This window comes from Haemaphysalis longicornis, unplaced genomic scaffold (assembly GCF_048455015.1).
Source record: "Haemaphysalis longicornis isolate Haplotype H1 unplaced genomic scaffold, Haemaphysalis longicornis Haplotype H1 scaffold_10, whole genome shotgun sequence".
Classification (NCBI taxonomy): domain Eukaryota; kingdom Metazoa; phylum Arthropoda; class Arachnida; order Ixodida; family Ixodidae; genus Haemaphysalis; species Haemaphysalis longicornis.
The window spans coordinates 35,336,180-35,480,358 of NW_027526204.1; the positions used below are offsets into that span (position 1 = coordinate 35,336,180).

Consider the following 144,179-nt stretch of genomic DNA (forward strand, 5'->3'; position numbering starts at 1 on the left):
GCAGAAGAGGAGTTATAAAAGCTTTATGAGGTAATAAGAAATCAATATACACCAAAGGTTTTAGCGCAAAGCTTAAAACAAAAGTACGGCGAACACTATTCCTGCGGAGCAAAATCACAGTCGCAGCCGAAACAGTGCCGTTGGTGGAGGTCGGCGGCTTTACGAAAACTTACTGCGCAACTGTTATTCAAGAAATGTTTAGTTAAGCAGTCACGAATCTTTTAAATCACGTACAAAACATTGATGTGACACAAATGGTGGGTCTCAATGCAGTATACAGGTTATTTCAGTGCCATCTCCAGGTATTTTGTGGCGCACTGAACTAAAGACTCGCGCCGGCTTCATCAAAACCGCTGTTTTTCATCCCGGCGGTGTGTTTCTTTTTCTTTTCACTTCTGCCTTTTAAGTGGCGTGCATTCGGGATCGTATTCGCGAATCCAAAACAAAACTTTTTGTTGAACGGTGGAACTTTCATGCCAACCGTCAATGCATCGTTTAAAATTAGGCACGATTTGTTAAGTTTTAAAGTCGTAATTTGTAGATATCAAAAGTCAGTTGTGCTTTCAGGGGATGAAACACTGATGGTTGTAATTTGTAAAATTGGTAGGTGTTTATATAGCATCAAGATGGTTACCTCCCATTCCCGTAAAAAAGATACAAGGTAGGCTTTGGCAGGGTGGGGGGATATAAAACCGCGTCCGCCAACCAAACCCTCCACGTATCGCAACTGGCAACCCGGCCCACGTAAAAAATGAACGAACAGCCTTTATAGAATAAAAGGGGCTGCAGTGCACTAGGACAAAAGCCGAGTGCTGAAAAATTGTTTGGTGCAATGATACGCACAATCTAACAAAAAGGAGCGCACGGCCCCTCAACTAACACTGCTCTTCCGAGACCGTTCGTAATATCTGTTATGCTTTAACTCTCAAGCAGTCGATAGACACAAAGTCGCGTAAGAGTTTCACAAAAGAAGAGGAGGAAGAGGGAATGCCAGACGCACTAAAAAAAGTACCTGTTCCGCAGCGTGCACTGTTCCGCTCCTTTTTTATTTCGGCTATATGTGTCTCGAAACGATCCGAAAAACGGAATGGAATACTGCAACTGCCTGTGCACGCGCGTGCATGGCGTCACCACAACAAAACTAAGCTCGACATTTTGTCGCGAACGAGCGGCCAATTAAGCAAAATATCAACTGACGTCGGTTCGGAAAGCATGTACGTGCCTACTGTCCCCAATTTTCCGGAGATTCTTTCATCATTCGCTTTATTGTTTTAGACTCCGGGATGTCCCACGCGTTCCTCCCATAAGCTTTTCTATCCCTGAGCGGAATGCAGGTTTCATAAGCAAATTCATAAATAAATGGCCCTAACGGAGTGCAGAAACTCCCACAGCCCCATCCTGGTCCGCTGCGGCGGCGCCAAACATCGCAGTAGCAGACAACGCCCCAACCTGATGTTCTTGCAGACGTCACCAAAAAATGAGGCATCATGGGCAGTCATGCTCGCGCGGCGCGAGGAGGGGTATGAAACGTGGGTGAATCGCTACGCGGGTGAAAGGGCGATTTTGTGATTTGCAATAATTCCACTACTACTCAACGCTTTACCGCAAATCTCGAAGGAGGTGATTACTAGGACAATGATTTACCTGAAAATCTGGACTACCGTGTATCGGCAAATTTTGTTTCAGGGCCCCTTCTAAGAACATAGATTCCATACTAAAACATGCAGATAAATACAGTACCTACGCGCGGTAGTTATTAACGACTAACGCAGCCGTGTAACGTTAAGAAAATCTGTGCGGACGGTTCAGAAAACGGGTTTCTCTGGCATAAACTTAATTTTCGCCCATTCACACGTTATATTACTATTTTATGCCAATTTGTTAGGTCTGAACTATACGGTATTCAAATAATTTACGTCTTTCTCAAAACATTCCTAAACGAGAAATTTAGAAAAAAGCAACCGGCAAAATGTTTACAGTTTTCATAGCCCCGCTTAGGCATTCTTTTTTGCAGTTAGCGACATGATAACCTTGGGGAGCGCACGCCAGCTTGGGTGTTTAGAGCTACCGTTTAAACTTCCTTTGGAACAATCCTCTTTTAACCAAGAAATTTATATAGAGACGTAATATTTCTTCGACTAGAGGCATCAACGAGCACTTTGTACACAAAATCTGCACGCACTAATTTGTTTACCTCTTTTCCCCTCACAATAGAGTAGGGGAACAGCAGACCAGCACATGTGTTACCGGCGCGTGATGTAATTTTGGTTGATTGAGTGCCGATTGTCTAGTGTATCTTTTGTGTATTCCAACCTTCACCGATTTGTCTTCGCAATGCACTATGTACTGAATTATTCAATAAATAAAGTCCTTCTCTTTTCCCCGTAAAGCTACAGAAACCTCTGTACCATCTTTAGCACACTTGTCTTTCGCGAAGCTCAGCTGATGCGTTTTACAGGCAGGAGTATCTACGTTACTTAGGAGGAGGTCCTGGCGGCATCCGTTTAACTGCAGAAGTGAAATCGCTGACCAGAGAAACTTTACACATCGCACAAAGGTGAACAGCTAGGTGTCTGAGCAATAGGGCGTCGCGGGCTATTTTCCTTTTGGAGCAATATCCAAATTGATAAACGGCATTTTACCAGCAAAGCTGCTTAGGCTTGGAGCCTCCGTTTATTGTTACCAGATCATTATTGTTGGTGTGGAGAAGGTGAAAATGGTAGGTCAAGATGTGGTAGGTAAAGTGGCAAGAAAGCAATTAGTCGGCGATCAAATCTTGGAAGTACAGTTATAAAAGTGCAGTAAGAGAGGGGCTGGGGATCTAACGCGTAATTGTACGCCCAAAAATCGGTAACCTAACCACTGGATCAGTCAAAAGACCGGACGAGTACGTGGTTTGCATCCGCGGGAACAATAACTTTTGCAGCCAATTGGAAAAACAGTGGGTGTGTTGGTGCGCAGTGCTCCACACCTGCAAGGAAGAAGGACAAGATAGACCTTTTCAGACATATTAAAGCTGAATCGGCAAATCACGAATGCAAACAAACTTACTTTAAAAACAAATGTATACGCCAACATCATTAAAAAACCATTTATTCTTACCTTCTGAAGCTAGCGCGTCGCGAGGACAGATGCGAAATGAATGCTTTGGTTGGGGTTGCTGGAAATAAATAATAAAATATTGAAAAGAGCGATAACCTATTGGCCAAAATTAGGTCCAACAGAAACAAATTAAAATAACGACGCCGCGTGAAAGAAAGATATCCGAACCAGTCCCTCGAACAAGTTCACCGAGCCACGAAACCGACTTTGGTGCAATTGCTTTCGTGTCATGATCTGTCGCGTGCTGTTATCCCAGCCAGATCATGGGCGTTCTTGCCTAAGTTGGGTAGCCAAGACAGCAAGTTCACGGCGCGTTTCTCGCGCATTCTAGAGCGTGCTCACGTGGTCCACTTTGGGAGAGCTGTGGAAGCCTGCAGACAAAACGATGCGAGCTCGCCGACCATCGAAAACGTTCCGTGGGAATTTCGGAAATGCATGTCAGCTGCAACCGCCAGCTCCTACAAAGGCAGAGTGGCCGCAGCTCTGCTGCTTTTCGAGTCTTGCACCAGCCATGCGAATTGGACCAAATTCATAATATCGCTACTTCAGGAACCAGAATCGAGGCTTTGCTAGCTTCATTTGGGTGACTGCAATAAATTGAAAAACGCAATTTCTCACCTCAGGGCACCAAGCGTTGCTCCTTCATTGCCGACACTGTTACCAGGACCGTTTCTCGATTTAAGTTCTCCGCATCTAACTCTGCACTTTCTGCCGCCAACGCAAGTGCCTCTGCTTATTGTAATGCCAACTCAGGTTTTACGAGCAGCTGCTTTTGAAAATTTCTTGACCGTACCCTGCAGAAGATACGGTCCCTTACCATCTTATCCAGCATGGGCGAGAAGTTGCAGTTGTGCGCTAGGCGCCTTATTTCCTCAATGAATGCGGGAACAGACTCTCCTTCCTGCTGGTTTCGGTGAAAAATTTGAAGCTTTCTGAAATTTTGTTTGGTCGTGGGTCATAATACTCGCTTAAAATTTTCACAACCGCATCGTAGCCGAGTGCGTTTTGCTTCTGCGGTGCTACTCTACCGCATAGCACATAATCGTTCTCGACCCAAGTGCGGCGAGCAACAGGGCTCTTTTCCTGGCATCGGCAGTGACTTCGTTCGCTTCAAAATATGCCTCAACCTTCTCGAGATACGCTTGCCACTTATCTGTGTCGTCGATGATTTCCGGGAGGCAGTGACTCGTGACTGTCGGAGGGGTGGCTGCTTGCTCGCCTCCAGGAGACAGCTGGGCCTCGTTCTTTGTTGGGATCCTCCTGGCCACTGTTGCAACCTCCCCGCGGCTGGGCCGCGCCCGGAAATGCACAAACAGAGTGGCCGGTGCAAAAGAGAGCGTTCATTGTCCGGCTTAGGTTTTTATAAGAACGAAAGGTAAGGGAAAGGGGTAGAGGAAGATAAGATTGAAGGCGCGCGCATGCGTAGACTGGCCACGCTTGTTTAGCGGTGGCCAACAGTTCGTGGCAGGTACCTATTGGTATTGGCCTAGTCCTTTAGGTGTATAGGTACCTATGGGTGTATTGGTACGTCAGCTCTGGCCTATAGGTGTGTTAGGTTCATGCGCTCACTAGAGCACAAATTGCAATATAACCAAATATATGCCAATGCATTTATTTCCTTGTATATGTTTGGTCGTGTTACACTTGCTTCAGGCAATTTCAAACCAAATGTCTTACCCCTATCCTGCAAATACAAGAAAGCCACTTATGCTTTTCCGTGAATAATTGTGAATAAGAAATGCCCTGAATAATCCCGCGAATAACAAAGCCGTGAATAATTGTACATTTCTATGACTGCGTGTAGCATTCCGTCCAGGCGAAGCAAAGCACACTCTTCGGCAGCACGCCACTAGACCATACTTAACTACGATGCGTGAGTACGCCGAAGTGGATGGAACAGTCGGAAAGCAAGACATTCTGCTTAGATTCCATCTGAATGAAACACTACCCACGGAACTTCGTTTCATCTGTACGAAACGCTTTACGCATTTGTGCTCAGTTCGCGTGTGGTTGCATCGATAGTGGCTATTTTAAAAATGGAAGCGCAGCTTGCTGACCTGCTCTGCTTTTTGAATGACATATTATCATGATAGAAAAACCTTGTACAGCTTCATGTGGAAAAGATATGTATTAAATACGTTAAAGTTCAAAATCTCAGCTGCGTAATGCATGCACTTTTGTCACCTCGCTGTGCCTGAAGACAAGAATCGTTACATGAACCGCCTCAAAGTGTATTTACGTCCTAGTGTACACAGATCACGTTCTCCTAACTTTAAATTTAACAGATTTCTCCCGTATTTATTAGCCGATAAATAATAAATTTACATCTCTCCACATAACGGGAATCACGAATACTTCGGCGTAACCAATAATAGGGTTCTGAGACTACTGCTGTATGTATTTTTCTATGTACGTTTACATTTCAGGAAATATTTATTTCCAATAAAGTTGGAAGGTGTATGACCCATGACACACAAATGGTCAAGCGGTTCAAAAATGGTGGTTATGCTGCCAGATTCTAAGCTTGTTTCCCTTTTCCTTCGTTCAGCTGCGTTGCTGATGCTGGCGAAGAGATATATTTCAGGCGAACACAAATTGTGAGAAAGGCTCGCACAGCGCTGCCAGAAATGAAGGCCATGTTATTTAGGGATAGGAGAATACTATGTCACAGCAAACGAATACATGATGCCGCATATTCGTAGAAATCGCAAGCATACAAAAATGCGTGGGGTAATGTTTTCCTCTGATTTGACGTGGACGGGTCACACACATGAGCATTGATTTTGCGATTTTCTCAGGGGCCAGTGTACCATAGCAATGGCGTAACAATTCTCCACTTAAAGCTCAAATTCAGACTTGTCATGCCCTGTTGGTTGCACATCTGCAATCATCCAATCCTGTATCGGGAACAACTGCCTTTGTACAAGTAGAAAGAATTTTTTGGGGACAGTGGAACGGCTCTGCACTAGAAGACTAGCACTAAGTTCGGTCATTTTAATGGCTACAGAACTACGCGCGTAAACAACATTTCTATAATTTGCTTATGCGTTAGCTTTTAGTTCCAACCAAAAGACACAAAGCTTTCTAGGATTCCCGCACTAGAGGCTGTTATAGGTGGATAGTTCCAAATGGAGGGACTGGATAATTGTCGTCATCACTAAAATGTACGACTCTTCCGTTGCTAAAACACACACAAAGTAAACAATTATATAGGTTACTGCGCCATAAAAATTAAAAAAAATTAAGATAATTTTAGTCAAATTGTTTCGTTTACAGGTATGTATATGAGGATTTCGTTAGTTTGCGTTGTTTGCAATTTTTTTACGCGGATGTTAATTTTTAAAGTTATTCGGAGAAGTGCGATGGTTGTTTTAACGCCCACAATACTGGAATTCTTATATTGTCCTAATATTCTTGACGTCACATATTGTACTGCCTTTCGTTGTCCAATGGCTCATAATTCGCGGGTAAAATATAGGTCGTCATGATAGAAACGGTTTTTGTGGAATTCAGCCCTCAGAAATTCCCGCTTGCATAGGAAGTACGTGACGCATATCCTGTAGTTCTTCTCGCAAATTGCGCCAGAATTTCACTCGTACTTCAATTATGCACTTCCACTTATTTTGTATCACGTCTTCAAAGGAGAGGTAAAATACATTTAAAAAAGTCTGTAACAGTTTTATTGTGTAGAAATGTCACTTTTTCGACTCTTATTCACGTTCGTTACTGTTATAATTGAAATTTGGACCTACTGTGGCAGATACTTCTAACTAGATATAAAAACATGCTTGTTTTAAAGCCGAATATTTACGGATAATCTTTAAAATCTATTATTCCATCACGAACGGACTTTTCCCCAGTTTTTTTGAAATAATAGGAGCCAACTACATTTGCTTCTTCCTTCGTTTGAACGTTGGTTTAAAACCTTTTTTTCTTATAGTTGAAGTGTAAGGAAAAGTTGGAGCTTTGTTCTACACGTCACCTTTGATTCACCGCCTGGTAATTGAAGCTTAATTTTTATGAATCATTTTGATTGCAAATGCATAACCGACGGCAAAGGTGCTGCGCTAGGCTTCTATTAGGGTCAACGCGGTCGCTTTAAATACAACTCGTGACTGCTCCAGAGGCCGCACTTAGTGCGCACTTCCGACATAGCGTCGACGCAATTAATCCTTCTCCATGCGTTGGGAAGTGAAGCATTGTTTTTGCCCTGTTGAAATGAGACAGCTGAAAATGAGGAACGCTAACTGAGTCGCGAAAAGCGAAGGCTTGGTTAATCAACGACTGCCACTTAGCGCACCCAATTTTCCGCATAATTCCTCAGCAAGAATGATGTGTCTGGCAGTATTACAGAATGGACTTCTCAGAAATGAAAGGGAGTGCGGCAGATGTTAATGCTTGCATCCTTTTCTTCTCTTGAAACTTCCAGACTCTGGCTGAAGGTGGCAAATCAAAGCACAAACAAGCAGTTGTCCATGGCGTGCCGCACTCGTGATGCCACCGAAAACACCTCAAGGCCCAACGTATTCAACCGTCCCGATCAAATATTGCAAGCCCAAAGATGGCAATAAATCTCTGCCTATGAACAAAATTAGGGCGGAAGTGAGACAATTTGGCTGAAATGCAATTTTGAAATGGACTTCCAGGACATGGACATTTGTGGAGGGCGTTCGGGACATCCAATTTGAAACCGGCGTTGGGGGTGGTTAGCTTGCTTCACCGTGCAGCAACGTCTGGAAAAGGCCGGACAGTGTAGGATATACACCAACTTTTCTGCTGTTCTATGCCCCAAAGCAAAGCTTTCACAATATTACATACTTAGTGCTTAGTTGCATACTTAGTACCCAAAACGTACACAACTGTTACTTTACGAGAAACCTCTGCCGACGATAGCAGTTTTATTGAGAAATTTTATTGCGTGACAGTAGTGGCAACTAGATAAAAATATTCTTTTCATCCCTACCTTAGGGTCGGCGGATTTACCAGGGCCACGAATGTGGTAGCAGTGGCACCATACCCCGTTTTATACATGAGGTGCAACGCTGTCAAAGCTGGCGCATCGGTTTTACGCTGTGTACTTCCATGACCAATAAGTAATGGGTTGCTTGTTGTTATCCAGAAAGAATAAATGCTTCGGCGACAACTTTAAAACCTAAACATTTGCCATCAGACTGACAAAACGCTCGTATTGGTCGGGAACATTTGAACTATGATCATCATTATCATCATCGCTTTACTCAAATTACTGCAGAACGAAGGCTTTCACCACTGAAATCCAACTGCTCCTGTCCTGCACCACTGGAGTCTTTAGTTTTCCCCCAAGTTTTCCTATTAAATATCCTCCACGGATTACTGGACTTCCCCTTTATCTAGACCCATCTCGCGGTATCCCGTCTGTTACTCTAATTGCCCACAGGTTGTCGATTCTCCTCACTACATGGCCATAAATTCTCGATCCGGAATGGACTTGGACAGGTAGATACAATCTCGTCAAAACTATCTACAACGTGTCGGGAGTCGGTGTTTAAAAAGCTTGACTGGGAAAACAGGATTAAGGATAAACGGGGTATACTTGAGTCATTGGAGTTTAGCGGACGACATATTATTGCTGAGTGAGACTGCAGACCACTAGTACACAATGCTTGAGGAACTACACTCAGAAAGCATAGCTGTGGGGCTAAAATGAATATAAATAAACCTGCACTAATAATTTTAAGCATGCTAGAAACGTCCTCTTGAGATTAGGAAACGAAACGCTAGAAGGAGTAAACGAACATAACTACCTCGGACAGATTCGATGTGCTGACACCAACCACGAGAGAGAAATCTGGCAAAGAATAGGTATGGGTTGGGGAGCACTAGTCAAGCACTCCCAAACAATGAAAAGTAGTCTACTTGTGTCACCTAGAAGAAAAATCTGCAACCAGTGCACACTGCCGATTATGACCTATGAAACTTAAGCTTGGCGCCCTAAGTTAGTACTAGAACGCGAACTTAGGTAGGCTCAATGGGCCATGCAACGAATGGTGTTAGGAGTAAGACTCAAGGACAGGAAACAAGCTTCCTGGATCAGAGGACGAACTGAGTAGGATATATCATAGTGGAAACAAAGAAAAAGAAATTGAAATGTGCGAGTTTGTATTTCGTGATTGTCGTTTTTGGTATCGCGATTTTTCTTTCCTGTGCAACCCTTGCGGCCATGGTTTGCTACTCTTTGAGTCAGTTTTAGGGAATGGCTTTCAGCTCTCTGGCGTAGACCACCTCTTATGTACAAAAGTTTTTCGAGGGCTCGTACTTCAAAGTTGTAGAGGAGCGCCGAGCGAGTAATTGCAAATGTGGACGTCCGTACTAGGATGCGTTTTCAGAAGAAATGTGTCCATGAGGTACCAAGTGTTGAGATAGAGGACACCGGGGCATCACCCCGAACCGTTGCGAAATTGAAGGCGGAGCTTCTGCGAGGGCTTTTGGAGTCTCCAAAAAAAACGCCTGGCGAAGTGAAGATTTCAAGCTCCCACATCGTCAAACATGACGTCTTCCCAGTTCCTGCTTTTCGTCTGAAAGTGCGCAGCGCGTACGCCGAGCGCCAGATTCCAACACTTTACAGTGTGCGAAAGGTTGTGAACGAAGACAACTAGCCAAACTTCAGGAAAATGACCTGGAAGTGGTAATAAAAATCGGCTTCACGATTGTTGATAGAAAATGCAATATTGTGCCGGTCGAGCGCAGTGACATCATTACACTGGGGCCGCAGGTGCATTGCAACTTCATTATCGTAATTGAGCGTATTACACCTGAATTACAAAATGAAAAATAAATCGTCTTAGAAACCTCGTTGTTAACGGCTGAACTTATTTACCGAGGTCGCATTTCACGACCACTTTTCTTTATTCGGGCGGGGTGTTTTCCTGAATATGAAAGAGTAATTCGCCAAATCTGCGTTGTTTGGTGCGATAGGACAAACTAAGATGTCAAAACTGTCGTATCATTGCTGTAAATAGTGCCGTCTCCTTGTCACTGAAGGGGTAAATGAACATATACTGCACAGCACTCGTTCCCCTGAAAGAGGCGAGTTACCGGAACCACTGCTTCCGGTGTTGTCGATTTTTGTTTGCAGTCGCCACAAAAAATGGGGTCTGCCAATGATTTCTCACCGCATCAGGGAAATGAGTTACCCACACTTACCAATAATCAAAACTGCGTTCGAAATGCCACCTAACCGAGTTCGAAATGCTACTTTAATCCCGGAAAAAAAGCGGTACCGCGGAGATTTTTCTCTAGATTGCCTATTACCCGGAAACGGAAAAAATGGCCCCAGTGACCATCTAGGAAAAAATGGTCCCATGCTACAATCGACGTGTTTCCCTTCAAGTTAGTCACAACTGAACATTCTTGAGGTTTTGATTTTGCCCCTTTGCGTGTCAGCGAAAGGGTTGAGAAAGAGATGGAATGCTTTAATATCCCTATAATGGGCAGAAATTAACGCCTCCGGAGGCTAAAATCTAACAAAGCAAATTGGGTAGACAGACAGACGGATGGACGGACGGTTTCTTTGATGGATGAGTGGGCGATGGGTGAGTGGGCGAGTGGGGATGGATGGTAGGGCTGAACATAGACTAAAATTTTAATGCAAGTAATTGCATTAAAACCGCACAAACAACTGCGAGGCTTTGAAGCGTAGGTTTAGTAGCTTAGTTGGACATAGCCATCTCAGTGTCTGGAAGGTCGTAGAAGCTCTACGCTGCAAGATTTCATCAGTATCGGTGAAAATTGCACAAGAAGCCGTGGGAGCTCCACCGATGAAGAGCACAGCGTCGTCCCGGGTCTAGTACATCTCGGTGCTGGACACTTCAATGCATTAGGTACACATACCTTTCGGTGCACGCAAACATTTCGGCCACCGAATTACCGGGTGCTTGTTTTTTTGAAACAGTGTTGTATTTTTATTTTCGCTTAACATGGGTTATAGACAACAATCTAGAGAAGGGATTACATTTTATATTGATGCCTTGTTCGATTTTTGTCCGGTATCTTTAAAAACTGAACTTTTGTATATCTTTCTTTAATACCTCATTCAGGTAACACCTGTTATGCAGCCCGCTGACTGAATTCTTTCGCACATGTTTTTTGCTTCTTTTCCCACGGGTGATTTTGCTTTTCGCCTCCATCAGAAAAGCGGCCGCCGCGGCTGAAAATCGAACACGCGTCCTCGTGCTCAGCAGCATCACTACACATCACCAGGCGCACCCTGTTTTTTTCTGTCGGTACCTTAACCTGTCGAGGTTTTGTGGCATGCAGTGGCTTACCCTCCTCACAACACGCGGGTTTAAAACAGTGATGTGCTAAAATTTATGCACGCCATATGTGGTTGAGTCGTCATCGATGGAAAATATCTGTCGATTAAACTAGCATAATGGCAAATTAGAAAATAAATATGACAGAGGCCAAGAAAGCAACACAACCTGATTTTTGGTAAAACGAACGTTGTTGGCTCGATTAACTGGCTTTAGTCGAACAAGATTACTTTTCCTGCCTCGGCTTCGGGACCAATTTTTCTGGGACCATTTTTTCCTACCTTGGATTTGGGACCATTTCTTCCGGGACCATTTTTTCCAGGACCATTTTTTCCCGGACCGTTTTTTCCGGGACCATCTTTTCCTACTCCCCTCTTACCGGCGGTTTGTGAAAGAGTAGTCAGACAATTAATTGATCATGAAGAAAATAGAATGGTCATTAGAAGGATATTTGAACTTTTTTGTGTATTGTTAAATCAGTGGATAATTGGGGATTATGATGATTGGAAGACTAGTTCTGCTGCAATGATTGTTTTTACTTGCGTGCACTAGCTTCCGCACGCGTTCGTGTTGCTTTGCACAGCTGCATCATCTACTTAGATGCAACAAGGGCCAACCGAGGGTACAAGAAGGAATATGCCCAACCGGAAAGGACTGGGAAGCTGCCTTATGATGCTTATCTGCAACGTTTACCAGCAGAATTGGCTGCGCCATCCTGCAAAGAGGCCCATTTTATGCTTCAACAGGGTAGGAGCAGTGCAACAGGTTTCGTTTAAGGAGCGAGCTGCTAAACACTTGCGAGGAAAACAGGGGAACAACAAGGACACCGATGTGGATGGCGAATGCTTCGATAAGTGGTTCACCGACAAGCTGTTCCCAAACATTCATACCGATGGCCTTAATTTAAAAGACAATTCTCATTAACGCAGCATAGATCTTGGAAAAGCATTTGACACGAATTTTGCGCGAAGATGATACTCGGATTTGGCTCAAAACGGAAGGTGTTCCGCAGTCAGAGGACATTGTCAGAGCTAAACTGCTGCAACTTTCTCAGAAGAGCGGTACTCTCAGAGTTTTGTAACCTATCGACACTCTGGCGGCTACCTACGGCCGCCGTGAAGAAGTGCTGCCTGTACTACAATACTACTGCAGGATCAAGCCGATTTAACTTGTTTGACGCCAGGTAAAGGGGTTGTTCGCAAGACGCAACACGGGTATAATGAAGTTGAAAAGCTCTTGCCCGAAGCAACTCTCGTCTGTAAACCAGGAAAGCTGGCAAAAATTCTGCGTTCACGTAGAGCGAGTTCTTGCTGAAGCTTGGTAACATGACATGGCTGTAAACAGTGAAATAGAACCACTCGTTGTCAGCATTTGTGACTCCTGCATCGATTGTACACTCCAAGAACTATAGGAGTACCATCAATTCCCAAAGGGAATAGAAATCCTTGTCTCGTATACGATTCTCTTTTCCAGCATCAGGAAACTCCCTTTTTAGAAAATAACCTTACCCTTCACAAGGTAGTCGCCGGCCTCTCGCGGAGAGGGGGTCGGGATATTCTCACAGAGTTGCGGGAACAGCATCCAGCAATTCCCTCACCACGGGTCGAATAATTCCTCTAGTCAGGCAATTATACAATTTTTTACCAAAATATTGCTATACCTCTGCCAAGAAGTTTACTTTACACCCCCTCAGAAGTACCTTATTCCTCCAAACAGCATTTTGCAATATTTCACAAGGAAGAGTTAGCTTACTTTTTTTAGAATCATTGTATTCTTTCAACGAGATTCCCAGAATGCCTCCTCAAGGAGGGATAGCTTTCTCTTTGTCAGCAATAATGCATTATTTTGAAGCAGGAGTTATGCACTACCCGCAAGTTGCCAAACTCTACCCTTTAAATGCAGCCCGATGTTACCTTTTACTAGACTACACTTTAGCATCCACAGCAGCATTAGTGTCAGCCCTCTTTCCTTCTAGTTTCCAATCTGAAATACAGTAACATTGGTTCACAAGTAAACATAGCAAAGACTCTTTTCAAAAACGCTGTCGTTTGTGCTTTAGCAAAAAAAATTAGACAAATCATTTTCACACTGCATTTCATGCTTTATTTGGGCATCCCTGCTTTCCTCACACACGTCGTTCCACCTGTATTGTAGTCGTTGCTTTTATAACCGAAACCATCCGTTCTGTCGGTGGTAGGCCGAGCATCATCTCAAAAAGAAGACAGGTACGCTTTACCTTTCGGGCATACTGGATGTTGAAGGTCCACTAGACCGCACAAAGCAAAGCGAACCCGTCCACTATGTCCGTAGCCGTCAACTGGACGCTTGGAACTGCAGAGTCACGGCTCTAGATTTTTCCACATCTTTGCCCGAAAACAAGATACTGGGGTAAGGGGAAGTCTCTCCTTGCTCCTGCATAAAAAGCACACAAATGCAAGAACTAGTGGTAACACAACTAACAGTATTTTCCTCTTTCTTCCTCAGTGGACAGATTCACTGCATGACCTGCCTTACCCAGCCACTGTACAAAGCGATTCTCGGGAAAACGAATGGCTAATTAGTAGTATATGCACTTAAAGCTAACAATTTAGTGACTATGTTGACGATTCATCAATGTGACATTCAATGTCCACTGATCAATGTCCATCAATGTCCACTGATGAGGCAAAATGCTTCCTTTTTTAGCACATTTGAACTGCTGGGGTGGTTACTACACCAAAACGTTCACCGTCAAGTTCTGGAGGTCAGCACTCCACTATGAGGCAGTTTTTACGTCTGCTGAAACTGCTGATGTGCTCGCAATGACTGGCTAGTTGAGTGCCCCGAATGCTTCGAATATTTGCACTAAGTGTTTTTATGAGTCATTGCTTCGGGCATTGGGACTTCAGTAAAAGGGGCAAACAAAGTCCAGCAAAAACCCCAGTACATCCCACACATGTCTACAATGCCATTCATGCTGATTTTTTCTATGACAGTTGCTAAACACAAAGAGTCAAATACAGTAAAAGCTCATTATTGAAACTTATAGTAATTCGAAATGACGCCCTGGTCCCGACAAAGCCCTGTACATTTCAGTGGGGGAAAACGCTCGATAATTCGAACTGTGCTATATCCAGAACGGTTAATTGGATCTCGAATCCCTAGGTTTCCTTCGCTCCTCGCAGAAGACGTCAGCCCAGAGAGTTTATTATGTGTTGCAAATCCATAACAAAAAAAAATAACTAGTGATGCAACGCAATGAAACAGAAAAACAACAGCTTAGCGCGCTCACTTTACTGCTGCGATGGCTTATTTCGCTGTAACGGTGCACACCGGTGCCGGTTTTCTTTGTGGTGCAGTCGCTGCTTTGGGCCTGCGATCACGTTGCGTGCGCAGCAAACGTGTAGTAGCGCTCATTGGCGATAACGATTCCAGAGGTGGCTTCATTGTGTTCTGCCCACGCAGTGGGGCACGATGTCTATTCATTCAAGTGCCCGCCCGCTAATTTGAACTCCGCCTAATTTGAACAATTTTATAGTCCCCTTCGAGTTCAAAATAAGGATCTTTTAATTTAAAGCCATATCCAAGCTTTCATATTGCAGTTCTTAAGATATATCCTTACTAAAAATGGGTTTTTGTTTGAGCCCGGTGTTTCTCGCAATTTTTACTGTATTAGCTTGAGCTTGCCCAGCACTCCCCAAGCCTGCAGTTAGAGAGGTCATGAAGACAAAACAAAACTTTATTCAATTTGAAAGAACTATCTTTCGGTAACTCACTCAGCTCCACTCCAGCCACTTTTTGTACTCAACACTTTTTGTACTGAAGAAAACGCAAGGAATATTGAAAAGCGTTCAAATTTCACGCTACAGCGACATATAATGTGCAGGCCTGATGCAAAGAGTGCACAGTACTAAAACCATAGTTTTGGGTGTGTTAACGGTACGTTACCATTAAAGTGATAAGCGTTGCCTGCATTGCATCGGCGCGTTAAATTTTACAATGAGGAACATTGCACTACAATCACCCATTCATGTTTAAATTGGCATTTGCTTTGGTCAGTGACTGCCCAGTGAGAAACAAAATGCTGCGATGTCAGAGGTGTTGCAGGAAAATAGCTGGGGACAAGTCACTGCTTCATCTTTCCCCTTAATATCCTGAATATATTTTGAAGCTTGCAATAAAAATTGAATTATTTTTTTTCGGGGCAATGTACTTTGTCTTCTTGGCCCCTTTAAATAGACAGCTAAATTTATCCCTGAGGGGGATTTATCCCCGAGGAGGTTGTTCCGTTTGCAGGTGATTTCTTGCCTTGGCTGTATCAGTGTTTCACCTCAACCACCCACAAAATCAATAACCTAGGTACGGCGTAAGCAACATGTGCAGTATGTGGGACTGCACTTTTTGCTCTCTTTGCATTTACTCTGTAGTGCTTTGCTCGAACAGCTGTTGTGATCACACAGAACAAATATGCAGTTTTACTGATTGTCAAACAAGACTAGGTGCCGAAATACCAAGCTCGACTACTAGATGTCCCTGCCAGCAGGGGCGGCAGCCGTTTTGACAGTTTCTGCGGCACCCAGTAAATGCACGGCACACCTATAAATGGGAAATGTAGGCACACTTACGGCCCGAAAAATCACACCGAAGAAGTTGTAGAGGAAAAAAAAATATGAAAACTCCACATAAAACACAGATACAGCTTGGTAGGCCTACATATAGAATATTTAGCATAATTCACAAGCACTACACTGTATTTCACTTACTCAACATACAGAAGAAAAATATGCTTACCAAATTTGAGAGCAAGGCCTCTGGCTTTTCTTTCCCCAGGAGGGGCAGGCTAGACAGCACTGACACTGAAAAGCCATCCGAAAAGGACGAGACCACGGATTACTTTGAAGCATCGGGGTCCTCATCACCTATTGAAATTTTAAACCAACAGGGTCATCCTCTTCTTTTTTTTTCAACCTCTACCAGAAAAAGTAGCCAGACAACAAGAGAACCTGCAACTTCAGGCCCACCTGCAAGTACTTGGTGTTATCAAAAATGGTGGCGTGAAGACAACCAATTTTACAGCAAAACTGTCAGCCTCTCGTTATTGGAAATAATCATGGAATCACTGTACAGTAACAAGGCCGAATCATGGAGAGCAACAACAGGCAGGTAGAAAATAAATGCCGCACAGCCGCATCGCTAATCCCCATCAATCGCATCTTACTCGTGTACATCGGATCTTACTCATGAGCAAACAGGTTTGTTAAAAATACTGCAGTGTTTGGCACTTTGAAACAGCTACAGCATTATTGTACTGCAGTGAAGCGACACATTTTTAACCAAGCAGAAAGTTGGTTATGCAGTTGTGCTATGTCTCTAATCACATTCATAATAAAACACAAGTAAGGTCAGTTGATGGTACAAAGCAAAAGTGTATGCCAATGACATCATGAAGGCTAATGCACACATTTTTATTTGCCAGGTGACTATCCCAAAGTGACCAAAGATGAAGTGTTTAATAGTTACAGCTGTTTGCGGCAATAGGCATCTTTGCCCTCTTTCGGCTGTCGAACGCCAGGCACTTGTCCACGGGGAACACCTTTACGTCATAGCGCCAGATCCAACGCACGCTCCAAGCAAAATCTGTGCGAAAAAGCAAGTGTGACAGATTCCCCAGCCCTACAGCCTAAGCAAGGGTGTTTAAAAAGAAACGTCAGGCAGGTCCTTAACGTTGGGGTGAACATCTTGATTTGATGAAGAGATGATAAACGCATTATAATTTAATATTCTTCCGTGCCGGCACATATGCGGAGATTCTCTCCGAGTATCCGGAACCTCAAGATCGTTTATAGTGATGGCAATACCAGTTTGTTTTAAAATACACCAAAAATACCGAGTTTGTTTCAGCTGAGAAGTTGAGACATTTTCTGTAGCAGTGCGCAACCAGAGTAACCTTTTACGAGTTTATTTTCTCATTTCCTCCCTGCTCATTTCCTCGTTGATAGGATTGTATAAACTCATTTCCTTCCTGGAAGATTCGCATTTCTTTTTGCGTATTGCAGGATAATAAAAGTTGTTCGACCGTTGGTGCACGCACAAGATTAAAAACGGCGTAATAATACGATGAACATATAAACGTTGACATAGTGTTTTTAAATAGCCGTCTTAAAAGAAATATGGCACCAAAAACGTACACATAGTATCAAAATTTATATTAAAATCTCCATGAACAAAATATTGCAGTTATGCAGATAACTGACATGAAAAGCCTACTTCATTACCAGCTAGGAGCTGTGCAAAACAGAGCGCCCCAGTTTATCTCCCACATTTACAGTCACCACTCCGGCATCACACAGATAAAACACGACCTTTCATTACAGCATCTAGACATACGGCGCACAGTTGCCCTCGTGTCTCTGCTTCAGAAATATATTCACTCATCCAGGCCACCACCCTTCCCACTAACAGCATCATTGCACATGTCTAAACGATTACACAATCAACGAATCATCACACGTATCTTTGGAATAACAAATTCATTGAATTCATTGGCTTTGCCTCGTGCTATAGCACTGTGGAATGACCTACCCGACGTCATCGTCAATTTAACTAATCATAGAAATATTCTCGGGCAACTAATGATACATTTATCTCGATGACATTGTATAACCTCCTTCAAATCTGTTTTCGTTCATTGTGTTTTTTGGCGACTGTTAAATTCTTGTTGTTGACGGAAACCCCTCCCTGTCATTTGTGCAGCCATCGTTATTAGTTCCAGTGTATTATTTTGTAATGTGGCAGAAGTTTCGCCCAATAGCATTCTTTAGTATGTAACCCCCTTACTCCATGCTCCGTAATAAAGCCTGAAGGTATTTCAAGTAAATAAATAATTAGGTAACTAAATAAAAATTAATACCTAAATACATAAAATAAAGAAAAATAATTAAAAAATAAATGTGTTTCAGGATAACGAAAAAAAAGTTTCGGCATTTTGAACAAACTGAACCGCCACAGTCGGATTTGGAGGGATACACTCTGAGCCCTTCACAATGGTAAACAGTGGACTACCAAGCCTGAATTATGTCGTCGCTGGTAATTATTATCAAGGCCATGGCCGTATGGTCATGCCCGAGAAATAGCATGTAGGAAGTATCAATAGCAATTAGTAGCAAGGCCATGCCTATAAAACAAATTACGCCATGGGCAACCGAGGGCGACACTACGAAAAACAACTTGAAATCAAAAATGTGTCATGGGCAGCCAAACTGGCAGCACAGAATGGACTTGAGTGTGAACCACTAAAACAGAAAACCTTACAGTCTACTCACAAAGGTATATTAAAGAAGAGATTTCCTTAAAATCGCTACTACGGAGAACCAGAACTAAGTAGGGTTCGTGATATTGCTCTAGGTATACGGAGACAGAAGAATGGACTCCCCGACCAAACAATCGATAAGACCAACAATTTGCAATTGTATTCTTGGAATGATCACCAAAAAATGGCATTCTACAGAAAACGATCGAAATATTGCACTCACTATTAATAATATCTCTCACTGTTTACGGTATCAAACCATCAGCAAACACCAAAATGAGAAAACAAACTGGAATCTTAGGCGGAACAACACTGTAGATGTATGTTTGCCCTCTTATAAACTGCCTAATTAAAACTATGTAAATCCGACACATTCATCAGAACACAAAAAACAGGGAGCGCCCTACTGCCCTCGCAAAGAAACGACTCGTCTGCACCAGCAAGAGATGCCAGTCTCTTGGAGAATCATAAGCTTCCCTGAGAAGAAAACCCTTTGAAACAATGACCAGCGAGCACATACCATAAGCATTCCCTATACACAACCATGTGAAGCCAAAACACAATCTAGAATAAGGACAGGCGAGGAATATATATTTTAGGAAAAAACTCGAACCAAATTATGACAGCCGAGGAAGATAGAACCTTGCCAAACACGTGAATTACAATATTTTGATCACAATTTTATTAAAAGGGCTGATAAACTGAAACCCTTTCCGTTCCACCGATGTAGGTTAATCGAACAGTGAACGATTTTGACATTGTTCTGTACGTCGCAAAGTAAGGGTAAAACAGTAATCAAAACAGTATTTAAGGCGCAAACGCACCGCTATTTATTGGCAATTCTTAAGCATATTTTCATGCTTTTCAGAAGTCACTACCTGAAGTATCCTTACGTACCCACTTGAGCTACCCCTGCCCGTTTTACTCAGAGAGAAACACCTTCCAGGTGGGTGGCGTAAGAGGAGCACGGACAGAACTGGACGGCGCGAAGAAGCACGCGACAAAACAACACGCGGCAGAAGAGCCAATCGACAAAAGATAAGAGTGTCACAACAGCACTGCGACACAAGAGCACGATTTTATTTAATGTTAAATGGGCAATTGTTATGATTTTAACAGGTATACAATGATTATAAGGGGTGCAAAATGCTCTCAATGAGTTTCACGTTTCGTCCCTTTTTCTAGGAAATCAATGTTCCGGCATTTATTATTACATTATGTAGAATGTTTGAAATGAAGCGGCAAATGCGGTCAAACTATTCAGACGCCGAGAGAAAACGCACCTTTGTAGAATCACAAAATTCAAAAAGAAAAGGCGAAAGGTTGGCTGGAATGAAACTCAAAACTAGTTTTTTTTAACATCAAGGTTTAAAGTAGCATTACTAAATAAATGCCTATTTAGTGGCCCTAGTTTATAGAAAGGATCACTTACTCAAATCGTTTTTGAAGTAGCCTTATAATATTTGATGATAATACCAGAGTATAATCAATCAATCAATCAACCTTTATTTTCGGTGCCCAGGAACAACCCTAGGGTCTTGGTACTGGTACACCATATACAAACATTCATAACAACAAGCTAAAATCAATACAACACAACCCAAAAACCCATATGTATGAAAGAAACAATAAAGTAAAAATAGTTAAAGAGATCCCAGAAAGCAACAAAGGAAGCCCAGTGTTAGAAGCCATGACACCCGGCCTGCAAAACGTTGAAGGCCCTTGAAAAATTGAAGATACACAAGCAAATACTCAATGAACGTGACGGAGATAGATCATACACATAAAACGAAGGTTTTGTAACAAAATGGTAGGAAGTTTCAAAACGGAAAAACGAAGTTCAGCGTTACAAGCACTGACACTCAAACCTACAGAAATTCAAGCAACACAAAACCAGGAAAAGCGAAAAACAAACAAGCAAGAAGATGATTTGCATAAAATAAATACGGCACATAAATGACATAAAGGCACTTCAGCTACAACAGTTTTCAATTCACTAGAGAACAAAGACAAAGAGCTCTGGAATATATCAAGGTGATCGGAATATTCATTATATGCACATTGTATTCTGCAGATGGACGACCGTCGTCTACTTAAAGCATCTGTTCTGAAAGTTCGAAATCTTCGGAAACGTTTGTTTGGAAAGTTGACATGGATAACCAAGTCATCACACAAAATATCACAATGAAGAAGTTTATAAAGAAAGATAATAACAGCTCGCATTCATCGACACCAAAGGTAAGGAATACTTTTGAGACAAGACATGCTACAGTTTGCATCTTCGTGTACATGACGGAAACGGTGCATAAAGATAGAATGAAACTTGTTTTGAACCCTTTCGATGCGGTCACTATTGTACTTGCAAGTTTCATTCCAAACAACAGAACCGTATTCGAGAAGAGGTAAGCAGAGAGCCGAATACAACTATAAGAAAGGAAGAGGACTTTTAAGCTCTCTAGAATACCTGCAAACAGCACCCAGGCATTCAAGAGAGCATCCAGTAATTTGTGTAACGTGGGAAGAGAAAGTCAGAGAAGAATCAAATAGCACTCCCAAGTCCCAAATTTTGGTCGCCCTCGGCAGTGCAGTGCTTGCTATTTTATAGGAGTATTGCAGCTGTTGAGTTTTCCTACTATAGGAAACAACTTTCGTTTTTGAGGGGTTCAAAATTAAGTCGTTATTGGTGCGGCAACGATGGAATGACACGATATCAGCCTGAAGAGAATTACATTCCTGGGCATTACGCACTTCTCTAACGATTTTCATATCATCAGCATACAACAAAATAGAAAAATTTGGAATGGGAGAAGCAGCATCGTTAATGAAAATGGAAAAAAGAAGGCGGCCCAGAACGGAGCCCTGGGGTACACCACTGGTTCCTTTGTACCGAAATGCTGTTTGACCGTTAACACTTACATAGCAATATCGCTCCTGGAGATAGCGACGTATAAGACCCACCAAAGAAGCGTGAACATCTAACAGAATGAGCTTTGCAAGCAATAACGAGTGGTTAACTAGATCAAAGGCCTTGCACATGTCACAGTAGACAGCATCAAGCTTGTTTCTGCCAACGACTGCTGGGACAGCCTGCTCCATGAAGCATGCGAGGTTTGTGGAAGTTGAGTGACCACGCATGAAGCCATGATGATTAGGAATGAGGACGTGTTTTAGTGAGAACGACAAGACCGTATAAAGAAATAACTCGAATATTTCAAAAGGCAGAACAAAGGACAACACTGGCCTATAGTTCATGGGTCAGTTTTTGGGCCTGACTTGAAAACAGGGAATACATGAGAGATTTTCTATGAGCGAGGGTACGTGCCGGACCGCAGATAGTTATTAAATATTGAGGTGAACACAGGAACGAATGTATTTGCATACGTTTTTAGAATTGCAGCAGGAATACCATCTGGCCCAGAAGAAAACGAGGGCTTTAGCCGCTTGAGGCTGGTCCGCACGATGTTCTCATCCAATTGTAAACAACCGCAGTTACCGTCCTGGTGACAAGAGACGCTGCCGTCGTCACTACCACCGCTAAGCCAGCCCAAACAAAAAGAAAACAAAGAAGTAATATTAATAATAATAATAATAAAAATATTAATAATACTTGTTACTGTCCTTCTATTTACAAGGTAAAGAGGCAGGCCAGTCGAAATCAAAAAAGGCTTGTGTGACTAGGCCTGGCAAGCCGGTGAAGCGAAAAAAAGAAGGAAATAGAGTACATGGAAATATAAAAGTGCAAACACAATTTTTACGAAGTCAATAAACTGAACAGAGCGTAAGCAGAACACAAGAAATTCATCGCAGAAAAGATATCAGAGTCCACATTAGTACACACATCCATAACTACAAGACGTATATACAATACTTGTATATGTCAAACAAAATGTAGCCACAACAATTACCAAAAGGACAACAGGGCTTTTTTAAGTTGTTGTTTTGATTGTGCGGCAAGGACTTCTTGGGATAAATCATTAAATAATTTGCGACATAAATAGATCTACGTGCCATACCATACGATGTACGGGAGCGGGGGACTGAAAAGCAAGGCTGAGTTCTTACAGGCCAAGCAAACTTGACTTCATGCTTAAAATCAGGCAACCAAAAATGTTTGAGAACCACTGTTTCAATAAATAAAGCTTGAAATGACGGCAAATAAAAGTTTTGAATCTATCCTGCACATCTGTCAACGGCAATCCATAAGTGATAGACATCAATATATTTTTTATTAGGCTTTTCATGCGAGTTTTCCAACGGGATCAACAACAATAAAAAATGGTTATCCCTTACCCTTGTAAACTATAGGCGAGGGCATGCGCAATACTTTTCTTGACGTGAAAGGGAATGAACGATTTAATGTTGTAAAGCACACAAGACACATTTCGGAGTTTCCCACCGACATATGCTAAGTGTTCATGCCAAGACAATGCGGAATCAAAAGCAATGCTAAGTATTTATTAGTTTAAACACGTTTTACAACTACACACTAAAAGGTGGTGCAATAATGATCATGAATGTAAACAGGAACGTTAATCACAGCAGTTATCAACGGATTACGTAAACAGGTTAGTTTAGTTTTACGAGAATTGATTTTAAGGTGATTTTAAAGCATATTTATCGCCTTTTCATATTTCACATGTTTAGCAACCAAGACTGTGCAATCTGCGTACTGGTAAACTATGCTTAAAGAAATTGAAGTGCAAAAATCATTCATATAAATGTTAAAAAGCAAGGGTGACAAAATGAAACGCTGTGCAACCCGAGCAAATAGAGATGGTGGTCCACTAAAACGAAAATGATCATCAGTAGCAACAACCTGAGAGCGCGGCGAGAGATAGGTATACACAAGATAAAAAAACGGGCCACGGAAACCCAATAAGTGCAGTTTCCTTAGCAATAGATTATGACACACAGAATGGAAAGCTTTAGAAACATCTATATATAAAGCACATGCAAATAAGTTATTACCAACAGCACTGAACAGGTCATCAGCAAATTCTTCTAATAGAGCAATTGTGTCATGACCAGACGCAAAACCATACTACCGCGGCGACATAACCAAACATTTATCTAGAAATGAAGACATACTTTGTAAAAGGTATTTTTCCAGAATTTAACAAAGAATGGGCAGTATTGATATCAGAGCATACGATAATAATAATCACTCAATCAATCAATCAATCATGTTTACTTACGTGCCCAGGAACAGCCAGAGGCCTGAGTGCTGGCGCACGGATAGTTCCATGAAAACAAAATACATCAAACATATACCAAGAAACAAACAAGCGACAAGACACACACAAATTGAAGTAGTGAAAATGACAGAAATGAAGACGGAGCCTGGGTACAGGTAAAAAATAAAAAAAGAAGATGCCAATGTTGCTCTGCCTGTCGTAAAGGCCACACGACAGGCAGAGAAACAAAGTTTGACAGTAATACAACAAAAACAACGGCAAAAGTGTAGAGACAAATGATAAGACAAACAAATAACAGTAAACAGTTTCAAAAATAGAAATCTAACAGTTGGATAGACACAACCGCAGAGAAACCAAATTCCAGAAAAAAAAAGAACGACAGACATATCATAGATCTTTAACATGCTGTATTCAACAGCGCTGTATGGTAAATTGTAAAGGATTTCTGAAAGATGTCAAGGCGTTCAAAGAAGAGGTTGTAACAATTCTGTATTCTGCGCACAGGAGATTGATTCGAGTTGCGCGCAGCGGTGAAGAACGGGCGATACGACCTGGTGGGTCTTTGTGGTACACTAAACTCTAAATAGTTCAGCAGGTCTGCGCAAGAAAGGTCACCATGAACAAGTTTTTGAAGAAATGTAAGGCCTGCACGCATACGTCTGCTGTTCAAGGAAGGGATGGAAGGGACTATGGGTCAGTCAGAATCAGGATGAAAACTGTGATTGTGATGACGGCGCTTAAATATGAAAAAAAAACGTCTTCTGCCCACGTTCTATTAATGAACTACTAGATTTGGAGATGCCGTTCCAGGCATCTCCAAGCATATTTTAACTGTGGTATACATATTGCATTGTATAGCATTACAAATAGATCTGGAGAAGATAATTTCTTTGTAATCCGACACACATTTCCAAGACTTTGGAGCGCTCGCTGGGTGATAAGCCTAATATGAGGAGAAAAAGAGAGGGTACTGTCGAAAAGCACCCGTAGGTCCCTAATCTCCTCAACCCTTTGCAGAGTAGCACCCTCAATACTGTAGGAAAACAGCAGAGGGTGGGTTTTCCGGCTGTAGGTGACAACCTTTGTTTTAGCGGGGTCCAAAATCAGGCAGTTTTTCTTGCCCCACACCTATTGTCATGAAGCGCCCGTGGACGAAGAGGAAGAGGAGACCGAGCGCGCAGTTGCAACGAGTGGGTGCAGAAAAATCGAACCAGGCCGGTGATCAGGGGACGCCTGTGACGCGCTGGGCTTGAGAGCGCGGCCGTGTGATCGTTAGGGGAAGACCCGGAGCGCAACCGTTGCTGTTCCCGAGAGCCGTCCACCGCTGATGCCGACAACCCGTGGGCTGGCCGTGCCTGGAGCTGGTGACGCGCTGGGCGAGAGAGCGCGGGTCCGGATTCACCTGGAGATGGAACCCTCCGCTCACACCCGCTGCTACGCCCTCGAGCCGTGACTCATCGGAAAGGTCGACGATGCCTGCCCGACGTCCCGCTCCTGGTTACAACGGGGCCTAGAGCCGGTCATAATAAGGCTATAAGGGATAAGATAATAAGGATATTAAGATAATAAGGAATAAGCAATAAGGCAACAACAATGTAAAAACAGCGCCCTTACTACAGCATTTAATTTCTTCATCCGAATCGCTGCATCTAAATAAGCAATTTGACAACAGCATCAGCTGGAACACTTTCACATAGATCACTAAGCTGAATTCGGAGGCAAACTTCAGAGTCAGTACACATTGCTCCTAAGGTAAGCATCCGAGATGCCACAATTTACAACATAAAGATGTGAAATTGTAGAAACCAAACATTAAAACATTCATCATTAAGGCAATACATTTAGGCCGAAGTAAGCGCTATTTGAAAAGTGAGTGCATATCGCCAGAGCAGCCACAAAAAAGTGAATGTACAACAGCTCAACAATAGACCATGAACCCTAAAACCATTATCAATGCAAACATTCGAAACCCTGCCATTAGTCGAATTATGGAAACACTGAGTAAATAACGAAACGAGGTCAAAATTATGTTCACTCACATAACAAAGAAAACGAGTAACATTGGCGCAAAACGGAAAAATGATGTAGATACGAAAGCAGCAAAATATGGCAGAAAAATAGACTCTCCTATTCCAACACATTTTATTTAAGAGAGTTCAATATTAGGGTACTAAAAATATACGAATGTTTAATAGCAACAAGAGCGAAATTCTCGCAAGCCTGGCGGCGCATGTAAGACCACGCGTAGGGGAGGGCTCCAGATAGTATTACCAAGTGGGGGTCTTTACCGTGCACTAACGTCCCGACACAAGGGGGTATTTGCTGTTTCCTTCCACTTGAAAAGCAGCTACCGTAGCTGCAATCAAACCCATGCCATTCGTGTTAGCAGCGCGACTATTTACAACTGAGGACTTAGTTACACGCTTGAAGGGATCAGAAAGATCGCAAAATTTCTACCTAGTTTTCCACAATCCACTAAACCTCGCATGTTATTGCAGACTAGATAACAGTAGTATGATATTTTTATATTTTAGGCATTACACACAACAAAAGCGGAAATTGTACGTTGAAGCAGGCGTCCTGGGCCAGTACGAAGATTTCTATCATAATATAGAGGTAATGAAAGTTTTCATCTTCCATACAAAAACGTCAAAAAGAACACAAAATAGGTACACAAAAGAGTGTGGCACTCACAACCTGTATTAGCGGCAGCACTTAACAATTATAAGCCCTGCAATACGTTATGCGAAGTTGAACACACACACACCCACGCACGCACACACACACACACACACACACACACACACACACACAAGCACACACGCACACACACGCACACACACGCACACACACACAAACACACAGGAATTTCTCAGCGAAAGAGAATGAGCGGAAAGTAACTTAAGAATACTGACTTCATAACGATTGTACAACCATTTTGTGTGTTTATCTAGAGTAATTGTATTTTCTTATTATGTTTAACTGTTTCACGTAGCCTTTGGATTTCATTAGAAATTTAAAATTTCATGTCTTTTTTTATTTTTCTCCCGGTTATAACTTAGTGACACTGCATGGGCTTCAGAAATCATCAGCCTGTTTAGCATATAAGGGATGAATAAGTGCTCTTCCGTCACCGGTTTTTGAACATATGGCAATGAACATACAAGGCGAGACCCGAATGGTTCACACTAGGGCTGACGATAAAAATGACTCTTGGCGCGACGTGGTGCACACACGTAGGTAGAAAATTGATGACGTAGCACAATAACTGTGAAAACGTTTTTATTGCGTACACTATCTATTAGCAGTTTCCAAAAGCAGTCCCTGAAAAAATTTCATGTTATACGCTTTCATTGTAGGTACAAATGAAACCGCTTTAAAAGCGTGGCCATATGTCAGACATACATTGCTCATAGAATTTCGGTCCGAGAACGCCAGGCTTGAGTAGCTTAGTTAGAAATATATTCGGTTGGGTTACAAAACACGTATTTTATTTGGAAATGCACATAAAAAGTTTTCTTTTTATACGACTCATGCGCGTACTCATCTTCAAGCAGAGTTGTTTTTCTTGTCTTATCTCAGTTGTTCTGGTGTTTCCGTTTGTTACAGGTTTTCATAAATATTTGTGTCTTAGTTTATAACTTCCTTTCTTTCAGTGCACAACTTTCGGAACACCCTGCTGCGGAGGCTATACATGCTTCGGCCTAGGCGCTGGACTCTGAGTTGCAAGTGGCTAAAAGCCACAACAACCGACAAACGCAATTTCGGCGTTTGAATACCACGCTCTCTGATTTCTAAAAATAAGGATACCCAGAGTGGCTGGAAGTAAAAATAACTGCAAAATCCCTGCCACCTTGCGTGAAAATGCCTCAGCCAATTTCTCTTTGCCATCCTACATCTGGACTACAACTCAACTTGAAGTTTGATTAGTGCGCGTGAGGAAGGTAAATTACTTTAGGATGTGTAATATTGGTCCTGTCGTAATATCCTGAGTGCTACGCGTTTCGCACGAAACTTTGCTGTGCTGGAACGCTCCTTATTATTTATTCTGCCCCTGCCAAAAATAATTTCAATGCCATATTGCGAACGGGCACAAGCAGCAAGTGTGCGTTTAAAATTTAAGGTCCTGGAAAGGGGGGATGAAAGTATTAGCAGGTATAAAGCTGTCGCCAATTTCAGTGCGTAAGATGACGTACAGAAAAGCATCATGGGAAAGTAATTTGTTGGCCGTTTGGCTTCATGAGATGTAATTTTTTTAACCAACCCCAGCTTTATGGCTCTTGCCTAGTTCCGCCATCGGCTACCAGGCGATTAGGAATGAGCATAACTCATAGGGCGGCGATCTTTTCAGCCCGATAACTGATCCTTTTCGAAGTTTTCTGCTATCTTTTTCTTATCATGTTAACTTTGGAGTGAACACAACTAGTATTTAAAACATGGCTTCAGTATATTGGTTCCACGAGGTTCCTGAAGGGTCTAAAGTGTGAGTAGTGAGGAGAAGCTTCAAGCATTGCGGGAAAAGCTCCTGTCGCCCCCGGAGCAGACCAAGCGCTGGTAACTCGGCGGGTGCTTTGACTGGTCGTATCGGTCAGGGTTGCAAAATAGACACAAGTTTTTTATTCCTACGCGCATTACTGGTGCGTTGGATAAGAAACGGATAATTTGGGGCTAAAGCGAAGCGGTGGTGCGAGGTCTGGGTGCTATTGGGAAACGTCGGTGCGTGAGTGCGCACGCACTTGTGTGCGCGTGTGTTGTGTGCGCATGTGTGTGCATGTGTGCGCGTGTGCACAAATAGCTTGCACAAATAAGTTCAGGCCGCAATTACCCACGGGGCAGGAAACCTGCCGTTCTGGAAGCAGCGCACCGTACAGCTGTGTTTTGCTGACAATAACAAGGTCTGGTTGGCGTGACTGAGTGCGCTCGCTTCTGTCGGCTGCTAAACTACGCGCACTCTCCTCTTCACATGAGCGCGGGGACGCGCTGATCAACCAACCGGATCTTGTGCCACTGTGACTTCGCGTTCTAATATTACCAAAGAATATTCGTGTCGGCGCGCATGGTGATTTATATGTTTTTACCCGACAACGACGTTTCCTCAGGAACGTTCCACAAACACTGCTTCTCGCATTGAGCGCGTCTCGTTTTGAATAGGCACCGCTAAGTACATGCTACATTTAGCGGTATGTCGTAGTTGCATATCCACCCCGAGCTGCTGTTTTTTTAAACGAATTACCCCAACTTTTCCTGTGAGAGGCCCCCACGTGCCCCACGGGTTCGGCGGGTGGCGGCGGGGGCTGCTACCTCGTCTCTGCCGCGCGTATCCGGGTTCCGCATCTGCTTGAAAATATTTTCGACAAGAGCGACAAAAGTAGTGTGCAAATTGGGGATTTGTGTATTTTATTTTCGCTATCCTCGTGCGTCCAAAATCCGGCTCGGGGGCTGTATAAAAAGTTACCGGTTAGTGGGATGGATCACCTGTGGAGGCTTCCAGTACCAGCAGTGTCTTCAAGCCAGCAGAAACATCTTGAACCATGGCACCAATCATGCTTATGTTGGCCCTCACCACGCACACTGCCTTTGCGGCAACCAGTAAGGAGCATTCTCAATTCTACTAATGTTTCTCAGGCGATGTCGAGTCATGTTTGATTTAATACTAGAGTCCGCCAAAGGGGTTTTAAAATTTCTCCCGTTAATGCTCCATTGCTTATAGAGATGAGAACACTTGGCGCGCCTCATCGCCTGCGTTGCGTCGGCGCGTTAAACCCTACAATTACTAAATCGACGCAACTTGTAACGTAAAAATTAAAGATGGCGGCGGGACTCAGCATATATTTCCACGCTCATTCAGCAGATGCATTCGTATTGCTGACGGTCGGAGACAGAAATTTTTTGAACTTTTTAAGGACAAAGTGCAGTGTACGCGCATGGTAACCAATTCAGAAACCATGGGTGGTTGGATATCAGGACATCGCTCTACGTTTCTTTTGCAATAATAAGCCCTTTCGCATAACCTAACGCAGCCCTACAGATGCAAGTTGTGTTTTCGTCAAAGAATATTTCATAATATCTGACCAGACTCGGTTTTAACAACCCAAAATAACGAAATATTTGCTATCGAGGTGCAAAAAAACGGCTTTTTTTGCTTTACTTGAGTGAACGTATACATTATTATGACGTAAAAATAAAGCTGGGTTTCGTCTTCGCTGTTGTATTTGTTAAAGGTTTAATAAGTCAAGCTAGGACTTTGTAAATGTCGCTATATACTTGCCTAATATACGTGTGGCAGTGCGGGATTCGTCGACCTTAGCCACCATAAATATTCTTGTCATTGTAAAAATAAAAGTCAGGAATGACATGAAGCGTGCTTTGTGAGTTTATGAGTCTAGAGAAGGGTGTTTCAACAAAAAAAGCTTACATTGTCGGGTATCAATCAAACACATAAAATATAGCATTTGAAACTGAAATCAGACGAAGGTAGCACTGAGATGGCACAGGAGAAGTGATTGCGAACTTTCCCCTCTAGGGAAACTAAGGAAAAGTGTTCCGTGGTTACAGAATTTCGCCGTTAAATAAAAGTGGCTAAACGCTGCTACCAGTTTACGGAACAATGACTAGTGTTTCGTGGCTGAGTTGCCTTAAAAATCACCGTATGGTTGCCGGCAAAAAGCCCTGTTGGCTTCTGCCAGTGTTTCAAAGTACAGTAAACAATTATTATTTTTTTCATGATGATGATAGCCTCCTTCGAAAGGCGTCAACTTTTATACTTCGATTAGGTGAATGTCAAGATGTGGAGTGAGTTTACCCTGCGTACCCTGCTTCACCAAAGCAGCACTCGTCGGCGAATCAGAAGTACTGGTTCTCTGAAAAAGGCGATGTTAGATACAATCTGTTTCGTTCTGCCTCACGGCATTGTATCGTTTAAATTGTGACACGATTCAGAATACATTGTTTTGCAATTTCAAAGGTAAAGTACCCTCTAAGATTAAAAGAAGGCCAAGTCGTTTTGTTGTATTTTTCGAAGGGTACGAAACTGTCACGTGCCATTTTAAAGTGTTTCACCCTATACCTCGCAGTGTATGTAGTTTCCCAACTGAAAAAAACCTGCTGTTTAGACATTTTTCTTGCTTTTATTTTCAGCTGGCTGCGTCAACGTAACTCTGCCGGGAATTTCTGGGCTTGGGACGGTATGTAGCTGATATTCAAACAACGTTTTGTCGCTTACAAAGCAGTTTGCTCGTATGAACGAAGTGCCTTTTATAGTCATGCATCAGCGAAAACGTGACGGGACAAAAAAAAGACAACAACACTAGCGCTGTCCCGTCAGAGTTCCGCGCTTCCAATATTGCGAATGCTAACCCACTGGTCCACTTCTCGATCCTTTTGCATTTATGATACTTTCTCCCAGTGTGACATTTTTGTACAAAGAATGCTTGCATCAGAAAGGTCAACTGGTAGCCGACATGTTTTCCGCCGCACATCTTTCAACCTAACTCCTAGCACTCACAGTTGCAACAACGTGTTCATTTATTATCAAAGCCGCTGTTACGAAAGCGCAAAAGAAGAGGCAAGCTGAAGCTTGTGGCCCCAGCTGTTCCCAAGTTAACTGCGAGTGAATTTCGACAAACAGATGTCCCATGCTGCAGGCTCATCTGTTTCGCGTGGTCTGAACCGTATTTCACGAGGGGTCACCGAAGAAGCAGCCTTGAAACGCTAGTTCACCGCAACAGCTGTTCAACTTTCCCACACTCCGCGTGCGTACAGGAAACGAAATGAGAGCGCTGAGTTCTCGCCTAGTGAGATGAAGGATAACAAAGACTGAAGGCGCAGCAGAACCAGCCCAGGAATGAATCATGCATACCTATAAAAGCCGGTTTTGACACGATGGCAATGGTAACTACGTATGGGACAACCGAAGCACGTTGTTTTGTAGACTGCAAATATATGATTGCTTTTACTGTTTGAGCAATGTATGGGCCATGTTGGTAACATATCCGCGTCTATCTGCCTCGTTCAGTAGCAGAGCGAGCAATAACAGTTCAGAACTAAAATAGAGCGGAGAAAGCTGATGCAGATAGCGTCCTTCGGTATGGTAGGAGGTGACGTTGCCATGGAGACGTCACGTTGCGCGCATATTCTGTACTTTTTCAGGCCCATCCGCAATCTCTAGCGTTTCTGCGTGTTTTCGGCTCCGGCATTCCGCCCGGAAGTGCCGGTCTGATGAAAGGAATAATTTGCACACTGGCCTGGCGGCACGTCCACCGGCGCGCGCCACACTGCCGATGAGAGGTCGAATTAGGCGTCCCTGCGGTTTACATCGCAAAGCGTGAGACCCGACAAGAACTGTTATGCATATATGCAGCGTTGCTCGTCGTAGCCTTTGGTCCATGTGTCGGCGGGCGTTCAATGATGTGTTCGAGCTTCTTGTCTTCGTTTGTGGGCGTACGGACAAGGTCCTCACATATTACCGATGATCCACAGAAGGACCTTGAACTACTATTTTAATTGCTTTGTAGGTGGGCAAGCCTCGTACATCACATGAAGCTGGTTCTGCCGTGTACATCGCGCGTTCGGCGGCAGTTTCGCAGTAATGTGCTTTTGTGGGATATAAGCTCAAAGGACGTACGACGCCGGCGTCGCTCCTGCCAGCTTGTGGGAAGTTTTGCCATCCGTACCGGCCTCAGTTCTGAGGTTTCCACTTGGATGAATCTGCAGGGAAGCAACGGAGTAATATGCAAGGGAGTAATAAGACAAGTTTCAGCCTCTGTACAATTTTCTACACGGGACAATTTTCAGCTTCTGCTTATAAATTAAAGCGCTAGAATTTGCTAGACTTCACCATTTTAAACGGTAAATGTTTGGCATCTGAACCATGTTGCCTATGTAGTTCGCTTGCGTCGTACATTGTGCTTTATGTTATTTCAGCCACGTATCGTTTTTCTGTATTTTCTGCGGAGTAAACTCAAACAACTCCTAGAGGGAAAATATCCCTCGGGGCACTCAACTCTGCGTACGCTCTTTCGAGGCGGAAAACTGACAGTACTTATCAAAGACGTTTTCCCTGCTGCATTGTGTTTACGCATCTTCACTCGCTTCGCTTTCTCAGGGTTTTAGCGCTAAATTGTTCGAAGGGAGACGCCGGCCACCAATTCGCCAGAATCAAAGTTCTGCGCGACTGGGGTGCATCTTTCCACTTACGTGCTGTCCCGTTTACCCGTCACACGGTACTACTCCAGCGCTCCACGAACTAGACTAACTTTTGTTCAACCGCAGGTAACATAACGCAGCGCAGCGTAACGCGGTCGGCTCTATACAGAAAACTGAGTAAATGGAGGAAAGGACGCTCGAAATTTAAGGAGGATTTCGGAAAACGCGGGTTACAAGCAAATACAAGGCTGGGGAAATGACCTTCAGCGGGCTTCGCCAGGCTGGTGTGTATGATAATTGAAATCTAGCAAGAAAAGCACCCTTACCCATTCTGTAAATGCTTGAATTCGGGCTCCGAAAGCCGCATTTGCTAAGCATTTTGCTAGCCTGTTTACTATATAGGAGAACAGTAGCTACAACTTGACAAGCGTTGTTTTTAGCGTCTTACAAATACTGGTATAAGACGACGAAAGCGCAACGAAGATTTACAAAGGTTCAACCTACTCTTGTGGGGAAATGTGAAATCCAGCAAAGCCGCAGAATGGAGCAATGGGCGTGATCGGACAGACAGTTCGGAGACTCTATGACCACGAATACTCAGGAGCGATAGGCGGCCAAAAAATCCCAAAAATAGTACTTAGTAAAAATGTTTGACATCTGCCATCAGTATGTTCCGGCTGTACTGGACCTAGAACGTGTCACCACGCATAATAAACTGCCGCGTCTCGCTTAAGTAATGGTTTCACATAGCTTTCGCCCATATTCTTGCCATGCGTAATCGCCATCGCTAAGTGGGCGGAATCAATAAAAAAATTCCTTGCTCGGCTGGGAAGGCCTGTTTTACATAAACAGACGGTTATTCAACCTCAAGCTTACCGCAAACCTAATCGTGACATACCAGCATTACGTGATTAGCACCAACGTGACAGTACTCACCGTTAGGAGAACCGAAAAATTCACTGTGCAAAATTAGCAGAGATTACTGAAGGTGTCCGCCAACTTAGTGTAGCACATCGACTTTGAGAATTCTTTTAACTCTATGCGTGAGGGTCCCAGTCTATAAAGATATACAGAGATTAAACGACCCCTTCCCCCCAAACACTTATCAGCTAGATTACACAACCTGCTTAGTTTCTCGCGCATGCAGGGGAAACAATTTTTAACACATCCGAATTGCCTCCTCCCATCGGGTTGTTGAATGACTTTCCCGAGAACTTAGCACCTTACGCCGACTCCAATTCCTTCGGTAACAAATTACTCTTAAGTTATTCATACTACCGATATAACCACCCTATAGTGAGGTATGGACGTAAAAGAACGGCGTGTCACGCAGTTCTGTTGGCTGGGATGTAAAATGACGGTATTCGTCAAAGATTTTGCGAAATTTTGGCAACAGTCTGAACCCGGCCCTTGGCAATTTAAAGTTTCAATCGTCAAAGATTTTGTGAAAGTTGTGGCAACAGTCTGAACCCGGCCCTTGGCAATTTAAAGTTTCAATACGTTCAATTTCAGTACGTTCAATACGTTCTCAATACGTTCTCAATACGTTCTCAATACGTTCTCAATAAAGTTTCAATACGTTCTCTGAAAACTCTTGTAAATCATTTTGCTCTCATTTTTTGTTTTCGCTCCTTTTTTGTATTGCCTTATCCACATGATCGTTTTCTGTTAGCACATTATCTCTGTTAGCACTGTTAGGGCGTCCTCAGTATATTATACGAAGTTCTATTGCAAATTTCAGTTACTTGTCTCGTACAGGTTTAAAACCTCTGGGAATTGAAATTTTTGCTTCTGTCATGAGATGGGACGCGTCTTCATAGTCCAGATTTTTTGGTCGACCTTACTTATGTTTAGCGTTTAATTTAAGCGCAGTTTTCATGCATCACTTATGTTACGTGCTAAAACTTGCACTGGTGTCTTTGTTAGCCCCACTTGCTGAGTTCCCTATCCAAGGGTCTCTAAGGGAAGTAAAGCATGTTGGGCTAGTTGGTGTTGCGCAGTTACAGGAAGAAACAGCGCAAATGGACTGGACGGATGAAGGAGGGCGACAGCACTGAGCCTGTCCTGTTGTCCTTCTTCACCCGTCCTGTCCATTTGCGCAGTTTCGTCCTGTGTCTCTAAGGCACTTCCAAGTAATGCTGTAGTCGGTTCCCAGCTTCACTTGGCAGAGCATGGAGGTGCATGCATGTCCGCAACCACTCCCACGAAAGACACTTGTTACAAAATGTGATCTGGTTGAAAGGAAGACGAAGCAGAAGAATTGAGCCCAGCAGCAGCAGCATGGGCAGCGGGGCTCGTGAAATCATCATCCTCAGAATTGGACAGAATCACCCGTTGCAAGGCCACCAATAAACTGGTGCACCTTTAGTCGCGTCTGCCTCCTGGTCTTCAACATTTTGGTGCCATGACCAGGATGCAAGGTTTACACAGTTGAAGACCCCTAACGATAAGGCAAGACTATTGAAAAGGGCACCCTGGACCTCGAGCGGCGCATCGAATCAACAGAGCGACAGAGCGACTTCAACGTACCGGGCCTCACCATGGACCGTTTGATACGGAAACGTGGGACGCACCGTGCATCAACGACAAAGATCATTACCGAGATGAAATCACTGCTGGATGGTAACCCACTACCTATCGGTGAGCTGAATGAACACCTCAACATGCTCAAACAGAAGAAAACTGTATTAGCCGACCTGGACAAAGAGATAGAGCAGCATGTACCAGATGAGGAGCTAGACGAGGAATTTGCCACAGCAGAACATTACCAGGACTCAATCGATCGCATGATCGCATCGGAGAAAACTTGCTGCACGTGCCCTTCGGCGATTAGTACAGTTCAGGAGGTCGCTCCATCCCGCGAAAGAGTCCAGGTTCGACTGCCGAAGCTTGACGTACAGCCTTTCAATGAAGAATTTATTCGCTGGCCAGAATTTTGGGACCAATTCGAATCTACAATACATAAAAATCCATCGCTAGGCAATGTGGACAAATTTAAGTACCTGCGCAGCTATCTGAAGGGGAAAGCGGAAGGTATCGTTGGCGGCTTGTCGACAACCAACGAGAGCTACCCCATAGCCATCGAACTACTGTAGCAGCGCTTTGGTGATAAAAGCTTGTTAATCAATGTGCATATGAGCAACTTGCTAAACATATCTAAAGTGACCTCCTGCGACGACTCGACTGGCCTTCAGACACTTCATGAACGGATACAGACCAACATGAGATCACTGAAGAATCTTGGTGTGGACGTCGCGGCCTACGGAATTATGTTGAGGACTCTACTATTGCAGACTCTGCCCCGTGAGCTCGTGCTCAAGTTCAACGAACAAACGTTAAAGGAAGTACCCGCACGAGAACCGGGAGGTCAACAGCCCGATAAACTCTCGATATTGCTTGACCTGTTGCAGCTAGAAGTACGGAGTCGGGAAATTACTTCCATTATTACTGGAGCAAGAATGGACACGCAACTTCAAGCTCAGGCACCTCGTAACGAAGCCAAGGACAACATTCAAGGTCGTACCTCCACACTAACGGTCAAGATATACCACCATGGATGTCTCTTTTGCGAGTACAATGGCCACACAACAGGTGATTGCCGGGATGGACTTTCATTAGACGAAAAGAAAGCCAAATTGCGGAAAAAAGGATGTTCCTTTCGCTGCGCCAGGCCCTTCCACCGTTCCAGGGATTTCAAGAATGCAAGAACGCTTTCGTGTCGGTATTGCAAAGGGCGTCATTATACTTCTTTGTGTGATCCAACTTGGAAACGTCCAACAACAGAAAAACTGTCCACTGTGTCCAGCTCTGCGGCTGAATCAGAGACCTTCCAGAAAGGGCTTTTTGGGAGGAGAGTGCAAAAAGACGCGAAGTTTACCTCGCCAAACACTGAATCAGAAGCGGTGGCAACCATGCACGTGACAACGGAAGAGTGTGAATCCGTGACGAAAGCCTTTGGGGAGCTCGACCACAATGGACTCCAAGATAAGCGAAAACATCCAGAGGAAGATTACAAGGGCCCAACAGCCTTCACTGCAACCACATTTAAAAGCAGTAAACGTAATCTTGTTGAATTTCGTAGGGGCCCGAATCGTCATAAGCCCTGTCATGATGAAGACATCGACAAACATCACCGATTTCGAACGCAGCGAACATATTGACAATACACGTGATGAAAGTGCGTTTACGTCAACCACCTGCAAGACTCAGACATCTGAACGAAGTGGTTACCAACAAACGAAAGAAACACAGAATACCCGAATTGTAATGGGTCCAGCGAACGCCAGTGGACGCGTTTCAAACGACGGTCAGCGGAACGGTTCCATCGCTGCAAAGTTTCGATGTCTACCTCGACGAGAAAGGAATATTGAGGGTAGGATGGCTTCTGCAGTTCAAGAACTTCCCCGGAAGCATCGTGCCTGCCGAACTGAAAGAGTTTTTTCTGCCGCTCACCCAACGGCTTTCCTCGATAGTTTATGTTCAACTTTAACACCTGAAGCTTCGTTAGCAGAAACCATTTGTGCGCGATGGAAACATCGAGAGCATCGATCGAGCAGGCGATGGAACCTATAGCGTCAGCGCGAACACCTGCACAAGTTACCCAACGCAGATGTAACTCCAACAAAATCTTCAGTTCCTTTCGACCTTATAGGTACTGCGATTGTTGAGGATGGACACACCGACTGACAGACGTTGACGAGGGACTCAACTTTTCGGGTAAGAGATGGAAAAGTTCGTCTACATGAAGTGCGTACCACCGTGGGAATCAGTTCTAGTCGACCGATTTAGGTATCGCATGGTCTTGAGGCTTCATACTTGTACGCGAAGAACTCATTCCAGATTCAAGAATTCAGTCAACCAGATCCGTATTATTTGGCCGGCCCGGAGCTTGTTACAAAATGTGATCTGGTTGAAAGGAAGACGAAGCAGAAAAATTGAGCTCAGCAGCAGCAGCACGGGCAGCGAGGCTCGTGAAATCATCGTCAGAATTGGAGAGAATAACCCGTTGCAAGGGCGCTAATAAACTGGTGCACCTTTAATCGCGTCTGCTTCCTGGTCTTCAACAACACCATAAATAATAACTACGCTTGCTTACTCTCGTGCGTTGTGCCTGCGAATGATATGCCTACCAATGATATCATGCAGGAGTCCATCGAGTCTACAGTTTAAGCAATAAGAGTATGCGAGGCATTATCAGATAACTACAGGCGATAACTCGCAAGCCCGTTGGTGATTTGTAGATATGCATGACCTTAACTCCAGGAAATGCGAAATACAAGAAGGACGTGACTACGTTATTGCCCTTTCAACGCCATTTACCTGCATTTTTGTTTTTTTATGGGAATGACAAGTATGTGGAATTTACATGCTGAATTTGCCGTTCAACGCAAATCTTCCCAAACGGACAACGTGATCGGGAGGTCAAATTTCTACCTTTCTTCTAATCTTTAACCATCGTATCGTCAGCCGATCAAGAGCAAGCATGGCAATTTATTTGGACTGAACGGAGTAGAATAGTAGTTGAAATAATAGTAAATAGTAGATATAGTATTAAAAGAATATTTATAATCAATCAATCAATCAATCAATCATTTATTTGCGTACGCAGGAACAGCCGGGGGGGCCTTTGTGCTGGCGCACGGAACCAAAAACACACGAAACATAATGTACACATCTTTCAAATACAAAATAAAATACAAAATACAAAAAAAACGAAAGGATAGCTTATGTTGAAGTTACAGAATGAAAGTAATTTAAGTGCATGAACTCAAGGATAAAAGACCCGCCGCGGTGGCTCAGTGGCTAAGGCGTTGCGCTGCTGAGCACGAGGTCGCGGGTTCGATTCCCGGCCGCGGCGGCCGCTTTTCTGATGGAGGCGAAAAGCAAAAACGCCCATGTGTACGAGATTTCGGCGCACGATAAAGATCCCCAGGTGGTCAAAATTAATCCGGAGCCCTCCACTACGGCGCGCCTCATCGCCTGCGTTGAGTCGGCGCGTTAAACCCCACAATCAATCAATCAAGGATAAAAGACAAATGCAGAATAAGAAAAGTTGGCAGTTACGCCAATACAAACTCACAGACATATTTGCGAAACAGCGTAGGGCAATCATTAAATAAATCAAGGTAATCCGAGTACCGATTGTACGTGCATTGCAGTCGGAACACAGGGCACAAGACACGCAGACAATTGGGGTTGCAAAAGGTATCATGTTTCCTGGTCCACTTTTGCGGCACATAAAGACGAACATGCTGTAGCAGCTCACCACAAGACACTATGCCGTGCATAATTTTAAAGAGGAAGAGAATATCAGCCTTGTTCCGCCTGGAAGTTAAGCATGATAGCGTCAATAAAGAGGGCGATCCAGGGTTATAATTACTACTATCGCCAAAGCGATGGTTTAAGATAGATATGAACTTATTTTGGACCCTTTCTACAAGCTTACGGTTTGTTTTGCTCGTGCTGTTCCAGACAACAGAGGCATATTCTAGCTGAGGACGACATATAGTTGTGTAGAGCTTGAGAAGAGAAATCGGCCCCTTGAACTCCTTGGACACGCGACAGACAACGCCAAGCAATCGAAGAGCTCTACGAGTAATTACCTGAATATGTGGAGAGAAGCTCAGTTTACTGTCGAAAGTGATGCCTAGGTCATTAACCTCTACCACGCGTGGGAGTAATTCACTGTTGATGTTATAGGGAAACAAGATGTTGTCAGTCTTTCTTGTGTATGTCATTACCTTAGTTTTAGTTGTATTAATGAGGAGTTTGTTGCATGAGCACCAATGCGAGAAGGACGAGATTGCTCTCTGGAGAGCGGAACAGCTGGCAGAGTTGGAAACAGATTTAAATAATTTTACATCATCGGCATATAAAAGAAAATTACAATCATTAAATATTGCCGCGACATCATTTATAAAGATTGAGAAGAGAAGTGGCCCGAGAACTGAGCCCTGAGGGACACCACTAGTGACCTCATAGGAAAGAGAAGACTGTCCATTTACATGCACGAAACATGACCTATCACATAGATAATTGCATATAAGAGATATCAGGGATGGTTGTATATCACGCTCAGATAGTTTTTTGGCTAAGAGCTCGTGGCAGACGACATCAAAAGCCTTGCTTAAATCAAAGTAGACTACATCAAGGTAACCTCTCCCTTGCACAGCTTCCGAAGCATGCAGCATGAAGTTGACGAGATTGGTAGTGATCGATCGGCCCGCAAAAAAACCATGCTGTTCAGGTATTAATGTGGTATTTATGCTGAATGTGATTAGTTTATGCAGTATTGACTCAAACAATTTAGAAGCAGCACATAGAATAGATATCGGTCGGTAGTTCGTGGGGTTCAATTTAGAACCTGTCTTAAATACAGGAACAACCCTTGCATTCTTCCAACGAGTGGGGAACTTGCCAGACTTGAGAAAAGTTTGAAATAAACACGTCAATACTGGAACTAGGATATCACCAAACGCTTTCAGTACGGCAGAAGGAATGCCGTCAGGGCCGTATGAAAATGACGATTTCAATTGTTTCAGAGCTTTCAAAACGAGACTTTCCGAAACCAACACTTCTGAGTTTTTACAGTAACCTAGAGATTGTGGAGGGGGGCAAGCTGCACTGTTGTTGCCATAAGTGGAACGGCATTTTTGCGCAAAGGCATTGGCAACGTCCTATATGCTCTCTCCTCGTTCATCGATGAGGTTAATGTTCCCAGGTGAGTTTTTACATGTTTGAGAATATTAATATTATTATGATTATAGTAATATAGCAACAACAATATTAAAATAATTAATCAATCAATCAATCAATCAATCAATCAATCATGTTTATTTACGTGCCCAGGAACAGCCAGAGGCCTGGGTGCTGGCGCACGGATAGTTACATGAAAACAAAATACAAGAAACATATTGAAAGAAATAAACAAGCGACAACACACACAAATTGAAGTAGCGAAAATTACAGAAATAAAGCACAGGCGGAGCCTGGGTACAGGTAAAAAAGAAAAAGAAGATGCCTTTGTGGCTCAGCTTATTGTAATGAATACACAACAAGCAGAGAACAAAGTTTAACAGTAAGACGACAAGAACAATGACAAAGTATAGAGACAAATGATAAGACAACCATGATAAGTAAACAGTTTCAAAAACAGGCAACTATAGTGGTTAAACAGAACCACAGAGAAACCAAATTTCAGCAATAAAAAAAAGAAAAACGAACGACAGAGATATCATAGATGTTTAACATACTGTGTTCAACAAAGCAGTACGGTAAATTGTAAAGGAGCTTTGAAAGATGTCAAGGCGTTCAGAGAAGCGGTTGTAGCAATTCTGTATTCTGCGCACAGGAGAATGATTGGAGTTGCGCGCAGCGGTCAAGAAAGGGCGATGCGACCTGGTGGGCCTCTGTGGAACACTAAACTCTAAACAGTTAAGCAGGTCTGCGCAAGAAAGGTCACCATGAACAATTTTGTGAAGAAATGTAAGGTCTGCACGCATACGTCTGCAGGTCAACGAAGGAATGGAAGGAACTATGGGTAAGTCAGAATCAGGACCCGAACTGTGATTGTGATGACGGTGCTTAAATATGGATAAAAACTTCTTCTGCACACGTTCTATTAATTCACTACTAGATTTGGAGATGCCGTTCCAGGCAACAGAAGCATATTCTAACTGGGGGATACATATTGCATTGTATAGCATTAGAAATGGATCTGGAGAAGAGAATTCCTTTGTAATTCGACACACATTTCCAAGACTTCGGAGTGCTCGCCGGGTGATGAGCCTAATATGAGAAGAAAAAGAGAGGGTACTGTCGAAAAGAACCCCGAGGTCCCTAATCTCCTCAACCCTTTGCAACGGAGCTCCCGCTATACTGTAGGAAAACAGTAGACGATGGGTTTTCCGGCTGTACGTGACAACCTTTGTTTTAGCTGGATTTAAAATTAGACAGTTTTTGCTGCACCAGACCGATAATTCCGACACATCCCTCTGCAAGGCACAGCAGTCCTGAAAACTGCTAATGTGCCTAAATAGTTTGACATCATCAGCATAGAGAAGAAATGAAGATTTTGTTAACACTGTTGACACATCATTGATAAAGATAGAAAACAATAGTGGACCCAGCACAGAACCCTGAGGTACACCACTCGTTGCAGTGTAAACACTAGACCTTTTGAAGTTTACATCTACGTAAAAGGACCGGTCAAGGAGATAGTTGGACAACAAGGCAACAAGACTTGCATCAACACCGGAGATAGTAAGCTTGTTAATTAATAATTTATGGTTCACTACATCAAACGCCTTACTGAGGTCAAAATAAATTACATCCAACTGGCCGTTTTCACAAACTGCAGCCGAAGCCTGAGTCATGAAGCTTGCAAGATTTGTAACCGTCGATCGACCCGAGAAAAAGCCGTGCTGATTTGGTATCAGAACGTTCTTGACGCAGGCAGCAAGAATGTTGTGCAGAGCTGACTCAAAGAGTTTTGAGGCGACACAAAGGAGTGAGATTGGGCGATAGTTGGTAACGGCTGACTTATCACCAGACTTAAATATTGGAAAAATTCGAGCAATCTTCCATGCACGAGGAAATTTACCGAAAAGCAAACAGTTATTATAAATGGAAGTTAAGACAGGCACAAAAATGTTGCCGTAAGCCTTCATGAGGGCTGCTGGAATTCCGTCTGCACCACAGGAAAATGACGGTTTCATCCGTTTAAGGCTATCATTGACAAGTTTTTCATCGAACATAAGTGTACTAAAATTAGACATATTATTAAACGATAGGCGTTCGTCGGTACCATCTGGCAATTGAAAGACAGAATGAAAGTACTGAGCAAAGCTCGTGGCGACATCCTCAACCTGTTCCCCATCGGAATTAATCAGACTAATGTGTTCTTTAGACGCCTTAGAACGGCCGCGTACATACCTCCAGAAGTCAGCCGGTTTCTGAGACGCAGAAGCCTCTAACGACTCTATATAGAGCTGGTGGTCACGCCGGTAGAGGCTTTTACAAAGTGAGCGATACCGACTAAAATCCGCTTTCCACTTGTCAAGCCCAGACCGCTTGGCCTTTTTGTGGGCACTGTCCTTAAGTTTAAGCGAACTTCGAAGTTCTTTAGAGAACCAGTGGGGAAATTTGGAATGAACAGGCTTATAAAAAGGGATGTACTTTTCCATGCCACTCCTGACAATTTCGGTAAAACGTCGAACCTGTTCGTCAACATCATTGACATCAAAAACACTAGACCATTCAGCAGATGAATAAAAGTGATAGAGCCCAACATAATCTCCACGCTTGAAAGCATATCGCGGGACTGCACAATCGTCAACACCACCATAGCAATGCTGGGCAGCGACAGAGATAGAGACAATAAGAGGGGGGTGAAACTTGTCGGGGCGTACAAGAGATATTTCGGAGGCACACACTTGTACGTTTTTCAAGTTCGAGAAGCACACATCTAGGACATTACCACAGAAGTTTTCTATGTGGCAGAACTGCTGCAAGGAGGTGAATGATTGAAAATCTAATAACATGGTGCATTCCTGCGCTGCGTAATGGTTTTTATGCTGAAATGAAAGACTGTTCCAGTGAATACCTGGGGTGTTGAAGTCCCCAAGTATAATTAGCTTATGGTTGGAGTGTGAATTGGAAACATTTTCAATAGATGTGAGCTTGAGATTATATTCAGCAGGTAAGATATCCGGGGTTATATAGAATGCACCGATGAGCAACTTCTCGCCCCTCTTGAGGCCTACCTCAAGCCAGACTGATTCCTCAGTCTCGAGGTCTGCACGCCGCACGCATTGCACTGAGCGATCGATGGCAATGAGAACACCGCCACCCTTTTGCTTAGGCCCAGTTAACTTTCTGTCACTTCTAAAAATTTCATAGGTCGGAGGAAAATAGTCGGAAGATGAGATATCATCGCAAAGCCAAGTTTCAGTAATAACAATAGCAGAAAATTTGGAGCACACAACATTTCTAAGAAATTCGGAGGACTTAGTACGTAGACCCCGAGCATTTTGATAATAGATGTCGAGAGTGTCGTTCTTACTGGTCATTCTCAGAAGTTTCACAGCTGTGCACCATGCCAGGGTGGAGCTTGCCTTGGAACGGCTTAAAGAGGCAGCCCTTTAATAAAGAGGCAGCCCTTTAATAATAATAATAATAATAATATTTATATTATTAATAATAATGGAATAATAAAATATTAGAATAGTAGTCGCAATAGGCGGCATGCAGGAATTGCGAAGCGTGGAGCTGTTAGAGAAACAGCCCGTAAAGAGCTGGGTTTGTTTCTATTGAAAAACCTGTTCTGCTCTCCTAATGGTTCGGAAAGGAAAGAGAGCACTTTTTATCATGACATGGCAAAATGGTCCCTTCAAAGGAGCTTGTCTTTTTTTTTCTCTGTCGTTTTATTTACAGTGCCTTGGAACTTCCTTGAACCTGTGCACGACCCCCGTGGTAAGAACACGCTAGCAGCTTTGACTAATTTTCTTTTCTTTCCATTCCCGTACCCCCTGTATTTTAGGTGCAGAGCACCTTATGGGCTCGCCTTGTCGTCTTAGCTCACTAACGGTCGATGCGACTGCCGGAATCGGGCAGCGCAGCGAGATAACGGATCCAAGTAGGGCCTTCTGTCCGGGTGTCAGGGAGTCACGGTGAGGCATCAAAAACCACGTGGTTTAAATCGTCATAACCGTTGAAAACGCGTGAACCGCTGGCGGTTTTCATACATCTCCCGGTTATTTAGCGCAAAGAAAACTGCAGGTACATTAGAGGCGAAAAGGAATCTTTAAATATCCAGGTACTTTTACTTGAAACTTCCGAACGGATGCTTCTTGGGACTTAAGTGCTTTAGATAGCTTAACTTTGAGACGACAGGTTCATTTTTTGCCATCAATATATTTCTGGGTGACCAATTTTATTGCAGAAATCAGGTTTTGCACACTTGTTAAAGCCGTACATCTGAATGAAGGCGATTATTGGAACTTACCAAAAAGCGAAGAAACCTGCATAAATATCAGCCAATGTTGTTTTGCGTTAGTAAACCTTGAACTGCAAAGAGCAGTGTCGCTGCAAAAAGAACTGCTAATCACTGCATAGTTTACAATACCCTGCTCAAAGGGGGTAGGTGAGGCGGTAAACTTCAATAAATTTTTTTGAATCATTACACTGCCTGGTTTAATCATGCCTGAGACCAGTCCCAGAACAGGCAAGCACCCCTTTGTTATTTTCAATGTCAAAACCTTTCATCTTTCTGGGCATTGCTATGCATCCCTGAGAATAACACGCTGCTTTTCTTCTGTTCCGCAGTCTGGGATCGTGACAGCTTTGACGAAGGTTCTCCAGGTAAGTTTGCCAACGTGTGTCTGATACCTGTTGCTTTTGTAAAGTGCTGTACGTCTTTGATATGCATTGTTCCCATTGCTAAGAACAGCAATGGTGCAATTTAGGAAAAATGTGATTGCAGGCACAAAAATAAGTGAATTTCGGACTGCAAAGACATCACTATTTGCAAAAGGGAATCTTTACGGCATTGTTGTACAGTGGCTACACGTGACCAAATTTGTACGGCGCTATGACACTTTCACAAATCTGCTTTATTTGCGCTATTTGTACTTTGGTATCGTTCAATCAACCGATTATTTCTCAGACTAGGAAATACAGACCGCAATACACATTCCGCATTCAATGCATGATGCACATTTATTATAGCGTGATCATTCTTTCGCGATTTCTTCCTTACATTTGCCCGCCCATAATGCGTGACGGAACCATGACACTAGTTTTGATATGGGTGATGGGGCCTTGTTATATTTAAAGGCCTTTTAAATGTTATTTTTTTACTGTGCATATTTCACCTTTTTGAAGACGTTTCTATATTTTATCAGTTGCAGACGCTTAACATCAGCAAAGGGATAAACCCAGTGTGTCAAACCAAACAAAGTACATGTTCGGTTACGGTTCCGGTTCAGGCGAAATCATTTCTTTCCGGTTCAGTTCCGGTTCCGCAAAATCACGTACCGAACTGGTTCGCCAACTGGTTCGCGAGCTTGAACCGGTTCGATGAGTTGAATTATAATTAGAAATATTAGAAAAAACATTTAGCAGTTTAGAATGACAGTCAAATCAAAATGCAAACAAAAATTCAAAATTCTTCTGTTCCACAAGGGCAGTGGCGCAATTGGAAAGCAAACTTTAAAAAATTACAAGACATTAGAAAAACAGATGAAGTGGCGACGATTTACCACCTACTTTCTCGCCCAGACTTTACGTTGTCCTAGCGACTATTCATAAAGCCACCGCCAAGAGATATGACGGTGAAATATATTTTCTGCCCCTTCCTTTTTTTTCTGAAATCGCAATCGCCGCTATGGAACCGTTCATCACGCTAACCTTGAAGCCTTAAGTTTAGGCCTGCGTACTGGCGCGTTGAAATACCAGCGGTTAATAACAATGACAAACATTTTTATTTGTCACCAAAACAGAAAAATCCTACAACAGACACATAAATAATACCAATAAAGTAGATTATTTGGTCACCCTGAATAATTTGTTAGCTGTCACCTTATCGAATCTATTAGCCACAGTTTTGTTAAAAGTAAGCTTTAGTTAACACTCAACCACTGCATCATTGCCCTAACCACTGCAATTCCTTTTGCAATAGCTATTTCGGTTGTGTGCTTTACAATCAGTATGTCATCGTACCGCCTGCCCCCCGGCCATCGTTCCGTGTGCTACATTGCGGAATCTTACAACAGATTATGCTATTACAAACTGAAAGGGAAATTTGACGCATAGAGCATGAGATGTGATTTTTTTGGGTAGGCGCTGTTTAATTCGTCCACAGCAGTACTCCCCTCCGGAACGAGTAGCAGTAGAAGTAATGTAGCGAGTTGGGCAGTCAGTACAAGTGCACCTTCGAATAAAACCAGATCTGAAACAGACAAAGCTTCATCAGCAGCAAACGGCTTAGCCACTGAGCAGCTCCTGTGGTCAAACGTGTCAAGTATTAACAATTTTTAGGTGTCGGACCTTTTAAACCAACTACGAAATGCAAAAAGTTTGCACACATCAGGTGTGAGCTTTCGCTGTTGCGCAGTGGAGCACTTCTGCAGCTTGATTGGTCCAATGAGTCGCAGATAGAGAATTTGTCCCGTTCCTTCGCGCTGTTACTCCGAGAAACATGTACCAACTGGCCCGCCGACAAGAATGACATTTAGTTTGGTCAACTTGCAACAGACCATTGCTACACTGGTGCTCATTCATTTCCCCTGTTGCTACACAGAGCGTGATAGTGTTCAATTGTCTAGAGGGGAAGGTGCGCGAGCGGGTACGAAGTTGATGGTACGTGAAAGAAAAAAGGCCTAAATTGTCATGACTGTGCAATATCAACAACGGATGGTCGAACCGTTTCGGCATGAACCGGTAACCATTTTTTTTCGGCTCAGTTTCGGTTTGGGTTGAGCGTGCTCAAAAATAATGGTTCGGGTTCGGTTCCGGCAAAATACCGGTTCAGTTCCGGTTTTCGGTTCGGTTCGGTACCGGTTCGACACCCTGTTAAAAACAAAAGTAAATAACTACTCATTCAATAAAAACCAAGAGATGAAGCACTAAGTAATTATTATAAACCTTTAAGGTTCCCTGCACGGTGCCTCAAAACGAAAGCTTAGTTTTCCCGGGCTCTAGCTAACGAACGTGAATGCAACATCAAGTGCGTCGTACCGATCTTATGTCGACGGAGCAGTTAAGCGAACGTGAGGGCATGCACGGTCGCACTGAGCATCACGTATAGAGCGTAAGACGTATCGAAGCATGCCGGAGCCCCAAGAACGGAACATCACAAGAATAGCTATTTTAGGCTCGTTATTGAGCTGCACTGGCTCAAGCGCAATTGAACTATTTGGATTTCGTGAAAATGTCCTGTGCGATCTGTGGCGTCAGCCGTGATCGAACCTTCGCCTAGGCTTCACAGCAATGCCCAGAGACTCATGCATCTCGGAAGAACCATCTTACGTAGACGCGCAGCGTGCCCCTGCACCGGAATGCGTCCGGAGTCAAGATCGCGGGCCAGTGCACTTACGCGCTCACTCCTCTGGACATATTCGGGTCCTGGAATTCAGACAACACGGTGGACAACCTTCGATAGGGCTGAGAAAACATGTTCCAGCTAACGTCGCGTTAGGTTGGGACGTAAGAGAAGTCTGCACACGAGCTGCAAGTCGGGTGTACATAACGGCGGCACAGTCTGAGGGCTTAGTCAAACGGGACTTACCTCATCACATTCATATTGGGCTCACTAATTCATGAAAATGTTCCTAGTGGCCAAGTTTGTCGATTTTGTTATTGCGAAATGTAAAACTATCGTGATGACGATGATTGGGGGCCTTCTGTTTCTATAGAGACTCCAGTTGTCACCAACACACTTGCCTGTTGTACTCCTCTAATTAGCCCTACCCTTAACTAATCTAGTGGATGTACCTCAGCCTATCTCGCTGTGCCCCCATCGCCGGTTTTAAACTCCCGTCTTTCCTTCCGCTCCTTTTCCTGCACTTGCGCATTTGTTTTTTCCTCCCACCGGTGTTTTTAAATTCTGATCCTTTTTCTTACTCCTCCCATGGGCCCCTCTTTTTCCTACTTTTCTTCTACCATCCCTCGAGCCGCGCTCTTCGTCCTCTCCATGGCTCCCCATCACACCACAGCCCGAAGCCTCCGTCAACCTCGCTGCCCCGTGGCCCCTCCGTGGTCGTATCTCCATGTGACAATATCATCTATGGTTTCCCGATCCCTGCCGGAACATATTCGCACGTAAAATGAGAAAAACTAGGCTGTTAGGCACACTTCTATGAATCAGTAAAACGTTTCGTACTGGCGCACGGTGGTTTTAAATTTTAAAGCCCGTGCGTCGCGAATTAGTAAGTCCTATAGAAATGTGATCACATGGGTTCCCCTAAACACCGGCGCAAGTGTAATGAAAACGCAGGACCAAGGTTACAGCCTATATATTCGAATCACCGGAAACCAGTGCTATTACGTGGCCTTCGCTACACATAAAAACCTCAAAACCGTAGAATGAATCCCTTTACGGCCACAAATCACGCATGGAAGGGAAAGGGTGCACATCAACATCCCGTAAAGAAGCATTGCACTAAGTGTCGAGCAAATGAAGTGGATTCCGAATGTTGGAAAAACAAGTCCACTTCTGTTTTGCTTCTCCGCGGCAGTGCCTGGTCACCACTCTGGGCAACACCAGTTTGCTGGGCTTAGTGGCGGCTCTGCTCGACTTCATCAACTTCGGCTTGAGCTTCATCGGACTGTGTAAGTACCCACTCGTTTAAGGGACTCCCATAGAACTAGAGGCCCGCAGGAACCGAGGTTTGAATCACGTCCCCGGCCCGGGCACGAAGCGTTCCTTTGTGAGCCCGGCGAGGCCCGGTCAGGCCCCGCAGACTGCTTTAAAAGCAAGGAAAGGGCCAAACCAGGACTGTTCATCCCAAAAGGCAGCAAGCTAGCAAGGCAAGCACAACCCACGGACACGCAATGAATGAGCGCTTGTTTTATTTCGCTACACTCGCTAGTGTGTTTTAAAAAAGAACGCTTATTGTTGCATACAGTGCAGTAAAATAGATATTTCTGAGGTAATTTTTTCTCAGACCTGAAATAGCCCAAGAACACTAGTACGCACCACCGGTCACCCTTCGCTTGGGGTAAACGAGCCGGATCACAGCGTTGCCCACGATTGCAGCAGGAGGAGGAAGGCTCTGCACCGTCCAGCATCCGCCCTCCCATTCAAATCCAATACGCTTAAATTAGGCGGAACAGCTACCGATCAAGACAAGATAACGTCTTCCGCACCCGTCACAAAGTCTCCCGGATGGACGCATGGGGCGACGATTTCAAACCGGTACCTTTTATAAGACCCCAGTCAATATACCCGTACAACTGTCCTTTCTGCGACGTACCAGTATCCACGTGCCGCCTCGTATGGGTATGTCCCACCATCCAAACCCTGTCATAGCCCCCTCCCCAGAACACTGGGAGAGCCGTTTGGCCAGCTCGCGGCTCGAGGACCAACAATTGCTGATCGATCTGGCCCGAGCGGCAGCAGCAGCCCGCGGCTTTCTGAGAAGAAAATGTGCCACCCACTTAACGTTTCTCTCTTATCGTCTCAAAAACAAGTTTTTTCTCTTCCTTCTCCTCCTCTGATAGAAGTCACTAATTGTTTTTGATGCAATTTATTCTTTAGATGCGTGTCGATGATACAAACACAAGTTTCAGAGAGCATCTACGTTTAGCTCTTAGACGCACGACGCGATAGCCTTAGCAAGCAGTCGAAGCAGCGTTTTTGAGGTCATCTGCTGCATTCGTAATTTAGGCTATCCAAGCACTCAAGGTGAACTGAGGCAGCAAGACGAGCTTCAACGGTTTTTAACACCATTTCTCAACACAGGCCTACTACGCTACCGTCGCTGAAGATGTTGGCGTGAGAGCTTGCGGCTGAGAATGTTGATCAGTTTAAGCGTGCTACCAGCCCAGCGTCCAGGTTTTTCGCTGACGTTAGGCCACTTTTTCCCATAATGGCAGTGGGAAAAAGTAATTTGCAAACAATTTATTTACTAACTATTACCTATGTATATTTCTAACGAGGACACTGTTTAGTGCATTTCTGGGCACAATATTTATTTATTTACAAAATTCTGCTGGCATAAAGCCCGAGTAGGAGTGGTACAGGCACTAAAGAGCACGAAAATGGCAACCAAATCAAACATCACACACATACAACAATTAATTACAACGAATTATCATGAATTACATTTTTTAACAAAAAAGAGGGAGAGGAAAATTCCCCGCGAGAAACCAATGCAAGGACACATTATAACACTGCAGAAGATAAGTTCAAATCATGGTCACATCACAAAGGTGACATGCCCGTCAATAGAATCTCTCGACAGAAGAGCTTCAAAGGGTAACATTCCACTCAGAGATCATGTGTGAAAAAAAAACAAAAATTTCAGAGGATTAGTTTTGTCAAATTATGGAATTAAGGCATTAGGGCATGGGCATGTAAATGATGACCTCGCCGTGTGGCCAGGAGACTAATGTAGGTTTTGGAATCAAGTAAGAGGTAACTAACTCGAGTTAACTAACAGATAAAGAAACTTTAGCCGGAATGATTTACGTTGGGATTCTGAACATGGGATACCATGTTTTTCCATCAGGGCAGAAACGGAGTCTGTTCGCCCATACATACCATAAATAAAGCGGACGGCTCTTCTTTGAATTCTCTCGAGGCAATCGATATTGGTTTTCGTGTGTGTATTTCAAATAATGCAAGCGTATTCAAGATTCGGTCTAATGACTGGAGAATAAGCTAAGTATTCAAGTTGTGGAGGAGCGTACTTGAGTTTGTGTCGCAATAAGCAAAGCTTAGGGAAAGCGGCAGTGCTTATGTTAGTAATGTGAGGGTTCCTACTTAAGGTACTGGTTAACTTTACGCCGCGATATTTGTGTTAGAGCAAGTAGGTACTTGCTTTAGGGGTTGCTCACAAGTACAATAAGAAAATTCGGAGGATTAATTCTTTCTATTCACACGAAGGTGTACTGTTCTGTCTAGATCTTTTACTCCAAGAAACCACGTTTTCAAACGCCGAGTTAACGCACATTGTTCCTCGGTGCTATTAATTTCATCAAAAAGACCTGCAGTCGCCTGCAAAAAGACGTATTTGGACCGGTTTACTTGTAAGATTAACAAGGACGTTACAAAAAAAAGAAAAAGTAAAGACCCTAGCACAGGCCGATTACTGCCCGATCAGCTTACTACCAGTCGTCTACAAGGTACTGCCCAACGTAATCGCTAACAAAATTTCTGCAACCTTAGATGTCACTCAACCTAAAGACCAAGCAGGGTTCCGTAAAGGTTATTTAACAATGAACCATATTCACACGACCAAACGGGTGATAGATAAGGGCGTTGAGTATAATGAGTATATACTGAGTATACTGCGTAGGTGTAGCCTGCGTAGATTATGAGAAAGCATTTGACACAGTCGAAACCCTAGCAGTCATTTAGGCATTTCCCAACCAGGGGTTGATGAACATTATGAAAGAATACTAGAGGATATGTACGATGGGTTCACAGCCACCATCATCTTCCATAAGGAGAGCAGTAAAATACCTATAAAGAAGGGCGTCAGACAAGGTGACACAATGTCTCTAATGTTAAATCACAGCATGTTTACAAGAAGTATTAAGAACGTTGGATTGGGAACAGGTGGGAGTAAGGGTTACTGGAAAACACCTCAGTATCCTCAGATTTGCGGATGACGTTTCCTTGCTAAGTAACTCGCCGGACGAGTTGCAAAGCATGCTAAGCGCCCTGGACAAACAGAGTAGAACCTTGGGCCTGAATATTATTGTGCACAAAAATAAAGAGATGACCAATGACCTGTGGAAAGCAGAGCTGTTTGAGATAGGTGGCGAAGCAGTGGAAGTGGTAAGCGAATATATGTACTTTGGCCAAGTTGTGACCCCGGATCCTAGCCACGAGGCAGGGATAATTAGAAGGATAAGAACGTGGTGGAATGTCTTCGGGAGGCATTATCAGATAAGGGATTTCAGCTTACCATTGTCCCTGAAGAAGAAATTGTATGACAGCTGCATCTTACTGGTACTCACCTACGGGGCATAAATTTGGAGGCTCACTAAGAGGGTTCAACCTAAATTGAGAACGACTCAGCGGGCAATGGAGCGGAAAATGATAGGTGTAACATTAAGGCAAAAGAAGAGAGCGGAGTGGGTCGGGGAACGAACGCGTGTTAAGGACATATTAGTAGAAATTAAGAAAAAGAAATGGACGTGGGCAGGGAATGTAATGCGAAGGCAAGATAACCATTGGTCATTAAGGGTAACAGAGTGAATCCCTAGAGAAGGCAAGCGTTGTAGGGGGCGGCAGAAAGTTAGATGGGCAGATGAGATGAAGAAGTTTGCGGGGATAATTTGGTCACAGTTGGCACAGGACCCGGGTAATTGGAGAATAATGAGACAGGCCTTTGCCCTGCAGTGATCGTAGATAGGCTGGTAATGATGATGACGCTTTCCTGCGGAAAGCCAGAAGTAACAGGAGAGCGTCAGATGTACTTACAATAATGTTGACGTTAGGTGGCTTCTTTAGCGTTTAGGTAGTTGTTAGGGCCTAAATGTAATTTCAAGCTACTTCTGTTGTTCAAATATCTGATATCGCGTCATCCATTGTATCTCAAAAAGCTTGGGGCCACAACTGGGCCGCTGGAAATTAGAAAGGCAATTTTCAAATTCGCGTAATTGGACAATATTGCTGCTGGTATTTACTTATGACTACATTATTTATTTTCCTTCTGCTCATAATGTAGGCCTTTCATTGGTTTTCGAAAGGCAAGCGTGAGTTTTATGCCAATTTGCATATTTAGTATAATTGCGCAACGTTGACGCCAGCGACCATTCCTATAATGACGAGCTTCCGCGGACTCCTCATAAACAAGGTGGATAGCGGACGCCTACTGCCTGTAGCAAAACAAGTCCAGCGTCTGACTTCCAAAATGGTGATCAAGTCGCCTAGCGAGGCAGTGAACGCATCCGATCCTCTTCTTACTCCCTTTCTACTGTCGCCCCCTCCAGGCGAATCTTCATTTGTCAACACACTCCCGCCGCTGCAAAGTTGGTTAGGAGCTATCTGGCACAGGAGCACAGTCAGTGGCGATGTCCAGGCCCTACAACGACCAGTAGTCCGACTTCCATAGCGGCGCATGTCAAAGCAGCATTGCTCGTAGGCTGGCAGGGGAATCCATCGAAGCATTCGGCTGGAAGTTGTATTCGCGTCCCATCGTTCTCTGTGAACAGCCTCGTAAACCTTGTTAGACAGGACGAGTTCATGCCTAGCTTGACTGGCAGCAAGAGGTTTCGGGTTATCGATGGTTAAAATGACCGACAGGGTTTAAACTGGAGACTGAACTGGTCAGTATGCGGGAGCGGCCGTGCTCCAGGCTGTTCGCCACGAGGCAGCCGCCAGGATCGAACGGGAGCAGCCAGTGCGAGCAGCCACGTTGCCAAACGGCATACGGCGAGGGCAGTGGCACTCTCATTGACCTTATATCCGGTACTGCCTCTACTGATGTCCGGTACTGCAAAAGGGGGAGGGATACGATGAGGGGTGTATGGATGGAGGAGGGCCCTATTTAGAAGGGATTCCGTCTGGGTGTTTAGTCCAGCGCACGGGCTTCTGCGTGTGGTCGCCGCTTTAAAACATGCACAAAAAGAACTTCCTTTGTCAATTTGTTAAAAGGGCATTACCGGAGGCATTACTGCTAGCGCCGTTTCCAGGCCTAGACACGTTGTCAAGTTCCAAACGAAGGCATATTTCAAATAAGCCTTCATATGCACATTCCGATACAGAGCTCTCGTTAGCTCAATGATAGAAAGTAACGTCAACGTCCTTTCTTGTATAGCTGCGCTTCAGCGTGTGGTATTTTCTTGCAGTTTTTATTGCGGGAGCTGGACCCGAGGCATGTGGGCCAAATTTTCGCAGTCGGTCCGCAGACAGCGCTCAAAAGCCGTGAACTAGAGAGTGCGTGCAGAAAGGGGTAACTTCACCGAACAGAACCACTAGCCCAGGCGGCGCGGCCTCCGCCCCTGCCAAGATTTCTAACAAAACGTCGCGTCGAAGGCTCCCCAAGTGCATCTTCCAATTTGCCCGTCGCACGCCGTGTCGACGCGTCCCCTCACCGCTTTGTGGAGTGCGCAGCCAGCAGAGGGCGCCAAAAGATGATGGAATGGGAAATGCAGTGACGGAACGCCTAGTTCCTCTAGATAAGGGTACAGAGTGTTGGCACTCTTTCTTCCTATTGTTCCCTGCCGCCGCTGGAATTATCGGGCACTCCACATCACGTGACATTTGTTTACACTAAGATGGTTTATGGGCGCCGGCATTTTGTTATTTGTGCGTTTTTGGTGGGCTTAGGTTGCCCTCCTTGCTCTGCGGCTGTGCATGACTGACGTCGTTCCGAACACGAATCAAAGATAATCTGTGCAGCAGCATTTCAGATGCCGTTTGGCTGCGTCTTGGGGGTGTTGTTAACAAATGACCCGGTCTAAGTTAGCGGCGAGGCCGTGTATGTGGCAATCTCGCAGCACTAATGAAAAACAAAATGATTGCTGTTGCTGGCTTGCGTGCCTCAGTGGCGTTAATCTGATACCTTATCTAGTGACACTAGTAATGCCGATGCTGGTGGACACCAGAAGGGCGACAGGCAGCCAATGCCGCTAACGCAAAGTCCGGTTATCACGGCGTTCGATTGGAGTGCGAGAAACGCTTTCTTGGGGGCTTCTAAACCAGCAGTACAGAGTGTGCATAGAGACGAGCCTCGGGTGAGCGGTGGAAAAGTTCGGGACGTTCACCAGTCATAGAAGACCCACGAATAATTGGTAAATGAATTTTTGTACAGGTTTCCGGCGTCCGTTTTAGCTGCCCTGTCAAGTGCACGGCACACTTTGTAAAGAACAAGGGAAGGTGATGCGACAAAAGAGCGAACGAATTCACACTTTGTAGCACCGAATTTCCTAGTCTCAAAACGTAATTCATATTCAGCACCTGTGGGGTGTGCTGTTCCGCCTTTTAGAGCACCATGTGATTCAAGTGGCACAGGTCCCTCTGTGCAGCTTTTCGGCGAAACGGAACAAACCAGACAGTTTCTTTAAGTTTCTGCATAGACACGAACTGAATGACAGTACTTCCGTCACGGGTTTTCTGCAGCCTCGCTCTTCTCCGTGGTAACGGGCTTCGTGACGGCTCCTCTGTGCGCCATCAGCGGGGTGCCCAACTGTCTGACGCTGCTTTCCGGCAACCAGAGCTGCACCAATCCCGTCAGCCTCACCCTTCCCAGCACGCTCAACGTAGGCAAGGTAGGCGCGCACTCTCCTGGGCTCTGTTAACAGGTGACTGGGTTCACCTCAGAGTTGTTCCCATACGGGCTGAACGGCGGCGGCATGAAATATTTATAGCAGATTTGAATATTAGGGCAGTGAGATTTTCGGTTAAAGAGATCGGCGATGCATCATTGCTTTAATCGCGAATATTTTGGCAGCCAGTTTAAAGGACCCAGCAACACATCCGACAAAGGCCTTGTGTTTCCTTCGCGTCTGGAAGCACAGCGAAAGCTACAGTTATCACCAGTTGGGAGCCGCACTGCACGATTTGCTCGTCGCAGTGTGTGCTCCTTCCGTTTCTGTTTTGCTTTCGCGGTTTCTTTTCAAATAGTGCATTGCGATTGCGTTCATTGCTGGAACTGAAGGAAAGCCAGCCAATAGCTGCTACACCACTGCAATGACGTAATTTTAGCGGTCGAACAGAAGCATGAGCTATTGCCGTTCTTAACATGCACCCGAGTATAGATACGCCATGAGGGGGAAGTGCTGCCCGGTCTGTGTTGGCTCCTCATCAAGAGAATGCTGAGCTAGCAAGAAAGAGGTAGCCGCGTCTTTGTCGCAATTGGAGAGGTGACGGTTCAGCAATAGCAAGTCTGCTAGCTTCATGCTTTTTAACCACAGATGGATGCGTTGATTCGTAATGTCGCTCCCGTAGCCATTGCTATCCTTCTTGCAACGAACCGAACCGATGGTCCCGCTTTTTCCATGCATTGACCAATCCTTCACACGTGCGCTACATAAGCCAGCAGAGGCAGCCGAACGAGGAACAAATCATCACCAAGGGAAAACACTGGGGTATCGCGCAGATGTTGAATTCGCAGCAGGAAATAACACAAACTTTCTTGTTTTTTTTCGGCTAAATGGCGAAAGCACGAATTTGGTTCCTTAGATAACAGACAAAAGCGCAGGCACACATCGTTCACCAACAGTGGATTGTGAACCCACAATGCCCACCATGCTTCGCCAGCAACACTAAGAGCGGAGCTCACCTCTTCCGTTCACTGGTTGATTTGTGCCTCTCCAAATGTATATAACGCGCCAAAAATTTAACCAGTTCTGCTCCATAAACACGCCCAATCGGGCATTCTGTTTAACACACGGTTCTGAATGAACGTCTACGTTACGTCGAGCTGTATACGCACGGGATGTGTTGGTTATATCGGGCCGTCTGCTTGATTTGTCACTGATGATTACATATCGGAGACACCTCAAAGTTAGCGAAGACATGCTGACGTCCCTTAGAGAAACGTTTGCAAGGTTCGCTTTGCAAGGTTAAGCACAATTTAAAATATCTTCTGCCTTTTAGGGTGAGTGGCAGCCTGCAGTATTGATGGTACATTTTTCCTTCTTACATTACAAGCCGTAATTTATAAACTCGGTGAAAGACGAAGCAATCTGCTCTGTCGTCATAAAAAGAGTCCTAGAAGCCTTTCAAGCTAAAAAGTGAAAAACGTACTGGCCCTGTTCGCGTAAGCTGTGTCGCTTAAAAACAGATGTGATTAAAAACCACATTTCTGTTTCTCAGTGGTTTCTTGTCGTCTTTAACTCATCAAACCTTTCGTTGTGTTTCAGTGCCTGAACCAGACGCTCCTCCTCTGCCAAAACGGGCAGCCTGCCACGGTATGTGAAACAACTGTGCTTATATGTAACGCTACCAGTTACACAAGTAGTATGAACTGGGTAATGGGGTACGATGAAATTATGTCCCACTTTCCCATCAAGAATATGCTTTCTGTTTGACACCTCCTACAAGAATCTCTAAAAATGCCTCTAAGGGACAGCAAATCAATACTTCCTCACAGGGACAGCAGTTCAATACCGAACAAGCAATACCTGTTCGTGGTCAGGCAATGGATTTTAAACTTTTCCTCTCAGTGTTTAGAGGATATTCACCTGCGGTGTTTCCGCTTTCGTATAGTATGGCAGTGGGGCGATGCATTAAGAGGGTGTATGGTGTGAGGAAGTAACTGCAATTACTTGCGTCGGATCCATGTGGTCGACGAGTCGGTATGCAACCTTCGCCGAAAATTCCGCAGCACCGGGGCTGACACGCAGGAAAGAAACCTAAATTTTATACATTAAGCCAAGATCACTCCAGCAATTGTGCGCCCTTGCGTTTGGTGTGTACTGATGTTTTCGAGGTGTTTTGCCTTCGTTAAATATCATCGTGGCCATAAATCTAGGAACGTTAGTATTTCTGCAGGTAAAATTTCCACTTCAGAATCTGTTTCTTTTCCCTGGCGAACGGTACAGGTTTGCCACGCATGAAACTGTAGCGTGAACGAGTTTGGCGCGATAAAATTCTAGTATGAACGAGTTCGGCACGCATAAAATTGCAGCATGAAAGAGGTTTCCAACTACGCTCACCTCAGGCGTTCATTGATTACGTCTAAATGAGCTTCTTCTGTAGACAACGAATTGAAACGGTTTTACAACTGTGCAAAAGCAATATCTATTTTTCAGCACCGTGCAAGAGGCCCTTGCACAGCGCTTTTTGCACAGAATTGCGAAAATATCAAACGGCTATCATTACCATTAAATAAAGTGTCCGTGAGTGCCTAAACTCAATGAGCTTCGGGTGCAAGGACTCGCGTCAAACATAGAGAAATCAAGTAAATGACATGCAAACAATTCACTTCACTCCAAGCCTAGCACAATATTGCGATATACTGCGCCTACCATGGCGACATTTAGATTGTTCTTTGGCTGAGTGATTATGTGGTTTAACTCACCGATGTTGCACAGGTGATGAGGCGTGCCGTAGTGGAGAGCGCAGGAATAATTTTGACCACCTGGGATCTTTAACGTCCACCGAAGTGTAGAACAGACTGGCGTTTTTGTTTTTCGCACATTTATACTGTGTACATACGCCAACACGCAAGTAGGGCATTTTAAATATTTTAACTTCTATACCTAAATTGTGTAGTTATGAGTAATGGTACGGGGAAGCCTTCGTAGTGAACTTGAACGTTGGTATCAAATAAAAAAAACCTTCAAAGATTTACATGCAACAGAACTCCAAGACAATACGAACTCAAAGTATAACATATAACGGTTATTGGAATAAAATCAAGAAACCAAACCTGTTTTTAATGTTACTTTTCGCACTGAATCACACGAACTCTTGTGTCATCACTGTACAAACTGGTTCTAATAATGCGTTTCCTTTGAAGGCACCTCGGAAGTTGGCATACGGTTTTATCAAAAAGTATCAAAGTAAAGCGTACCTCTAAAGCTGGGTGAGCGACTGAAAGCTCTTGAAAGAAGCCTTGTGTATGAGGCAGGGGTTTTTGGGATAATAGAGACAGTTTGAAGGAGTGCTTATATTATTAGCCCTCGTCCAATATAACTTGAGACAGTCGGGTGACCAGAAGTGTTCAGGCCCGCCGGGCATAAATCCATAAAGAGCGATTTTTTATATTCCACTTTGTAGAGAAACCGAGTATCCTGAAGCGCGGCGCGTCACATAAAGGTAGGGTGAAGAATTCGTCGACAAGTTCTTATCTACCCCGAGGGAGGTCGTACAGTCTCACACAGTTACAGAAAGGGTTGATTTGTTTAACAGGAAAACAGGTCTATAACACGTTTTTTTGTGGTTTTTTCGGGATAGTTAACGATATTTCTACCTATAAGAATTTTATCCGAGCATGGCGGAAGAAACACTGAAATGAAGACGGCAAGTTAGTGGACTTACGACCGATAACCGGCATATTTTCGGGTGTTTAGCGTGGTCTAATTAGAGACATGAAAGCCACGCAGCGATGGTGTTCGAAGGATGGGAAAACAACGCAAGTAAGGGACTTTGAACACTCCGCACCTCTTCCCCCTTCAGCATCGTTTACATACTGGCTGCCATCTATCACGGGGGGCCGGCCAGTGTCTCCGCAATACGCGAGAGATGTCGTTAGATGACAGCATGCGAGGGGTGGCTTGCATCACGCGAGCGATAGTCGAATAAAGTTATTGTACAGTCCGTCCGTACTGATGCTACCCCACAATGTTAGACCAGTGGTTGGTGGCAGGGGTTAGGTGTTTAGGCGAGTTACTGCCAGAAACCGAGCAGCCTTGCGCCGTGTATTGAAGCGAACATTGCGGAGCGCGTTAAGTTGCCCCCCCACAAAGGAGGGCCCCGCTCGTGGCAGCGACACCGCATCATCGTAATGTTTTGGTGGACTGTTGCATCCGCGGTTATGGCGTCACTGCTGCGAAGTTTGGCAGTTGCTGCCTGCTTACTGGCATTTACGCGCGGTCAGTTTGCGCTGATGGAACGTAAGGGACAAGCGCAACAAAACGGGAGATGGAGGGCAGGGCCGCGTGAGAACAGTCCAAGCCTGCAGAGCTTTGCTTTGGTTTGCAAAGTTGCGCCTTAGGCGGTGTCACGTGTATTCTTACGCGGTAGAGTAATTTTAAGGGCCAGCGTTACCGTGGTATCGCTTGTCGAGATCTGCTGTGGTCCCTAAACTGTACGTGAGCTGCTCCAAATAAGCGCGCGCGCTGTGGGTGTTGAGACCGCTGATGGCTGAAGTTCTTCTCGGAGTCCATGATTTGCGTATGCTTCTGGCCGCTTCTTGCAATCCTGTGATCATGTTGGTGACGCTGCATGTCAGAAACCTTCTTCAATATAGTGACGTGGTCCTCGTGTGCAGCGATACGTGCGGAAAAGGCCTATTCGGGTAGGTAGGTGCTTTTGCGAGCGCAAAGCTCAAAAGGGCTGGTGTCATGACACAGTCCTTAAAGCGGCTCTCCTGTAAAACCAGGGGGCCCACTTGGTCAGTTTCTGACAAATCGTTTATCGACTACGCTGGCTGACCCGTTCAACTGTCTTAGTAATCTGGCTGACCTTGTCGAAACCTCAGCGCATTTATGCTGCAGCAACAAAGGGTCCGGTGCGAGACGGGCTACTCTGCAGCAGCGATGAGCACCGTTGATGGGTAAAAGGGTAGCGAAGGCTTCTCCCAGCCATGGGGAGCCAGTGCGGTCAGACGCAATGTGATACTAAACTGCATAATTATATTAGGTATTTTATTTATTTAAACACCCTGAAAGCCCGCAGGAGTTACAGAGAGTATTAAATGGCGATTTATACAAAAGAAGTAATAGCCATTTTGAGCGATGTTGGCTGAAGAATGCTGGCCATAAAGGGGAAGGGGGGGGGGGGGGTTCCAGCCATCGCCGGTCATGGGCAAAGTAGGGGTTCAATAAGGAAGTCATACATCTAGTGATCTTTAACACAGGAAGAAGAAGGAAAAGACGAAACATACGCTAGGTCTGCAAAAGTATGAGCTTACATTGCATTGGTGAACGAGAAATCGGCCGAAAATTTTACAGTGAAGTAGCGTAGTTCGATTAAGTGGGTTGGTGACACTTCCAAACGCTTAGCGCTGTTTATTTACGTTCACGTTATAACGCTGATCGGCAGTGCCGCGCTATCAATAATGTTCTTGATATGCGCAGTTGGTATGCTCGGCAGGCACGGCTTGTAGCTGTGAGCGCTGTCGTGTGACTTTATTGCGCCTGATAATTAAGGCACGCGTCATAACATAAATACTGGACATCAAGATAATCCAGTTGCCCGGAAGGTAAAAAAATGTTTACGACAACCGCACTTATTGTCGATATGCCTGCGGTAAAACCAATAAAGCTTGCTATTGTTCCCCTCTTTGGTTCCCCGCTGTTTCCTTCTGTTAACACGTGCCGCCTGGGTGCCCTTGAGTCGCAACGCTAAGATTGTTTTTCTCACTTTCCAGGATAGGCTTCTCTTGAATCTCCTCAATACGCTGACGGTAAGTACTCTTCAAGGACTCTTGAAAACATTTTTTTTAAGAAATAGTAGATGCATTCACTGAGTTTTTGTGTTTTTAGGTGCTCCATTAGCGCATAGGCATGGCAAAAAACAGCGCAAAGAAGCTTAACGGAAGACTAGAAAGAGACGAACACGAAATCATCTTCCGTTGATTTTCTTCGCACTCTTTTTTGCCGTGAGTACGAACCAACTAGCCCGTCTTCACACTCCAGCGCATAGTTTTTTAAACTGTTCGTCTTCGCAGCACGTCACAAGCTTTAGTCAGTGCACACTGCCCCTTTTGTCAGCGCATGTGTTTGTGATTTTTTTGTAAAGGATAGGTCACATGAAGCACAATAAGTTTAGCAGTTTTTTACAAGGCAGAAGCAAAGAATAAGACGTGAGGAAATCGCATGTGGGGACTAGTGACAGACAATTCACCCAAAAAGGACGTTCATAAAGATCCGTCCTGCCCTTTTCTCAGTGCCTGCTGCAATCCCTGTTGGGCACCAATCCGGGCTCCATGATCAACAGCTCCATTTGCCTCATTCTGTTAATGCTGAGTGCAATGTTCGGAACAATCCCGTTCTTCGGACCGATCTTCAGGGCTTTCCTGACCATCCCAGCGCAAACCTTCGGATGTGAGTTGGTGATTAATGTTGTTTCATCGCAGAGTTTGATACAATGCCTCGCTCCAGTTAAGCCTTTTGATGACGAGAAAGCTGCAATGTGCCGATTTTACATATTCCCGAATCAATGAAGTTTCGGCTCTGTCTTCCCCTCTGTCGCTAGTGTCGCTATTATAAGGCGACAAAAAAAAAGTCGGAAACACTATTTTTGGAACAAACCAAAGAAGAAAAGGAATTTGAGTTACTTAAACTGAGCGAAAGAAGGGCGAGCTTGCAAGAAGAATCATTTAGCGCCCCGATGCGCTTTCTTGTCACTAGGCTGCTGTATACGTTTTGTGTCAAATCACTGCTCCTGCTTTGCCAGAAATATCCAGTTCATTTGTCGCTATAGTTGCACGCAATGGATGTGGATTGTCCTAACGCGCGATACTTGCTTTTTCAGGTGGACCAATCGGTTAAGCACGCACACGTTGGGCCACACGTATCTCGGTTGATCTCCTTGGAAGCTGTGTGCTGGACGTTACCTGCTGCCGAAAATTCTGTTTCTGTATATGCTGTTGCTGAAGTTCACGGCCACGTCGGGAGTTCAAAAGGCCCGCCTTGTCATTTGCTAATACACATATTCAAAGCATGCGTTTGAGTGTCCCCTTTTCTTCACAGTAGTTTTGATTTTCCTCAATGTGTTGTCCAATAGCACTATTGTGGCGATACTTTAGAAAGTTCGGGTAAAGCGGGTTAAGCAGCTTCCCGGTTCCACTTCGACAAGCAAATGCTGGATAAGCATTCTATACATGAAGCATCCAGAACATGATGCGCAGGAAAAAAAACTAACGCAGTTCTACTTAACTGGGAAGGTGTGGAGTGGAGCAGTAATTCGCCAGAGGGGTTGTGGTTCTTGCCTTGTCTAGTTTTGGTTCCAGTCAGGCGTTGATACCGAAAGTTGCGGGCACCGAAGTCCTTATTGACTTTTCGAATAATCACTAGTTTAATTCATACTTTTTTTTGTTTCATAAAATTCTGTACTGTTTCCGGCACGTCGTTGCACAAAGATCATCCCAGCACTTTGCATGTGATTAACGTGGGCCTGTGTGGCGCATTGGGATTTACGTACGCTTCTTAACGCGAACGACCCAATTTGAATTCCAACCAGGGGAAGCGGTGATGAATGAATGAATGAATGAATGAATGAATGAATGAATGAATGAATGAATGAATGAATGAATGAATGAATTTATCGTTGTTATGGAAAGGAAAGACCACGAGCTGGCGTTGTTTGTCTCACCTAAGTGTGGATACCGGAATGCCTGCTGGTGTGGGTGTATGAGCGGAGGGGGAAACGGGCAGACAGAAAAGGGAGATGAGACAGCGGGAGATGATACATCTACATATTGGCAGGACTAAACACAAAGAGAAAAGAAAAGCTATATGCCCAAAGTTCACTTTGCTATCCGGTAAGCTAGCGGAGCGCCCGGAGGTGTTACGGCTACTTGTGGCCCTGGGTGATCTTTTCGAAGCCTCTGATTGGGTGCGTGACGCCGTGTTACCGACACCGCGCTGCTATGGCGGCTAGATATCGGGACACCTGACAAGCTACGACTACGAGCGAGTACCCTAAGCTGCGAGCTTCACAGCGCGAAAACCGACCAGGGACGACAAGAGGCAGTACAAACAAGCGCTGTTACACTAAAGTTTAAAGAGCGCGGAACTTAAAATTGCTCTATATCGCTGACAAACACCTTCTTCTGAAAACGGGACAGCTAGAACTGGAAATGGAGGAGCCCGAATGGGGAGCATAAAAATGAAATACACTTCATATTCTGCAATAGCCCTGGCGTCGTGCAGGATGTGGAAGTGCTCGAAATGGTAATTTGTAGTGACAACCATATAGCAAGATCTCTGATTAGGCTAGATTTGAGGAGGGACCGTAACAAGCGAGTACGAAATAAGCCGAATAATGAGATAACAGCAAGACGTATAGTAGAGGAATTCAGGATCACGCTGCAGAGCCGATACTGAGCCCTTACCGAGGAAGCAGAGTTTCCGAGATAGGAAGACAGCGACAATCTTACACGCATTCTCACAGAGTGTGCAGTAGAAGTCGAGGGCCCGATGGCTTGGCAGGATACTGGTAAACTTTCCCATGAGGCGAAAGCTCTAATTAGGAAACGGCAAACCATGAGAATGTCCATCTCAGCTGACAGAATAGAACTAGTGGAGCTTTCGAAGTTTATCAATAAGCGTGAGACAGCCGACATACGAAAGTATAATATGAAGAGGATCGAAGATGTTGTAAAGAACGGAGGCAGACTGAAAGCTGTGAAGAGGCGTCTAGGCATGGGGAAAACCAGATGTATGCTCATAAAGACAAGCAAGGCAATGTCATCGCGAATAGGGATGAAATAGAGAAGCCGAGGAGTTCTATAGAGATATGTACAGTATCCGGGACATCCAAGATAATGCCGAATGAGAAAGTAGTTCAGAGGAGATAGACATCCAACCAGAGGAGATAGACCAGAGGAGATCAGACCACATAGATCAAAGGAGATAGGCCAGAGGGGTAAATCCCACCACATGAGAGGAGGTAGTTCAGGGGAAATAGAAATAGCACGACAGAAGAAGTAAGAAATCTTTTGAAAGAAATGAAAGGGAGCGAAGCACCTGGCGAAGATCAGATAACAGCAGGCCTCTTGAAGGATGGCAGGCAAATTGTATTAGAAAAACTGGCAAAGCTATAGACGCAATGCGTAATGACCGTGACTGTACCGGAAGCTTGGCAGAACGCGAACGTCATCTTAATCCATAAGAAAAGTGGAATGAAGGACTTGAAAAATTACAGGCCGATCATTTTACTGTAAGTCGTCTACATGGTGCGTACCAAGGTAATCGCTAACATAATTTCGGACGCTTAGATTTCAGTCAACCTAAAGAAAAAACAGGGTTTCTTAAGACCTATTGAACAATGGATCATGTTCACACGTTCAGTCAGGTGGTAAAGAAGTGCGCGGAGTATACTGAACCCCTATACATAGCCTTCATATATTATGAGAAAGCATTCGACTCAGTAGAAACCTCAGCCGTCATTCAGGCATTACGAAACCAGGGGGTAGACGAGGATTTTGTAAGAATACTAGGGGATATTTAAAAAGGATATCTACAGCTACCATCATCTTCTACAAGGAGAGCACTAAAATACCTATAAAGGGCGTCAGACAAGGAGACACAATCTCTCCAATGCTATTGAGGCCATGTTTACAAGTGTTCATAACATTGGATTAGGAACGGGTGGGAGTAAGGGAGTTAATACAGAATACCCCAGTAACCTGAGATTTGCTGATGACGTTGACTTGCTAAGTAACTCCGGGGACAAATATCAAAGCATGCTTTCCGCATTAGACAGAGTAGAACCGTCGGACTGAAAATGAATAGGAGAAAACTAAAACTAAAGAAAATAAAGTTGTGACACTGAATCCCAACCATGATGAATAGATAATCAGAATAATAAGAATGTGGAGGAGTGCATTCGGCAGGCATTCTCGGATAATGAATGGCCGCCTACCATTATCCCTGAAGAAGACAGTGTATGATAGCTGCATCTTACTCGTACTCTCCTACGGGGCAGAAACTTGGAGGCTCACTAAGAGGATTCAAATTTAATTGAGGACGACTTAGGGAGCAATGGAACAAAAGATGATAGGTGTAACAATAAGGGACAAAAAGAGAGCGGAGTGGGTCAGGGAACAAACGCGTGTTAAGAGCATATTAGCAATATTAGTAGAAATTAAAAGAAGAAATGGACGTGGGCAGGGCATGTAATGCGAAGGCAAGATAACCGTTGGTCATTGGGGATAACAGAGTGGATCCCTAGAGAAGGCAAGCCTGGTAGGGGGCGGCAGAAAGTTAGATGAGCATATCAGATGAAGTTTGCGGGGATAAATTGCTCGCATGTAGTTCAGGACCGAGATAGTTGGAGATAATGGGAGAGACCTTTAGCCTGCAGTGAGCGTAGATAGGATGGTGATGATATTCGTTCAATAGAGAACCAACGTCTTCGCGCGACAATAGCGTCCTGCCGCCCCTAATACGTTATTGCTCTCTTCTCCCACCCGCCTACCTCTCAGGCCTTTCGCATTCTGTCTCGCTCCTATCACGATTAGCTGGGTGGGGATTTGCTCAAGTAAATTCTTTTTTCTCAGGTTCCGCTGCTCTCCCGCCATCTATTAGCACCTTTCATTACCATTAGACCTGTAATCCTTCCACGAGGTCTAGCCTCGAGTGCGAACACATGTTGTTTAACGAAGCACCTTAGGGGCTCAGGAAGTCGGCGCCTCCTGTCGTAGCATGTAGCCGCGGATCAGCAAGCGCGCGATTGCTCCTCCAACTGCCGCTTCTCCGGAGCCCAATCAGCGCGCACCATGTGGAATAAGAGAAACTTACAATATTTGAATACACTTATACACGGCAAGCTTCGCCCCTCCCCAGGTATTACGCTAGTGGACATTTCCTGGTATTTTTGCGTTAAAACATTGTATTCAACACCTAGTTGTTAATTGTTGCCCCAAAAATGGATCACGCCTTTGTGTAATCAAGATAACTTTGTAAATATCACTTATATATCACTTGTGCCTCAAATATGTGTAATGTTTTGTTTTTGGCCAACAATGTTGGCAAGATCTGAAGTGCGTGTCAAGATTTAGTGTTTTGGAAAGGTGTTGTCATAAAGTAAACTTCTCGCTAGCGATTTATTAGGACCAAGAATTCGAACCAAATGCCTGACGTCGTTTGTCTTCAAAAGACCGGTGCTTTTGCAAAGCTCAGAAATTACAAATCTTTCGCAGACTTAGAAGAAGACGCCGCTGCCATGAACTCAAAGCAAAAACCCACGGTAGTGTTTCAAAGCAAAAACCCGGAGTGTTTCGCTTCACTCTCGTGAGGCGAAACACTCCGGCCATTCGTCGCGCTGCCGGGGTGAGCGCATCGTCGGCGGCTCCCATTCTTGTTGAAATATTTCCAGACAGCAAACACACAACACATGGCATATTTATACTGAACATAAACAGCTCCCCTCAAAACGCCCACAAACTCGGCAAACTTTTTTGTTCAACCCTCGAACTGGCCACAGGGAACACCCTAATAGTCGTCGGAGACTTGAGCGCTCACCACACCGAGGGAAGGCCACACCTTGATCACTGACCCGATGGACCCCACCCGCACGGGAAACAGCGTGAGTGCCGACACTACTCCCGACCTCACCTTTATTAAAAGCACGCGCCAAGATGCCGCTTGGCTAAACAGTGAAGACACCCTCTTCAGGGACCACTTCATCGCAGGGACCTCGTGTGCTGTTGTCGTCTGGGTAGATTTGTTTCTACAAATTTATATTTTGGTTTTAGTTTTTCTGGGTTTTACCGCGCGGGTGCAGAGTGTTGCTGTTGTGTATGTATTTAGTTCTCCCCGGTTTCTGTCATGTTTCAAATAAACAGTTCCAAGTTTTGCCCCTCGTCCCCGTCGTGTTAGCATTCTTTCGGTACTGACCACAATTCAGTATAAAGCATCGCAGACTAGCCCCAATCTACGCCCTTTTGAATTACACCATTGCTCCACCAGGAGGCCGAATTTCGTGATTGAAAAAGCGCCATCATTTATTACTGAATATCCGCTTGGGTCGATGGTCTGGGAGTTTCAGATCTCTTCCTTTCTTTCGTTTCTCGCAACAAGTTCTTGCAGTAGTCAGGTGGGGGTTCCTGCATTATATATTTCACCACAACACATTAGGAAGTGTCGTTCTTTGCTTGCAGCGATACCTATTTTCTCTGGGGTGTTCTAGACGAAGGCCTCCTGGGACGCTGTTGGCTTGGTGGCGTTAGGTCACCTTACAAGTTCCGGAGGTTCCTTCAGGTGGGCTCATATTCTTGTATCATCTACTCTTCTTCGCTGGATGTTTGCAAGCTTTTCCGTCTTCCCGTTGTTTGATTAGATGGGCCTAGATCAATAATGTCCTCTTCAGAACTGCCATTGTGTCAATAAATCATTAGGACAGGTTTTGCCACACCTGCATAGGCGTTAAGGTGCTTCACTCGTGATCCCTAGTACGCGGGTTAAATCCCGTCCTCTCCGGCTGCATTTCCGTGAAAGCAGCAAGTACTGTAATGTAGGGCACGTTAAATAACCCGTGGCTTTTTTAACGTTTCTGGAGCACAACACTGCAGCGTCCCTCGTAAGCCTGGTCACTTTGAAATATTAAACACCACAAACAAAACCACACGACTAGGAAACACTGCCTGCTCGATCAGGCTAACAATGCCTTCTCCGAAAATCGACTCAGCAGGAACCACCGTGAACAAGCTGGATGGAAAGATGTCCACGCACCAGCTCAACAGGTTGACCTTCGTGAGTAAAGCCGCTACTCGCAGGTTACACATTCATGGGAAGTGAAACAAGTACTTCGACTCACAATCGCAATTACAATCGATGAAGGAGTCCGAAATACCGAAAAGCAGTGGTTTTTTTTCACTGTCTATAGTCATGTCACGTTACCAAGTTTCAGCATGAACTTGCTCTACGTGAGCGAAGCATTTTTGCCAGTTTCCGTAGTTTACAGACAAGAGTGTTTCTGGCAGAACCTTTTCAACTTCATTATAACCCTGTTGCGTCTTGCGAAGTGCCCCATCAACAGGCTCCAGATAAGTTCAGTCGGCTTGAACTTGCAGTAGTATGGTGGTACAAGAACCACTTCTTCACGGCCGTAGGTAGGTGGCAGAGTGTCAATGCGGTACACAATTCGGGGAGTGTTGATCTCTTGAGAAAGTTCTAGTAGTTCAGTTCTTACCATGTCCTGTGACTACGGGACGCCTTTCGTTTTGAACCAAAGCCGAACATCAGATTTGTGCAACATTCGTGGTGATAGCTTTTCAAGAGCTACGCTGTGGTAATGAGAATTGTCCAATAAAAGAAGTCCATTGGTCGAAACGTTGGGCGAAAAATTGACGGTGAAGCATTTATCGAAGCAATTGCCATCCACATCGTAGTGAACGTAGTTCCCCTGTTTTCCTCTCAAGTTTTCAGAAGCTCCTTGGACGAAACCTGTTGCACGGCTCCTACCTTGTCGAAGGACAAAACGGGCTTTTTTGCCGTAGGGCGCAGCCAATCCTGCTGTTAGACGTCGCAGATAAGCATCATGAGTCCGCTTCCCAGTCCTGTCATGGTAAGCATATTCCTTCCTGTACGCTGCGTTGGCACTTGTTGAATCTAAGTAGACGATGCAGCTGTACAATGCAACACAAACGAGTGCACTAGCTAGTGCACGCACGGAAACACAACAATTGCAGCAGCACCTGTCTTAGCATGATCATAATCCCAAAATTCTCCACTGGTTGAACCATACACAAGCACAGTGCGCGACACCCTTGTCTATAACAATTAGTTCAACTTCAACTAGTTACGTCTCAAAACTATGGACTCAAACTTATCACAAAAATATATGGTTAAGACTACAGAATGACACAATAGTTTTCTTCAAATGATTTTCTGCCTAGCCAAAATAAGGCTACAAGTACGAAACCTGTGTGGCCCCCTGTACAAGCGTGTTGCCTTCTGTACAAATATGGTTCCTATGAAACTTTTGTTTTCTTCGTAATCAATTAATTCTTTGCTACTCTTTCACAAACAGCTGCTCAGAGATAATGTAAAGAAAAATACCATAGGTATGGCTCATTTATCTGGGCTTACGTTTTGCGATTAGGTGGCATTTTGTCATCCGTTTTGATCCATGGTAAGTTTGGGTAATCCACTTGCCTGATGCGGTGAGAATTTATTGGCAGTACCCATTATTTGCGGCGACTGCAAACAAAAATAGAAAACACTCCCAGCAGTGGTTCCGGTAACTCGCATCTTTTAGGTGGACCGGTTCTGTGGAGTATATGTTCATTTACCTCTTCAGTGGCACTGTCCACAGCAATGATCTGACACCTTTTACTTGTTAGTTTGTCATATCGCACCAAACGGCGGATATATAATAAATACCTTTGACTTTTTCAGGAAAGTACCCATCCCCAAAAATACAAGTGGTCATGAAATCCGACCTCTGTCCAAAAGTACAGCAGCAACAACCAGGTTGCTACGCCGATTTGTTTAGTTCTAATTCAGATGTAGTACGCTCTGCTACGATAATGAGCTTGCAATCTACTTGCAGCGCCAGTGCATTGATCTCACTGCGCTCGATCAGGGAAAGATGCTGTTTGCTGTCAACAAACGTGAAGCTGCTGTCCTTCATTACCACTTCAAGGTCGTTTTCTTAAAGTTTTCGCACAACTTTTCGCACATTGTCTAGGGTTGGAGTCTGACGGTCCGCGTACGCGCTGCGCACTTTCGTACGGAAAGCATGGAGTGAGAAGCCGTCATGTTAGATGATTTGCGAACTTGAAATCTTCACGTCACCAGGCCTTTTCTTTGGAGGCCCGAAAGCCCCTTGGAGACGCTCTGCCTTCAATTTCGCATCGGCCTGGGGTGTTGCCCCGGTGTCCTCATCTCAACACTCGGTACTTCATAGACACATTTCTTCGGAAAACGCATCCTGGTACGGGCATTCATATTTGCAATTACTTGCTCGGTGCTCCTCGAAAATTTCGATGTTCGAGCCCTTGAAAAAATGCGTGCATGGGAGGTGGTCGAAGCCAGAGAGCTGAACGCATTTCCCTAAAACTGACTCGAGTAGAATGCCAAACACTGCCGCCAGGGTTACACACGAAAGAAAAACTGCGATACAAAAATCACGACCAACATAAGATACAAAGTCGCATATTCTAATATCTTGTCCTTAATTTCAAATCAGATATCTTCTACTCCTGATTAATCTCTGATCTAGGTAGCTCATTTCCTGTCCCTGAGTGTTACTCTAATCGATATTCGTTGCATGGCTCATTGAGCCGATTTAAGTTTGCTTTCTAGTGTTTTAGTAAGTCGCCAAGTTTTAGCTTCATACGTGATTACCGGCAGTATACACTGGTTGTGGATTTTTTATTTGATTGATAGATGTCGGCTAATGTTTATAGTTTGGGACTCTTCCCAGTGCTGCCGTACCCATACCTATTGTGCGCCAGATTTCTATAACGCGGTTGGAATGAGCACTAACTAGCAGTTCAAGGTAGTTGTATTCGTCTTCTTTCCGTTTACTCCTTCTAGCGTTTCGTTTCCTTAGCTGAAGAGGTCGGTGTTCGCATGCGTAAAAATTATTACTTTAAATTCGATATAACACGTACCACGTTAATCGATATAACACGTACCACGTAAGACAAACCTACCAATTTGCGTGGGCACGTGACTACTGATGATATTTTTGAAGAACTGGGCCGGAGGCCATGGTACCGTCCAGAACGGCTTTATTCCCACTTCTTCTTCTCTTACCAATGATGGTGATAATGTCCTATACAAGTTCGTCTTCGTCTTTCCTCAACATCGTCCAGCCCGCGACAATGACTCATACGCACACAGACATGCACGGGGCCGCGCCGGAAATACCACAAAAATAAATAACAGCCAGTTCAGCATCCTCGTTGTGATTCGTTTAGCAGGTCGGTCTCAGGTCGTGGGTTGCTTCCTTTTCCACCAGTTCTTTGAGAAGTGATGTAGCTTCCTTGTACCGGTTTTCTTCAGCGCTGGCAAGGAAAGTCCAACAACCCTCGGTTCCGGGATAGGAGTTAGATAACGGGCGATATTGGGTCGAGGTTCTTTGCAACGCCGGATTGATTGGCATTCCTCGTAATTCAGACATCGTTTTTGTCGGTAAGAGTGCATAGTAGTTTTAGAAACTTTGTCTAGCTTGCTCCTGCAAGCTTTTTTTACGACTGCAAGCTCCTCTGCGCCATACTCAGTGAATATTGGGCATGGCTGATGGCGACAAAGCACTGATAAGCAAGCAGGTCATTGCTGGCATTAGGTTGATACCCGGTGCGTCGCTAGCCGTTATGTTCTCCCGCTTCTCCGTAGCCGCCAGGATCGTAAGGAAACTCGCCCTGCTCAGGCTGTCGCCTCAGATTGACCAACTCAGTCTTGTGCCCGCGGCAGGCACGCACGTAGCCAGTGCCGGGTGGCAGGGATGGAAGCCGCTCACATGTGACCCCTCGTCGTGTGCACACATCATAATCGCCTACTGCGCCCCCATGCCTCAGGAACGATGATCGTGGCAGCTGATGGGGTGGACTCCATGAACTTCCTAGGGGGCCGCCAAACGCGGTAGTTGAAGCTGCCCGGTTGCCGTTCATGAGCCCTGCACAACCGGGGTCACTTGACAGTTCGTGCGATGCAAACTGGAAGTACGGTGCGCCGATACGAGTCGGGGATACCAGGTAGCGCTGACGCCAGCGGAGATACCAGCGGAGAAGCCGGCGCAGAGAGCAACACGACCACTGTCGTAAAAGTGGCAATGGCGCCCACTTGCCACACTTAAGGACCACCTGCTCTCCCAGCAGGGAACCCCCTCGAGCGGCAGCGATGTCCGAAGCGTCGGCAAACTCACGCTGGACGGGTCTGCATCATCCTATATCGTGGTCATGGGGTCCCTGGAGAGGTCTGTTCTGTGGACGTGGTGGACGACGACGCAGCCACCACAGGGCGGGAGGCTGGGTACACCCAGGTGTTCCTCAATGGAATCGGTACTGCAGTGCGCTGGTTTCTCTCGCGGGTCAGACTCGTCGGCAGCAATGAGGACGTTTCGATGGTCAGAAACGCAAGGCTCACACACTGCGGTAACATTCGCCACCTTGTCAGCCTCTGCGGCTATCCTGCCCTCACCGGAGGGCACCACGGTGTTGCCCTGCTGGATGACGGCGGAGTAATGGTTTGGTGCTCCAGTTCTCCGAACTGCAACTAGCGAAAAAACGGCAGATTGTCTGGCGAAATGCAACCGTGGACAGATCATGACGACCTTTTTTTCGTACTCGTAGCTCTCGAACAAATCAACGTCCAGCTCGTCCACATCGATTATCTCGAGGATGCGGGTATACAGAGACTTCAATTCCTCGTACCTGCTGTCTACGGCACGCAGGTGCGATAGAATCTGGCCGGTTGGCGAGAGCGGATCCTGTAGCAGTGACTCAAAAGCAGCTACGCCCCTTGTAACGGCTTCCCTCACAATGTCATGGTGGCGACGTAGATCTTCCATAGCAGACGGCACGTAAGGAGGCGACCGGGTGTGCTAGGCTACCGGTGCGTCGGTAGCCGTCCTGTTCTCCCGGGGTTCGGCACGAAATGTTGAGAAACTGGGCCCCATGCCATTGCACCGCTCAGAATACCTTTATTCCCACTTCTTGTTTAACCAATGACGGTGTAAATGTCGTTTAAAGTTCGTATTCGTCTTTCCCTAACAGATATAGCATTAGATTACAGCTCAACTTCGATAGTGGACAGTAAAAGCATCATCTATCAACTGGCGCTAATATCACCTGTTTTCAGTACCACACGTCCTAAAATTTGTGACTGGAGCGTTTTCTAAAGGTGGTGTACATGGTTTGTTTCCTTAGTATAAATTCTGGACCCCGAAAACCCGTGTGCTTACACCGATTTATAGTATGTTGTAAAAGTGCGTCATACTGGCAACATTGTTACCGGCAGCAATAAATACAACGTACACACAGAGCCTCTGTGCTTGGGGGTGGTACCCAGTGCCACTCTGACTTCTCGAGGTGAAGGTTGTCTTCTTTTTAATCCCCGCGCCGTGACTCGAGTGTCTACGACATGTCGAGAGTGGTCAACCAGCGTTAAACCCTCTTAAGCTCCCTATGGCACCAAGACTGTCAGAACAGAGGCCCTCGCTATGCATGTAGCGAATCAGAATAGGAAATGAGGTGCTCGTAGAAATAACACAGAAATAAGAGTTGGCAGCCAAGAAAACCTCGGAAAGCAAAGATAAGGAATTTTGAATTTTTTTTCTTGGCTTTCCTTCTTTCTTTCCAAATTCTTTATCTGTTTCAATGACCTACCAGAACCTCCCCTTTGCTTTCTGAGGTTTCTTGGCGTCCAACCCTTATTTCTGTGTTATTTCTACGAGCTACTCATTTCCTATTCTGATTCACTACATGCATAGCGAGGGCCTCTGTTCTGGCAGTCTTGGTGCCATAGGGAGCTTAAGAGGGTTTAACGCTGGTTGACCACTCTCGACATGTCCTAGACACTCGAGTCACGGCGCGGGCCTTAACAAAAAACCCTTCACCCCGAGAAGTCAGAGTCGCACTGGGTGCCACCCCCAAGCAGAGGAAAAATTTTCATTGACATAAATACCCCAGAAAGCGGGGGGGGGGGGGAATGGCCCCGCCAGTAGCGTAGTGGTTATCACACCAGACCAGTATTCTGGAGGTCGTGGGTTCGGATCCCACCTAGCGGGCATTTTTTTCTCGGCTTTCTTTCTTTCTTTCCAAATTCTTTATCTGTTTCAAAGACCTACCACAACCTCCCCTTTGCTTTCCGAGGTATTCTTGGCTTCCAACCCTTATTTCTGCGTTATTTCTACGAGCTCGTCATTTCCTATTCTGATTCGCTACATGCATAGCGAGGGCCTCTGTTCTGGCAGACTTGGTGCATAGGGAGCGTTTAACGCGGGTGACCACTCTCGACATGTCGTAGACACTCGAGTCACGGCGCGGGGATTAAAAAGAAGGTCCCCTTCACCCCGAGAAGTCAGAGTCGCGCTGGCTACCACCCCCAAGCACGGGAAAAAATTGCATTTTCATAAATACCCCAGAAAGCGGGGGGGAAGGGGGGGAAGCGTTCCGCCGGTACCGGAGTGGTTATCGCACCAGACCGGCATTCTGTAGGTCGTGGGTTTGGATCCAACCTGCCCGGCGTTTTTTTCTCGGCTTTCTTTCTTTCTTTCCAAATACTTTATCAGTTTCAATGCCTTACCACAACCTCCTTTTTTCTTTCCGAGGTTTTCTTGGCTGCCAACCCTTATTTCTGTGTTATTTCTACGAGCCCCTCATTTCCTATTCTGATTCGCTACATGCATAGCGAAGGCCTTTGTTCTGGCAGTCTTGGTGCCATAGGGAGCTTAAGAGAGTTTAACGCTGGTTGACAACCCTCGACATGTCGTACACACTCGAGTCACGGCGCGGGGATTAAAAAGAAGGTCCGCTTTAACCCGAGAAGGCAGAGTGGCGCTGGCTACCACCCCCAAGCACAGGAAAAAATTTCATTGACATAAATACCCAAGAAAGCGGGAGGCAATATGGCCCCGCCGGTAGCGTAGTGGTTATCACACCAGACCAGTATTCTGGAGGTCGTGGGTTCGGATCCCACCTGGCGGGCATTTTTTTCTCGGCTTTCTTTCTTCGTTTCCAAATTCTTTATCTGTTTCAAATGCCTACCACAACCTCCCCTTTGCTTTCCGAGGTTTTCTTGGCTGCCAACCCTTATTTCTGCGTTATTTCTACGAGCGCGTAATTTCCTATTCTGATTCGCTACATGCATAGCGAGGGCCTCTGTTCTGGCAGTCTTGGTGCATACGGAGCTTTTAACGCTGGTTGACCACTCTCGACATGTCGTAGACACTCGAGTCACGGCGGGGGGATTAAAAGAAGGTCCCCTTCACCCCGAGAAGTCAGAGTGGCGCTGGCTACCACCCCCAAGTACGGGAAAAAATTGCATTGGCATAAATACCCCAGAAAGCGGGGGGGGGGTGGATCGCCCCGCAGGTACCGGAGTGGTTATCGCACCAGACCGGCATTCTGGAGGTCGTGGGTTTGGATCCAACCTGCCGGGCGTTTTTTTCTCGGCTTTATTTCTTTCTTTCCAAATTCTTTTTCAGTTTCAATGCCTTACCACAACCTCCTTTTTGCTTTCCGAGGTTTTCTTTGCTGCCAACCCTTATTTCTGTGTTATTTCTACGAGCCCCTCATTTCCTATTCTGATTCGCTACATGCATAGCGAAGGCCTTTGTTCTGGCAGTCTTGGTGCCATAGGGAGCTTAAGAGAGTTTAACGCTGGTTGACAACCCTCGACATGTCGTAGACACTCGAGTCACGGCGCGGGGATTAAAAAGAAGGTCCGCTTTACCCCGAGAAGGCAGAGTGGCGCTGGCTACCACCCCCAAGCACAGGAAAAATTGCATTGACATAAATACCCCAGAAAGCGGGGGGGGGGGGGGGGGTAGAAATCGCCCCGCATGTAGCCTAGTGGTTATCGCAACAGACCGGTACTCTGGAGGTCGTGGGTTCGGATCCCACGTGGCGGGCATTTTTTCTTGGCTTTGTTTTCTTCTTTCCTCATTCTTCATCTTTTTTTATGACCAACCACAACCTCCCCTTTGCTTTCCGAGTTTTCTTGACTGCCAACCGTTATTAACTGCTGGCATATATATATATATATATATATATATATAGATCTAGAGAAAGATAAACTCACAAAGCGCGCAGAAATAATATAAGTAAAGAGTCGGATACACAGCAAGAACAATAACAAACAATGTTTACTTACGTAGCGGCAATGGGACTTGCCTTCATCAGAGTAAAGTTACATGATTATGGTGTCGCAAACATTGAACACATTTCTTATATAGGGTTGCATAAAACTGTAAGAAGGAGTGGAAAATGTTTCGCAAATGGAGAGTGTGCATACAGTCAGGCTACGCCTACGTTACAACATCAACAAACAAAAAAAAAGAAAAAAGAAAAAAAAGGGGAGGGGGAGCAAGAGAGAGAAAAAGGGGTCGTGTTAACAATGCAGCGTTCAAGGTTGCACCATGACGGGTCAACGTATGCCGCGCGGGCTGCAAGTTCAGACAATGGGGGAAACTGGACAACCGCGGTTTGTAAAGAAAGGGAAGAGTATACAGCAAGGTATTCAGTGGCTGGGGAGACTGGTTCTAGGGGAAGCGAAGATGGGTGTGCCCTCCGCGGATGAAGAGAATAGATAGGGGGCACAAAAGAGCATTTCACAGAAGCTAGCAATTGAACAGGAAATAGGTAGGGTCACAAAAGGTTAAACATGAATAGATCACAAAGAGTTTAACATTCTTATGTGGTGGTGGGAACGAGGCCTCCTTCCCCCGGACAAATGGCATTGTTGAGCCGCATTAAGCTAATGTATTAGGAGAGTTTCTGCGAATTCTGATGGCAAACTCGAGGGTAGGAATAATGAACATAGTTATAAAAATTATGAAGCCGCTAATTTTATTCGAGGGATAAGCCCGTTAGTTTTCCGTAACTTTCATTAATACTAAGTTTGGCTGACCCAAACTTATAAATGAGATAAGATTCCCGAACCTCGCGGTCGTGGTGCGTTTTGAAGGCGGATTCTAAAATCGTTGCTTTAAGATGTTCAAATGCATGCCCGGGACTGTTCACATGTCTTGACAGGGGCAAATAAGGGCAGCTTTTTGCATGAGAGCGGTGATTATTGAACGGTATTCGGAAGGGCATTTCAGTTTGGCCGATATATTGTTGCCTACAAACAGTGCACTCTAGAAGATATACGACATTAGCGGAGTCACAGTTAAAGTTACCTTTTATATTTACGTAGTAGTCTGAAGCCGTGCTGGTGGCGCGCTGTGTAGTGGTCATGTGTGGGCATACTTTACATCGGGGTTTATTGCAGGGCATGCAGCCAGTAGTTGCCGGTCGGTTGATACGAAAGTTAGTAAGAAAGTCACCTAAATTTTTATTACGCCGGTAGACAACGCGTGGTGGTTCGGGGAATATTCTCATCTAATTGTCGCTGGGAGCTAATTTTCGCCGGAACCTTCATTTCGCGCATTCTGACTTTCTTTTGTTTTTTTTAATTAAATAAAACGTAGCGGCATCAAATGTGCAACTTTTGTTAGGTTACATGAATACGTAATTTGCATAGTGTTTCCGGCAATGTCATATTTTTTGCGGTAGCCAACTTCAGCTCCAGCTAAACGTCGAGCGTGACCATAAGGGCGTCATTGTGTATTTGCCCACCATTTGCCCACCATTGCCCACCTAAACTACACTAGTCATCAGCCATGACACTGCAAACAAGGTATCTTTGTAGGACAGGCTACCAGACTAAGAAGAGTATGCAGTGATAACATAGACTATATAAAACACCTTAATGAACTAAAGTCCACCCAGGAAAGCAGGAACCACCTGGTCAGCTCGCTGGATATGGCTTACGAAAGAGCATCCAAGTAAAAAACAGAAGAAGTGCTCAAGTAACAACGTCAAAGCCAAAACGCCCGACAACCAGCCTTAATATTAAAATTCTCAAACGCGCTTCCTAACATAAACAACATCCTGGGGTAATAAACCCTATTCTAGCCAGTATTGCCCGACTTAAAAAGACGTTCCCAAAAGCCCCAAGAGTTACCTACAGAAGAAAGAGAAACCTAAAAGACCTTTTAGTGCAAGCCAAAATTCGCGTTTCCCAGTAACCAGTCATCAGCCCTTGCCTCCACCCTAGAGGCAAAACCTGCAATCATCTGCAGACGGATTGCACATTGTCAATAGAGCACTGCCAGCCAATACGTTCACAAGATTAATTGAAGCTTCAAGTGCATTTCTTCTAACATTGTGTATATGCTAGAATGCTTATTCTCTCAAAATAGTACATTCCAGAAACGAGTCAACCTAGGAACTTACGCCTGAATGGACATGGGGCCGACACTCCTAACAGTGCCTCCATAGCAATGGCACAACACTTCAACCAACCCAACCACAATTTCGATGATCTCAAGCTCTAAACTCTGCAGTCAAACTTTAAGTCTCCAAAGGACCGGAAATACAGATAATCGTACTTATTCCATAAATTCAACTGCCTGGAGCCGGCTGGAACCAATGCTTGGAAAGGCAGCGTAGAAACGCTACGGTATCTTAATCGAACAGAAAAATATTGCTCTTACAAAAAGTGGCATCTCTATTCGCATCAAACCTGCCTGCCCATCCCCAAAGCTGTTACTTGAATACAATTTCTGTGCTTTTTTTCCTGTCTTGCTCCCAGCCGATTTCGACATACCACGCGCACTCGTCTCCCTCGCCCTTCGGCATTTCGTTTACTACGTGCTTTACCACACGCAAAAAAAGTAAAAAAGAAAGAACTACGCGTAGGAGTTCGGCGGGATATTCTTTCTTTGCGTAGCAGCATGTCTTCAAAGCAGCAAAATAACGTTTGTCGAATTTAAGCATTTCAAATTTTCAGTTCTGTCTTTTCCGCTACCACATTCGGAGTTTTTCATAGGTTTATCCTTTACCAAAAAATATGCAGCATCTATTGATGCATACCCTGTACGGTACACAGGGCAGTACTTCTTTACTGTAAATTACTTTTCCGGCAGTAGCCTTAAGGTAGCTCCTTTTTTATTTTGCAATTGTCTCAAGCTAGCGAGGATGCGCTTTCGTGCAACCTATATTCAATATTGTCATATATTGGCGTATTTTTTATCAACGCATACGACTTCAGAAGGTATGATGACTGTAAAGACGTAACAAACTACATCCATGCCAATAGGTAGCATGCTTGCATGATGTTCCTGTCGAAGTATGAGTAACAGGTTACTTTGTTTTTCTTTCTAACGACATTTCGCTTCAGCGAAGCATTTCTCTAGGTGGCACGCTTCCATTACGTTTCTATCGTGGTGTGATCGAGAGATTCTTTTGTGTTAAATGCAGAGCATTTCTTTAACTCACGATGTCACCCGGCGTTCTCGGCGTTTGCGTGCCTCGGCGTCCGCAACAGCAGTTCCAGGGGCGCCCTCTCCCCCACTCCTCCTCTCCCGCATCACACTACCCTCCTCGCTCTCAACAACAGGTCCGCACCCCTCCCCCTACACTACATAAAAAAATATTACTTACTGGCGCCTGGTTTCGATCCCACGACCCTGCGGGCGGAACGCAAGGTACATGGTGCTCTACCCACTGCGCCACAAAGCCGACACAGAATGGAAGGCTACGAACGCGCCATATATTTTTGACTCATTCAAACTACGTCAAGAAGCTGCTGATACAACGCATTTGCTACCACCAACTCCCCAAACACTAAACTTTAACGCAATACACTCGCCCCCTACGCGACGCCTTTACTCGAGTTCCCATCGCGGGAAGATGGGTCCTTTTTTTTCTTTGTAATGATATTTACCCTCAGCTAAGAATTCCCCAAGGTGGCACGCTTGCGTTACGTTTCTCTAGTGGTATGAGTGAGAGATTACTTTGTTTTTCTTTCTAACGACATTTACCTTCAGGTAAAAACTTCAGTATGTGACATGGTAGTATTACACTACTATTGCAGTATGAGTGGCATGAGTCAATATCTACTTTGTTTTTCTAACGACACTTCGCCAGGCTAAGTGCTCTACTGGGTCGCATTCTTACATTACTTTTGTGTCGTGGAATGTCTGAGAGATCAGTTTGATTTTCTTTCGAACGACATTGCGCTTCAGCATGCAGCGTCCACATGCGATGCAGTCATATTTAGCAAACAGGTTTCTTGAAAAGATTGCTGCAGTAACTTATTTCTTGAGGTAATCTGTTATCTTTAAACTAGCCTTGGAAACCTCCATGACAAGCACAAACTGACCTCCCTAGCATCCGAGAGAACTTGTAAAGCTAGTGAATTGTTTCAGCTTTTAAAGCTTTGTTTGCTACTTTTTTATGCTCAGGATGTAGTCAAGTTTTTTGTTGTGTTCTCTATAGCCCTATATGTGGTCACCGACAGCAAACGGCTGTGTTGCATGCTGCTATACTAAACATGGCCTCGCGGCTTGCTTGGAAGGGGGGGGGGGGGGGCTCCCACTCAACAGATTCTTTTCATTATGCCCTGAATTAAGGCTGTAAAAACAGTAACCTCTGCTACACCTCTCCAGTGACATGTAAAGAGCGAAATATAAATTTCAGTGTTATTTACCACGTTTTCATTGTAATACGCCGAATCTCGGACAATACTGCACGACGGAGACTTGATTCTGATGAATGTAAATTGTTTCCTCACTAGAAAAGCTCACGCCTTCTGTTTTCAAAGCTTCCAGCTGTCCTTTTTTACCACTGTATATCTCAAGGGATATATATTTTAAAAATACTTCCCGTAAACAAGGAAAGCCGCACCAGTATGTCAAAACAATTTCTAGATACAGTCAGCCGCTCGTCCGTGTGCACAAGGAGTCCTATTCGCACCGTCTTGCAGGTGTAATGAGTGTAGTACATTGCTTGTAGTAAGATATCATAAAATTTGCTATAGAATAATGCGTGTCCACGTGAATTCAACCATAGAATAGCCGCAAGCCAATATAGCTTTGGTGTCGGTAATTCTATTATGGAGTTTTGGAAACAACAAAATAAAAGTCTGATAAATACTTTAAACATAATAACAGAAATACAGGAAACTTCAATATGCTGAAACACTTCACTAGCTGTGAAGGACATAAAAGAATTCCACGCGTGCCCAAAGATAACAATTTCCCTTGACGGAGAAAAATTTGCGAGGAAAGTTCAAAGGACCTGCTAAATAAATACGACTGCATCGCATGCCGACGCTGCCAGCTGAATCGCACTGTGGCTTGAAAGAAAAACATGGTAATCTCTATATACTCGACATGACTATCTTACAGCGCCGACGAGGTGGCACATGTTCAGAAAAATTTGGGGCAACATATTGTCTCCCAATCCCAAAATAAAGCGTTCAAACGACAACATATTTGTAGCCGTTCCATCCTCGAACATCAAGGCTAGACTTTTGGCCTAAGTGAATTTCATAAACCTAAATATGCCGCACTTTTAATAAGTCAGAATTTAAGTCTTAACAGTAGGGTTTATTTGGCTTCTAAATTTAAAAGTTGGGGAATTATGCTTAAAGCCCGATTACATTTTCTAAGGATGCTGTGGCTCCCGACATGCTAGGCTACTAAAAACTGCAGCTCCCCAATAGTACTTTTGAAAAATTCTTCTGTTTTAAATTTCAAACAATCATAACACCATATATAAACCACATGTGTTGATTCCATACATATTCTGTTATTAACAATGTGCGAGAAAACTTTTGTCCATAAATGACTAACGACGTAAGCACATATGTTCTGTAGATCTTGTCGGGGCGGCTTAATTTTCAACTCACCAAACCAAGTGCAACGATCCTTCGCGGACAGGCCGACTGAAAGTCCTTCGGTGGGCAAGCGATCCGCGCAGTAGGCAAAGTAGATCCCAACCATTTCAGTAAGCGCAAGTGAAACGTTATAGGAAATCGGCAAGGACAATGCCTTGAGTAGGATACCACTTTCGGAGGTACTTTTTCTAACCAACAAGTTCCCGTATATGAACCCTGAGGGGTCTGAAGCATGCCTGAGGAATGCGAGCTTTATTTTGGGCAAATAAGGCCACGAAATTCGCAGATCACTTGAGAGTTACTTAACGGATGTTGTCCTGATAATATTTCGTATTCGCTTTCACCTGCTTCTTTGAAGCCGCCCAAGAAGGTAGGTAGTGTTTGAATGCAGTTCAGCAGGACAAGAATGTAATTAGAGAGTTCTACAAACACATAAGTACTTTTACGCCCGTACTCGAAAAAGTTGGTTGAAGAAGGCTATAACGTGCCAAAGCACCCGCTGTGTGACGATGCGAGCCGAAGTGCAGGTCAACTGTCTTATTTGGACCACCTGGTTCTGGTTACCTTGTGTTGAAATCCCTGCAAAAGGGCGTTTATCTTTTTCGCATCCACCCAAAGCACGGGGGCGGGTATCGAGCCAGTATTCTTCGGCTCATCTGCGCAACACCTTAGCCACTGACCAACTTCAGCGTGTAACTAGGAATCTCAGTATAGTTTAAGTACAGCGTCACTACTATATGATAGTTCGGTCCGACCTCATAGCGACTGCAGAGATTCATGTTGGCATGATCACAACTTTGGCGCAGAATTGCATAAACAATGCGAAAAACGTTCATAAAATCGTTTGATTTTCGCAATGGTGTAGTTTGTTCCAACACCAACAATATCATACGTGCGTTTGACATTATACTTGGTTAGCCAACTAGCATGCCATTAAACCAGCAAACCAACAGAAATATGCTGTAAGCATTAATGGTTTTAGTGGCTGCCATCTAGAATGCGACATTCGTGGTTCAAAGCACATCTATGTTTATGACTATGTTTATGTTTACGGCTGCATCGCATGCCGACGCTGCAAGCTGAATCGAAATGTGGTTTCAAGGAAAAACAAGGTAATATCTCAATCGTTCACCGACAGAAACGTCCGTAAAGCATGTAACCTAGCGGAATGCTTGAAATTCGTAACGTCTTTTCATCTATCAAGATAACATCAAACTGAGGTTGTGGGTCTGGCAATAAGAAAGACAACATTGGCCAATGTTGAATGCATGCAGCAGCAAAAAGCTTCCTTGTTAGATTACAAAATAAAATTACTAAGTAAATTTGGGGGTATCTTTAGCCACTGACACACTTCAGTGGGTAACTAGGGAATTCAGTATGGTTTAAGTACAGCGTCACTACTATATGTTCGTTCGTTCCGAACTCATAGCGACAACAGAGATTCATGTTGGCGTGATCATATCCATGACGCAGAATTGCATTAAAATGCGAAAAACGTTCATAAATTCTAAAAACCAACATCAGCGTATACCTAGGGAATTCAGTATTGTTTAAGTACAGCGTCACTACTATATGTTCGTTCGTTTCGAACTCACAGCAACAACAGAGATTTATGTTGGCGTGATCATATCCATGAAGCAGAATTGCATTAAAATGCGAAAAACGTTCATAAATTGTAAAAACCAACGTTAGCGTGTAACTAGGGAATTCAGTATGGTTTAAGTACAGCGTCACTACTATATGGTCGTTCATTCCGAACTCATAGCGATAACAGAGATTCATGTTAGCATGATCATAACCATGGCGCAGAATTGCATTAAAAATGCAAAAAACGTTCATAAATTTTTTTTTTCCACAATGGTGACGTTTTCTCCAACACCTCCAATATCATACGTGCGTTTGACATTATACTTGGTTAGTCAAATAGCATGCAATTAAACTAGCCACCCAACAGAAATATGCTTTAAGCAATGATGGTTTTTAGAGGTGGCCATCTCGTATGCGACTTTCGTGGTTGGATGTACATCCATGTTTATCACGAAATTACTGCATGCATCGGTGCCTATCCTCTACTGTAGACAAGACAGGACTTCTTTACTTTAAGCGATTTTTACGGCAGTAGCCTGAAGATACCTCCAAATTTGCTTAGTAATTATATTTTGTAATTTAAAAAGGAAGCGTTTTGGTGCTGCATGCATTCAACATTTTCCAATGTTTGACTTTTTATTGCAAGACCCACAACCTCAGTTTGAAGTTATCCTGATGGATGAAAGGACGTTTCGAATTTCAAGCCTTACAGTAGCTTGCATGTTTTACGGACGTTTCTCTCGGGGTACGATTGAAATATTACCTTGTTTTTCTTTGAAAGCACATTGCGATTCAGCTGGCAGCGTCGGCTTGTGATGCAGCCGTATTTATCTGGCAGGTCCTTCAAACGTATCTCGCAAATGCTTCTTCGTCAAGGAATATTGTTATCATTAGGCTCGCCTGGAATTCTTTTATGACCTTAAGAGCTAGTGAATTGTTTGAGTAAATTGAAGTTTCGTGTATTTTTGTTATAATGTATACAGTATTTATCAGATTTTTATTTTGTGGTTTGCAAACTTCATAATGCAATAAGCGATACGAAAGAGCTATGTTGGATTGCGGCTATTTTAAACATAGCCCGGTGGGTCAGTTGGAGGGGCTTCCACGTACACATATTTTGCCCCCTCACAATATTTCACGCTGTAAATGCAGTAAGCGCTTTTTCTTGGTTTGAGCAGCATGCAAACAGCGAAAGCATTGTTCTGTACCATTCACCATATATTTCCCGTGGTATTTCATATCTCCGTTAAGACCGTGAGACGTTGATCTGATTTTTTGCTGCTGATCCAAGAACGTTTCTTCTAAACTTCCAGCCATTCGTTTATTAACATTGTGCTTCCTAACTAATCTACTTTGCACACAAACACAAACGCAATTTGAAAACTAATTTCCTGAGAATGGCAAAATCTACCTCATCGTATCAATAAAAAGCTTTTATATATACACACCATAGAGTGGGGGCGCACCAACTACTATTAACGTCGTCTTCTGAAATCTAGCTCTACCTGCCCCACAACACACGGGAACGGTAGTGCCATAAAAGTGTTCCAGTAAAGAACGTCTCATTTTTCTAGCCAGTCTGAACACCAATGGCCACTTTTCAACCAGTGATTCTGTATTTTACTGCCTGTTGTTTGGGAAGCCATTCACAAACAGTGGAATAAAGAAAGAACTGACTATTTGAATTCGCATCTGGAAATAAAGGCTCTTCACCCTTGAAATACTAGAGAAATTCCAGGTTTGATAATTCAACACAGTCTACTGCGGACTAGCCCTCCGCTAATTCTTACAAAATATGTGATTGTGTATACATATTTCATCATAAGCAGAATTTTAGGCAGTTAGGTATCATCAGCAACGGCTCACTCTCCAAAATTAGGTTGTCTCACGGAGTGCGTCGAAAAAACAACCAGTGATATGATTCCCATTTATGCACTATCCTTGCACAAAAAATGTCATGTCGTACTTCTTAATATTCATCGACACAAAGCGGAATTAAAATTCAACGGTTTTGTCTACTGTTCTCCCGTACTTTTCTCCCATCAGAGCATGACAAAATTATGAATGCACCCGAGCCTAGTGTATTTTACAGTGCGCAACTGATCTCCCGAGGTGTGATTCGCCCTCTCATTCGACACTACTGATTACCAATCATGGTGGACCTATAGACGTTGACGGCATCACCCTTGCTCAGCCGAAATTGCGCTTTTACCGAAGAGTGATATTCGGTGAAGACGCCTACTCAATACTTTTCTCTGTGAAAAACCTCTTCAGGCTTGGCTTTGCTCTGAGAGACATGGCCCCTCCTTAGGCCTAATTATACAGTCATAAATCAACCACTGGCGTCATCGACCCGTACTTAAAAAACGCAAGTGGTTCACCCTCAGTGGCCTAATTTATAGTAATAGCGATTGAATTCCAGCTAAAGCACCCGCAGCGTCACCCAGTGTTACCATCTTTTCTCACGAAATGAGATCGGTGCTTCCGAAAAACTTGAATAAAGCCAATGCTGCTAGTTTAAAATTTTGAAAAGTCGCCCTCAATAAGAGTGGCACATAACCTTATTCTGATTGTCAAGAAACTGGTAAAACATGACCAATCAACCCATAGGATAAACCAAAATGAATAAACAAAATTTTGAAAATGAGTGACATCAGAATAATCATACTTTGCTGGTCTCCAGCAGTGAGTGCAAAATAACAACCTCACTTAACCTCTCACCGCTCGAGGTCTCAATGCCTTCAGTTGCAATACATACATATCTTCATGCTAAACCTAGCCGTTGTAGTGAAGAAAGCTATTCCAACATCGCAGTTTTGCCCCCATGCCCTCTTCTACAAACTCTGAGAAGCCGATTAGTGCACAGGGCTTTCTGTATATGAGTAAGAACATTTGTCCTCCTGTTTCACTCTCTTTCAAGCGTTAGGCTCTTTTTCGTGCGCATAATATTCGTACTCCTGTCAGAAGAGCCGCGGCACTTCCACGAGGCAGCCACTTACTATCCGGGCAGTGGTGCGGGTTGCGGCATAGCGGGAGCCAAAATACCCATTGCGGGGTTTGAAAACTCCCTTCTACAGGGAGTACCTCACGGATGTATAATAGTTTTAAAGCGATCAGCATTCCATCGCTCCTTCTGAGAGTGAGCTCTACTTGCTGCGGCTTTACCTGATACAGCAGAAAAGAACTCATAAACTTTCTACCGTTGCGCCTCAAGAGCACTCCGTTATTCCCCGCGAAGCAGCGTGCGTGCCCTGCGGCTGCGGCTAGTTTCCCCCCCATTTCGATAGTTATCTAACTTTGAACACCATGCTTTGAAACATTTGCGCGCTTCTAAGCAGTTTCACTTTTTCTGACCAGTAAAAACAGCAAGGCCAAGATATATTAAAATGTGCTAAGCCGGTTAAATGAACGCAGACGTTATTTCCTACGACAATAACAAGACAAAATTCGTTTCTTCTGCACTTTAAAAAAATAGAGCTTTTCTGGCAATAAACATTGCCACAAAAGAAAAACCGTCTTTGCTACACTTCCCCAGAGAACAGAGACCTAGCTCTTGTTTAGGACACATTCAAGAAACCTTAACAATTAAAAATGCAGAAAAATAAAAATTGGCCTCGAAAAACATTGAAAAAAATTACACCCATCACCCCGAAGGAAACCATGAGTAGGATGCGGAGCGTCACGGGGGTTGCATTATCGTTTCCATTGTGTTTGTTCGCCAAATTTGGTGGGAATCTACGGAACCCCGTAATGCTCGTATATCCTACTTCTTGTTCCCTTCGGGGAGATGGGTGTGATTTTCCTTATTGTATGCGTATATCCGTGAAAGAGACGAGATTGAAGTGGTATCTAAAGGTCTTTATTTAGGTTTGCACGTCTTCCTACTTTGAGTATGACGGCCTTATTGTCACTGAAGTGCAGTCAGTGGATCTCGTCGCAGCGGTTGTATGCAGTCGTCACCGTTGCAGTTGGGAAAGACGAGATCGATACACGTTCCGTGGATTGTATTTGGGTGTAATTGCTGTGAGTGTTTGTGCTGATGCTCTCACCTAGATGCGTCAGCATACTCACTGACGGGGCTGTTGCTTCCATCCTACTTCTTCTGAAGAATCACGAAGTCAAGCGCAAGCACAACCGGAGTTGTTGTTGTTGTTGTTGATCCTCTTCTATACCACGTACCCACTTGGGGGATTGGCCAAGAAACGGTGGTGTGCGGACGCCGGACCACCGCCGACGCCGCGGCACATACCCCCGTGTATAAGACGTGGGGGATTTGCAAAGAAACGGTGGTGTGCGGACGACAGACCACCGCTGACGCCGCGGGACATACTCCCGAGCATAAGACGCTCCGCATCTAATACAACAATAAGAGACATTAAGACGGCACTAACACACGAATGAGAGACAGACGTTCGCACAGGAATTTCGCACGGCAATTATGTCAGTGGGATAATAGTAAACTTTACAAAATTATTAGGAGCATTGATAAGTGAGCAAGTTTGTATGAAGTCATAGTGACGAAACGCGTCGAAAAACAACGACAAAAAGACCAACTACGCTCGTTCTTGTGTAAGCGCTCGTCGTGTAGAGTTGTTTTTTTGTCCGGCGTTTTTCTCCGCTTTTATTCACTGTGACTACAAAATTACCAGAAAGTGGCCTAATGTACATGAGTCTCACGAAAAGACATCTCTTATTTAGGACACATTGAAGAACAATCTACAAATAAAAAGGCAGTTCCACAAATATCTGTAACTAAAACAATTCTTCTTCGAACTCTATGCTTTAAAAGATGGCAAAAACAGAAATTGGACAGAAAGACACTGAAACAAAAACACGAGCACCATCGCCAACAGCATGAAACATTCCCAATGTTTTTTTTAGTAGCGGCAGTTGTGAAACACAAGTTGACCTTGTGAGATAAAAAAAGGCATAACCAACTATTAAAAACAAGCAAATTTAACCGTATTACTTCGAAATATTGGTGGCGGCCTTCTTAACCGTATGCACCTGGCCGCTCGGCTTGAGCATAAGTAACATTTCCAGAAACAAGCAGTTGGGCTTAACCTTTGCCGTGTACTGCACATTGAACGTGCAATGCACCGAGAGCAACAATCTAAAACCTATCCATGGTCCCAAATCTGTCAGGTGCAGTGTCTCTAGTGAAGGGGCCACTCCTGCTGGTTTCTGGTAGCTTTCCTACATGGGTATAAAAAGTTGGACAATAAACATAATTTTAAAATACAAAATGTAAAAAGTTGCCTCGGATGAGCGAAGTTAAACGAAGTTTTTGTAGCCGTAGCTTTTCTCGTCAAGTGCGCCCACGAATGCATAAACAAGAGCAATGCAATGCTCCTTGGCGCAGCCACCCGTCTATTTGGAATTTCGCAGTGACCTTCGAAGCAGCCACTTTCTCCTATCACTGTCCTATTGCACATCTCTGGCCAGCTCTACTCTCGCTGTATCCCTCTCCGCACACCCCCTTGTAATGAACAAGTGATTAGACTCACCCCGTCATACTATACAACTCGCTAGTTTCCATTTGGCTGCGCTTGAGGGGCAGATTGACACGGCAAGATACTGACTAAAGAAAGAGTTTTCTGGATTTGTCCCTGGGATAATAAAGCTTTCACTCTAAAAAAAGAAGTCTACCAACGTTGCTCTTTCTTTGACCGAATACGTATTTTCAAACGTGTTCTATATGCCCAGAATAATACTGGTGCATACACTTTGCATCCTATACGCAGGGAGAAGAGTAAACTATATAGCAAATGGTATAGACTAATACACTGGCCAGCCCAATGAAATATCCAGGGTGTCTCGACTATTCAAGGCTACTGTCTAGATTGTTCTACCTGCACCCAGAACCCTGTGTTATCCATACAAAAACATTTGTCCTTGGTCATTCAGATCTCCAGACGTTTGCAGGGCATTTTTGAACTACACTAAAATATATCCCAAGTATAAAACGAAAGCTGAAAAAGCTTAGATAGTATGATAACCAAGAGCTCATTTTGCGCAACTTACTTGCTACTTGATTAGGCACAATTTACAGGGCCGCTGTTCATAACCCAACTTCGATGTAATGTTATGACGGCTCCTTGAAATAAAAATATAGTCGATAATTGCGGACGTATGGGGTAGTTGGTATTGCATTGCTGACGAGTAAAGCGCCAAACTGAACACAACAGACGAAGAAGGACAAGAGACAAGCGCTACTTCCAACTGACACCTTTTCTTAAAAACGCCCCTTTCAAAAACGGAAAAAGAGCTGAAGAATCAACCCCAAACACAAGTTCGTTGCGTGCACGGAAAATGTGGTCTAGGCCATCCCTTTACCATATCACTGTGTGTGAACGTGTGATTGCGCGAGCATGTACGGAACGTGACGATTGGTAACACAGGGCAGCTCGGTGAACATTGCGAGAGATGCAAAAGCATGCCCTGCAATAATGAGACTGTAATCGTAGCCAAGCACCATAACAAGTTCGAAGGAGAAATTACTGAGGCGGCTGAAATGGTGTGCCTAGGAAATGCTTGCAAAGGTTTGCCATCGGTAGGATTGTCGGCTAAGAAAACTGTCTATCTTGCTCCTGAGTAATTCGAAATCGACCGGTAGCTGCTTTTTCTGTTATTGTGTTGTTGTTTGGGATCAGTCTTCATTTTCTATGTTCCTTTTTTGTTGTGTTCTTTGAGTTTGGAGAACAAAGGGTACACAGTCGTCGGTGGCTGCCTATTGTGATCTGAGCGTATGAGAAATCGCAGTGATCGCACGGGAAATATCTATATGCGTTGCGTAATGTAAATTAGTTGTCATGTGCGCACATTTTGTGAATATATTTTATCGCTTTCAAAAATATATCTCGGTTGGAAGCAGCGCTTGTTTCCTTTGACCTTCTTTGTCGCGTGTGTAATTTTTGCGCTTTATTGTTAATCAGAACAAAAAGCCATGATTAACACGGCCTTCCTAATGAAAGTGTATTAAACCGGAACATATAGTAAAAGAAAAGCTGCATACCGCAGTCAAGAAAACTTTCTCAACAAAGTCAGTGAAAAAATTTTGTGACATGAACGCTGATATAAAATATTCAAGCAAAGTGCCTAGATCTGAAATCACCGTCCTGATAGCTAACCCAACTTGAAGTCTAGCCATGCTTTATGCTTGTTTCTCAGGTACCAGAGCCCCTTAAAATGCGTAAAATTCCCATATAATCAATCTACGTAATGTAGCAAAGTTTCAAACAGAAACATCTTGCTACTAATTTGTCTAAAGGACAAGTACTGAAAAAAACGGCCCCAATCCACACGATTGGAAACCAGAGTGCTGCCCTTTACTGTCATAGGCTTGCTGACCGCACTTCCGGCCTGTACGCATATATAGGCAGAGAATAGAGATCACCGCATTACCGGCGAACGTGCGATGATACTCTTTCCAATTAACAACAAAATGAATCGACAGCCTTAAACAATAATGAAAACATTCAACAGTAAGGTGAATTAGATAAGATCGATCGACCAAGGGCTTCTGGTCAGCCTCTTCAATTTGCTAGAACTTTTTATTGTTAAATGATTATGTTGATGTCCAAGTTTACGAATATTTTAGCCTGGAACAATTCATGCTTACGGTAACATTTTTTGGAAACGCGACAAATTGAACCCCCACGGCTGCCTGGCAGTGCGCCTCAGCCAATTTCAGCGACGGCTATCCCAGAAAATATTTAGGAGAAGCAATTTGTAAAGTTTTGCTCAATTTAAAACTGGAGTGCTCTTCCAAAACAAAAGTTTGGTTGCTCAGAAAAATACGCATTTTTGGCAACAAAAGGTCAAACTCGTTTTAGAGGCAAATTTTTTAACATTGATCCTAAATATTGCAAAGCAAATTTTTTAGCGTGTAAATGTGGGCTAGTTGGTTCGAACTGTGAATCATTGTTAAGTTGCGCGGTAAGTACGGGTCAAAAGTACAGACCTAGTGCTAGTCCTGTGTGGTCTCTATGTTTGTCCCATCCTTACCGCGCTACTTAACCATGTTTCACTGTTCAAATTTTTTAAGCCGCAAACTTCAAATTTTGTTCACCTGTGCTCCTTAAAAAAACACTCTATATTGTAAGTGTGCAAAATAAGATTAAAATGCAACAGGCACGACTGTTTGAGAAATTACTGCAATGCACAAAGTTCACTCGCTCATAAAAACATCTTGAATTTTTCTGAAAGTCTTGCCAGATGCAGGCCTTCATACGTGCTTCCATTAAACCCAAACACGTTGCATCATTTTTTTTTCTGTAGCGGGCACAACACAAAAGAGGAGCCACGTTTCCTTGACTGTCAACAACGTGCACTTGTGACTGCGCCTTCCGTCAGATTTGTACAAATTATGATCCCCCTATGGATTCAACGATTGATTTATATGTTGGCACACTAACAACCAATCTGCGTTAAATTTATATACCGAGGAAAAAGTGACAAGACTCACAGGTTCAACGCCATATTTTCAAAAAACACGCTTTTTAATTTTTTTAAAACTCTTCCAATATGCTGACCGCTAAATTTATTATGTTTACAAGTAAAATACCTCGCGTCATATCAATACTGGATAGTTGAGCGTCAGAATGGAGCGCTGTCCGCCAAGCTCCTTGTGAGGAACTCAAAGAGGAAACAGTTAAGTAGCAACGTCCTCAAAAGTTGCATATGTTCGACGTGTTTGGACAAAAGGCAGAAGGTAGCAAAAGAAGTGAAATTAAAAAATTACAGTAAAAATTGCAGTTTCGAATTTGAAGTTTCACGCTGTAATGTATTATCACCCTATCAAAGTTACGGAGTACTGTTTGCCCAATATTTACCTGTACGCCTCAAGTTGGTGGAATATATGATGATGATGATGGTTGGGCTTTATTGGCGCAAGGCCGACTATGGGCAAAGAGCGCCAAAGAAGAAGTTATTGAGTTTTGATCAGACCGTAAGTACTAAAACATGTGACTAAAAGTAAAGGTGATGGAAAACAAAAGACAATGGAGATGGCTGGAGTATAGGGCCAGGGTGATTAAACGTGATATGACAAGAGCTGTAGAAAGTTTACCTCAGCTAAAAACTTAAAAACACGTTGACTAGAAAACATTGGTTCGTCGGCTAAAAAGTATGATGGGTGCAAAGGAATGTGTCGTCTGTATAATTCAGGGAAATGTTTGTGTTGTGTTGTGTCAAGTGCCTTGCATGTGATTAGTATGCGGACAACGGATAGGCCCTTTCCATACCTGCTACACGTGGGTCCCGAGGTTCCAGTGAGCAGGTGGGAGTGCCTAACATGTGTGTGGCCTATCTGCAGCCTAGCCAGGGCGACTTCAGTGTATCTTTTGTGTGAGTCAGTTATGTAGCATCCCAGTTGTGGTTTTATTACGTGTAGTTTGTTGTCTGTTTGTTGACTCCAGCGTAATTGCCATGTGTTACGAAGCTGTCGTCTGATGTGTGTCTTTAGGTCGGTGTAAGGTACTGTTGTTATGTCAACTGTGGTCATGAGAGCAACAGCACCAGCCATTTGATCAGCAGTCTCATTGCCAGGGATCCCACAGTGACCTGGTACGCAGCATATAGTTATTTGAAGATTTGAGGCATATGCAGTCATTAGTACCTTCAAAAGAGCATTGATCACATAGTTTTTAGATGACTTTCCGGATGACAGTGCCTGTACAACTCTTAGAGAATCTGTGTAGATGATAGACTTTGGAATTTTATGTTGGAGGATGTGGTTTGAAACGAGTAAAATGCCATAGGCTTCTGCCGTGTACATACTGCTATGAAAACTCATTGTTTTAGTTACGGTAAAATTTGGTCCGTGCGCTACACAAGATACAATAAAACCAGTTTTCGACGCGTCGCTATAGAATTCTGCGCACCTGTACTTGTCCTGCAGGAACAGGAAGTGCTGCAGAATTGCACTTCTGGGTACCCTATTTTTTTCTACTAATGTGAAGATAGGTCGCATGATATAGGATGTAGATGCTATGGCGGAAATAAATTATGGATGGGTGTCTTGTGCGTGTCTGAAAGAGGGACCGTGAGTGCAGAAGCCTCCTCCCTAACTCTGAGAGAGAAAGGTAAGGAAATACATGGCCTGTTTAAAAAGAGTTGCAAGTTTGATGTATTGTTCATGATGGGATTAGAAGGATGGTTGGTAAGGGAGGCGAAGGCCAAGGATGGTTGTTAAGAGAGGCGAAGGCCAAGATGCAGCACTGGGTCGAGCATTCTCAGTGCGGTCTTTGTCGCCGACCCATACACGACACCGCAGTAGTCGAGCCGAGACCCCACCAACGCTGTGTACAGGTGCAGCAGGAGTTGTTTGTCGGCCCCATAAGATTGATGTGAGAGAACCTTAAGAATATTCATTGTTTTTAGGCATTTACATTTGAGCTGTTTGATATGAGGGATGAATGTAAGTTTTTCATCGAATAAAGTGCCTAAAAACTTGTGCTCCTTGTTCACAGGAATTGGCACATTCGCAAGAGTGATGTCCGGGTCCGGGTGGACCCCACGCTTCCTGGAGAATACAACACAAGAGCTTTTTCCGGGATTATTTTTAAAACCATTCTTGTCTGCCCAGCCGGCAAGCTTCTTGACGCCGAGCTGGACTTGACGTTCGCAGATGGACATGTTACATGAATTAAAGGATATCTGGACGTCGTCTACATACATGGAATAGGAGATTGTGGGTGGCAATGCCTTTCCAAAAGAGTTCATCTTAACTATGAAGAGCGTGCAGCTCAACACTCCACCTTGCGGCACGCCATTTTCTTGCACATGTACCTTTGACAGTGCAGAACCAACTCTGACGCGAAAGGTTCTCTCTGACAAAGAACTAGGAAGAGTGTTAAACATATTACCAGAAACACCGAATGACTTGAGGTCAGTAAGGATTCCATAACGCCAAGCGGTATCATAAGCCTTTTCGAGGTCGAAAAACACAGTTACGCAGTACTGTTTATGCACGAAGGCATCCTTGATATATGATTCAAGAGCTACGAGTTCATCATTCGTGGATCGCCCCGCCCGGAAGCCTGCCTGGCAGCTCTCGAGAAGGCCGTTGTACTCCAAAAAGTACACGAGCCTCCGGTTTATCATCTTCTCGAGAAGCTTGCACAGGCAGCTGGTCAGGGTAATGGGTCGATAGCTAGCGGGAGAAGAAGGGTCCTTCCCTTCTTCCAAGAATGCTACAACTATGGCATCCCTCCAAGACTTTGGAATGTTCCCCGAAAGCCATATCTTGTTGAAAAGGTGAAGAAGTGCTACAAAAGTGTCTGTGTGTAAGTTCTGTACCATTGTATATGTAATGTTGTCTGGGCCTGGACCTGAGGGTGTACACGTGCTCAGAGCACCCCTCAGCTCATGAAGCGTGAACTCGGAGCTATAAGAGGTGGCAGACCTGTCATTGTCATGTAAAGGCTTCTTTTCGGCCACGAGTTGTTTCATGAAGGTGTTTGTGTAGTGTGCTGAACTGGAAACATGTAAGTGGTGTGCGAGTGTGTGAGCCTGGTCTTCAAGTGTGTCCCCTGTTGTACTGACCAGAGGCAGGCTGTGTGTTTGATGTCCCTTGAGTTTGCATAGTCGTGTCCATACTTTCCGTGTGTCTGTGTAGGAGTTAATTGATGTTATGAATGTACGCCAACTATCGCGTTTTGCCTCACGGCGCACACGTTTTCCGAACGCCTTGGCGCGTTTGAACAAGAGGAGGTTACAAGACGTGGGGTACCGACGAAGGATACCGCACGCCTTGTTCTGGGCCTCTCGCGCCCGCCTATAGTCCTCATTCCACCACGGCCGGCGCTGGTTGCGAGGGGCAACAGAGGCGTGGGCAATGGACCTTTCGGCGGCGTCGAGGATGTGCGCCGTGAGCAGTTGGGTAGCTTCTTCAACGTGTAGGTGTGTTATGGACGTGTAGTGTGGTTTGGATGTCTCTGTAAATGTATTCCAGTTAGCTCTTGCTTCATTAAACCTGTTATGGGAAGATGCACTGCTAGGCCTGTACCTATATGCGTTAATGAAGTGTGGAAATGGTCACTACAATATGGGTCTGTGCCCACGCCCCATTCAAGACATGGAAAGAGAATTGCAGAACCAATAGCCAAGTCAAGATGTGAGTATGTCTTGTGACCTGTGTTATGGTATGTAGGCGGATTCTTTTTGAAAAGGCATGCTCCAGAGGATGTTAAAAACTTCTCTATCAGGCGACCTTGGGCATCCGTGCTAGAAGAGCCCCAAAGAGAGTTGTGAGCATTAAGGTCACCTGTTAGGATGTATGGTTCGGCCAGCTGGTCAACCAGCGCCTCGAAGTCAGAGCTCGTAAGTGCTACATCAGGAGGAATGTAGATGGAGCATACCGTTATCAACCTCTTAAATAATATTGTGCGGATGGCTACAGCCTCAAGGACGGTGTTTAATGTGACAGGGTGGCATGCTAAGGATTTGCGGGCAATTATGGCCACACCGCCAGACGAGTGTGTGCAGCCATGCCTGTCTTTCCTGTATACCAGGTAACTATTCAAGAAATTTGTGTGTTTGGAATTCAGATGTGTTTCCTGGACACACATTAAACTTGGCTGATTGGCATGCAGAATCTCATGCACATCATCAAGATTATTCAGAAGGCCTGCCTCTGCAGTTCCATTGAACTAGGTTTTCTCTTCCCATTATGATGTTTTAGAGCTACTGGAGTGTGATTATTTATGTAGGGTCTTTCGGGGCTTGCACTCTTGGAAGGGGTTTTCTGGCCTTCTCTACTGACCTGGACGTCGCAGCCCGTTCCTTCCGCTGCGTTGAAAGCCGGAAGGGCTCGACGTCCATGTCGTCATCTGATGGCAAGGGGGTGCCCAGCCGACTGGGCCCCCTTGACGTGGTACCCTTTCGGGTGTTCTTTGCCTGCGCTGCCAGTGCCGAAGGCGTGGGGAGGCGGGCAGTGAGGTGGAGAAGGGGGTCGCTGCGACTGCGTCCGTCTCCATCTCCGTGCCCTTGCGTGTGCTTTGGGCTGGTGGAGAGGAAGCAGTGGATGCAGCGGCATCCCCAACAGACGTTGTTGCCACCACAGCCGCTGCTGGGTGAGCGAGCGGTGCGGAGGCAGGTTGGGCTGCCATAGGCAACCCAGGGGGGGGGGGGGCGGGACCAAGTCCGACTCGCGTTACTGGGTCCCCGCCGAAACCAAACGCCGCTCCGCCCCCCGGCGAGCTGCCTCGGCGTACCTGCCCAGAGGGAAGGAGGCGAACCTCTTTCGCGCCTCTCGGAAGGTGATGTTTTCGGTTATCTTAAGGTTAATGATTTTTTTTCAAGATGAAACTTTTCACAAGCGCGAGAGTATGCTGCGTGTGGACCCTGGCAATTCGGGCAGGTGAAGTTGGTTGCAGTGCAGTTGTCGGATAGATGATCGTGCTGGGCGCATTTGGCACATGTTGTTCTGCCTCGACAGGAGTTGGTACCATGCCCGAACCTCTGGCACTTGAAACAGCGCCTCGGGTTCGGGATGTACGGCCGGACAGAACAACGGCTAAAACCTGCGTTGACATGCTCGGGCAGTGTGCAGCGGCCAAAAGTCAGGATCAGATGTTTGGTGGCTATTTCTTTGTTCTCTCTCCTGATGACGATGCGCCTTACTGCTGTCACGCCTTGTTCTTTTAGGCCTTCGAGCAGATCAGTCTCTGTCTCGGTTAGGAGATCTGCCTCAGAGATCACACCTTGACAACTGTTGAGGCTGCGGTGGGGTGTGACCCTGATCTCCAGATCTGCCATGCGGGTTTGTTTCAGGAGGATTGTGGATTGCTGCTGGGTTTTAACTTCAACTAGCACTTCACCAGTTCTGAGTTTTTTGGCGTCGTATGTTTTTCCGATGATACCTTCAAGGTATTTAGAGACAAGAAATACAGATTGAGAGTAAACCGGCTTCGATTTGTCCACAGATTCCATGATCAAAAAACGAGGGTAGTTATCTGGCTTTGGGAGCGAGATAGAAGGCAAAGAAGGAAAAGATACTTCGGTGCGGCCCCTTTTAGGGGGCCGATCATTTATGGGGGGGGGGTTGATTTATCCATATGGCATAGGAAAATGCAGGGAGACAGGGATACTTTCTTGTTTGACCTTACCCTGGTAGTCAAAGAGGTCCCGGAGCTCCCTGCCTGGTGAACAGACAGGGAGCCCATCCGCCAGAGCTTGACCTGGGCTCCGACGGCCACCGTTCATGGTTTCTAACCCTCCACCTATAAACACATCGCCACGGTTGGATCCAGCTTATGTTTGGGGGCTCGGAGTCCACGGTATCGCCAGTACCGTCACCATGATTACTCAAGGTGCCCCGTGCAGGGAAGTGGGTGGAATATAGGTATTTAGACTCTTTAAATGGCGTTCTACTAGTAGGTTATTCGCACATGCTGCCGTTCACTTCAATTTTGCGCCCCATGTCTCAGGACGAAATCCCAATAAACACATGGTTTCGTGGTCACTATTTCGTGTTTATGCTACATTTGTTGTAAGCCTATTTTTGTACAAAGTAGCAGAAGTGTTTGCACTTGCCTTTCTTGGACAACAATTGCTGTTTCTACTGGACTGAAGTCAAATTGTTGAGACCTTCCTCTGTTTGCAAAATTCAGGCTGTTGTTTAAAAGTTCCAACAACTCCGTCGCATGTATTCTTTGAAAATGTAATCCAGAATCTTACAAAAAATGCCAACGAATCTAGAGCCTTCTATGCAAATTTGTCGGCCTACCAAGTGACAACCGCAGTTTCACGAGTCCTCTTTTAGCGTCCTTCCTGCCCTCCGCTTCCCCTGCGACTTCGGGCCATCCTTTCTTACTAAGGATTGACGTTGGGCTAGTTGGGTACACATTATTCACAATAAAAACAGCGCAGGGACGAGGACGGAAGAAGTGACAGTCTAGAGCGCTGACGAAGCACTGAAGTACGGTTTATTACACGACATTCAATACACGAAAAAATTACGCCCACCTCCCCTCGCGGGAACCCTGGTGTGATGCAACGTGTAATGGACCTCGAGGTCCTCCGGCTGCCAGGCCGTCGAGAGAGAGCCGAGAGCGCACGTGTGATCAGAATGAGGGCTTTAATGTAACAGGGTCGCGTGGAGCGCGAGCGCGTGCCACCGCTCGGTCCGTGCTGGTGAAGATGATGATGATCAGCGTCTTCTGCTATGTACGAAGAGGAAGAAGCTAGTTGGCTTCCAAGGGGTATAAGAGTTGAACGGGACGGTCGACTGTCTTTCCACAAGGCAAGTGTAAGGAGCAGGAACGGACTTTGCCATCACGCCCGCGATGAAGTTCTTGAATCCTGGCAAGAGTCCACATCTGCCTTGGACGTTGCTTTTCGCTGACGAGAACCACGTTTCCTTCCTTCAATGAATCGACCCCCTTGACCTGGTTGACGGAAAAGTTTTTGAGCTCACTCAAATATTCCTTAGACCAGCGGGTCCAAAACGCTTTTAGGTCATCTCCTCATTTCCGCCAAAGGATTCGCAGCTGGTCAGCCGATTTGTTGGGGTTCTCCACGGCTTCGTACGGTGGCAACGCCGTAAACCTCCTCCCCACAAGAAAGCTTGACGGAGATAGTGGGCACGGTTCGTTTACGTCGTTAAATACGTAGGTCAGGGGCCGAGAGTTCCATACAGCCTCCACTTCGGTTAAAAGTGTCTCGAATTCCGTGTAACATACTAGGCGCCTGCCCAACATTTTCTTTAAGCACATCTTGATAGATCGGATCAGTCTCTCGTAGAAACCACCCCACTAAGGAGAACTTGGGCAGATAAATTTCCACTGTATTCTAAACGTCGTAAAAAATGTAAGGACATCGGGGTGTCTGATTGCTTTCCATAGCCTTTGAAGCTCTTTCGAAGCCCGCACAAAAGTTTGTGCGTTGTCGCTGTAGAGGGTTTTACACAATCCCCGTCGGGAAACGAACCTCCGCAAGGCGCAGATGAAGTTTTCTGTTGTTAGGTCTTCCACGAGCTCTAGATGAACAGCCCTTGTGACGGCACAAGTGAACAGAACAATATATGCCCGTCCTTGAGCTCTGCTTTTGATGTACAAGGGCCCAGCAAAAGCAACCCCGCTTACGGAGAAAGGAAAAGCTTCGGTTGTTCTGTCTTTGGGCAGCGGAGGTGTCTCTTGCACTATGGGCTTGGACTGCAGCCATTGACAGACGAAACAGCGTCCGATAGTCTTTTTTACTAGTTGTCGGGCGCGTGGAATCCAGAACCTCTCCGAACTTGGGTCAGGTTGTCTCGTACTCCTCCATGTAGGACTTGCACATGGGCGTGCTGGATCATGAGATGTGTAAAGTGCGTGTCCTTCGGTAGGAGTATGGGGACCTGGGCTCCGTATGTGTCGCTGGCGAGCACCCTTCCTTGAACTCGCAACAAACCGTCGTCATCGACTAACAGTCGCAACTCCTTGATTTTACTGTGCGACGGAAGAGGTTTCTTGGTTGCGATGCACTTCACCTCGACATCAAAGTGCAGCTGCTGTTCCACGCGAATGAGGTAATGCTCCGCATGCTGTACTTCTTCGGTGGTCAGAGGCCCGGTCACGTTAGCCTCTTCTTTCAGGTTCTTCACGTAACGAAGTACCCATGCTGTGACGCGGAGTAACTTGGACAATGAGCTGAAGCGTTCAGTGTCGATCACCTGTGGCACCAAATAGTCGTATTCACGGCGTGAGCACCGGTCGTTGCCACCGGCTCGGGTGCGTCTAGTTGTCCACCTTCTGGAATTATTTCCGGCCACAGATCAGGGTCAGTGAGCCAGTCTGGACCGTGCCACCACAGGTGCGATCGCTTTAGCAGGTCAGCCGAGATGCCTCTTGTCAGAAGGCCGGCTGGATTTTCCCTTCCTGGACAGAAGCGCCAACGTGTGTAATCCGTCAGGTTCCGGATCTCTTGCACCCTGTTCCGCACGAATGTTTTCCATGTAGACGGATCTTTTCTAATCCAGCAGAGGGCAATCTGCGAGTCTGACCAAAAAGTAACTTCTTCGATGTCGAGTTCGCAGTTCTTCGTAATGTAGCTGTAGATACGTGCCGCTATTATCGCCGACATCAATTCAAGTCGTGCTAGCGTAACCGTTTTCAGTGGTGCAACTCTCGTCTTTGCAAAGAGAAGGACTGTCCGAGCACTGCCGCTGGCATCGTGAATGGTTAGGTAGACCACGGCTCCATAAGCCGACTCGCTTGCGTCTGCAAAGACGTGAAGGTTGGATGTGCGGTTCTGGCCATCCCTTCCGGCGCCTAAAAATCTTGGGATGACTACATCGTGCAGTAGGGCTACTTCTTCGGCCCACTTGAGCCATATGCTTCGCAGTCGATATGGTAGGGGGTCTTCCCAGTCAAGGTTTTCTCGCCAGATGTCTTGCAGCAGGATCTTGGCTTTGATAAGGAAGGGCGATAGAAAACCCAGTGGGTCATACACCCTTGCGATAGCTTGAAGAACGAATCGTTTTGTCACTTCGTGTTGCTGTATGAAGTGCAGAAGGCTGTTGTTCTTGAAGGAGAACGTGTCCGTTTCAGGGTCCCATGACATCCCTAGAACTTTCGTCGTCCCTGACGGAGGACAAAGCACTTTTTCCTGGGCAGTTATTTTCTCTTCAAAAGAAGCAGCAACATACGGATCGTTGCTCACCCACTTCCGGATATTCATGGACGCAGCACTAAAAATTTCAACGATCTCCTCATGCATTTTGATGGCTTCTGCACTGTTATCAGCTCCAATGAGAAGGTCATCCATGTACATGGATTCCTGAAGCAGACGGGCTGTCGACGGATATTTCTTTTCGCATCGCCGAAAATGGTGCTTCAATGTAGCTGTCAACAAAAAAGGACTTGAAGTGGCCCCGAAAGGAACGCGAGTCATTCTCCAGATTTCCTGCTCTGGTAACAGTCGATCCGCTTGAGGCAATGTCTTAAACCAGAGAAATCTCAGGGCATCTCTGTCTTCTTCACGTAGGAGAATCTGCAGAAATGCTTACTCGACGTCAGCGGTCTTTGCTACCTTGTACCTTCGGAAACGCAGTAGAAGGGTCACGACGTCGGGGTTCAGGTTCGGGCCAGCTTCCAAGTTCTCGTTAAGCGACTTCGCACCATTTTCATGGGATGATGCGTCAAACACGATTCGCACTTTCGTCGTAGAACGGTCTTCGCGGATCACTGCTCGGTGAGGCATGTAATACAAGCGCCCGCGAGGGACGTTATCCGTCGGTGGTACCCTTTCAGCGGATCCTTCTTCCAGGTACGTTCTAATGGTAGCGTCATACCTCTCCATGAGGTTGGCGTCTTTTCCTAGTTTTTTCATTAGGATGTGGAGCCGCTTCGCTGCCACAGCAAGGTTATCCGCCAAGTCAACCCTTGGTTTCCACGGAAGCGCGACCTCGTACCGTTCGTTCGTCTTTTTGATTGTTTCCTCAAACTTGGTAATGACCAGATCGTTTTCGGAACTTCGTTCGTCCTCGCACTTGACGCCGATGCTTTCAAAGTCCCAGAAACGGTTAAGGACTTCCGAGACCTCGTTGGCTTCCACGGACGCTCGTAGCACGACAACGTTAGCACAGTGCGTGACATTAGCTCCTAACGGCAGCGGGCCTTGAACAGTCCAGCCTAGCAACGTTTCCACTGCCTTGAGCTTCGTCGTCACTGGCTTCACGTTGCCGGTTACCAGATCCCAGTAGTGGTCCGAGCCAATCAGGATCGTTATTTTGGTTTCTTCGAAACCTCGTGCGCAGAGTGCCCGTGTGTCTAAACGCATTGCTTCCCTCGTCTTGATGACTTGGTCATCTGGCACGGGTATATGCTCGTTGCATATAGCATCTACTTCAAGTGCCTCGATGTGCACGGGCCTTTCTGTGTTTTCGCAAACAATGAGGAGACGTACTTTTCTCATTGTTTTTGTCGTTTTCTGGCCTCCAAATACACCCACAGTTAAAGTCTCCTCTTCCAGGAATTCACAGCCTAGTTTCTGTGACGCATCGGCAGTCATAAAACTGCGTTGGCTTCCGCCCTCAAAGAGGATCCGGTAGCGTCCAGATGACGCAGAGCCTTTGACTGTCGCGGTCAAAGTCTGAAGCAGGACCATGGGGCCAGTTTGACGAGAAACTAGGCTAACGGGCGTAGAGGTCACTTCGTTTCTGCTCGAGGCGTCTGGCGCGCACATGGTAGTGGCATGCCTTCGGGGGCACTTGTCGCACCGCAGTCGGCCTCGGCAGTCTTTCGCCATGTGCCATTTCTTGAGGCACCGGAAGCATCGACCTTCCTTGAAGAGCAGCTGCTTCTTCCGTTTTAGGCTCCATTCGTCGCTGTCGCAAACTTCGGAACGATGCTTTACGGACAGGCAGAACAAGCACCGTTGAGGGTTGTTCGCCGAGTTTTGCAGAGCCGATACGGTGTGTAAGTTTCGGAACCTCTGTTGTCTAGGTGGCTCTTGTGTTGTCACTGCAACGTCCGGCGTTGTCACAGCTGTTTGACGCTCCACAGCTTCTCGACACCGAACTTGATGGTCGAAAAAGTCGAGAAGCTGCTGGAGTTCTTGTTCGGGTTGTGCCGTCTCGTTCTGTTGGTCAACTACGGCTTGAGTCGAGCTGGATGTCGTTGAAGTACACGTCGGTGACTTGAAGAGTTCGTGGTACTTCAAGACCATGCCGGGCGGTAGCGTTCTAAAGAGAACCTCCCGTAGCATCAAGCAGTAATTAGCGGGACTGGTGCCAAGGGCCTTCAGACTTCGTACATGCACCTGTATCTGATCGTAGAGACGTCGAAGTTGCTGTGTGTTGTTCGACGACGAAACCGGTTTCAGGTCCAGAAGGCTTCTGAGATGATCTTGGACGATGATTCTTTCGTCTCCGAAGCGCTTCTTCAGGATGTCGACTGCGTCCTTGTAGCACTCCTCGCTGGCCTGAAGCCCAGAGATGGCTGACGCGGCTGCTCCGGTCACAAGGGTGTTCAAATAGTTAAATTTGTCCGCAGTGCTCAGTTCGCTGTTGTTGTGCACAGCCGATGAAAACTGCATCCAGAAACGCTGCCAGTTCTTCCGGTTCCCGTCAAACTTGATTAAGTCAAGCTGGGGCAGCTTAGACTGGCTGGTGGCCGGAGTAGGGCAGCTCATCGGTCGTGTGGGCAGTCTGGATGCAAGGGCGTTCTGCAGCTCAAAACGCAGGGTCGCTGTCGTGTTCACGACCTTATCGCCGTATCTCCCAGCGTCCGACGTCTCATTATCCAGCAGGTCTTCTGGCGTTTCGTCGAAAATACGGTCGTCGAGCTTCCTGATCTGCTGGTGGAGCGCTTCGATTCGCTCAAGCAGAACGCTCACCTCGGACGCCGAAAGTCCTGGCTGCCCTCGCAGCGCTGCTTCCGCTTCGGCAATTACGCCGTCCAGCTGAGAGCGGAGGCTCTGGCGACGTCGGAATAGCCGTTCCATGGCAGTCAGCTGGCGGCCGGGGATTCTGGGGCCAAGGTCGCCGGCGCCGCGTCGGTTCAAAGGGCTTGCGCGGCTCCGGGCGTCGATGAGGTAGGCCTTGTCGCGAGATCCCGGGTTTCCGGCACCATGTATTGGACCTCGACGTCCTCCGGCTGCCAGGCCGTCGAGAGAGAGCCGAGAGCGCACGTCTGATCAGAATGAGGGCTTTAATGAAACAGGGTCGCGTGGAGCGCGAGCGCGTGCCACCGCTCGGTCCGTGCTGGTGAAGATGATGATGATCAGCGTCTTCTGCTATGTACGAAGAGGAAGAAGTTCCTACACAACGCATCTCATAGGGGATTCCGATGGCGTTTCTCATCGTATTCATTGCGCTTATAGCAGGGATTCTCACGTGAAGGGGAAGTGGGCGTAATTATTCATTTTCACCATGCAATGCACATGCAGTACACGTATGCTCAGGTACGGTCTTTATTGCAGACGAGAATGAGTGCCTTGTGGTCCGTAAAGTGCACAGTTAGGGGCTCGACGATTGTATCAAGCAATCGTCGAGTACTGCGAGAGAGTGCAAGCGTAATGTGGACGACCTTCGACGGAGACCGTCGAAGCGCGCGCGGCATGCCACTTTAAATTCACAGCACCCGAAGGATAGGAGAGCACGGAGAGAGAGAGTACTGCACATGCGCAGCGCCGAGCGCCGCGCCGCCCACGGGCCCCTAGCAACGGAGTGAGAGCGTGCTGCGAAAGCCGCCGCTGTTTGGGAGGGACTGTTCGCTATCGGAGAGAGGAGAGGAGGAGAGGAGGAGAGGCGCAGCTGTGCGGACAACGCCGGACAGACGCAGGAAGGGCAGAGAAGCTAGCATGAGATGCGTTGCGTCTAAAACCAGTGGCTGCAAGCATGCGTCCGTTCAAATAAACATGTCACTCCAAGTATGCAATGAAAGATTACATCAAGTATAAAATATTAAGACTAGGTGTCAAGCTTGCTATCTGGTACAAGTGAGGTTCACCTGGATAGATATGGCACCTCTCTTTAAAAAAACAGCAATTGATGGCGTGCTCACACATTGTTCGCCCGAATGCCAACCAGTGAGGCCTTCAATATTTCCCGTGAGCGAGCGTCTCGATAGCGTTTCAGAACGCGCGTTTCTTTTACTTTAGGTGGCAATCACTTTTCTCGCATTTCTTGCAGTGTATCGCAAGATTGCTGCCCGTTCCTGTGTGCATGTTGTAGGAATGTTCTCTAAGGCGATCATTCAGGCATCTACCAGTCTGACCTACATAAACTCGCCCGCATGAAAGTGCGATTTCGTACACCACTTTGTCCGCACAATTCAGAAACTGGGTTTTATGCTTCTTCTCACATACGGCTCTTGGGCTGTCGTTGCAGTTTAGCTTGGCGCACAAAGACGCCAGTTTGTTGGGCTCTGAAAAAACGCTCCTCACTCCTGCCTTATCTCCGATCTTCTTCAAAAAGTGGGATACCCCGTGGACGTAGGGTATGACGTTTAAGTGGCCATTGGGTGTTCCTTCTTGTTGCCTGTTTTTTTTTTAATTAGTGTTTGCAGGACGCAAATGAAACGACGTTTGGTAATATATATTTTATTATAAACCCTTGCGTGAACTGTAAACCCAGGGCTGGGTAATGCAATACACAAGAAAGTAAACAGTAGGCTTAATGTTCTCATAAGAGGCCAACAGCTTAGGTACATCTATGTGGAATCGCCCCTCTCAAAATTTTATGGATCCAAAGCAACACTACGGGCTATAACCGCCGCAGAAAAAAATTACACCATCTTCCCGTGGGGAACCATGAGGAAGATGCCAAGCATCATGAGCGTTCCATGTTAGTTGCATTGTGTTGCCGGTATGTTGTTTTATTTATCGAAACCCGAATGGGAACGTAGTGTGAACGCCCTTGTAGAGACAGAGAAATGTACAGAAATGTAGAGAAATGTAGACTGCGAAGAGACCGACACCCGTGTTACTTGATCGAACACATACTGTTTCTTGTTTTCGTTGTGTGCTCGCGCTCCTACCCCGCTGCCCGCTTTCATCATCTTCCTCTCTGGTTGAGCTGGAAGGCCTGTGGCGCTTCCCGCCGCATCTTTCCCGCAGGAAATTCATAATTCTCCTCTAAAGTTTTCAGTTCGTCGTTGCCGTTGACGTTCAGCTTCGCGTGCCTTCGTTGTATCACTAGCTTCTTGACGTAGTTTGAATGAGGGAAGGACATAAGGCCCGTTCGTAGCAGATGCTCCTTTCTCGGTTTCTAGCGCAGTGGGAAGAGCGCCACGTACCTCCTATTTTGGGTAGAGAATCGTGGGATCAAACCATGTGCTGCCTATTTTTTTATAGTTGACTGCGCTGACATCAGCCCAAAAGCTGACGGGGCTGTAGAGACACGCATGCGAAGTAGAGTGCGGACGGTGGACAACAAGGAAGGGAGGCACACAGCCCCGACCATGACATGCTTTGCATATAAAATATATTACGCATGTATACTTATATTCTTGGCGAAGATAACATACAACCTAAATTGGCTCCGCCAAGTATTAAACTACTCGCATACACCTCGATGGTAAGACCAAAACTTGAATACGCATGCTCAGTCTGGGACCCGCACAAGCAAAAAAAAACATTCGGGCTCTTGAAATGATACAGCGCAAGGCTGTTCGATTTATCTACTTGAAGTATCGCACGACTGACTCTCCCACTAATCTGATGAAAGAACATGGCATCCAAACACTGCAAGCACGTCGTAAAATAGAGAGACTAAAATTTCTTCACCACCTCAAGACCAACAAACTTGGAATTAACCCTGACGAGTATATTCAACCATTGACAGCTCGACGTACACGGCATCGACACAGCGCATCACTAACTCCCTACAGTGCCAGGACAAACGTGTTTAAATTTTTTTTCTTTCCGCGCACAATCTCTGAGTGGAACGATCTGCCCATATCTGCTATCAGCTGCATAGATGAAATCGATCATTTGGAAAGTTGAAGTGATGTCGCTTTGTGTGTGTGTGTTTCTCTTTTTCCTCTGTTGCTATATTTTTACCCTAAGTTGTCGGTGTGTTACACTGCAGTGATTCTGCCCCTCCTGCTTGGACCCCTTGTGGGGTCTGCAGTATGTCATAAATAATAAATAAATAACAAGGGAGAAGTAAGATGATGTGAGGGGGACAGCCGCAACGTGCTGGGCATTGCGTTTGTTGTAATGTTGCATGCTGTAGGATGTCCATGAAAACCATGCCGACAAAACATGTCAGCCGGCGCATCGCGTGCCTATTGTTCGAGCTCATTATTTGGGGCCACGGCCCGCGCACGCTCTAATTTGCGAAGACATACCTTTCCCGAAGCGTCCTAAAAAGGGGTGCTTTCTGAATAGGCCTCCAACGGCCGTGAGCCAATAAATTCACTAATCCCAATCCCTAAAAATAAATATACCTCAAACTGACAGACAGACCAACAGACAGAGAGACAGACAGACAAACAGACAGACAGACAAAGAACTTTTTAAGTACCCTGAGGGACTATCCTAGACAGCCGCTAAGGGTTCTCATCAGGTTGTCTCTGGTCACACCCGCGTTGGTGGTCAAAGACCTTTGTCTCATACCCTCTCACATGCTCTCTGGACAGCCAGGAGTTGCCTGTGGGGCTCGTCCCTCGAAAGAGCCTTCGTGCATTTGTGCTCGGTGGTGTAGTCGATGGCTGTACGTAGCAGCGGACATTTCCAACGCATGTGTTTAAGAGTGCTGTAAGCCTCTGAGCAGTTAAGACACGGAGGTTCGATGGAAAGCAGGATAAGAAAGAACCTGCTCCTAATGGGAAACGTATTAACCTCTAACACTCCGAAACCTATGGATTGTGATCGTTTCAGCTTCGGGTTAAGTGGTGGGAGTGTCCTGCGCTCTAGCTGATTGTTGGAAAAGAGTTTGTTGAAAGCGGGGAAAGAATCTCCGTAATCACCCAGCCTGTCACTAAGGATAGCATTGGGACTAGCGCGGATCAAGAAACCTTGAGCACGGTTGTTAGCTAACTCACTGACGTTGGGAATTTGTGGGTGTACTGCGTGTCCCATGTGCCCGGAGAACCAGGTAATGTTGTGGAAGGCGGGTTGCCTTCTTATGGTGAGAATTTCGGCTGTGTCCGTCGCAATTCTGCCCAACAGAAAGACCCTGGCCGCGGAGTGGGAGTCCCTTTATACGTTTGGTCATGACGAGTCTTGCATTGCGTGAGCTATTATCTCCTGCTTGGCTATGACAACGGTCGGCGCTTTGCCTGCCACCACGGTTAAAACGTCCCCGGCAAAGTACACTGCTACCATCACGAAAAGTCTGGGGGATAAGTGCCGGGCAACTTCTACAAAAGCATTTTTTTAAGCTTAGCGCAGTATGTAGTAGGAAGGCGTGATCTCTCGCTGCACGTCTTACCTCATGGTGCTGCTGTCGCACGTTTGGTGGGATAGGCTCAACGTATGTGGTTACCCTTACTTGTGTCCGGAAGCTGGATGGTACGTGTCTTCATGTCTTACGCTCTATAGGCCAGAGTGCGCAGGATCTGGTGAGGCGCCCTCGTTGTGGGAAGACGTTGTGCCTGTGGCGTGCTCTGTGCTTCGAAAACTTTATCCGGGGTGTTGTGTACGCCGACAAGGTCCAGCTTTTCAGTAGTAGCCTTGATGGGGATACCCAGGACCTTCTTGATGATCTTGCGATAAGTGTAATGATTTTGTTTCCCCCACTTTGGACCACTCACGTGTGCTGCCGCACAGTTTATTTGTCTCATGAGGAAATCGTCGTATGCTCTAAGCAGGTTGCTATCCGTTAGGACTCCACGTCCGTTGGATACGCGGATGGTAAGTCTAATCATGTTGTTTGCTTTAATAATCAGCTTCTCGATTGTTTTCATATTGCTGCAACGTCTTTTTATAAGGACTCCGATAATGGACATACATTCCTGGTTAGGGATGGGTCGGCCATTTTTTGTAAGTAGGTCGATGTCCGTTTGCTCCGAGGGGGGCATGCCGCGTCTGCCTTTTCGGGCGGATAGGTAGAGAAGAAGCTCATATTTGGACGGTGAGAGGTTTAGTCCTGTTCCTACCAGGAAGCTCTCTCTGACCTCAAGCACTTGATGTAACCTTTCTTCGAGGTCGGCATCAGACCTGCCTCTGCTTCACAGCGTGATGTCCTCGGATTAGAGGGCATGGTCACCCTGGAATATGTGCCAGTTGCTCAGGCAGCTTCTTCACTACAATGTTAGATAGCAGCGGCGAGATGAACGCCCCCTGTGGTGTGCCTTGTGCTGCCAGAGTTCTTGTAAGACTGTCCATATCTCCTGTTCTGTGAAAAGAGAGTCGACTTACGTCATGGCAGTGCCCACACATTCCCGGTAATCTACATCATAAGCTGGGCCCATGGGGAGATATCTGTTGACAAAGAGACGTGCTGCCGAGACACCCTTATGATTTCTTTAATCCTGTATACTCATGATGATGATTATGGGGCAAGAGAGAGGCAGGGCTACTTTTTTACAACATACTCCCCCGCGGAACAATGAACGAGCATACTCCGTGTCCAAAAAATTGTTTAGTCCGTGGAGCGTTCCTTTCATGCCCATGCGAGTCAATGGAGTTCGAAACCTTGCACCTTCCACCTCCACCGATGGTAACGATGCCTTTGCGTTGGTAGACCCACGAACGAAGCCACTGCAGCCACTAGATGCAGTCTTTTGAGGAGACCAGTTGAGCTTCTTCTTTCCATCTTGGAAGCAGGTACTACTTTCCGTTTCCGCCTCACATCATTTTTCCTAGTGGTGGCCAGGTGCACATTCAGCCTATTAGAAGTAGGCTTCTTTTCACAGCATATAATGAGTGTCCTGGAGGAAAATTCAGCTCTTTGCATTGGCTCACGGAATCCTGTACGCCCTTTTGCCTAAAAGGGACGGCGCCCATAGATACGCTTCCCTTCCGCAACCTGTAGATTCCAGTGCCTATTTTGTTGAAGTGGGGCTGAAGTGGTGCTGAAACGTCTTCGGACGTTTACTCTTGGCAGTCTTTTATTTGCATCGCTTGCACACCTTTTTTCCTTGGACCATATATATTAACACTGGAGCACCAAGTAGGTCAGTTTGAAACAAAGATCTCTTCTCGTCTTCGATCGTCGAATCGCCCGAAAGAGCCCTGGGCTATCTATTCTTTCAGTTTCCTTCGTCATTCAGTGCTCCAGGACTAGGGTTGCTCTTGGGTATTACAGGTGATATCAGGTTCTTTATGGCCGAGTCGTAATTTATCTCGTTTGCTTGCGCTGGTCTGAACGTGGTAGGCAAAAGTGCCCTTCGATCTGATACTTTCTTGTGGGTGATAATCTCATCGTATTTGGTTTCTTCAGGATTAGACACGAGATGGCCGGTTTCTAGTAGCATTGCAGCTTGCGAATATAGGTTCGTTTTCTTCATAACTTGGCCCTTATTCACATCTAAAGCATTCTGATCTATGTTTAAAGTATCGGTATTCTCACAGTATTCTTCTTTATCTTGTAGGTGTTCCTTCAGTTCTGTGTAGATTTGACGTTTGTAAGAAGCAATTACGTTTTGTCTAGCTCTCCGTGCTTTGACCAAATTCAATTCCGCCTTGGCCTTTGCCATGCAAACTAATTCTTGGACCTTAAGCGCATCTTCTACCTAGGCCTCTAATTTATCATTGTCCAAGGTGTCTTGAACTTCAAGGTTAATCATTTTCAGTGCGTCACGATATTCAATCAAATTATCAAGCAGCTCTTTCAACTCACTTATTCGTGGTCTTTTGACCGGGAGCAGGTCCTCAATCTTGCCGAGGAAGGACGCAATCAGTTGTCGGACGATGCGCCGCCTTTCGAGCAGGGCCACCATTTTCCGGTCCAGCATCGCAAATCTCGTAGGGGCTGGTGACCGCGCTTCGAGGGCAGAACTCGGCGTCGTCTCCACGATAGTATCGGCCCCGCATTAGATCATCATGTTTTGCATCGAGCAGATATCACCTTAAGCTCGGCTTGTTTTATCTTCTTCTTCTAAGGCTGCTCCCATGTTTCTCGAATCGGCGTCTGCCATCTGCGCCTTCCTTCTTGCGTCCAAGATGTGAGAGGACGGCCGAAGAGAAGCAAAATCCACTCACTGTGGCTCAGCTCTCAAGGTCTCTTGTCCCGGTTTCGTCACCAAAAATATGTTGACAAAGGGACGAGCCGCTGAGCCACAGCGGCTCGTCCTGTGTCATCCTGATCATCCTGATTTTTTGTGTCATGTGTCTTCAGGAATCATCCTGATGATTCCTTTATTTTTGTGAACTCATGATGATGATTATGGGGCCCGAAAGAGGCAGAGCTACTTCTTTTAGAGTATCTATTAGCCAGATCCTGTAGCAGAACTGCTTCGCCGATACCCGCCATCTTTTCCTTGTAGATGGTGCGGTCGATTGCGAGTTATTGGTTCTATTCGTACCCTGTGACGTCGAGAAGATGCTTTAAGAAGTCCCATCGGGCACCTGCCCTCATTCTCCCATTCATTAGGGCGCACACTTCCGTCACAGCTGTCCTGCAAGCTCCTCTGAGTGCCGCCGGTTGATTAATCTGTTGAGTTCAAATACCTTTTTGCGTAGGCGTCTGTTTAAACGCCGCGTTTTTTACCGAGCCAGGATTGATTCCTTTGCCTCGGCCAAGTGGTGTAGGCAGTTATCTCTATACACGTCTGACGCACCTCCACGCGGCTTCCATGTCCTCTTTCAGTCGTGCTAAAATATTTGCTGCGTCCTCCTAGGTTGTGTAATCGCAGCTGCGGAGCTGCCTGAGAGCGTCCCAATCTGTGATTTTGAAATTACGTTTCACGTGCGTTTTCAGGGGGAGTGAGACTGAGGTTATGTAGTGATCCAGGAGCCCTCCCCAAACACCGCATTTAGCGATGATGACACCCCAGAAAAACGATAATAGTGGCGCATGGACAACTGTTATTTGTCCCGGCTGAAAGCTCCCACGCACCACAAAAAAAGCTTGCTCTCGTAGATCAAAAGAAACCGTCATGGTGCTGCTTCATCCTAAGAACAACACCAGCATCTGCGCTATCTCGCCACGTGGTCTGCTAGCGGTCATTGCCAAATTAGCACCGCATCCTTTATTCAACGTCCCGGCATCTACACATGTTGACTTTCACCGCAACGTCGCGACAGTCACGTTATTTAATGACACTGAAACGACAAACTAGTGTAATATGTCTTCGACACCTATTGATTTTCGCTCAATATAGTTCGAGGCCCAGGCTCTTAGGACACACGGCTGCACCACCAGAGAGCCCCGGGTGGACCTGCCAGATACAGTTGGGGACCTCCGAATTGATACCACTTATGTATCGTCCGAACATTCTCCACATTAAACGCTTGGGTAGGAGCAGCTGCGCTCTCGTGACATTTGACACTAGCTATTCATCTGAAATTGTGAGAAATGTATTTAAATAACGTGCCGTAAAATTATATATGCCGAGACCTTGGTTGGTACTGGTGTTAAATAGACAGGCGCCTCCCAAAGCACCGTCCCAATGCTGCTGTGAGTGCAACCTGGGGAAAGGGAATAAAAGTGAGGCCTGCCTTAACGTGCCGCCACACTGCAACCTTTTTTACAATTCACAGGGAACGACACAAGGCACGTGCTGCCGCATGCACTGCAAAGATCGAAACGTTAAAGCAAGTGTGGGAGCGCATGGAGCACAAAATGAGCGTGCCTGCAACAAACCCATAACAAAGAACGTGCCACTGTCCGATAATGCTACCCGAACTGCCTTTCCGCAGCTAGAGAGTAAAATAACGTCGATAGTATTGGTGCAGAAAGAAACAGGACCTACTTGTCGCTGTGGCAATAAGGTAGAACTTACTGCAGAAACGAGTGAAGGGTCTGCAGCATTTACGTAGACCACAGCTTAGAGGAAGCAGGCTTCTCAGCCCAACAGGTTGCCACGTCAGCCCACGCACCCCACCTGACAGACAGCCCCTCCATATTGGAGCAACAGATCGCCTCCCAGCGACGCCGTTGTGCATTCTTTTCAAAAGCAACTTGATCAAGCTCTTCCTTGGCAGAAATTGGAGAACGAAGATGAAACGAGCCGGTTGTTACGGGCACGCTTTCCCTCTCCCCACGCAGACGCCACACTGTGAAACAGCCTCGAAATTTTCGTGCACTGACCTTCCCACTTCAATGAGATCCATAGGTTGAGAACCTTTGTCATATGTGATCCAAAAGAATCAATTGCATTTAGAACGATGCACAGCTCGAAGTCACATAGCGGAAAGAACACCCACGTCCAAAATCGATAAACCTCTGCTGCTACAGTGAAACTGACATGGCTTCCGTGGGATTGCAGGGGAAATAAAATGAGCGCATCAAAGCATGGATACCAAGCCATTGGTGATTTAGCTCCAAAAATTTCAGGGTACCAGGGTACAGAGTAGCAGGGTATATACTGAGACGCTACATCAATTTATATGACGACAGAGCTTACACGGAGCCCAGTATAGCACGTTCATCCCGGTGAGACCTTTCACAAACTTGGTAAAATGCCCGATGATCCTTTACGTCCTTACGACAGTAGCGCATTGCAAGATGTCAACTGCCCGCTTCAGTACAGCCGTCCAAGAGGTGGTGTCGGCTCGGCTTCACGCTGGATGTCCGAAATTCACGGTTGCACCCACGTACGTGAACGCACGTAGGGCCCAACATGATTCCATGCGCGAGAAGTTCTTCTTCATGTGCCGCCTTCGCTGCTTTTTTCCTCATGACGCAGCAGTATTTGCTCGTGATTTCAATGCCGAACAAGAGGACTGGGGTTTACGCACTTATCAAGTTCGAGTACTACAACTGGTGAAAGAGGCTGACGAGGCTGAGCTGCAGCTTCTAAACGACCTTAGTCAGCCGACTTGAGGAGAAAACACTGAACAACGTGATACCGCCCCGGACCTTGCATGGGTCACGGCCGATGAATGGCAACAGTCACCGACACCAGTCATGAACCCGTGTCCTTGGGCTCAGTTTCACAACACGTTAGCAACTGAGCCACCCCGACGCCTAACCTAAGAAATCAATGTGGTTTAAGCACAGGCTCACTACTACAGTTAACCCTTCAGCAACAAAGTTGACAAACGTTCGAAGCAAAAGCGAAGTCAATATTCTACACATCCGTGAAGGGTAGCTCACCCATCAGGTATTTATTTCACAGCGCAAAACTGCGTGGATTACGCCTCGTGTTTTTGCACGAGGGTAGGCAATACAGGGCGCTCCAGAAAAGCAAGGTTACCTCCCCCGTGGTAACAAACGCAACTTAAGCATCGCTTTTGCCTTTTGAAAATTTTCCGCATCTTAACGCGTCACAAGAACCGAACTTTTGTTGAAAGGGTGTGTTTTCGTGAAGTTGATGCTCTTCAGCGCCCTCAAGATATTGTTGAGAGGGCGCCAGCTGGGATACTACCCAGGAGTCAACATTCTTCTTTCTCTCCAGCCGTGAGGACATTTAAAGTTGTGCGCTTTTTTTGAAGAGACATAACTTTTTTATTTTTTAGCAGCAGCACTCATCACTGATAAACCCATACCACAGGTAGAATTGGAGACGCGTGGCTACACACCATCACGACAGCGTAGCACCTCAAAACATGTCTGGAACGGAAATTGGACTCACACGTAGAAACCTCAGTCCTTTGCGGTTAGGACGAAAAAAAAGCCTGAAACATACTCGGTCCAGCTAGCAGGTGATGTGCCATGCTTCACAAGCAAAACCAGAAGTGACTGCTACGGTTGCCAAGGGATGGCGTTAGCCCTTTCGTCCATCATCACCATCACGACTTATCTCTTGTTGAGGTGTTTCCAGACGTTTTTATCACAGCGCGCTCCTTATGATAACTCCGGTCATCTCTAAATGAGGTTGTTTTGTCTGTAATTTTTTTATTAGTGCCAAAAACAATGAGTCATAACCTCACCGACTTCCTTACATCATGGCTAACCGCCGCTACGTTTCGTTACATAGAGGTCACCAACACTTCACCTTGAATCCGGGTGGCAATAGGAAACTGAAATACTTCGTATTTCAGGAATTCCTTACGTAGAGGTTCCTTACATCAAGGTTTAACTGAATATGTTTCTTCGGGACCAACTTGTTGAGACCACCAGGTTAATAAACTTGGCGCAGAGAATAAAGGCATTGTAAATAATTTTGAGCAAGTCTCGTTGTTTGGGTAATAATGTAATTTATTCAAGAGAACGCAATATCTCCCCCCTGATTATTGGAGACTTCAGAGGTAATATATGGTATTCGCAAAACAGCATTCCAAAAAATACAAGCACAACAATGAAGCCTACTTTAAGCACTGCTGGCTTTGAATGCTTGCCGTCTCAAGGGCAAAGTTCCCAGTTAAACATGCTTCTTATCTTTGTCCCAAAATGGGCTTCACTTGGCGCACACTTTGCATCGTTCAAAGGACGGGACTTTTTTACTGGAAGTGATTGTATGAATGTAAGCTTAAGGTATCGTTCCTATTTATTTAGTAATAATTTTCCACACAGTAGCAAGGAAGCGTTTTTTTACTACATGCATTCCCGCTTGACAATATTGGTTTTGTTGTATTTTAAACGAATGCGAGCTCAATTCAAAGTTATCATGATGGTTGAAAAGACGCTCCGGATTGCGAGCCTTCCACGAGGTTGTACAGTTGCCTGACGTTGCTGTCACAAAAATATTGAGAGATTACTCTGCTTTTCATTCGAACAACATTTCGCGACAGCTGGCAGCGCCGACCCAGCAAAGCAGACCTATTTAGGTGACATGTCCTTTAAAAGATTCCCACAAATGTTTTTTCATCAAGGTAATGTGTTATCTTTAGTCGAGATTGCAATACTTTCATCAGAAGAAGCAACGTGCTTTCCTGGCAAATAACGGGACCTGCAAAGCTGGCAAATTGCTTTAGCAATATTAACATCAGAAAAATATGGAGATATTACTCTGTTTTTCATTAGAACAACATTTCGCAACAGCTGTCAGTGCCGAACCAGCGAAGCAGACTCATTTAAGTGACATGTCCTTCAAAAGATTCCCACAAGCGTTTTTTCATCAAGGTAACGTGTTACCTTTAGGCGAGATTGGAATACCTTCATCAAAGGAAGCAACGTGCTTTTCTGGCAAATAACGGGACCTGCAAAGCTGGCAAATTGTTTTAGCAATATTCGCATCCGAATATTACGGTTATTAGTTGTACAGCGTTTATCATTTCTTTATTTCGTGTTTTTAAAAAGCTATGGTGTGGTCACCGACACCAAATAGCCGTATTGGCTGACTGCTCTTCTGAAAACAGCCGTGTGGGTTGCTTCATGGGGCTTCCACCTCTAGAAAAATTTACACCCTGCCAATATTTGTGGCCATAAATAAAGTAAGCTAGACTACCTGTCCGGAGAGGCATGTAAAAAGCCAAGGGGTAATAAATAATAATCACCTAATTTTGTTTATAATACGCAGATCACTCTTACATCAGAAAAGCAAGTGCAGCGAGAAATGCGACAAAACAAAAACGATTTGACATCTCAGTCTCCCTGGGAAAGACGTTAAGAGTTCTAAGCGCAAAGAAAGTGCTACGATCGAACAGAGTGTCCGAACGGAGAGCCGCTTTAAGCAGTCGGTGAAAAGATGGTGGCTAGTTGTCAAAGTGGGTTTTAAATTGCTCATACTGGTCCCCTAAAGTGCTAATTCTCATTATTTCAAAAAAGGGCTGTTCTTGCTCTTCGACTAGCCGACCCTTTGCCAATAGGCTTCATATACCATGACCTAATATTTAGAGACATTGAATAAGCGCTGTGGGGCTAATCAGCTTTATGCAGTTTACTTTAAGCACTTTACTACAGGATAACGTATAATACGAAGGCGAGATGGCACTTCTAATCACCATGAAACAAACCGGCAACATTAGCAGTCACCATCATTAACGCTTTTCTCATCGTGCGTCAGAAAACTGGAGTTAGTGACGGGACTGCAAGATGTAGGGGACTGTGTTTGAAAGTTTCACTTGCGTACCCAAGTCTTAAATCATGGAGGTTTTTTTTAAGTAGCTTAGTTCTCCCTAAGGAAGCCAGGTCTGAAAACGTCCCTGGCCCGGACATTACGATGACTTAGTGAGCTCTTTTGGTCGTGACGTGTGATTTTTGTGGAGCTAATTGTCGCCGGAACCTTCATTTCGCGCATTCTGACTTTCTTTTGTTTTTTTTTTAATTAAATAAAACGTAGCGGCATCAAATGTGCAACTTTTTTTAGGTTACATGAATACGTAATTTGCATAGTGTTTCCGGCAATGTCCTATTTTTTGCGGTAGCCAACTTCAGCTCCAGCTAAACGTCGAGCGTGACCATAAGGGCGTCATTGTGTATTTGCCCACCATTTGCCCACCATTGCCCACGTAAACTACACTAGTCATCAGCCATGACACTGCAAACAAGGTATCTTTGTAGGACAGGCTACCAGACTAAGAAGAGTATACAGTGATAACACAGACTATATAAAACACCTTAATGAACTAAAGTCCACCCAGGAAAGCAGGAACCACCTGGTCAGCTCGCTGGATATGGCTTACGAAAGAGCATCTAAGCTAGAAAGGGACGAAGTGCTCAAGCAACAACGTCGAAACGAAAGCACCCGACCACCAACCTTAATAACCAAATTCTCAAACGCACTCCCTAACATAAACAACATCCTGCGGAAATACTACCCCATTCTATCCAGTACTGACCGACTTAAAAAGACGTTTCCTGAAGCCCCAAGAGTTACCTACAGAATAAACAAGAACCTAAAAGACATTTTAATGCATGCCAAAATTAGCGCTTCCCAGGAACCAGTCATCAGCTCTTGAAACCACCCTAGATGCAATACCTGCAAACATCTGCAGACGGATTGCATTGTCAATAGCACTGCCCGCCAATACGTTCACAAGAATAATTCAAGCTTCACTTGCCATTCTTCTAAGATTGTGTACATGCTCGAATGCTCATTCTGTCAAAAGCAGTACATTGGAGAAACGAGTCAACCTATGAACTAACGACTAAACGGACATCGGGCCGACACTCATACCAGTGCCTCCATAGCAGCCGCGCAACACTTCAACCAGCCCAACCCCGATTTTGATGATCTCAAGCTCTATATTCTGCAGTCAAACTTTGTCTCAAAGGAACCGGAAATACAGAGAATTGTACTTAATTCATTATTTCAACTGCCTGGAACCGGCTGGAATCAATGCTTCGAAAGGCAGCTTAGAAACCTTTCGGTATCTGAATCGAACAGAAAAATAATGCTCTTACAAAAAGTGGCCATCTCCAGTCGCAATATTCCTGCCTTCCCATCCCCAAAGCTGATACTTGAATACAATTTCTGTGCATTTCTCCCATCCCCCTTTTTTTCTCCTGTCTTGCTCCTAGCCGATTTCGACTTACCACGCGCGCTCTCCTCCCTCGACCTTCAGCATTTAGTCTTACTACCTGCTTTACACACACACGAAAAACGGAAAAAGGAAAAAAGAACTAAGAAAGAAAACATAAAAGAAGTCCTTGAATGTACCGCAAAGCTCCGTGTGAGTTGCACCCGCGCAAACACCTTCTATTCTTTTGCGAACACTGACAGTCGGAATTCTTCAAACTATACGAGCTGTTGCTGTTTACGAGTTTTCTCTCTTACACACAGTTCAGTAGCCTTGCAGTTGCACCCCCCCCGACGCCCTTCTCGTCCCCGATCTTCCTGGAAGCCTCCTTTGTGGTCACGCGGTCCCGCCGCAGCACAGTTTAAACCATTCCACCATGTTTTCTCCGACCTCCTCTACTGCAGGGTCCTGTCACAATAACCATACCTCCCTTTCTCTCTCACAATTTCGCTCCGTTCAACCGATCGTTGACCTACTCTGCTGTATCTCTTCTGCCTCTGCTCTTAACAACCTCCCCCCTTCTCTCCAACTCAATATGTATCTATAAAACAATGTGCCAGAGATGAACCCTGATGCCTTGAAAAAGACAAGCCGCCTTGTTGAAACGTTGGCAGAGGTCTGAGATCGCTACCTTCTACAAAGTATTATTTCTATCTGGTGACCACCTTCAAAGCCCTCTCGTTCCCTATATATATATATATATATATATATATATATATATATATATATATATATATATATATATATATATATATATATATATATATATATATAAATATATATATATATATACATATATACATATATATATATATATATATATATATATATATATATATATATATAAATATATATATATATATACATATATACATATATATATATATATATATATATGTGTAATCGAAAGGCGTGGGTTCGGTCCCCACTCTGGGCGCTTCTGTATATTTGAAAAAATAATGCTTACCTAATTAACCGTAGTGAAAAAGAAAAAGAGCCTAACCACACCCCTATGCCTCCTTTGGCATTGTAGACTGCCGACCTATCTTTCTATATATATATATATATTTATATATATATATATATATATATATATATATATATATATATATATATATATAGTATAAGTAATGAGTCGGATACACAGCAAGAACAATAACAAACAATGTTTACTTACGTAGCGGCAACGGGACTTGCCTTCACCAGAGTAAAGTTACATGACGCAAGATGATGCTCTGAAGTACGAAATCTGCAATTTCTTGAGCGCATCCAGATCGCAGAGGTGATGTTTCCGCGTACCTGGTCAAATGGTCGACCGCCGTTGCAATCCAGCGATAGCCGGTGGGTGTGCGCGGCAGTGGTCCATACAGATCAATGCCCACCGTATCAAAAGGAGAAGGGGGACAGGGAACTGGTTGTAATGGCCCAGCTGGGGAAGACGTACTGCGTTTCCTGTGTTGGCATTTGGCACATGACGAAATGTAATTTGCCACACTTGTGGACATTTCAGGCCAGAAAAAACGACTTCGGATTCGGTCGTACGTTTTCTCGAAACCAAGGTGTCCAGTGGTCTCGTCATCGTGGAATGCCTCTAAAATGACCGGCCTGAGCATCCGATTCAAAACAGTGACCCATCGACTGCCTGCAGGGTGATGGCTGTAACGGCAGAGAACTCCACTAACGAGCTGAAAGTTATTGAGCGGCCGACGTAAGCGGCTGTTTGGTGGTCGTGCGGTGCCTTCAAGTCTTTCGATGATTCGGCGACAATAATTATCGCCACGTTGCAAGGCCGATAAGTTAGGTGTGTCTTCAAACATGGCACAAGGGATGGGTGCGATGGGCAGGACAGGCTGCGTCGATGCGGCGGCAGGGGCTGGCGATTTGGACAACGGGCAACGTAAAGGGCGTCCGCATCCAAATGCTGCTTGCCGGACTTATAAGTAACAGTAAAACTGTACTGCTGCAGACGAAGAACCCAATGGCCAAGGCGTCCGGAAAGCTTTTTGAGTGTCGACAGCCAGCACAACGCATGGTGATCGGTAACGACAGTGAAATTCCTGCCGTATAAGTAAGGGCGAAGCTTTTGAATTGCCCAAACAACGGCGAGGCACTGCTTTTGAGTTATGCTGTAGTTTTTTTGTGGCGCCGTAAGTGAACTACTGGCATATGCAACCACTCGCTCCTTTTTTGGGCGTCTAGTTGAAGCAAAACGGCACCGATGCCTTGCCCACTGGCGTCCGTGTGTAGGATCGTGGGAGCGCTGTCGTTAAAATGGCAAAGGACGGGGCTCGACGTGAGGGCGTCTTTGAGGGCCTAAAAAGCCAGTTCGCAATGTTCTGTCCAAACGAAAGGGATGCCAGGGCGTAGAAGGTGATGTAGCGGGGAAGCAACTGTTGCGAAATTTTGTATAAATCTGCGGAAGTATGATGCGAGCCCGATGAAGCTGCGGAGGTCCTTCTAGTGTTGTGGACGGGGAAAAGTTAAAACTGCCAAAATGTTTTCGGCGTCCGGATGAATTCCTTTTTTGCTCACGATGTGGCCTAATACTTTGATAGATTTGCTGGCCAAAGTATATTTCTTTGTGTTTATCTGCAGTCCCGTATTGGAAAGACAGCTGAGTACTTCGTCCAGACGGCGTAAGTGTTGGTCAAATGTACCTGAGAAAACAACAATGTCGTCCAGGGAGCAGAGACAAGTTTTCCACTTAAGACCACGAAGTACGGTGTCAATCATTCGTTCAAACGTGGCAGGTGCATTACAGAGCCCAAATGGCATCACGTTGAACTCGAAAAGCCCGTCTGGGGTGGAAAACGCCGTCTTCTTTTTGTCTTCCTCGTGCATTGGGATCTGCCAATATCCCGAGCGTAAGTCTGGACTCGAGAAGTACTCCGCTACTTGAAGACTGTCCAAAGCATCGTCGATGCGGGGCAGCGGATAAACGTGTTTTCGAGTGATTCTATTTAGTGCACGGTAGTCGACACAAAAGCGAACTGATCCATCCTTCTTCTCGACTAACACAACCGGCGATGACCAAGAGCTTGACGATGGCCGGATAACGTCGCGTTTGAGCATCTCAGCGACCTGCTCTTCAATAATTTTTCTTTCGTGAGAAGAGACGCGGTATGGTCGCCGGCGTACAATCGCTGAGCCATCTGTCTCAATTCGGCGAGCGGTCACAGTCGTCCGTTTTAGTTTGTTAGCAACCACGTCAAAGGATGCAAGGTGCTTCGCCACTACCATGAGCAGAAGTTCAGTTTGCTCAGATGTAAGGTCGGGGCTGATGGTTGCTGCGATACTAGACATACCACCCGAAGAAGCAAGGTCACACGCACGCGAAGGTGGTACTGCGTCGGACAGGACAGAAACAGGCTCTCTGTCAACCACAGCAGCGACGGTCATGCCTTTAGGCAACAAAATTGGCTCTGTGGTGGTGTTCCGAGCAGCCAAAGCTGCAGATCCTTGTGAAAAACGGACGAGACATGTGGACATAGCAATTCCTCCGGGAAGCATATGGCTTGATGGAGACGCTATCACATCACCTGCGGAAATGCTGCTCGAGGACACCAAAAGAACTTCTTCACAACCCGGCGGCAAAAAAGAGTCCGTCCGTACGGTTAAGTTCTGCTGTCATGAGATTGGTGAAGGGGAAGGCTCTGTGCTGGAAATGGGAATGGCTGGTTGGCGCAGGAAATAACCCCAGAAGCTGACGAAAGAAAGTCCCATCCAAAAATTAATTCATGGGCGCATTCTGGCAAAACGGCAAACGCAATATGAAGACAATCGTCTCCGATGACGACACGTGCTGTGCAAGATGCGGAAGGCTGTATGACATTTCCATTTGCACTGCACAATGAAGGTCCAGAGTAGGGCGTCTTCACTTTTCGTAGCCGGCCACACAGATCACTATGCATGATGGAGATACAGGCACCAGTGTCCACTAAAGCTTGTACAACAATTCCTTCCACAATTACAGGCAGAATTTTCGAGGGACGCGCGGAGGAGTTGTAGACAGTTCGCACGATGCAGTTTCCCCTCCGTAAACTGCAGCATCTATAGTTTTCCGGAAGGTTGTTGGCGTCGTTCGAAACGGGGCGAAGAGGCGAGACGAAACGACGTCCGGGCAAACTGGGGAACGGCGTCTGGGATCCAGTTGACGGCGCGAACGGTCTGGAGAAAACTGAGGCGATGGGGAGCGATCGTGAAGTATATAGCCAGGTCGTCGAGGTTCGTAGCTTTAGCGAACGTCGCGTTCATAGGGCGCGTAGCCTCGCCGCTCATCTTGCTGGCGCCGTCGGCAAAACCGCGAGATGTGGCCGCGGATTCCACAATAGAAACATACCGGGCGTTCGTTAGGCCGGAAATCCATACGCGGTCGCCAGTTGGAATATGTTGGTTACGCATGGGCCGCTGAGGAGATCGCTGTGAGCTGTTCGAACATTGGCGGAGGTGCAGGAACTCCGATCGGTGAGACCGGGGGTCGCGAAGCTGCGTCCGCGTACGAGGGTGCGGCGAAAGCCACTGGTGGGCTTCAGCGCGGGCTACACGTCATCGACGCCTACTCCTCTTTAATAATCCCCCGCAAATCAGTCGCAGGCTGAGCACACCGGTCACCATGAGAGCACAATGGGCCTTGCTTTTGGAGTTCCTCACGAATGATATCGCGTATGAGAGCACGAAGCTCCGACTCAGGAGGAAGACGAGCTGATTCCTGCCCTGACTGCAGGCGGATCGCTTGTAGCTGGTCGAGACTCTGACACGAGGTTCGTACGTCCTCCACGGGAGATGGATTTTGTAGGGCAAGCGAGTTAAAGGCGAACTCTGCGATTCCCTTGAGTAGATGGCGAACTCTGTCAGCCTCTGCCATGTCTGGGTTCACCCGACGGCAGAGAGCTTGCACATCCTCAATATAAGACGCAAATGTCTCGTCTGGACGCTGCCAGCGGGCATCTAGTTTTCTTTTTGCCTCATCTGAACGCACAGACGGTGTGCCAAATATGTTGCGGATATTCTCTGTGAAGGAGGCCCAATCAGTTATGGTATGTTCGTTGTTGCGGTACCAGGTCTTTCCAACTTCATGCAGGGAGAGACCTACGTTATGGAGCTTGAACTTCTCGTCCCACCTGTTAAATTGGCTGACTCGGTTGAATTCGTCAAGCCACTCCTCGACGTCTTCGACACAAAGACCAGCGAAGCCGGGAGGGTCGCGCTGGCGGCAAGTCACCATCCAACCGGCGTGATAGGAGCGGCAGCATTCGGTGCGGCTTCTCGGTCCATCGGACTGGATGGCGGTTGAACAAGGCGACCTGAACGGAGCTCCAGGGGTGCAGCTAGGTCAGGGAGAGGTCAGGGTCGAAAGAAGCACCCTCCACCACTTGTAAAGAGACGGAAGACCCGGCACAAGTCGGCACGAGTACCAGCGGGCTAGGTTTAATGAGACCTTTGGTGACTCTACGGAATCGGCCAGTCGTGACGATGATTATGTACAGATGATGATGATAATGGGTATGCACAGATGAGGGTTTGGTCCTACCGAATTACGGCGATTGGCCACAACACGCAAGTGTCCCGGAGCGCAATAATTGTCCGGTAATGTTGACTGCGCTTACACACGCTCACAATATACAGGGTGTCCCAGCTATCATGCACCAAGATTTAAAAAAAGAGAAATTGCGTAACTCGAAGCAAACCTAGTGCATAATGTTTGCAGTACTGTGAAGAAACGGAGAGTAATTTTTTCGTTAATGAGACTTAATTAATTAATTGTAATTATTATCTAACTCGAGAAATACTGTCCTAATCACTAAAGTGTCAATGAGGCAATTGTAGGTAACCCCTAGGGGCATCTAACGGCGGCATTTTCAGCGATGAACTAATTGCGTACACATTTATTCTGACTGATAAAGGAAACCCGCGAAATATGAAAGATACCACGTGACGGCGCCTCCGCGCGCACCGTAAAGCAACGCCCTCAAACAGGCTGCCTCTGAGTTAGCCAGAATGAAATAGACAAAAGAAAGAAGAATTCGCGACCGAGTTTGTTCCTTATCTGCACACGCGTCCCGCGAATCTTGCTGCTGCTGCTCCTTCCATGCATGCTATTATCAAGGTGATGCGCTGTCTCTTCGGGCGGGTAACACACGAAGCAGTTACTTTCAATCAGCTTTGTTTGGGGACGCTGCTTTACAATGCGCGCGTAAGCGTCGTCACGTGGTATTTTTCATATTTCGCGGGTTTCCTTTATCAGTCAGAATAAATGAGTGCGCAATTAGTTCGTCGCTGAAAATAGCGCAGTTAGATGCCCCTCGTGGTTACGTACAAGTGCCTCATTGACACTTTAGTGATTAGGACAGTATTTCTCGAGTTAGATAATTAATTACAATTAATTAATTAAGTCTCATTAACGAAAAAAATACTCTCCGCTTCTTCACAGTACTGCAAACATTATGCACTAGGTTTTCTTCGAGTTACACAATTTCTCTTTTTTTAAATCTTGGTGCATGATAGCTGGGACACCCTGTATATATATATATATATATATATATATTCTAGTGTGTGTGCGTGAATTTTAAAAAACGAACATGAAATAACCGAGATCGCTCTTCCTCCCTCGAACATTAGCGTTAATTTATTTTAAAGAAAAAGAATTCATGTGTAACTGTCCGATAGTTGGAGACCCCACTCCTACTGAAATGTCCTGGTGCGGAGTGACGCGGTTACCTTGCCTTGCGGGTGCGTTGTTTCTCTTGCATATAAAATTGTTATACATATACAAATACATAGTAATCTGCTGTTTAAGATCGGGAATAAATAGCAGTTACGTCAAATGCCGGCATGGCGCCCTCCATAAAGCCGTATAATAAAATATTTATAACCTTTGGTTTGCACGAAAAGTGACGCTCTCGCCAACCAACAATGCTGAGAGCGCATATTGGACGCCATGTATTTTTGTAACTTGACAGACTAGTGTGGTTTTAAAAAGCCAGTTTCCCAAAGAACGTGTCGTTTTACCATGAGTTGGTCTGCACAGCCATACACATAACTATGAGAGAGGCCAGAGAAATAAGACAAATTTTACATTTGAACAATTTTTCTTTTATTTGTAACATGTAAGGGTGCTTGGGCTCTTTTATTTTGCGCAGAACGTCTTTCACAAACGCTGAAAATCACTGGCTTGGCCTACTTTAAAAACCTTGCAAAAAATATTTTATAAACACTTCAACCTTTCCCACTACGCCCTTCCATGCTAGAGGAGTGGGACGTCATTTGGGAAGAATGGGAAGCATTGGGCATGTCCGAAAGTATTTCGGCTACAGGCTGACAGGTCTAGGTCAAACGTGACGATTGATTTCAATCGTTTGGTTCATCCTGCCATATTCGGCTCTGGCAGCTTTGTCACGATGTTCATGTTTCGTACCGTACTTCCATCCGCTTTAATGGAGAAACAGAATTTCCATTTTTACCATTTCGGGTGATTAACTGCACACCGACAACAGGTCCGTTATTTTAGGAATCTTTAAAAAATGCAACTGATATATCCTTACATTGTAAAATGGAGACAGAGTGAATGTTTAGAACGTTTGGTGGGTCCAAATAAGAAAGAATTCGTGGGAATCAGGGGGGCGTGATGTTTGAGCGGGACAATTTACTCGAAAGTTGTGTTTCTAGGAATTACGTAGAATTGGTTTCGTCACTTATCAAAAGAACCGCCTGTGAAGTCCTTTTTGTTTTAAGTGCGAATGCACTTCTTAAGCGACCCTGAACCTGCGTCCACCGGCGATGTCCGCGCACGTGGAGATGGGCGCGCGCAGCCTGGCCGCTGACATGGCACATATCCACGTGGGGGATTGGCCAGGAATCCCCTCGTCTTCCTTGGCAACGGGGGGAGATGGGCGCGCGCTGCCTGGCCGCTGACATGGCACATACCAACGTGGGGGATTGGCCAAGAATCGGGCGTGAGAAGGGCTAATGCACCTGCTTAAAGGAGTACTGACACGGAATTTCAAAGCTGAGATCCGCTCTAGCAATCAAGTACAACGACAACACAAATAGGTGTCTGTGAATAAATGCATCTTTCTTTCTTTGTAGTTGTGTGTGTGTGTGATCTCTCTTTCGCGAACATTACCGAACCGCGCAAATTCAACTCGTGCATTCGCACTTTCACATTCTTCCCCTCGGGGAAATGCGGGGAATTTTTTCCCTTGCTGACCCCGTATTCACTGTATAAATACCAGGTTTTTCGCGTGTTGAAGAACGTTTGTTTTCTCAGTGGCCTCACATTCAATTTTCTGCGTTTCCAGTGTTTTAGTGAGGACCTTACACTTTCATTTTTTTCTTATTTTTGTGTAACTTTCTGTTAAGTGCGGGTTTTTGAAAATGACGAATACATCTAAGGGTAATGTTAACTTTTGATGTAAATGTGACAGAAGTTGATTCTTCACTTCTGCACACGGTAAGGTTGGCTGAATCGCTGTTTCAAGCGTCGTCGGCATTTGTGCCAGCAAACCAACTATTCTCAAGAAAGGCCCCTGAGCAGCTTGCGCCATTCATCAGGCTTTCTGCGCTAGGGGTCATTGGCTAGATGGAATCACTTTATCTCTTTTCGAGAGAGAGAGACGACATCAGGCAGTCGTCCTCAGTAAATGGTTGACTGTTGTAAAGATAGATGCCCTTATTTTCGAATTCGTAAGTTCTAAATTTTGTGGGCTGAATGCTGATGCGCCGTCTAGTAAGAAGCTTACTGATACGTTGTAAATTGTGGTGGCCATTCCAGGGTTGTTGAACGTCCAGTTAGGTTTACTGCATTGTAATTTTGATATCCGTTCCGGGGTTGTTGCACTGCTAGTTGTGGTTTACTGCATTGTAGCGCTCCCTTCAGAGGGGCAAAGACTGACACGTCGAGTGGCTTTTCCACTCCCTTCCTTTGCTAATAACTTGAATGCTTTCGTACCTTTCAGAGAAGAAGGGCGTTCACGTTAAAAGTGTTCAAGATGAATGCTTTTCTGAGGATAGTGGTCTGGGTATTCCAGTGATAGTCCACGATCCCGTTCCATAAAACCGAAAAACCACAATTTTCCAACCACTTCATTCTGTCCCGCGATGAGAGACATGTGCACCTGAGTGGTTTTGCATATTGATACGGCAGAACAAGAAATTGCAGCCCGGTTATTTAAAGGACATTAAAGTGATTTCTAAACATTGGGGATTATTAGCGCAAATTGTAGTCCGGAGTCTACAGGCCATATTTAGACCATTGTGAGCGCGTTTACGCAAATTTAATTAGTACACAAATCAATTATAAAATGCTGTCCTCCTCTCTGCATTCTCCCCAATTTCCTGTAGGATTTTTGTGTGACGTCATAAGGAGATGACTTGGATTGACTGCGCTACTGCGCGGCTCGCCGAACTTCCGACAGTCAGTCGGCCCAGCGTTTATGGTACAGCGTTAAGTGCTCCGGACGGATACGGGTCGTAGCAATTCGTTCGCTCCGTTGAAACTAGGCCACAACACGTTTGTGAATGAAAGACTGCGCGTTTCGTTAGTTTGTTAGTTTGTACACTGTATCAAGCTCCAAGTCGAGGTCGGTCCACACAAGCGCTGCACAAGCACACATGCGACGCTTCGCAGACTAGTACGCTAGTAGAAAAATATAGCGTCACTTGAAGGCGGGATTAGTCAGCGAAGCCAATATAAGTACTAAGAAAAAAATTAACCGAAACGTTCACCATGCAGCGTAAAACTACGAAGCAGGAAGCACTTTTTTGCTCTGGGTGAACAAGCATTGCGGTCACCAGCACGAATAAGCATCTGCGAAACTTTTCCGTCTACGAAATGCAATTTCTAGACGCGAGATATTGTGGAACGCGAGATATTGTGGAATTTCGGGGGCGCTTACTGCACGAGCGCTATACAACAAACAGTCATATAGGCTGCTTAAAACGCTAAAAGTAAAAAAAAGTGTAAACTGGTTGCACATTATATACCTTATAATTGCTTCGTTCGCCAGTGCTGGCCTGTCGCCGAGTGGTCTCAAGGGCTACGTATAAGCGCTAGGTATACGGTGCTGTTTTTTGTTAAGCTAGTTTTTTCCATCTGCGGCTGGTGTTTTCTATACTGAATTCACCATTTTTGGCCAGTAACGTTCACTGCTCTACGAGCGAGTTCCCAGAATGCGCGCAGACTGACGCTGATGCGCTAGCCAGTTCTCGTTGGCGTGCTGTTGCCATAAGCACCCACTGCGTGCGGGCAGTGAGCACAGGCCAGAATGAGCACACCCTTGGCCTGGTGCGAACACGCTTTTAAGTGCGAATGCACTTCGTAAGCGAGCCTGAAGCGTCCGCCGCCGTCCGCATAGCAACAGCTGCGGGTGCGCGCGCTCCTCGTCTTCTTTGGCAACGGGGAGAGATGGGCGCGCGCTGCCTGGCCGCTGACATGGCACATACCCACGTGGGGGATTGGCGAGGAATCTCCTCGTCTTCCTTGGCAACGGGGGGAGATGGGCGCGCGCTGCCAGGCCGCTGACATGGCACATACCCACGTTGTGGATTGGCCAAAGGAGTACTGACACGAAATTTCAAAGCTGAGATCCGCTCTAGAAATCAAGTACAACGACAACACAAATAGGTGTCTGTGCATGGCACATACCCACGTGGGGGATTGGCCAGGAATCGGGCGTGGGAAGGGCTAATGCACCCGCTTAAAGGAGTACTGACACAAAATTTCAAAGCTGAGACCCGCTCTAGCAATCAAGTACTTCGACAACACACATAGGTGTCTGTGAATAGATGCATCTATCTTTCTTTGTAGTTGTGTGTGTATGTGTGATCTCTCTTTCGCGAACATTACAGCTGTGTGCGTGTGTGTAATCTCTAGACTACTCATTAAGATCACGATATCCACCGTAATCGCGCAATCAACAACCGTGCATTCGCACTTACACACTCTCCCCCTCAGGGAAGTGCGAGGGAATTTTTTTAGGATAAAGGCATGAGTGAGGCAAGCTCCAAATATGGGGAAAAAGCGCATGATATTTTAACGTCTGCGGGGACGGGAGATTCGTTGATCCACTCCGTAGGCATCGGCTTGTAATTGCTATGATTCCAAGCCTTTCTGGGAGGCTTATCCTAGGCATTTTACAGTCACGTACATGGCAGGAACGCGCTATGACGATTACTGAGATATCGAGAAGGTCCATCAGATAACGTCGAGAGTGAAGCATGTTGTTTTAAAGAACCAAAACAGAAACTTGTTTGAATGCTAATCGTGGGCATCGTCCGATCACAGTGCACCTCCTAAAGTCTTAACAGCGTTTAGTTGGATCTGCCGCCTCAGACCACGCATGGTAGTTTTTCTTGTTTCCATCTTTATAAAATATTTACCGACTTGTCAACAGCAGAAATGATGAAAAGTGTGTATTTTGTTTTAGTCAACGCAGTGCAAGTGAATGCGGGAGCTTGACAAATTCACTTGAGTGTCCCTTTAAGAGTGCATTTTGCTGCGCTTCAACATGTATTCACATGACAGCTTTCCATTCTCTGCTTGGAACGGCATCCAACGAACGAGTTCACTTCGAGTACAATGTCATTGTTCTCCTTACTTAACTTACACTTCTTGAGATGTGCGAGCGATGATTGACATGTTTGCGGGAGCGATGCAGTGAGTAAATCTGATGTTCCCGTAACACGGTATAGGAATTACCCTAAAATGCTTCGCAATATCCCATAACCACCGCCTTTCCCCTACATTGGTTTCAGTTCGGCCCCCAAATATTTCTTTCTCAGAGAGAACAAAATTTGTCGCCGATCATGGCGCCACCTCGTGCCCCGTAGGAAACACTTGACTATCTGCGACTGTACGTGATTAATGATGGTATGGCATTAGAGTAACAATACTACTACAATAAAGGACTATGAAAGCATCTCTCTTAATAGGCAATAATATCACGTATTTAAGTGACACAGCTCCTAGATCACCCGTTGTATTATTAACGACCTGGAACATTTTGTACGTGTCCCATACGTGGTGTGTTTTAATAGTACAATCTGGGCCTCCTGAAAACCACCTTCTTACACTGACTTGTTATATGCTGTAAAATGGCGCACATTCAGAACATTGTCAACGACAACACTGACATGTTGATACCTTGTCCCTTTTCCTTACACCCTCACGTTGGCATGTATACTTCGTATACATCATTTTCATACATATAAAATATACATAATAATTAGTAACGTTTTCGACAAGAGCCTTCACTCCCAAACTTCTTTTCTAAATTTGTGTCTGAATTCAGCGTAACATTGCCCCTGGATATTGGCACTAAAGTGCTTAGGCGGCCCCAGTGTACCAACATTTCCTGATCCTTCTACGCAATTTTAAGTGCAGAGAGTTCCACACAAACCTTTGCAAAACTCCTGTTGGGATCTTTGTGGTTTCAATCATTTTCACGATCCACTTTTCATGAACAATTGATAAAGGAGAGGTTCGTCCCTGTAAAGTGTGCAAAGCCTTTAACCAACAAGAAGGACGCGTTTTTACGTGCGCAGATTATTATCTCAGATTTTTATTTCCAGTGGAGTATCTTTTATTTCGGGTATAAACGTAATAATCAGTTTCTTTCGTAAGTCGTGTCAGTTTTCGGATTTTATCGGTCGATGGAAGTGCACGTTTTACAGTCTAGGTTACGTTTTAACATAGCTGGTTGTTTATTTACCGATAGCAGCAGTTTTAAGTGTGCTTTCCTAAAGTCATTTCGAACACAATGACAGCAGCACAAGCTTACTGATTCGCCTACAAGTTATTTGCAGTGGAGTACCACCAAATGGTTTAGCAGCGTGGTTAAGCCTACAAATGAAAAATGCTTAGAAGCGTGTGTGCCGTGAAGTAAGCCGAGCCATTGTTATAACTTCTTGAAACATCTTCCTCCCCGATTCTACAACCATAGTTTTTACTGGCTCTCTGAAGATTAGCCCTAATTGAATTAATGAATTTTAAAATACAACCAATACGTTTAGCAATTTAAAATGTCCTCGAACACATTACAAGGACAAGCATTCCCTAAGCCCCATATTTTCATTACGTTTCTCTGCTTCCAAAAATGAAATATAACGTTGTTTTCCGCTGTAACGACATTGAGCTTCAGTTGGCAGCCCTGCTATGCGATGCCCGCGTAGTTATCTAGAACGACCGTCAAAACATTTGCCGTAATAATTTCAAGGTACAACCTAATATCGTATTTTGAAACATGGTTGGAATGGCTGCATAGGAAAAAAAGAAAAAGTTGATTAGATAGCGTTACTCTACATGCGTCGCGGCTGGGGAATGAAACCAGTCAGAGCTAAATTATTACAAACTTAACAAAATAAACTGGCGAAATCCGGAAAACCCATGTAACGTTACACAATAGCTGGAAGAAACATGCTATTTAGGCCATTGCTAAGAGATTGCGCTCAATAAATAAAGCCTCCACGGCGCTGAAAATTAGTTTTTTTGTTTCTTGTATTGCGCCTATAAGCCACTACTCAGAAACACACTACTTCCTTTTGGCGCCGATAAGAAAATGTGACACTTCATTCTGTGGATCCACAGCAGATACATAAAAAAAACATGACGCACAATTCAAGGGCAAACAATTGCGGAACCTACGAATAGTTTCTCGCCTTTTTAAAGGCAGACATTTTGTGGGATTTGCACCTGTTTGGCAACTGTAGCTAGGGCATCTAATTTACTATTATTACTTTTGGCGACGTAATAACAACATGTACAAAGGAGTAATTCTTCTATACATTGAAAAAACCGATATGCCTGATATTGCTCAAAAATCGGAACTGTTTTTTTTTTGGCACTATTCCTAAATATACCAGACACTAATTTTCTGCATATTGCCGAAAAACCCCAGATAAAAATATATTCGTTATAAGCGAGTTTACTAATGTGATTACTTCTAAGACTGAATTTATGGCGCTCTTTTGTTAGTTGTCAGTTTTCATTGCTTACTGTTGCCGGTGTGCGCAATCATAGAAAAGATTTTATGTTAATTTTTTTGCACAACAAGAACTTCCCGGCCACAGATCAATATTTAAGGCTTGGACGTCTTCACTGAACAAAGAAATGTACGAAAATCTATTGAAGTGGGGTGCGTTGTCTCGCAAGACAGTTTCAGATTATTCTTTGTTATGCTCTCTGGAAACGGTCTTTCATTGGCTTTCAAAAGATAAATTCAAAAGGCACGTGGAGTGATGTCCATGCACAGCTATTCTAATTGCCCTGCTTTGCCCGCATCAGCAACAACATCAGAGAATTGCTTTTTATCTTACCTTAAATTCTACTCTCTCTCTCGAGATTAAGACCTAAGGTGCAGGTGAATTTCTCTTTTTATCGCAGCTAGACGTTATTATGTAACCCTTTGATCTTGTAGTGATATTAGGCTGCTTAAAACGAAACAGTAAATTTCATATCTGAATGAAAGATGGCGCTAATGCACGGAATGCGACGTTAACATTTGTTTTTTGTTAGGCACGTTGAATCGTGCATGATAACTTGTCTAACCTTTCTGAAGCTTTGACGCTCGCACATTGTACACGAACTGAATCACAACCACGTGATATCTTTCAGTGTTCCAAGCACCATATTACCAAAACTGGAAAATGATCACTGATATCAGATGTAACTATCCCCGTCTAAAAAAAACTGTCAAGAATAATGAACAGTAACTAGAGAAAAGACATTCAAACCATGGTGACACGAGTTGATGTACTGATTATAGGCGCAGAACCATTTTTTCCAGCGGTGGTATTTTACGTATCTTCAATTGTTCAATATCCACGTATACTACTCTAGAGATCAGAATCGTCGTGAAGCTGTGGAATCTTTACGCACACAAAGTAAAAAAGTTCCAAAAACATGTAGAGAAACTGATGCGTTTTCGGCATGGCGGCTCTGTACAACTAATGCCATATAGGGAAAAATGCTATTAGTTTAAACTTCATAGTCGTTTAAAATTGTGGACAACCCCGAAAAAGGCTCGAAATTAATCGCTGAACCAACGTACATAGCAACCCCGCCTTCACAGCGGTTCTTGCGGTTAACAAAAATATGCTGCTTTTGTAAAATTTAATGAACCTCCGTCCTCACGATAATATTTCTCTGTAAATGTGGGATAAACCATGGCTTAATTTTGATGAAAATATTGCTGGCACCAAGCTATGCCAATTGGATAGTAAACTTTAACTTCCTGCTGTGGCTGAACCACATGCACTGATGCCTCAACCAGAATGCAAGGCGTGGGAAGACTTCGAAAACAAGCGTCAACGACGCAGGAGTCAAGCCATTGTCTACTCACCTGGTACTGCAGTGGCAGGATCCCAGTGACTGCAGTGTCTATCCGCAGCAGATCCCGTGACGTGACCGAACACCTGTCAGATTTGCGCTACAGATGCTAACCTTCGTAGGGACGCCATAAGGACCCTGCGAGACTTGGTGCAGTAGAGCTTCGGCTCTACAACAGGTGAGTGCTTTGTCCTCAACAAACATATATAGCCCGGAACCACGCCTTCTATTCGCCTAGATGCGCTCGGTTCTAGCTCCTGGCGGCGTTCAGTCATTCAAATGTGTTTCATGCAGAGCACGTTCTGCCCTGCTGCTCTTCCTGCGGATCCGCAAGCTTCCTTGACTGAAAAATTGGGAGGCGTTGTGTTAGTTATCGTAGACTGTTATTTGCCTATCGAAAGCGCTTTTAATCTCAGGTGATGTTTCTAAAACCAGACAATAAATTTTAAACTCCTAGAAACCAAACACCAAGCAAGAAAATTGCTGGGCGCTAAACACTGCGCGTTTTTCCTATATCTTCTTCTTCGGCGATTCTGCTTTCATTAAGGTTATTGTGAGGAGCAGGTTCGCCGTAATAAATGGTTTTTCAACACTTACCTTGACCCGTTCTTTGCTGCGTTGCGTTATTTATCAGCATTTCCTTGGTGGTATTTCCCCACAATATAAGGCTGTCTTTGCTGTACGAGGTAACATACTTTTAAGAGTAATAGTTTGTGCAGAAGTTTTAAAAAACATCCCCGCCAAATTTTAAGGAACATTGTACAGTGCTAACAAGTTTTGTATTGCTGTGATAGGACATCGTACCATGCGAACATTGAGAAATCAATACGTATTTCAAACGCACATGTTGTAGCCAGTCCTTGGGAACCCCTAAAGGGGTCATAAAAGATTTTCAAACAAACTTGCTCTTCGTGGGTACTTATAACTATGGAGCCTTAATACACAAACAACACATACCCCTTTTTTTGCCCGATGTTGGCAAACAAAGAAAAAAGGCAGATACTGTTTCACCAAGACTTTCCTCCTCAACTCGTGAAGAGAATAGTTACGTTTCGGTAAGCCGCCAGTCTCAGTTACCCCTCTTCTGTACAGCATGTCGGCATAGATTGGGCTCGCAAAGGGTCAGATAAAGCTACAACATCGGCGCCATGATTAAACTCGCCCTGCAACTGAACGGGAGGTGTCTGATCACTGATACGACTGATCAACGTGGTGGAACGTTCAGTACACAACACGGGCGAGTGGCGCAGGCCGAAGTGACCAACCCTAAATAAACTGGGTGTTTGTAAACTGCGCTGTTTCGCACGAGTCTTAACTGCGGTTCTGATTGCCGGCATTCTTGAGCAAGCTTGCCGACGTCCGTCTCACGGAGCCTGTAATCTGAGTTGCGCGAGCGGGAAACTTGTGGCGAGACGAGATAAATGACCGAAAGCTTTAAATGTAAATTTACTAGCAGGAGGCAGTGACAAAAGCTGAGTCGCCCAGTCCCATATCACCCAGTTCAATTTCTCTCCGGTTTACTCCAATTAATTATGCAGTTAACGCTGTTTTGTTGATTTGATCTGCTTTGCTTTGGCTTACTGCCGAAGCGCTACATTAAGTTGGTGGTTAAAGGTCTGAGTTGAGTCGAATTTATAAAAAGCACTAGAGCGCTGGGTTACAAATATGAAGCAGCTTTTATACCGCTGTTTGCTGCCGCACCCGCTTTTTACGTTGGTAGTGTGGTGGATGAAGTGTCTGACTTCAATGCAGGCTGGCCATAACAATGTTCTGGCCCGGTAGCCACAAGTTCAAACTGCACACGGCTCAACTTTTTTTAAATGCGAATGCACTTCTTAGGCGAGCCTGAAGCGTCCGCCGCCGTCCGCATTCCGCCGCCGTCCGCATAGCAACAGCAGCGGTTGCGCGCGCTCCTCTTCTTCGTTGGCAACGGGGCGAGATGGGCGCGCGCTGCCTGGCCGCTGACATGGCACATACCCACGTGGGGGATTGGCCAGGAATCTCCTCGTCTTTCTTGGCAACGGGGGGAGATGGGCGCGCGCTGCCTGGCCGCTGACATGGCACATACCCACGTGGGGGATTAGCCAGGAATCGGGCGTGAGAAGGGCTAATGCACCCGCTTAAAGGAGTACTGACACGAAAGTTCAAAGCTGAGATCCGCTCTAGCAATCAAATACAACGACAACACAAATAGGTGTCTGTGCATAGCACATACCCACGTGGGGGATTGGCCAGGAATCGGGCGTGAGAAGGGCTAATGCACCCATTTAAAAGAGTACTGACACGAAATTTCAAAGCTGAGATCCACTCTAGCAATCAAATACAACGACAAACACAAATAGGTGTCTGTGAATAAATGCACCTTTCTTTCTTTGTAGTTGTGTGTGTGTATGTGTGATCTCTCTTTCGCGAACATTACCGAACCGCGCAAATTCAACTCGTGCATTCGCACTTTCACATTCTTCCCCTCGTGGAAATGCGGGGAATTTTTTCCCTCAGCGGTGCTGTGCCGTTTCATAAAAAATGTGAGATTCCGAAGAGAATCTGGCAAAGCATGAACCAAGTAGGGAAGCTGTATACGACCGTACAAACAGCCGATAGGTCTGAGTTCTGCTACAGTAGTCCCCATACAACTTAAGCGGTCGCGACACCGGTCACCTCGTGAGAAACCTGTTTCTGGCAACGAATAAAGGATGCGTTATTTAAAATATCGGGTATGCAGCTGTACAGAATATTATACACTGTGAGATTTTACTGGTTTAACTCTAAAATGCGCTTACTGTAACGTCACTGCTCGTTGCGCTGCCGCCCAACGATGTGCGCATGATCGCTTGAGGTGGGCCTCAAAACGGGAATTTCAAGGACGTCTTCTTATTCTAAAAGCTATTAATTGTGAGAATGTTTGTGTTGTAGTTCCTCAAAAAATTATAGAGACAAAATAAACAATGGGAAATGCAGTTTCTCTTCGCGACTCTTTTAACACTGGAAATGTGACCAAACAGTGATCCCGTTTGTATTTAGCAATTATGGACTAAAAATGTCTTGTTTTATTTCATCTATACCTTTTCGTTCACACGTTTAAGACGAACGCTGTGAAGAATGGCAATAATCCTGCAAAGCCACATTGTGAACACCACGTTTCCCGTTGCTAAATTTTCGATTATTTGTGGTGTATTTCTTGAGAGTGGCAACATTAGAGCACCCCCTCTTTTCATAGTACAACAAAAATGTTCGGAGTTTTTCAACAATTACGTTGACCCCAGCGCGCCTCCATCCACCCTTTTATTTTGATTTGCTCTGCTTTTATGTGGTCATTAAAAGAAAATTTCCCCAAATATGCCCTGCAACACCGCCGCACCCAGTCACAATATTTTGAGAAATCCAGCTATTGCTTGAATTTCCCTGCCAGCAACAGTTGATAATTACTTAAGGTATTGTGTGGGGATTACAGCTGCATCTGTTCAGCTATAGCACCAAAGTCGTCTAAATCAAGCGGTGTGTTCTTCAGACGTATATGTGAAATGAATTTCTTGAATATCCCCGAATATTGTGTTCAGAGTTTATTCAAATAATGTGCTACATGATTCGCCGTGCCCTTCGCATCTTAATAGATGAAGACCACTTTTTGCGGATTATTTTCTGGGTGTGTTAGTTTTATTAAAAGATCCCTGAAAGTCTGCAGTCGCTTAATATATATCGAATGTTCATGGACTCATTAGCTTCAGCCTAAAGCTTTTTGTAGCGTCTTTGATCTTTCCACAGACAGCCCCTGTTCGTGAAGTTTAATGACGCGCGCTTCAATGAGGCCAGCTTAAAATAAATAAACATAAACTTGAAGGGTCTTCGTTGAAAGTAGGTCAGCGTAAGGCTGTTTTTTGGTTGTCTCAGTTGTTTTTCTTTTATTATATCGTATGTTTTGATGACACCTTTTATATTTCTGAGTATACAAATAGCACTGAAAGGACAATTTACTTCAATAAAGGGTATTCGGGGCACGTTATATATACTTTAGGAGAGTTAACATGGCAAAGAGTCACGCGTCATGCACTGTGCTGCTCATTCATACACAGAAGAAAAAACAAGGCCATAGAAAAACTTACGAAAATAAGTATAAAGCTAGTGCACGAAGCCTACAATTAGGCCAAGACGAAGATGGACCCGTGTAGCGAAAATTGCTCGAAATATTTCTGTTGTACAGAAGACTTGGTTAAGGCAATATGGAAAAAAGAGGCCGAAAGCCACCCTTATCTTGTGGTGAATATGTTGCCTTAATCCGCTAGTGTGACGGACGCTGTTTTGAAGCACGAGTGGCCTGGCATGCAATATTTGACGCAAAACCAAGGTTGGGGCGTTCGATGACGCGAGATAGCCTGCCTGGGCAATGGGGACTGCCGTTGTGTTTGCTGAATTTCCAGAGGTTCTTCGGTCGAACGCTGACGAGAGGCTTTGCCGTAATGGGCAAAGTGGTGTTTATTTGATGGCTTGCGACCTGATATTTGTTTGATGGTGAGCTACGTTCAAAATAAAAAGCGTTGAAGTCAAAACTGATTTCCATGATTAATTACATCTATAACTGTATTAAAAAGACAAAGCCTTTGCTCTCCAACGGGAAAGGTCAAGCGACAAAAGAAAAACAATCGATCAAAACGTTTTCCTCTAATAACATCACGATGAACGTTTTATGAAGGGGCTTGGATATTAGAAGTATTAGAAGTGATTTATCCCGCCATTATTATAGGTAAGCTAACACTAACTCCTTCATATTTACTTCATTATGCGTACTTAAAAAGCCGTGGTCCTAAAATGTGACCACAAATTTTCGACTTACAGTGACTAGCCAGATAGCAAGGCAGGCCCGTATTTGAAGCACGTTTGCGCTCTCTAAAAACAAACAAACAGCTCCCTACTTAAACTATAAACATAGGGTCAAGTGAAGGGACTATCCTGCATACAAAAGGCACTATGCAAGGCCCTATTGTAATAAGTTAAATGGTAGAAAAATCCGAAGGCTCTTCAATAGCGCATTTTCTGCAAGGAAAAAACGTGCAACCCACTTATCTCTTTAGAAATGAACCAACAACATAGAGCTTCCCGGCGGTTTTAAAGAATTAAGACACTGCCAAAGAGAAAACCGCAAACTCGGCGTTTGCCGTTTTTGGTGGTCATTTACGGAGTTGATTGCAAAGTCTGATTCTGTAAAGCTGGAATTTTTGCCACCGAATTCTCGGAAGATGCGGCCACAATATGTTCACAACGCATAATCATAGTCAAGCCCAAACCTTCCAAGAGAACATCCGACAAATCAAAGCTTGTCTTCATGTAGCCATCAATCAGATTCACTCGGTTACGCGTCAAACAACTTATTATTGCTTTCTTTTGGTGTATTGAAATGAAGTAGCGCTTTGAACATTGGCCTTCGCTGTCAAAGGTCGCACTGTGTGGTTTTACTGATAGCACCGTAAAACGCTAAAATATAGAAAAAAGACACAATTTCAGCAAGCCCCTTTAACACAAAGCCACCCAGCACAAAGTAAAAAAGCAGTAATCTGATAATAAACAGGTTTGGGTAAATACAAGGTATGATACCTGTACCGTATAATGGTGAAAAATGTGTTCTGCGGCTGTTAAAAAGGAAATGCATCTATCAGAGCAAAAAATACACATTTTGTTCAGTCACAATCATAACGGATAACCAAAGTGATGTCGTTAGTATTGCTACCAAGCAGAGCTGTAAGTCGTCGGAAAAAATTCTTCACACAAATACAAGGTTATTTACGCGTGATGTAATGCAGCTGAGGCTCTTTCGTACCACACCCTGAAATAAGCCTTATTCGTTTTTCTGCGTTACACCCACGAAGCCAACGTTCTGTTGTTATATTATGCCGCAACTTGTTTAACCCCTCAAATTTTATGCCACTCCCTTCGCGAGGTTTTCTCTTTGTAACACATATATTCACAGCGACAAACAAGCGGCGGGCGTGCTGCCTGAAGTGCATATCAACACAATACAGTAGAAATCTTAGCAGTGTGGTCGGTTATGTAAATCTGGATACCATTACATTGCATTGACAAAACACGCGCCGCATTTGCGCGTGGTGACGAAGGAGCAGGTCTGGTAATACCATGCATAAAGGAAGGAAATGGTGGCTTTTAATATTCCGTCAACAATAAGGGAGCCGTTCAAGGAAAAAATTGCACCAAGGATATGGAGACACGGGGAGAACAAATACGAGGAGGTGCGCGGACGGGAGCACTTTTTTAGCAGAACGCAAACTTTATCACAAAAACGCTGTATGGTCGAAATACATATCAACTCTAAAAGGTTGCATTCCACAAGGTATGCCGACATAAAAACATACAATGCCCATTCTTTGGCGTTTAAAAAACATCTGCGAAATTACGGACGAAAAGAAAATTTGCTAGGTTTCGGGAGCTGTCCCGTTATTTGGAAACGAACCTAAATATCGCAACACTAAGTGTTTTAAATGCAGAGCATTTCAGTAACTCACGATGTCACCCGCGTTGACGTCCGTAGTCCGCACCGCACCCCTCCCTACTATATAAAAAAAATACTATCCGGCGCCCGGTTTCGATCCCTCGACCCTGCGGGCGCAATGCAGTTTACATGGTGCTCTACCCACTGCGCCACAAAGCCGACACAAAGTGGGACGCAACGAACGCGCCTTATATCGTTGACTCATTCAAATTACTGCTGAAGAGCGCTCTGTCATCAGCAGTTGCCACAAGTGCAACAACATTAACGTAACGCTAACTACTTAATGTCGTGCACCCCCGGAAATGCTCTGCATTTGATCGTGCCCTAGCGAGGGGAATATTTCACTGCGTCTTCTCTCGGTCGTGGTTTGTTTAGATGCCGCAAGAATATGCGAGCGCGTTCGCATTATTTCGTCGAAACTTCTGACATTTTTAGGCTCCTTTTCGTTTAAGGTATGCAATAGGTATTTTCGGTAATCGAAATGAGATAAGCTAAGTTTTAGCGCATTGCTGCGGTACAAATTTAGTGGGTGAAAGTTCTCCTCAAGCCACCACACTTTCATGCAGTTTTTAGCATTGAATAGGAGATAACATTGTTCTCTGCTCAAATGACATTCTGCTTCGGCTGTCATCTCAAGCGCAAGATTCTCTACTTCTACCATTCCAGCCGCGGGAAATAAGGTAAGGAGTTAACTATTTCTGAAGTGCACTACCGTAGGGACATTTCGGTTGTTGAAGGGATGAGAGATAACCGTGTCTTCCTCTATTATGGCATTGCGCTTTATCCGACTTCTCAGGAAGGCGATCAGACTGAAACATGCGTCCTCCAATAGCTATGTCATGTTATTTATTTCTCCAGTTTACTTGCCACTTCAAATCAGGCATCTAATCTTTGAAGGACAAAAAATGCACAAACCTAGATTATGGTATGATCCCGAGTAGAAGCTTTTCTCGCCAGAATAGCGGAATTGCTTTGATTTTCGATAGCGCAACCTTGAGCAACCAAATTGCCAAAAACGCGTTTAACAGTCTATGTACGCTGAACTTGAACACATTTTTTCACAGCAGGTATAAAATTTTACAGAACTTCATATGATTCGACTGAAGTAAAATACATTATTGTCCACCTCAGAACATCACCCCTAAACTGCGCCCCCAATAGGCATAATAGAATTTATTTATTTATTTATTTATACAGGTACCTACATCGCCCTCACGGGCATTATTGTAGGGGGGAAAACAAGCAAAGAAATACCGTACAGTCAATATAACAAAAAATGGTTGCGGGTAAAAAGCTGTATGGTTGAAACAACAACGTGTTCACTTACACTGTCATAAATAAGGCATCACATTGCAAATACAAAGCAAAAACGCAAAAAAAGAAGAGTGCTATCGGTTACACAGGGCAATAAAATAAAATAAAAAGCAATTAGTACGGAACGCATCAGAAATGTACGGTAGGGATTAGTTCAACAAAAAATTGTGCAAATTTCTAACAAAAGAGGAGGAAGGCGCAGAGACAATTTCCTTTGGCAAGCCGTTCCACTCATTCATATGCCTTGGAAAAAAGGCGTATTTGAATGCGTTGATCCTGGACGCGTATTCACGCAGTTTTAAAGAATGGTCAGTACGGGGTGACACATAGGTAGGTAGTCTTATATACTAATCCTTGTCGATGCCAGTTCTGTTCATGAATATGCTGTAAAATAGGGACAGTCGTAGGTATTTTCGCCGGTCAGCTAATAGAGGCCATTGTAATCCTGAACGAATGTCAGCTGATCTTACGGTGAAGTTATAATTGCTTGCCACAAAGTGTGCTGCTCGTGCCTGTACACGCTCTAGGCCTTCTATATTTGATTTTGTTGATGGGTCCCAGAAACTGCAAGCATATTCCAATATGGGACGCACATGGGATATGTATAGTGTTTCTTTCAAATTGATGCCTGTATAAAATAGCGCCTCAAAAAATTTAGCACGCGACTAGCCTTTAATTGTAAGTATTTAATATGAGCGTTCCAAGACAGGTTGGCAGAAAAAATGATCCCTAGATATTTATATTCTGATGCAACCGGCAAGCTAGCCCCGGCCATGACGTAATTTGAAATCCGAGGCTGTTTTTGTTCGTAAACCTCTCCAATTTACACTTCAACACATTTAATGTCATTCTCCATGAATCACACCAAGAAACTATATAGTTCAAGTCATTCTGCAATTGAACGGTGTCCGCTTCAGAGGTAATGTTATTGTAAATGCAGCAATCGTCAGCGTACAATCGAACACGGCTAGAGAGATTGTCACAGATATCATTTATAAAAATTAGAAAAAGCAGGGGCCCCAAAACTGACCCTTGCGGCAATCCTGACAATACACCGACGCTTGATGAGCACACACCGTCAAGAATCACGCACTGCTGTCTTTCAGAAATGTACGCTTCGATCCACATGAAAAGGGCATTAGGTATACCTAGACAACGAAGCTTTTGCAACAATAACACATGCGACACGGAATCAAATGCCTTCTGGAAATCCAGAAATATACAGTCAACCTGAAGGCCTCAGTTAATAGAAGCTGCAATGTCGTGCGTAAACTCGACCAATTGTGTATCGCACGAAAAACCCACCCTGAAACCGTGTTGCAATAGGGAAAAGTTAATACTTTGTAGATGATTCATTAGGTTGTGTAAATGATATGTTCGAGTGTCATGCAGCACACGCTTGTCAGAGAAATAGGTCTGTAGTTAAACTTTTTTGTTTTATCTCCGCTTTTACGTACTGGAGTTACGTTGGCATTTTTCCAATCAGCTGGTAAAACGCATTGTTCTTTTTGCACATGAGTGTTAAAAAAGGGGCTAAAGACACTGCGCAGTTTTTCAAGACGAAGTTGGATACACAATCAGGACCAGGAGCAGAGTGAACATTTATTTTTTCCAACAAGAGCACGACACCGCGTTCGGAAATTTCAATGTCGTTCATTTGCGGGAGCGCGCCAACATTTTGGCATACACTACGTGTGTGAACTGGCTGCGAGAACACAGACTAAAAGTATGTATTGAAACTCTCAGCTTTGGCTTCCGTGTTAGAATCGTAATTTAACCCGTCGATCGTGTCAGGAATAGTGGGTCTAGAATTACTTTTATTTTTCACGTATTTCCACACTTCCTTAGGGTGGGTTTTAAGTTTCTCGCCTAGATGGCAAAGGTACATTTCTTGTGCTCTGCGCATAGCTTTTGTCAACATTTTGCCTATCACCTTCATTCTGGAAAGCAACGCAGGATCAGGCATGCGGCAATACGTTCGATACAACCGATTCTTTCTATTTATCTTTGATTAGAGTTCCCTACTGAGCCATGGCTTATCATTGCGTCGCCTGGCCGAAATGATAGGCAGAGGAATGAAAGTTTGGGTCAAGGACAATATCTTTGTTTTGAAGAAATTCCACTGCGCATTCATGTCTAACGA

General features: G+C 45.1%; 3 protein-coding genes and 2 non-coding genes across 5 annotated transcripts; 3 read left to right on the top strand and 2 right to left on the bottom strand.

Annotated features, from left to right (window-relative positions):
* The first annotated feature begins 29,307 nt into the window (after positions 1-29,307).
* LOC144158374 (uncharacterized) lies at positions 29,308-63,034 on the top strand. Its single transcript, XM_077689231.1, has 10 exons — positions 29,308-29,465; positions 31,014-31,060; positions 44,454-44,492; positions 45,345-45,380; positions 49,256-49,349; positions 55,816-55,964; positions 57,561-57,608; positions 61,736-61,771; positions 62,255-62,411; positions 62,842-63,034. The coding sequence occupies exons 1-10, from the start codon at positions 29,408-29,410 to the stop codon at positions 62,856-62,858; spliced, it is 681 nt and encodes a 226-aa protein (XP_077545357.1). The 5' UTR covers positions 29,308-29,407; the 3' UTR covers positions 62,859-63,034.
* An 11,665-nt stretch (positions 63,035-74,699) lies between these two features.
* On the top strand, positions 74,700-74,772 carry Trnat-agu (transfer RNA threonine (anticodon AGU)). Its single transcript has one exon. It is a non-coding gene; the product is annotated as a tRNA-Thr (tRNA).
* An 846-nt stretch (positions 74,773-75,618) lies between these two features.
* Positions 75,619-75,691, top strand: Trnat-agu (transfer RNA threonine (anticodon AGU)). The gene has a single exon. It is a non-coding gene; the product is annotated as a tRNA-Thr (tRNA).
* Positions 75,692-100,221: 24,530 nt separating this feature from the next.
* Positions 100,222-101,777, bottom strand: LOC144159783 (uncharacterized). Its single transcript, XM_077691470.1, has 2 exons — positions 100,728-101,777; positions 100,222-100,677 (listed from the first exon to the last, which is right to left on the bottom strand). The coding sequence occupies exons 1-2, from the start codon at positions 101,775-101,777 to the stop codon at positions 100,222-100,224; spliced, it is 1,506 nt and encodes a 501-aa protein (XP_077547596.1).
* Positions 101,778-102,008: 231 nt separating this feature from the next.
* On the bottom strand, positions 102,009-111,352 carry LOC144159784 (uncharacterized). The gene is made up of 4 exons (XM_077691471.1): positions 111,238-111,352; positions 108,077-108,163; positions 104,343-104,602; positions 102,009-104,171 (listed from the first exon to the last, which is right to left on the bottom strand). The coding sequence occupies exons 1-4, from the start codon at positions 111,350-111,352 to the stop codon at positions 102,009-102,011; spliced, it is 2,625 nt and encodes an 874-aa protein (XP_077547597.1).
* Positions 111,353-144,179: the final 32,827 nt, after the last annotated feature.

Excerpts from the sequence above, each read along its gene's own strand:
- LOC144159783 (XM_077691470.1), bottom strand. The coding sequence starts at position 101,777 with ATGTACATGGATGACCTTCTCATTGGAGCTGATAACAGTGCAGAAGCC. Across the intron at positions 100,678-100,727 it reads AACTAGACGCACCCGAGCCG|GTGATCGACACTGAACGCTT; the intron begins GTGGCAACGACC and ends TTGGTGCCACAG.
- LOC144158374 (XM_077689231.1), top strand. The coding sequence starts at position 29,408 with ATGGCACCAATCATGCTTATGTTGGCCCTCACCACGCACACTGCCTTT. Across the intron at positions 29,466-31,013 it reads CACTGCCTTTGCGGCAACCA|CTGGCTGCGTCAACGTAACT; the intron begins GTAAGGAGCATT and ends TTTTATTTTCAG. Across the intron at positions 44,493-45,344 it reads ACCTGTGCACGACCCCCGTG|TCTGGGATCGTGACAGCTTT; the intron begins GTAAGAACACGC and ends TCTGTTCCGCAG.
- LOC144159784 (XM_077691471.1), bottom strand. The coding sequence starts at position 111,352 with ATGCTGGACCGGAAAATGGTGGCCCTGCTCGAAAGGCGGCGCATCGTC. Across the intron at positions 108,164-111,237 it reads GGTCAAAAGACCACGAATAA|CCATCGACTACACCACCGAG; the intron begins GTGAGTTGAAAG and ends TGCTACGTACAG. Across the intron at positions 104,172-104,342 it reads CAGGACTTTCGGCGTCCGAG|AACGCCCTTGCATCCAGACT; the intron begins GTGAGCGTTCTG and ends TTTGAGCTGCAG.